General features: G+C 45.1%; 2 protein-coding genes across 2 annotated transcripts in view; both read left to right on the top strand.

Moving 5' to 3' along the window:
• Nucleotides 1-11,384, top strand: part of LOC310786742 (transmembrane gamma-carboxyglutamic acid protein 3-like) — a gene marked incomplete at both ends in the record, with an annotated part of 62,675 nt that extends 51,291 nt beyond the window's left edge. The window contains 3 exons of the mRNA XM_083648017.1: nucleotides 6,284-6,444; nucleotides 9,976-10,265; nucleotides 11,114-11,384. Coding sequence (XP_083504143.1) covers nucleotides 6,284-6,444; nucleotides 9,976-10,265; nucleotides 11,114-11,384 — 722 coding nt within the window. The remainder of the gene's footprint in view (nucleotides 1-6,283; nucleotides 6,445-9,975; nucleotides 10,266-11,113) is intronic.
• Nucleotides 11,385-47,652: 36,268 nt separating this feature from the next.
• Nucleotides 47,653-124,211, top strand: LOC310779279 (mitochondrial fission factor homolog B-like). The gene is made up of 8 exons (XM_083639801.1): nucleotides 47,653-47,729; nucleotides 51,302-51,531; nucleotides 62,650-62,753; nucleotides 72,993-73,099; nucleotides 101,468-101,656; nucleotides 110,211-110,294; nucleotides 112,130-112,199; nucleotides 123,658-124,211. Exons 2-8 carry the CDS (start codon nucleotides 51,315-51,317, stop codon nucleotides 123,787-123,789), a joined length of 903 nt encoding a protein of 300 aa, XP_083495927.1. The 5' UTR covers nucleotides 47,653-47,729; nucleotides 51,302-51,314; the 3' UTR covers nucleotides 123,790-124,211.
• The last annotated feature ends 19,968 nt before the right edge of the window (nucleotides 124,212-144,179 follow it).

Genomic DNA, 144,179 nt, shown 5'->3' with positions numbered 1-144,179 from the left:
GCATGTGTTATGGTGTGTAACAGGCTGGTAACAGCATGTGTTACGGTGTGTAACAGGCTGGTAACACCATGTGTTACGGTGTGTAACAGGCTGGTAACAGCATGTGTTACAGTGAGTAACAGGCTGGTAACACCATGTGTTACAGTGTGTAACAGGCTGGTAACACCATGTGTTACGGTGTGTAACAGGCTGGTGCTAACAGCATGTGTTACGGTGTGTAACAGGCTGGTAACACCATGTGTTACGGTGTGTAACAGGCTGGTAACACCATGTGTTATGGTGTGTAACAGGCTGGTGCTAACAGCATGTGTTACGGTGTGTAACAGGCTGGTAACACCATGTGTTACGGTGTGTAACAGGCTGGTAACACCATGTGTTACAGTGTGTAACAGGCTGGTAACAGCATGTGTTACGGTGTGTAACAGGCTGGTGCTAACAGCACTGTCAAGGGCCCATGAAGAGCGAGTCTCGCTTTGGGGAGACGTAACGTACTTACGCTTTCTGCTGCAGTCCCACTCCAAATACACTTCCATGCTGTATTATGCAGTCAGCACTTGCCTTCATGTAGCTTACTAGGCTAACGAATGCTATTAGCTTTACGTTTAGTTTACTGGATTCAGTGGATTGGCATCATCGTAATGGAAAATACGAACGCGTTCTCTTTCCAACGTGTCAGCGGAGTCTCCTGTGAGGTTCTGGTGACATCATTGACCATATATGGAGCTGGAGGAATATCCTTTCACGTAGCATGGCTCTTGTTGTTGTTGTTTTGGGTCCTTCGGGGGGTAGGCCTACTGCTAACGCACAATAGACGGCTAACAATTTGCCTGACGAAAAAATAATGAGTGAGTCCATATTTTCTATAACAATATAGCCTAATTGTTAGGTAGGGCCCAGAGCAAATATTTGCACCGGGGCCCATGGCAATGACGTTACTCCACTGATCTCTGTAGAAGGGTTTTGTGATTTTGATGTCATCTTCTTAGATAGAGCGAATCTTCATTGATCATCTCTGTAGAATGCTTTTGGGGTTTTGATCTGTCATCAGGTGTATTCACGGGGTGCAGCTCAGGTCCCGTTCAGTGAAGCCGCTGCATGTTAGATCGCCGCTCTGGCGGCAGGTGCCAGTATAGGTCACAAGGCCCGCCTCCCCATGTTAGTGGATGGGGAAATGGACAACCGGAACAATCACAGTGTACGACAGATAATTCTTTCCCAAAGGTGGTTTGTATCATTTTAGATATATTATCACGCTAATGCTTGTGCAAGTGGTCATTTTTCTGATCAGTTTGTTTTTAAGTAGTTATTTGACATATAAAAATGGATGATTGACAGCTGTGGCAGCCAGTCTCAAGCCGTCATTGGCTGGACAGGCTCTTATAGATCTATCGTCATAGACAAGACACACGGCTTCATCTGTTATCTAACGCTGCCTGGAGGTCTGGGTGACTGTGCTGGGTGTGTGGGGCCAGGACAGGGGCTCTTAGCACGGGTAGTGGCTGCCTGGAGGTTGGGGGGGCTGTGCTGGCTACCAGACATATCGATGGACCGCAATAAAAAGAACATTGTTTTGAGAAAGGTGCGTGAGGAATTAACGTTGGTTGGGGACTGAAGTAAGTTCAGAAAATATGTGTTTTATGAGTTACTCCAGCGTTATCGGTACACAATGGTTTTTAACATGCAGGCTAGCGTTAGCCGCTTGCGCTAGTCGGCTGTTTTACATTATTTACACTTATTTGGGGGGTCGGCAAAACTTCACTCAGTCCTCCGTACTTCGCAGCAGCCTGACACAGGACAGACAAAGCGAGAATGGCAGAGGCTTGCAAGGCAAGCTGCCCAACGCTTGTAGCCTATGTATGTAGAGAAAGCAAATGCACGAAGCGAAATGTGGAAGTAGTTTGCTTTGATGTGCGCGAATGATTAGATGATGCACTTTGAAGAAGTTGGGATCCGTGTCTGAGAGAAATAGTTGCTGGTTCGATGTTTATCCGTTCACCTGCGTCGCGTTGAAGCACTTTTTACAGACTGGCTTCGTTTGATGTGTCCGGGGTTGCCTTCGGAAATCAGCAAGCTGACATACTGCTCTTATTAGGCTATCACAAGATCATTTCGCCAGTTTGCTTTAATGTGCGCGAATGATTAGATTATGCCCGCTGGAACATTAAGCAACGTGTGTAGGCTACACTTCGCCCATGATTGAAGGACCGCTGTCGCGGAAAATGACTGGACCCGTTTCCACTTGCGTCCCCTTAAGAGCATACCGCTCTTCTGACTGGCTCAAAACTGGTGAAATGTCGGGGACGACGGGGTCGCGCTTATACCGGCACGGCGCCTTTCCCACATGCAGGCATTACACCACGTTCCGGTAATTTTGCGGTACAAAGCGCATGTGGGAAAAGGGCTCTGTAGTTACACTCTAGTTAGCCTACTATAGCCACTTCTTAACATGCAGTGGAATCCGTATTATAACCTGCACCTAGCCGGTTGGCCTGCATGTTAAACAACAATTAGCCGGCCTACGCGCACTCCCGAGACTACTCCGTATCTTATCTACCTCGACCACCGGTATAAGATCCGCTTCCACGCAAGCGCTGGTCATGTTAAACAGTGGAACGATATGATCTGCATATGTCTGAGTGGGCGGGTGTGGTTCGTGACTCACTTCACGTTCGCTAGTTTATTAATTAATGAATCGTTCGGGCAATCGCTTATATCAACGAGCAAACTCACGGTTTCCTCAAGTGCTGCAAAAACGGCTTGATTTGTTAAGTGGGCGCTAGAATGACCGTGCTTTCCGAGGTGAGGGCTGGCTTGACTGCAGAGAGGCAGCGGGGAAGGAAAGTGAAAAGTGGAGCAGAAACGCGCTCCTGAGAATACGAGGCAGCAGGATGACTGAAGCAAATGAAACAACTATCACAAAGAGCAGCCGACATTCTGACACTTTTTGCGCAATGCGTGCCGCTCTATCTGCCTGTTTGTCTCTCTGCCAGTGCCCGCATGTCTGTTTAGTGTGCGTGTGTGTGTGGCATGTCATTTTTAACGCTGTTCATAATGAGCAGAGCGTGTTTAGGCTATCGTATGGCTCCATCCCCAAATTAATTTTCATCGTCCCTGACGCTACTGTGCGCCCACACTGCGGAGTGGATAGGAGCTGACTGACTCTGACTGATAGGCTATCAAAGTTTTGTGGGGAGAAATACATTTCAAACTAGTCAGATATGACTTGAATGTCATAAAATAAATCACCCACAGTGATTGACGCAGTCCGACCACTATTTTGACTGCGCGGCTTTATGTAGCTTAACAAAGGCATTTTTGGCACATTGCCACCCCTCGTTGTCAATGGACTCCGTTAAAACATGTTTTTTGAAGTCTCCAGATTTGTCAGGCAGGCAGACTGTGCATCCACACTGTGGAGAGGATAGGAGCTGACTGACTGATAGGCTATCAAACTTTTGTGGGGAGAAATAAATTTAAAACAAGTCAGATATGACTTGATTTGTTTGGTTACAAATTCGCTAAAGCTGTTTCCTATCACATTTCTTGTTTTTGATAGATGCTACCGCATTAGTTGGATCCAACTAATTTTCTTTCTACTCTACCAGGTGGGAATTTTCCTTGCACAAGTTGTGCTCAGTGCAATGCGATGATTAAAGGAGACACATTTCGTCACCCTCATACGGGTAAATCCATCTTTATTAAAGACAGAATTTCATGCAGGACCAAATTTGTAGTTTATCTTCTGAAATGTCCCTGTGGTTTATCCTATGTTGGGAAAACTACCAGGGAACTAAGAACCAGAATCTCTGAGCACAAAAGCTGCATTAGGAATAAAGACATCAAATCTCCTGTGGCTAGACACTTTAATTCTGCAGGACACGACGTTTGCTCCCTGAAATTCCAGGGAATCGAAGTAGTCCCCCCACCTAAGCGAGGAGGAAACAGAGATCAATCATTATTACAAAGAGAAGCCAGATGGATACACACATTACAAACCGAGAGCCCTAAAGGCCTTAATGAAGAACTCATTCTAAGTTGTTTTCTATAAAGATTATTCTTTATTAAAACCTGCTTGTTTTCTTTTGATACAAATTTGTTCACAGACTTGCTTTTTCTCCACTATTATGATTATTGTTATGATCTTGTTATTTTTATTTGTTTAGTGTTTATGTTTTCTCTTTTTCTTTTTGTTGATTAGACTACTATGATTGTTTGGTGATGTAGGCTATTTGGCTCTTGACTCATGGTAGATTTGCCTGTCTGTCATCAATTACTTCCTACTGTAGGTCTAATTGCACAACTTCTCTTTGCACACGGCCCTGATGGCCGCACCCTTGGGTGCACTACAGGTGCCTTGAATTCTCCATTACTGCCCTGCATAATGATTGGTTCCCTCCTTGATGTATGTGTGTATATATATTTCTGAAAATGTCTCTTTTCTCATTGTTGACAAAGGCTTGAAGCCGAAACGTCCAAATTTTTTCACTGCCCAATAAAAGGCTGTTTTTAAATTAGCCTACCGTGAGTGCCGGCTCTCCTTTTTCATTGTTATCCATTATCCAGGCACCCGGTCTGTTTTTCTTACAAGGAGTTGTGCGCTTTACCTCTATTCTTCTATAATACGGATTCCACTGCATGTTAAGAAGTGGCTTATGTAAGTGTGGGCGAATTGACACAGCTTCAGAATACATCCCGCAACCCCCTAGTTACCCTGTACAGGTGTGGTAGAATTAGCCTATAAGTACAGATCTTGTTACCCTCTAGTTACAGGCTAAATTCACTCCTTGTACCCTGTAGTTACACTATAAGTACTGTGTGGTACCCCGTAATTAGCCTATAAGTACAGATCTTGTAACCCTCTAGTTACAGGCTAAATTCACTCCTTGTACCCCGTAGTTACACTATAAGTACTGTGTGGTACCCCGTAATTAGCCTATAAGTACAGATCTTGTTACCCTACATGCTTATTTGCAGGCTGTATTCTAAAGCGTTACCAAAGAATGAGCATTCGTATCGGTTAAAAACATCTTCATTCTTCAGATCCTGTTTTGGCAACTTGTGAAATTAGCGTTTGCATGATTGGGGATTTTTGCATGATTGCATCAGCAGTTTGAACTCAACCAACTTACCTCTGGTCTTGTAAATGAAAACAAGTCATGGTCATCAGATCCAGCCTTCTTTGTGAAAAGATTGTCTGATTCAATCAGATCTGATTGAATCAGACAATCAGCCTGATTGTCGACAATCAGTCTGATTGTCAAGAATGTGGATAGGCCTATGGTAGCTGAGATAACCCTATGTGAAACTGTGTTCTTAAAATGTACCTGTCGGCCTCATCTGCACACTAAAAGAAACTAAGAGACATTTGGAAGTGGATAGGTTATTATGCATTGATTTTCTTTGTCTGGCCCAATTGAGACCAAATTGGGTCCCATGTGGCACTGGCTCATTCACTCACTGTGTCAGCTCAGGCCAGAATGGCCGCCGTCGGACACAATGTCAGACCTTGTACACGTCTTGTGCTTCCATCAGGGTCCGCGGCTCCCCAGTTGTCACCATGTGGCTCATGGACTAAAATTAGTTTGACACACCTGCTTTAGCGGGACAAGGTGGTAAAGCTGGGTCTCCTCGCAGGGTTAATGCTCCTGTCAGTCATGTGAGCAGGTGTTTCCCCTCAGGTGTGTCATGTGACCAGGTGTTCCCCCTCTCTGAGGAGTGTCATGTGACCATGTTTTTCCCCTCTCTCAGGTGTGTGACGTGCTGGACATTGAGTAGCAGCCAGGTGGGAGCATGGCCGCAGGTAAGCCCATCTCTTCTTCTTCTTCTTCTTCTTCTTCTTCTTCTTCTTCTTCTTCTTCTTCTTCTTCTTCTTCTTCTTCTTCTTCTTCTTCTTCTTCTTCTTCTTCTTCTTCTTCTTCTTCTTCTTCTTCTTCTTCTTCTTCTTCTTCTTCTTCTTCTTCTTCTTCTTCTTCTTCTTCTTCTTCTTCTTCTTCTTCTTCTTCTTGGAGATGGATGGAAAGTAAATATATTGTCGTTTTAGCCGTATAGAGCGTCATTTTATATGTCTGAAGAACATGTTGATATACTCAACAGTCTCATCTTGTTTCCTCTGCCATAATGGCGTTTCCTTACGTTTCCTGCATTAATGTAGTTAGCCGCTCGCTAGCTAGTGTTAGTTAAATTGTTAGCCAAATTGTTAGCCTCAGTGGCTTCTAGTCAACTGCTAGAGTTTGCGACTTTCATTTGAAGGCAGCATTAATAGCATTTGGTTTTGGTTGCGCAGCGTTCCTAGGTGACCAGGATGCTCACTCTGTCCTCAAGCGCTTCCCCCGAGCCAACGGCTTCCTGGAGGAGTTCAGACAGGGCAACATCGAGAGGGAGTGTGGCGAGGAGAGCTGCAGCTTCGAGGAGGCCAACGAGGTGTTCGAGAACAAAGAGAGGACGGTGAGTTTCCCACTCAGTACGCAGGTGGACTAGGCCTCACATTAGAGGTGTACTGGCAAAATCCTATGTTGTGGTAGGGCTGCTCGATAAATCGATTTTGAATCGTAATCGAATTAATTAGTTAGGACGATGTTAAAAAATCGTAAAATCGATTTACACTTTAACTAGGGTAATTACGTTACGGCGGGGCGGCTCTCTCTCATGTACGCGTGCTGCTCAGTCTCTCTGGAGCAGCGCAATGAACTTATTTATATTTCAACACCTCCAAAAAGCGCAGAGTGTGGGCTGTGCAAGATAACGATTACCAAAACACACACACACGCACACACGCGCGCGCACACAAACACAGACTTTATCACCGGACACTGAAATGTTGCCTTTATAGTTCACATAACAACAAAACAACACGTGAGGCCACCGAGTAGCTTCTGCTTCTTGGCTGTAACGTTACCAGTACTGACCCTGTCTGTCTGAATTTCCTCCTAACTACTGCTATCGCAGTTCCCCGCATACCCAAAGCCAACCCAATTAACCATATGGGCAACCTGCAGGTGCCCAGGCCAGGGGCCCTCGGTGTGAAGGGGCCCTCAATTTTTTTTTATTTTATTTTTTTTTCTTGGTCGGGCTCATGTTGGGCTCCACAGAACTATGACACAAATCTAAGACCAATCAGGACAAAATAAAATTTGTTTCCAAGAAGATTAAGTCTGATGATTTAGTGTCATTGGATGCCTGTGGGCAAGTGGTGACCAGGGGCGCGGGAAGTGGGGGTGCTTGTGGTGCTGCAGCACCCTCTGCTGTTTTGTATTGGAAATGTAATGTCAATTAAAAAAAAAATATATATATATATATATATATATATATATATATATATATATATGATTAAAATGTGTTTTATATGTTTAATACTGCGATATTTAGGGTTTAGTTGAAGACTATGACCAAAGCAAAGAGGGTGATGTTATTTTTGAGGTTTGGTTTATAATAATAAGATAATAAAATATAAGACTAAATCATTTCAGTGTTTCTGCCTCTGTTGCTGTCTGTTGTAGTGTAAAACGACCTAAAGGGAGAGCAGGTGGTGACATGAAAGTGAATGCACTGGCGATTATACGTTGGTGCACCGGATGCACGTGCAACCCCTAGTGGGGTGGTGGCGGGGACGATGGGTAGGGAGGCCCCTGGGAGCTTCAGTGCCCAGGGGCCCCTGGGGGTGTTAATCTGGCTCTGCGCATACCTGTTGTGACTTTGTGTTATTCTAGTACAGATATAACTCAGAGCACAGGTGGTCACTTAGACACTGCTAATATAATTATATAATTATGTCACGGAGGCACACGCTACAGGCAAGGGTAATCGAACCAAGAGTATCCCTCCTACAGAGCACAGAGTGCTCGATCAAATCCACCAGTGTCAAGTGACTGCAGGTTAGCAAGCAACAGCCAGGAAGTTAGGCATGCTAAAACAGGAAGTTGGGCTGTTCTGCCTTCAGAGTAAAAGCATAAATTGTCACTTGTGAATAAAATAGAAAAAAAAGAACTCTGCAGGACAACAAATGTTTAGAGAAGTATAATAGTATAAAAAAATGGAAATCGAGTTTTGAGAGAAAAAATCGTAAATTTTATTTTTAGGCAAAATCGAACACCCCTATGTTGTGGTTGGTTTTCAGCAGAGTGATATAGATATAGTGATATGCGTGACTCACGTAGCTATAGTGTGTGCCGGGGAATAGTTCCAGGTAATCCATTTGAATGCATAAATGAATGATGATAATATACAATTTGATTCTTTAAACGTCTTAGCCTTTCAAAGTACAGTACTATACATGTATATATGTATGTATATGTATGTGTGTATATATATATATATATATATATACATATGTATGTATATGTATATATGTATATATACAGTATATATGTATATGTATATATACATATATTTACAGTATTATATAAAACACCAACTAGTCAGGAACAAGTCCATAATGTAGACCGCACACTCCAATGATGATGACTAAACTTGTCAAAAAGACTTGATTTAGGGGGGCATGGTGGTGCAGTGGTAAGCGCTGTCGCCTCACAGCATGTCCTCGAGTGCCCGCCGCCTGGGTGCGGTCGTCAAAAGGGCCTTTCTGTGTGGAGTTTGCATGTTCTCCCCGTGCCTCCTGGGGATTTCCTTCATATAGGAACCTCTTCACCAAAACATGCAATATCCTGGTCGTGGATGTGGTGCCTCCTCTGGTCGTTCGGGGTGCCTGTTCGGAGGGAGGGGAACTTGTTGGAATAGCGTGATCCTCCCACGTGCTATGTCCTACCGGTGAAGCTTCCCCTGTCAAGTGAAAAGAAGCAGCTGGCTACTGCCCATGTCTCAGAGGAAGCATGCCAGTTTCAGCTCTCCCCAGATTGGCAGAGGGTGGAGCAGCAACCAGGATAAATAAATTAAAAAATTAGCACTAACGGAGAATAAAAATGGGGGGGGGGGACATGATTGATTAAGAACAACGCGTTTCGCAGACGTGCTTCATCAGGTTCATTCACAAAGTGGAGATCACAAACACCTTGATATGCCATGCATAATATACACAACTCTTGAGCTAATTCTGCTCTCACTCAGAATGTCAAAATATAATTGATGTATAGTTTTTGAGATATTAATGTTTGTTAGGCACAACTCATACGTAGTTAACTGCCGTGGGGTTCCGCATTTCTGGGTGGCAGTGACGTCACGCTGATTCGTCCTATACTATGCAACTATTTCATTTAAAAAAAACATTATATAATTATACAAAAGTTTCCCCTCAAAACGATCACTTCTGGCCCATATAATAGTTTGACAGTGTGTTTATGTTGAGTGACGCTGCACCCTGTGTGTATTTCCACGATGGGAGATTGTTTTGGTGTGTTCTGTGTTTATGTGGTCGAGCGAGGCTGTGTTTATGTGGAGAGAGAGAGCGCCGGTAAACCCTTCAAATGCAGGGATTAAATGTTACTTTCTGATAGTTCAAAAACACAAATAAACACACACACATACACACACACACACACACACACACACACACACACACACACACCTCCAGACCATCAAATGATGAGGTCCAAACAGCTCAAAACCGATCTGGGAAGAAGCTCCATTTCCCTGGTATTACTCCGCACTGACTCTGCTCTGCTGAGAGATTCCTTTCAGAACATCGTGGCGATGCTATTGGCTGGCTGTTGCGCTGTGAGCGATATTATTGACTGGGCCTTGTACAGCCCCCACGTGAACCTCTACTACACAATGTATCCGCCTAAATACGTCCCGGCACAGCCAAAACAATATGTAAACAGCCCCAAAATTAGGCAGGGGGCAGTGTCTGGCTGCCACAGTATTTAGTCGGTTAAAATGTATGTTTTTGCGGGGAAACCTTTCTATAAGGATTTTTTTTTTAAATGAAATAGTTGCATAGTATACCTTTAAACGCTGCTGTTCGGAAGGAGCAGAAGTTGTTCTGGAAAAGTGCATGACCTTTGACCCTGCTCCTCCCTGCAGATGGAGTTCTGGAAGAGCCGCAGTGTGTACACGGTGAGCAGCAGCAGCGAGGGGCGCTCTGAGCGGGCTGACACCGTGTACATGGTGGTCCCTCTGCTGGGCGTGGCTCTGCTCATCATCATCACCCTGTTCCTGCTCTGGAGGTGTCAGCTGCAGAAAGCCACCCGCCGCCGCCCGGGCCCCCCCTACACCCACAACCGCTACCTGGCTAACCACCGCAGCACGCGCAGCCTGCCGCGCATCCTCCTGCACCGCGAGACGGCCGCCACGCACTCCTCCGACAGCCAGAGGTGGGTAGTACTCAAGTACATTTACTCGGTTACAAGTACTTCAGTTTTTTTTTTTATATAAATTGTACTTCTAAGAGAGGAGTTCGTAGTGAGAAGTGTGTACACACACCCCACTCTGCAACTTGATTGAGTACATTTGAAAAGCAACGGGACAGTCCTGACACCTCCAAGTACCCCTCACTGCAGTGTGCAGAACCTCAACGTGGGCAGAGTCAAATGTTTGACTCTTTTTCTTTTTTTGCGTGCCACTCGGAGCGGTCAAGATCTAATAGTAATTGACTGGGAACTAGCCTGTGTCCGAGGCTTAATGTTGGGTGAGTCTATGAGCCTACCGATTAAGTTAGAATGAGTTTATCCAAACCCATCTCTTAACCGAACATTTGCACCACATGCTCCAGGGTTAAGAAAGGGACGACGACAGACCGTCGTAGAACGTTGGTCCGTAACCTTTTCCCTACTCAGGAGCCACATTGACCCAAAAAGAAATCTTTGCAAGAGCCACAATCCAAAAAATTCCATTTCGTCCCTTTATCTTTTTTAGACTTTTATTTATTTAGTTATTTTAAGTAGGTCTTAAAAGAGCCACAACTACCTATAAAGAAGCCACACGTGGCTCTAGAGCCTCAGGTTGACTATCACTGCCGGTTACCGTAATAAATTGCATGTAGTTTACTCATGAAGTTACTCACTACTTGAGTAGTATTTTATGAGATACTTTTTAACTCTTACTCCACTCATTATTTGTATGGGTACTTTTTTACTTCTACTTGAGTCAAATTATAATAAAGTATAACTACTTTTACTTGAGTACTGTTTTTGTTGACTCTACCCACCACTGCCTCCGACAGCTCCCACTACGAGTCCGGCTCGCGCCCCACTGTGGTGGTGAGCGACGTGGAGCGAGGCGGAGCCTGTTCCCAGCCCGTTCACCAGCAGAACACTGGCGCCCTCTACGTGCAGGACTCCTCTCTGTCGGTGGCCTCGCGGCTGTCGGGCGCCACGCCGCCCCCTTCCTACGAGGAGGTGACGGGACACCTGGAGAGCAGCGGCGATGAGACCTCGGCGCCCTCCTACAGCGACCCCCCACCCACATACCAGGAGATCGTCAAGGAGAAGTGAAACAGAGGCCAAGTACGCCGGCAGACCCTGTAAGGTCAATGTGGAGAAGAGGTTTCTGCTTCGGTTGGCTCGCTGCTAGTTGCTCCAACTCCTACTTTTTTTCTGCACCTAAAATTTGCCCAACCCTGTCCTTTGTTTCCCCCGGAGGTGCAAGCTTAAAGCCAGTCTACCCCCCTCAGCTCATGAGAACACGCAGGATTATTCTCTTGGTTTTGAGGGAAGCAGCCCGAGCACCGAGCTGGAGATGACATCTTTCCTCTTTCCTTTGGCAAGCACCTGATGCCAGACCTCCTGCCCGTCGCAGCCACAGTGCCGAGAAGAAGTAGAACAAGGTGCGGGGAGAGGACTGGGCAAGAAGATGACCACTCGTTGGCCCTTGTAGCAGCCTAGAGAAGCAGCCAGGTTTCCGTCCAACACACGGGAAGGAGCTGTGGATGTGGAGCTAACGTCGGCTCCTGCAATCGCTCAACAAGCTGTGTGACTGTAGGGTTTCCACGGCAACTGGTGGGCAGCGTGGGATTAACACTTTCTTATGTATCAGTGTTTTCACTGTTCTCTGAATGTGCTGGTAATACTGTCACTATTAGTGCTGTGCATAAAGTAGGAACTCTTTATATAGTCCATAGTGGAAGTATTGGGACACTGAGCCAAAGGTATTTATTTATTTTTGTCTGATTTCATTGAGGTTTCAGATGTTTTTATTCGTTTATTTATTTGCACAGATGAAATGAAACAAAAACCTCTCCCCTCCAAAGATCATCCTCTATTGCCAAATCCGTATTACACTCTCGATGATTCAGCAGAGACCGAGACCAACCTCACTTCACTGTCCTAATACTTGTGCTATTGACTGTATCTGGATTGTTGTGGGGTTGTCGGCCCTCCACACCTCCACGCCAGCTGTTGTTCACTTGCTGTAAGAACAATCCCTGCATTTATGCTTCTTTCCCCCCACCCACGATTTATCGATTAGCTAGTCGTCCTCCTAGTTATGGCTGTGTCGCCACTGCTTTCCCTATTCGATACGATTCTGATACACAAGATCCCAGTTCGATTCAACTTACGATTCGATACGATGCGATTCGATATCGATATTTGAGTTAGAATACCAATTTTGCTTGGATATGAAAGATTCTCAAAGAACGAATGCTGTAAATTGTACAACGAACCCTCCGGGTGCGTTAACCTGGTGCGTTATTAAAAATATTGATGTTTACAGATAAGGTACAGGACGGACAACCCCGTCTTTATAGCACCAATGCTTGCACATACACATTACACACACACACACACACACATGCTTAGAGGCCGAGTGAAATTTGTCCTCCGCATTTTTCCCATCCTGGCTCGTCCTCCTCTATGGGCAGCTGCAGTGAAGTGCCCGGCGGAATTTTACGAGATCTCCTTGCATTTGATCTCCACGGCATTATATTAAAAGATCGATATTGGGATTCATGAATCAGTTCCTTCAAATGAATATTGATTTGCATCGGAAAAAAATATATATATTTTTTTTTACCCAGCCCTACTCCATCTTAAAGAGCATGGTGCAGGTTAGAGACCATTTGCATTAATATGTGGGACTTTTATGTCTCTCTTGTTTTTTGTTTTACCCCCACACATAGCTGCATCTAGACTCATCTTTGTATAGCAGCTGGCACGCATGCCTGAAAACCCACAAATCGAACATAACACGTGACGGATCGGATGGTTACGATGTAACCAAGGTTTCCTGAGCGAGACTTCTCTCCCTCATGAATTCCATTCATGATGAGATTATCTGGTCCAGCGCAGCTGTCGTGGATTACTCTTTAAGACACTACACAGCACACGGACCGCAGACTCGCTGCTACCGCTGCCGCCTGCCGCCGCCTGCTTTTGCTGCTGCAACGTTCCTCCGCCGTGGGCGAATTCCAGTCACAACAACACAACAGCCAAGTAAGTGCGTGGACAACACTAAAAGCATGCGCCCTGAGAGGAGCCGCTCGCGACCAGCTCTCTACTCTAAGTAAGTAGGCTATGGCTACGCCTTCTCTGTCCTACACACATGTCTACTTCAGTCTCACACGACAACATACGTCTGCTCGCTGGAAATCAGAAGAGCAAGGGCGCCGCACCTGAGAGTAGATTATATAGCCGGGTCCGGCCAATCAGCGTGCAGGCGCAATTGCACCCAGGTGGTGCTAGTTAGTGTCTTAAAGAGTAATCCACAACAGCTGCGCTGGATCAGATAATCTCATCATGAATGGAATTCATGAGGGAGAGAAGTCGACTGATAGCAAACACATGTTTCCTCGGATCATTACCTCCGTACGCTGAGCCTCTGTTATCCGCCTGAGAGCAGTCTGGAGCCGGGTTACAGGAGCTGAGATGGTCGGTTGGCTTTGCGGCCTCTGGTTCTCCAAAATTATATTTCCAAATAGGCGTTATTTTGAAAAACCGATTGCATATAGGGGGTCTACTAGTTATGTTTGACTACTAAAACTATTTCAACTTCATAAAGTGCCATATTAACCGTAGATATTAACCTTTATAGAACCCAAACTAACATTTGCCTTGGGGGGAAATAGCATTGCGGATTTTTCTCCTGCTTGCTTCAGTGCCAAAATGCATTGTGGGCAGTGTTGAATTATCGTACCAGAGGGTCAAAATCAGTGGACAAGGCACAAGGTTTTCCCACGAGGACCAGGAAGTAACCATGAAAGCTGTAATTCTTGAATGGCCAGTTGAGGCAGGTCTCAGAAGTCCCGTCGTTCCCGTTCACCCCCACGTGATTAAGCATCTTTACAGCCTGGTCCCTGACACGGTTTTGGTCTATATAGCTAATTTCAAATTTTCATAACATCTGTAGGGGGGTAATTTTTTATATAACTCGCCCGTTTGGAGTAAAATAGATGATAGAAAAGGGGGTGATTGACAGGTCGCCTGTCCAGTGATCCCACAGCTTGCCGATCACTGACCAATAGCAGGCGGAGCTGCGGCTCTGGGAAACCCCAATCTCACGTGAGCTGTGCAAGGACTCAACCCATTCCCTCTCACTCTGCTGATGAAAAATCAAGATGGCGATGGCACCACTTCAACTCAAAACGGGAGCCCAAAATCAATGGGATAGCTCTGTCCATATTTTTTAGGTCAGTGGTCAAAGATAGTTTTTCATAATAATCTTGAGTCCTAACTGTAAATTCAATTTTTTTAACCTGTACCACGCTCTTTAAGATATATTTTCATCCCTAGAAAACATGCCTCAAGAATACATGCCGACCATGGCCTTATGTTGATGTGAGAGCTTAAAAAGGCAAAGTAAATACATGTGTCGCCAAGTAGCGCTCTCCTGAGAGGGGTGATTTAACTGTATGAGCTAAACATGTGTACAAACTTACTAAGTGATGCTTCCATCAGCCCTGTGCCATGATAGAAAGGAGACAATGGAGGCGGGTTAATTTGTTGCCAAAATGTACTCTTATGGCTTGCAATATGTGCTAGCTTACTACGACCACCAGTCTTACCATTAACCAGAGGACCAAATCTACTCTGTGAAGGCCTTTTTCCTGCAGCAGTTTATCTCTTTATGCTGGAGATGTTGAAAAAGTTGAAACCAGGTATATACTGTTTTTCTAGCCAACCTGCACATGTCTGCTATGTTTTTTAGTCGGGCCAACGCATAATTCTGCTCTACAAAGCCAAACAGCAATAAAAGGTTTTCAGGTGATGTAACACATGGTTGGTGCTAGAATGGATCGGCCCAGAGTCATAGAGATATGAGTTGCTTCATCTCCATGTACTCCAATGGACTTCTTTTTTTTTTACTTCGCAATAGTTCCTGGAAGTAAGGTTCTGGATTAAGCAGTGCTGTAGAGTTGCAGCATAATGGACTGTTTGTGATGTACTTTGAAAGTGTAAGACGTTTAAAGAATCTAATTGTATAGTATCAGCTTTATTTTATGCATTCAAACATACTTCCTGGAACATACTCCCTCGCACACACTCATACGTGAGTCATGTGACTATCAAGCATTGTAGCCCTTCATTGGCACCACCCTCTCTTTAAATCACTCTGGATCGGCCAGAGGGACCAATCATGACTCCTCATGCCTAAACCCAACCAATCATGACTCCTCATGCCTAAACCCAACCAATCATGAATCCTCATGCTTAAACCCAACCTCTTCCGGCTGATTCCTTCTAGCACGAGCGTAACGTCGTCTGGCGGTCCGTGCTGTGTAGGTAACGATGACTGAAAGCAGTTGGTTGTGTTTCTAAATGTACAACTTGGCCGTCTCAACAGAGACTTGACTTGTAGACCTATTTTTTTTTTTACATTTCTATCCCCTTTTTGACTGGAAACGGGTAATTTTGTTCTTTTTTCTAGCTTGTTAGCTAGCTAACCATTGTATTTGGCACAATGTCTTGTAAATTGCTCAATAGCTAATGTATCGAGTTAAGCTTGTTTGCCATGCCAAATTAGCCTGCTAGCTATTTAGTTAGCAAACACAGCCAAACAGATTGTTCAGGTTAACTGAGCTGAGTCTCCCAATGTGTGGAGACTAGAACTAGAAGAAGCTAGGGATTTGGATAGAAATTAAAATGCTATCAGACTATTCACTTTTCCTTATAGCCTACTGTTACTACAATATAGTTCAGGTAGCCTATCTTTTTCTAGCCTGAAGGAAATTCAAGGCTGCTAAGAGATTGCTTCAAACATCCCTCTGTGTCAACATAAAATATTGTTGATACAGAAGTGGATAGAATTCTATATTGTTCAGTTTCTTTTATTAGAAACAATGATATCATCTTAGTTGATTTGAAATGTAATCCATTGTCATGAACTGTATTTAGCTTGCTGCGGTTTGCCTTTGTAGCGCAGAAGTGTCCTCACTAGCAAAGATTTTAATGAGGGAAAATGGGTAGATGGGTTTAAATCTCTAAAAGGAAATGCCAGCCAACAAGAGCTGGCAGGCTAGTGGCCAAAATTGATGAAGGTATATTTATGTTTTTACTGGCTCATGTAGGAGCACTGGTGTTTTGGAAAATCGCACTCAGTACATTCCAAAATATTAGCTAGTCGTTCACAATATAGTTAACTGTGTAGAAAAACAATTATAAGTAATTTCTCAAATAGCTGAAACTGATTTCTGAACACATTCTACTCTGCTGATGTCCCAAAAACCAACATGGCACTTACATTACGTTACATTACGTCATTTGGCAGACACTTTTATCCAAAGCGACTTACAATAACACATTTTTTGTCAGCAATAGAGCAATCAACTATGGAGCACAGTCTATGACAACTACAACTTCTGAAGGAACAGTGGTACAAGTTTAGGTTAGTGGAACAAGTTTAGGTTAGGTTAGTTTTTAGTTTTTTTTTTATATAAGGAAAGAGAGAGAACGAAGTTAGATCAAGAAGGGCCCAGATGGAGCCTGAAAAGGTGTGTCTTTAGTCTTTTCCGAAAGATCGGCAGTGATTCAGCTGTCCTGACCGAAGGTGGAAGCTCGTTCCACCATTGAGGTGCCAGGGACGAGAAGAGTCGAGATCGGGATGAGCGACTTTTGAGCCCCCGTAGCGAAGGAGGGGCGAGGCGACCTGCACTGGTGGAGGAGCGAAGGGAGCGCTGAGAGGTTTGGAACCTGACCATGGATTGCAGGTACAGGGGAGCTGACTGGTGTACTGCCCTGTAGGCCAGTACCAGTGTCTTGAATTTGATGCGGGCCGAGATGGGAAGCCAGTGGAGCTCCTGGAAGAGGGGAGTGACGTGAGAGAATTTGGGTTGGTTGAATACCAGACGGGCTGCAGCATTCTGAATGAGCTGAAGCGGTCGGATGTCGGTGGCAGGTAGGCCGGCCAGGAGCACATTGCAGTAGTCCAGGCGGGAGGAGACAAGAGACTGGACCAGGAGTTGAGTTGCTTCTCTTGTGAGAAAGGGACGGATTTTGCGGATGTTGTAGAGAGAGAACCTACAGGAGCGTGCCTACAGGCACTGCGAGCTTTTTAGAAAATTGCGTGATTTTTTTAGATACTTGCGTGCTCGATTCCTAGGCTCACCCGCTCGACCGATGTGCTGCTCTTATGACATCACTGATGATCACTGATGACATCACAATTGCTCTTATGACATCACTGATGATGTCACAATGCCACGGCCGAGCCCGCCCTGCAGCTCGACCGCTGTGCGGGCTCACATGCTCTTATGACATCACTGATGAATGACATCACTGATGATGTCACAACTTCACATCTTATGACATCACTGATGACATCATCAGTGATTTATGACATCACTGATGACATCGTCACTGATGACATCACATCATTAGGTAATTAGGGCAATCACCTTAATTAAAAAATCCGGCTGCGTCTGGTCACCCCCACGGGTGCTCTTTACACCCCCTGAAAGTTTCAGCACGATCGAACGTAAAACGGCATAGCTGTGGCCGGCACAAACAATTTAAACAGACAAACATTGCCCACTTGCTCCTTTTTATTGTGCTTGCTGAAAGCAAGGCACAATCTTAGAATCTCTCATACTTATTATTCTTCCAAAAGTTATTCTTCTATCCAAAAGTTGTGTTCGCCATTTCTCCTACAGTTTTCACACTACACAGACATGGGAGACATCAAAACGTGCGGCTCATTGAGGAATCGTGTGCATTTGGATTGCTAAGGGTTTCGTTTGCCGGTTTTCGCGATATTTGCGTTAACGTACGATTTTTTTCCCCATTCACTTGAATGGGGTTTGGAAATCGTTGGCATTAAATTAGCTCTAGCTCAGACACCGTATGACCTGCCACTACCAAACTTTATAGGTAGGTTTACAGAGTCACCTTTTACTATGTGCGGGGAAATTACACTAGTTGACCAGATGGTGGCGCTATAAGCCATCCTTACGTTTTGGTCCATTTTTTTGACATTTGACATTTGATTTGTTTATTTAGACGGGACAGTGCAAAATTAATGGACACAAAGAACATACTCAGAGTCTAAAGATTGCCGGATTTAGCACGAGACTCGAGCACGAGGCTCGAACACGTTGCACATGGCACGAGGCTAATTTCCATCCGTAGTCCCCAAAACAAACAGGACATACGTGGACATACCTACATACAATACAATACACACAAACAATACATACATACATACATATATGCAGCCGGCAGTAATGGTTTCTAAATATACTCAGATTTGCAACAGGAAACATGAAACATTATTACTGTTTTGAACGAGTAACAAGGCACACTTCAATATTATACAGGTACAATCCATTTGTTGAAAAAAGTACAGGGATTACAGTCCGAAACTACTCCAATACTGACGGCTGGGTTAGAAAGAAAAAAAAGGGGGGGGTAGGTAGGGCAGCGGGGGCTGATAGAGACGGTCGGACGTGGTGGGGGATGGTGGAGGACGGGGTGGTGCTGGGGGAGTGCGTGCGTGACCATGTGTGATTGGCATATGAGTCCTTAGGGTCCATGAGTGTGTGTGTGTGTAGGTCTGAGCCTCCTCCGTCTGAACACAGCTTTGCTGTGGAGATGGCCTCTATCTATTCAGTCCAAAGTTCAGGTGTCAGATGTCAGGGCGGGGGGGTGAATAGATGAGCATAGTTGCAGATGAAAATCAGGGGAGGAATTGCTGCTGCGTCCTTGGCAGAGTCCAGATTAGAGTTGAAATGTTTTGGTTGCCTGGAATTCCTTTCAGGTCACACAGACCAGGGTCACACAGACTAGAAAGTCAACAACAGGTGTCAAGTCTCTGATTCCCAACTTAGTTCATTTCTTTTGCAGATCAGTGGAAATTTCCATGATATAATCCAGATATAATCCATTTTTCACAGTTCAAATTCACTAACCGCCCATCTCAATTTTCATGACGTCACAGCCTAGGGTCAATCGCTGTTGTCTTCCCATACCCCGTGGCGAAAGATCCGTCTGGGCAGAGGGTGGGGGTTCCCCGGACCCCGCATTCCTCAAAGTTTAGTTGATTTGCGTTGAGAGACCAGCTTAATAAATCCAATAAATCCATATTTGTCATTTCGAATAGACGAATGCAAGTTTGCTCCGGTTAGGGTGTTGCAGGCAGAGGGAAAGGTGCAGGAGAGGAGGGGTGGAGAGAGCGAGCAGAGAAAGCGTCCGTCTCCCTCAAGAGCTGAAGCAAGAACATAACTTTTGAACCGTAAGGGCTACATTCAAAATTCTTGTTTCCCTGGATTCCTTGGGTCATTCCGCATCTGCTGATATAGGCCCCGCCCATTTCCGTCTAACTAGATTTTCCGGCATTTTGAATTTTGTCGAAAAGCGTTTTTTCGCTATTTCTCCTTCAAATTTTGCCCGATCTTCACCAAACCACATCACACAGCGTGTGTGGACTGTCCCGCACAAAACTTATTTTGCGTTTTTTTTTTTCCCGCACCGTTGCGATATAATCGACTTCCAAAGTTCTGTGGGTGGGGCCTATTTCACAAAGATCGTCCGATGCTAACCAAACTTGGTACAGGTGTGGACGGATGTACTCTGAGCCTATAGGATAAATATTGTGTCATTTTGCCTTTAGGGGGCGCTATAGCAGCATTCAGTACCTGTTCCTTCTAAATTGTTTTATTTTGAAGGGCGGCAGGAAGTGCTGAGTCATTGGAATTATGGCCAGCCTTCCTTCTTGTATTGACACTTAATAATAATAATAATAATAATACATTAATCTTATATAGCGCTTTTCTAGATACTCAAAGTCGCTTTACAGGAAACACAGAAATAAATACTTTAATTTAGAAACATTCATGGAAAGTGGAGACAGTAGGTAGAGTGGAGTGAGGTTAGGAGGAGAAGGCGAGGTTGAAGAGGTGGGTCTTGAGGGCCTGTTTGAAGGATGTTATGGACTGAGATTGACGGATGAGGCTGGGGAGAGTGTTCCAGAGGGTGGGTGCGGCAACTGAGAAGGCCCTGTCGCCCCAGGTCCGGAGCTTGGTCCTGGGGATCGTCAAGCAGTTGGTGTCTCCGGACCTGAGGCTACGGGTAGGGACGTGGCGAGGCAGGAGATCAGAGAGGTAGGGGGGGGCCAGGTTGTTGAGGGCTTTGTACGTGATGAGTAGAATTTTGTAGTTGATCCTGTATTTGACTGGGAGCCAGTGGAGGTTATGGAGGACGGGAGTGATGTGGTCTCGGCGGCGGGTGGAGGTGAGGAGGCGGGCAGCGGAGTTCTGGACGTATTGGAGTTTGTTGATGATTTTGTGGGGGGAACCGTAGAGGATGCTATTGCAGTAATCGAGTCTGGATGTGATGAGAGCATGGATGAGAGTTTCAGCAGCGGGGAGGGATAGGGAGGGGCGGAGGCGGGCAATGTTCCGGAGGTGAAAGAAAGCAGTTTTGGTGATATGATTTGCATGGGGGAGGAGGGAGAGGGTGGGATCGAGGATGAGACCGAGGTTGCGGACATGGGCGGAGGGGGTGATGATGGAGCCGTCGATGGTGAGGGAGAAGTTCTGAGCAGAGCGGGTGAGGGACTTGGGGCCAATGATGAGTATTTCGGATTTATTGCAGTTTAGTTTGAGAAAGTTCTTTTGCATCCAGGTTTTTATGTCGCTGAGGCAGGCAGAGAGGGTGGAGTGGGTGGCTGGGGTGATGGTTTTGGAGGACAGGTAGAGTTGAGTATCTTGACACACGCACGCTATTATGTAGACTTCAGACACACCTACACCTGTATTACAAGTGGTATATCACTCATGGTCTCGCTCTAATATGCATACCGTATGTTTTGAGCAGCTCCACCTCTTCTCTGTTAAAAACCAAATGCTAAAAGTGTACTGGAAACAGGAATCCGGTGAGATTTGACCAGATAAATAGAGCTTAAGAGCAACTCTGAGCAGGAGTGTTGCATGTTCCATCTCCTGTGAAAGTATGGTGGATGTTGAATGTGTAAAAGCTATTTTACAGACCCATTAGGTGGCGACAGTGCTCTCCAGATTAGAGAAAGGCGAGGAAAAAACAGAGAAGAAGTCATGGGGAAACGGAAATCGCATCGGTATGCATCGATATGCATGAAGCATAACGTTAGCTGTGCCTGCAGCAGCCAATCTGCTGCCACAATTGAGCCCCTCAGTGTCCGCTGCGATAGCCCCATCCACATGATTAGTTGTGGAGTTATTATTCTCAACTGGAAGCGCTGGAAGCCGGTGACAAATACACGCGGAACGCTGTGAAAAAGCTGGGTTTTCAGTGCAGAGCAAACTCAGCAGAGAGCCACCAGAGCCACCAGAGACACACCAACGGAGGAGGGGTTTGCAGTAGAGGGGGTGGGGCACGCAGGGCAGCATACAACACCGACCCAGACAGAATAGCTAGAATATCTGATGCCCACCAGCAGTAAATCAAGACCAGCAAGAAAGTGTAGGGTCTGCGCACGCAGGGGCCAGCGCTGCTGGTTGCAGCTAAAAAATATTATTTTACCAAAATAATATTAAATAAATATTATTTTTACAGTTTTCGCTGTTTTATTGAAGGAAATTATTTTTGAGGTGTCACTATATCAGAAAATATTAGCTTCAGAGTCAGCGATGTGCTTGAAATGCTTCATTTCACAAAAGGCTGAATATCTCAGCTTCTAATTTGAAACGTCTGTTTTTGCTGAAAACAACCTATCTTCTCCGGCTGATAACTAAAGAACGGAAAATGATATCAATAAACTTTTTTTTGCTGATGATACAATAGAGTCTCATCGTTCTTTGGGCGTGTTCGGTGTTTACATAGTAATATCACACAATATTCTGTGGGCCTCGAGAAATCACTGAAAACGCTCTGAAAGGGCTGGCACTGGGAGCATCCGTCTTCCAAAAGTGGCTGGCACTCAATGAGTTAATACACCCTTGCAACCGCCTAAACACGTCTGAGCTACACAGTGCCGATTGAGGCTGTATTTATACTGGATGGGAGGGTGGGGTCTAAGGCAGGGGCGGTGCAAGGGGGGCGGAGCGTCACGCGGGAGCAAGCACAATCAAATTTGCTTCAGCAAATTTAGCCCGTTCTAGTTATAATTAGGATTCTGAAAGATCACAGTCAGATCATGATGATTCAGAGACACTTGAAATCATGAACTGTCTCTTTAAGTGACACACACTGGCTGTAACGTATCAATTGTGGAATAAGAAGTACTGCACAGACAAATCAAGAGAAGTTACAATTACCATGAACGTGTGCAGTTTGGAAACAACATTCTTTTTCTAGATTATACCCACACACACACGCACACGCACGCACGCACACACTCACACACACACACACACACACACACACACACACACACACACACACACACGTGTTTACACGTGCAGACACACACACACACACACACACACACACACACACACACACACACACACACACACACACACACACACACACACACACACACACATTTACATGACACACACACACACACACACACACACACACACACACACGAAGAGCACAATCAACAATCCCTAGCTTGCACTCCAGTCAATGTTAGAAGCTCGGTTTAAATTGGTTGAATCTGCAAAATGGATTGTACTGTGCTTGCATCATTTGTACTATTATATCACAACATTGTTTATGGTTGTTCATTTTGATATAGGTAGAATAGCGGTTTAGTTATGTAGAGACTAGACACAATGAAAGTCAATATATCAGCTGAGTGTTATTCAAAACAGATTTTGGAGATACAGCCTCACCATCACTGGAGTCAAAGGCTTTCTGTTCCAGAGTGGCAGTGAAAGATAACAGTTTGATTTATTGATTTATTTTTAAGTTTGAGGAACTACAGTACATTACTCAGAATTCATGTAACATAGCATGAACTGCGTAGCCTACTCCCGGGGCCTAAATGTCTTCTTCTTCGTGACCTAGGTGGTGAAGGGGTTTTGATTCATCGCCTGTGCATGGAAAACATTTTCAGACATTAGAAATGAATTTGTAAATTTTCTGAATTTGTGGGAATTGGACAATTTGAGCCCCAATTTGTGATTTAAGCTGTTGAGATGGGTGCATTTAGCTTTAACATTTTAGACACAGGTAAAAAGAAAAAAATAACGCTGTTGTGATTGGAGAGCAAACCTTTTACAGCAAGTTGATGGACACTAGCATTATTGTTAAGTATGTGTGTTTTCCTCTGTAGTTCAGCTAGTAGAGCAAGGCACTAACACTGCCGGGGTTGAGGGTTGAATTTCCTCACAAGCATCCTCCAAACCTCCGGCTGTCTCGACTGTGTCTCCAACGTCTGTTGATGTTTTGCAAAGTGAAGCTTACACTTTCGTTTGCATTGATGGAGGTTTACCTCACCGTGTCTGATAAGGTGCACTGACAGCTTTCTGCCTGTGGCTTATATTTATATTCAATTTAATTTATGTTTTTCACTGCCTTTGCTATACAGCCTGCAATGATTTCACACAGGCCTTCTATTTCATTCCAAAATGCATTTGAGAAATCAATAAATTAATGGTACTTTTTAAAAGACATTAGGTGTCTCTTAAGTGGTTGGTTAATAATACTTTTACTGACTGGATTGTGTATGTTTCAGAAAAATGTAACAATGAATCCCCCCCCCCCCCCCCCCCCCAATGGATATATTGCGTATTGAAATTATTGTACTACTTATTTGTACTGCTTTCACCTGTTTTACTTTTTTAATACTTAAATTGAGATGGATCTATACAGTATCTGTCCCGGCCAAAGCCGTATATGGATGACATTTTATATAATCAATGGTAGCAGAAGTTGTGTGCCGTCTGCTCAGGTTTACCCAGAGCTTCTATACTGCCACACCGGTTACACCAGACACACCAGTGTGAGTCCTCCTACTGTGCTACTGCTGCTGCACCACCAGGAGGAACTGTTTGGAAAGTAGGAGCACTGAGAGGACTTCTGCAGTGTCTACAACGGCCACCACTGTACAGCTTACCACACTGCCAGCTAGGACACAACCGCACTATTAGATGTCACAGAAAAAAGGATGGGTGCGATAGCGTTGACTAGGAACTATGTAAGTAGATCAATGTTTCAGGTGTCTGTTTTTACACTTTTTTTTTATTATTTTCTAAAAGAAAGAGAGGGTCATCATCTTTAAAGTCACACTGAAATGAAAAATGCCTTTCTCCTCTTAGCTCATTTGATCTCACGCTACATGTTTCACAATTTATGCTACTTTTTTTTCAAAAGACAAAAATATAATATTTTCTTGCATTTTTCTTGAATAAGAAAATCTCATTACATTTACTTCCCAGACAGGAGAAAGTGGTGACATCATCGTGTGGAGGCAACCTGAAAATTCCAAATTCCAACCAATAAAACATCAGAGATTTTTGAACAGCCCTGCCCCCTCCGCCCTAGTCTGGGCACCTTTCACCCCGCTTTTTGTCATGGGGCCGTAAACCATGGCACCAGAATGAACACCGGAAGGAAGTGCGCCAAAAAAACGTCTTTGTTGCCGTTAGCTTGACGTATCTTTCCTCGATTAATTGTCTGATGCAAAGCTTCTGTATTGCCTTAAAAGATGTGAGATTGTGAATCCGCAATGTTTCTACAAGAACTTCTTCAAAAACTTTGGTCGGTATGTCCATCTTTTGATTTGTTGTTTGCCGTTCTGATACGTTGTGTCTAATTGTCAAGTTAACGTAAAAGTTGACGAGCTATATCCGCTGTTACTTCCTGTCTAGGGCGGGCTCTAGGCCGGAACCAGGCAGGGTGACAAAATCAATTGTGAACGGAGGCCAGGCTCTTTCTCGCCGAGAAGAGCCTGGTGACGCGAGGTTACCTCCGCCCCTCCTATCAAAACAAGACTGCTCCCTAACTGATCTCCCATTGGTTCACACTTCTGATTGATTCCTCCCTGCGTTGTGTCCCGCCCCCCAACATCCGGTTTCAACAGGAAATGCATCACATCAAAGGAAGCAAGTTGCTCTATAAATGCTGTTTCATTGTGACTTTAGAGGTTCTTTGATATATTAGCTTCTGAGTGTCCAGACTGTTAATGAGGAGTAAGACGATGAATGAGTGAACCATCCTGTACCTGCTCATGGGATTCATGCCCCTGTTGTGTGATTCTTTTTTTTTCATCCAAGTTTAAACAGACACAAATGATCTGTTACATGTATTTTGTTCATCTGTATGGCAGGATTGATCTGTTACATGTATTTTGTTAATCTGTGTGGCAGGACTGATCTGTTGTTACATGTATTTTGTTCATCTGTGTGGTAGGACTGATCTGTTGTTACATGTATTTTGTTCATCTGTGCAGCAGGACTGATCTGTTGTTACATGTATTTTGTTCATCTGTGTGGCAGGACTGATCTGTTCATTGGTGTCTAAATAAAGACAGAACCCACAAAGGAACAGTTTTTCTCTGTTTGTACAGCCATGAGAGTCAGTGAGTAGCCTAACCATATGGTCACAGGTTTGGTCCCCGCAAAAATAGCCCTGTGTCCTATTGAAGTGTCATTGAGCAAGACCACTGAACTCATAATGTACCTGCTCATTGATTGGAAGTTTACTCTGGATAAGAGGATCAGCAAATGTTTTTTTTTGTTATCCTTTATTTAACCAGGAGAAAAAAAAACATTGAGACATGTAGTCTCTTTTGCAAGGGTGACCTGGCCAAGAGGGCAGCAACATATAATCATACAATTAAGAACAGTACAATTGCAAGAATACTAAAAACAAGGGATATACACAGATCTGTTCAATAAAACAATAAAACAGCACCTTGTGAAAAACAGTTGCATTCTTCCTTTACAAAAATTTGGGCAAGCATTTTGAACTCCCCAAGAGTCACATCAAGGTGGAGTACATTTTGCAGCCTGTTCCATGCCTCAGGAGCACTATACTGAAGGCCCCGGGTGCTTTGAGTAGCATCCTAGAGGACCGAGTCAGATACGTGGGGTCAGAGAAGGAGAGCAGGCTACTAAGGTATAGGGGCAGCCTACCAATAAGAGCCTTATAAATAAAAACAAGGACATGAAATTGCCTCCGTGCATAAAGCGAGGACCAGTTCACCAATTGATACAGGCTACAGTGGTGAGTAAGTGCCTTAGCAGTGGTAATAAACCGCAAGGAAGCATGATACACAGGATCCAGCCTCTTTAAAACTGAAGAGGATGTGTGATAGTGATAGATCTGGATATACTGAGCTGATTGGGATTTGATATCAGGAAATGAGGCTTGAATCTCCCACTTCCTGTTCATCGTTAATTGGTTGAATCGATTAATTCTACACGGAAGTACGGGGAGAGGGGGCGGCTGCCAGGGGAGTTTCCGAATTTGCCCTGTCTCTCTTATCGCCGTAATGCATTATGGGTAGTCTTCTACTTTGGCTAATGCTAGCGGCTAACGTTACTTACTTTACATTGCAGTAAAACGGCACTGAGTGACCAAATTTATTTTACTTTTAACCATTTCGAATAATGTTTATAACATACTCCGGTTTCTGGGCTGAATCCAATGTCTGAATACAGAGAAGGCTTAAGGCTTTATCTAACGGAGATAACGTTAAATGGTCCGCCATGTTATGAACGTTAGATGTATGGTATCTATATAGTTACGTGTGTCTACTAACATTATTAAAATATCATAAAGTAACGCTATTTTCTGATAATTGGCTTTAACTACCGTAAATTCCGGACTATAAGGCGCACCGGTGTATAAGCCGCACCTTCAAAGTTGACTATTTTTTTCTTATATAAGCCGCACCGGACTATAAGCCGCGGGTGTTTTGATGTTTAATTACCATATGTAAGGGTTCGTGCACAGAGGGGATTGTCGGAAAGAGATGGCTGTTTGGGGAAGCTCCCATTTATTAACATTTCAACAAAACAAGTTGCATATTTGCATAACGTATTCAAGTGTTACCATTTAGTGCAATAGTAGCTACAGAACAGGTACTGTGCTGTGTAAATTTAGGGGTCCTGGCATGAAAAAGGTTGAAAACCACTGATCTACATTATAGCCTACAGTAGTACCATAACAAAAAACAAAGCCTACAGCGCTTGACGAGGCAATATCAATGGCTAAATTAAATGTGTTTTTTTTAAAGTGCAAAATAAAGTGCCTGTAACACGACAGTAAGCGCGTAAGCCTAAAGTTGCAGTAACACGGCTGCTTAAAATATACGGTAATCAGCCTACCAGAAAAGTCATTAATCCTCGTCTTCATCTTTTAGGCTAAGGTGCAGTAAACGGCTGTAACCAGAAAAGTCAAGTCATTAATCCTCATCTTCGTCTTCTTCCTGCGTACTAAAACCACCAAAGTCCTCATCTTCAGTGTCGGAAACGAACAGGCTCAGGGTGGCTTCGTCAGCCACTCTCCTCTCTCCTTCGTTGTCGCTCTCAAAACCAACGAACTCCTCTTCGTCACTGTCGGAATCGAACAGCCTCTGAAGGCCCTCAGCTGTGGCGGCGTCCTCCTCTTCATCACGCAGCAGTCCAGCCTTTCGGAACCCGTTGGTGATCGTGGATGTTTTGACACTCCTCCACGCTGTCAGGATCCACTGGCAAACTTGAGCCTTCAGTCGGATCTGAACGGCACCTCGGCCGTCTGCTCTCTGTGTCAACACCCTGATGCCAAGGTTACGTGCTGCTGCTCGATTTCCTTCTTTCCTTCTTCTTCTCGCCGCCATCGTCGTAACACAGCCAGTTCTCCATCTTTTGAAGCATGATGTTAGATTACAACGAGCTAGTTGTGTGGCTTAGCCTTCCAAAATGTTGCTGTTAGTTTTTTAGAATGTAATACATAGAATTGGGAATGTTACATTCAATTTCATTCAGACTGTCTTTCAGGCTCAATCGCTGCCATATTCCCCCCGGAGCGAGGGAGGAGGGAGGGTGTTTTACCGTAGTGGCTGAGAGAGAGTAGTGGCACAGTGCTCCAATCAGGTCGCGAGGCACATTTTTTGCAACATCATCCAATCAGGGTCTCGCTCTCGTAATGTCTGTCTTGCTCTCGTTCTGCCTCATACCAACATCCATAGATTTTGGAGGTTCCCGAGTGGCCGTTTGCTGAAAAAATCCAAAAAACGGGAAAAAAGCCGCGGCTTATAGTCCGGAATTTACGGTATTACTTGCTATCTGATTCCTTGCGGTACATTGCTGCCTCTATCGGTCGGAAGTATTACTGTTCTTATTATCGATGTTTGTCGTCAATTTTCCTCGAAATGGGGCTATAATTTAGAAAACGGAGCGCGTGAGAGCATGAAAAATACTTGAAATTGTTTTTTCAGACCATAAACTAATTTGGAAAGTGTTTAGTTAAGACATAGACCGAGAGAGAAGTTGGCTCGTTTCCCATAGAGTTGAATGCATGTTCCTGGGGAGTGCTACACAAACTGCGCCCCCCACTGGCCATTTGAAAGAATGCAATTTTGGCATAGGCCTCAAAAAGAGGGAGGTTGAATTGGGCACTGGTGCATATATAAGACATCACCATAGTCGAGCTTTGAAAGAAAGGTAGCCTGCACCAATTTCTTTCTAGCTTTAAAGGGGAAGCAGGCTTTGTTTCGAAAATAAAAACCCAGCATTGGTTTAAGTTTCTTAACTAGATTGTCAGAAAGCACAAAAAATGTGGACCAAAGCAGCTCAGCAGGCAAAATAGAATACAAGGCAAAAAAGGAGCTACTTGGAGTTTGAAAAACAATAGATTATTTAATGAGACGTAATTGTATCTGCGTACTGCAAAGAGTTACAAACCAGAATACAATTGATCAATTGATACGGGCAAACACAAAAACGCAACTAGATTGTCTACATGAACATTGTAAGACAGCTTGTCATCTAACCAAATACCCAGGTATTTATAAGCCGAGACTTTCTCAATGGGTTTTACCCATAGCAGTCTGGATCAATATCACTGGTTGAGTGTGAGCTCTGGAGAATATCATCAGTTTAGTTTTCTGAGCATTCAGGACCAACTTAAGATTGTCGAGCGCGGTCTCAAGAGACTGAAAGGCAGTCTGGAGCGCTGCCGCTGCTTGAGCCACAGATGGAGCAGTACACGACTGTGTCATCCGCATAAAGATGCAACTTCGCTGGCTGCAGTCCATATCCAAAGCGTATGTTTGTATGTATGGGACAGCTCACCCCACATTGTGCAGATTGCACAATCAAAAATAGCCCACATCATTTATCTCTATAGTGCTATTTATCCATCTAGATGGTTTTGGTGCAAGTTGCTGAGTTGTGGAGATGTCGGCCGTAGAGATGTTAGATGCACACTTCGTTCTGCGCAGTGAAATGTTTGGCGGTTGTAGTTTGGTCAAGATTAAATAGTTCCTACATGAAACTAAGTGTATACATAATATATTTGAAGCACAAAATTATTTTGTACAGCGATTTAAACAGAGAAACAAGCTTTCCATCCTCAGATCTTCAGGCTGGTCTAAAAATAAATAGTTCAATATAATATAATTTAATATAATATACGGTAATAAAAGAACGAGATTTCAATTTGGAGCCAAGCAACATGACTAAATTGCTAAAATGACTTTTTACGACTTGCAGATGCAGCAAAATTTATTTCCTCAGGATTTCACCAAGATTTGTAGATGAGCTTCTCTCCTCCCAGACGAATGAATGGAGGCTGTAGTGTAGATGGAGCAGGACTCCTGCTGTCTGTTGTTAAGCCTTCAACAACTGACATGGAGGTCAGGTCTTCTAGGTGATACATCACTGTTGACATGTCTGTTTTGCTCTGTACTTTCTGGTTTTATTAACTTCTTTATAGAGATTATTTAATCCTTTACTTTATTGGACCCTAATGATAATGTGTATTATGTTTATGTTTATGTTGCACTAAAACCCTCACTAAATGAAGGTGACTTTAACTCTCATGTCTTGTTGAAATGATAAAACCCTCACTAAATGAAGGTCACTTTAACTCTCATGTCTTGTTGAAATAATAAAACCCCTCACTAAATGAAGGTCACTTAAACTCTCATATCTTGTTGAAATGATCAAAACCATTGTTGAAATAAAAAAAACTCACTAAATGAAGGTCACTTAAACTCTCATATCTTGTTGAAATGATCAAAACCATTGTTGAAATAAAGAAAAACTCACTAAATGAAGGTGACTTTAACTCTCATGTCTTGTTGAAATGATAAAACCCTCACTAAATGAAGGTGACTTTAACTCTCATGTCTTGTTGAAATGATAAAACCCTCACTAAATGAAGGTGACTTTAACTCTCATGTCTTGTTGAAATGATAAAACCCTCACTAAATGAAGGTGACTTTAGCTCTCATGTCTTGTTGAAATGATAAAACCCTCACTAAATGAAGGTGACTTTAACTCATGTCTTGTTGAAATGATAAAACCCTCACTAAATGAAGGTGACTTTAACTCTCATGTCTTGTTGAAATGATAAAACCCTCACTAAATGAAGGTGACTTTAACTCATGTCTTGTTGAAATGATAAAACCCTCACTAAATGAAGGTGACTTTAGCTCATGTCTTGTTGAAATGATAAAACCCTCACTAAATGAAGGTGACTTTAACTCATGTCTTGTTGAAATGATAAAACCCTCACTAAATGAAGGTGACTTTAACTCATGTCTTGTTGAAATGATAAAACCCTCACTGTCATAGCTTTCTTGTCTACTGTGTTCTGCCGTGAAGGTTCCCCCTCTCGAACTAGTGACTGACAATGGACCCTCCTTTGTCTCTGCTGAGTTTGAGACTTTCTTGGCAGCTCAGGATATTGCACACTGCCGCAGCTCCATCTACTACCCTCAGAGTAATGGAGAGGTTGAAAGATGGAACAGAGTATTCAAGGACTGTCTCCAAACAGCTGACATTGAAGGCCAGCCCTGGAAGCCCTTTGTCACTGACTTCCTCCTTACTTATCGTGCCACTCCCCATGCACTAACTCATGTCTCCCCTGCTGAACTTCTACATGGCCGTCCCTTCCGCACCAAACTGAACATCAAAGGTCTTGCGCCCCCTCCTGCCTCTTCTCAGCGTGACACCATGAGACACACTGTGGCGCTGAACCAAGCCAAGGTTAAGAGGTACACAGATGACCGTTGTGGTGCACGGTCTCCTACGTTTCAGTGTGGTTCTTATGTGCGGATTAGGAAGCCTGGGATCACAAAGAAAGGACGCTTCAAGTCCACACAGCCCTTCCAGGTTGTTGCTCAGAAAGGCCCTGCAACCTAGGACGGTAGAGTATGGAATGCCATGCACCTGTCCCCTGCGTCTTCCCCAGCCCCTGGTCCACACGCACATGGTGCCATTGTCCAGCCTGAGGAGGTTTACATGCCCCCTCCTGAGCCCCCGCCTGCCCGAGCATCTCCCGTCTCCCAGCGGAGTCGCAGGCAGATTCAGCCGCCTGCTTGGCTGGGGGATTATGTCACCTGATGTTTTTCTTTCAAAGGGGCAGAGGGTGTGGTTTATGGACTGTTACACGTTTCCCACTTGGTAATGGACTGTTACACATTTTCTTTATGGATGGTTCACTTGAATGGACTCTTTCAGATTTTCTAATTATACGTTTAAAGTGAATGGTCCTAAATGTAAAAAAAAAAGAAAAGAAGGGAAAGAAAAGAAAATATGTACAAATGTGCCACTGTTCTGTGAGATGTACATGTTTATCTGTTATGTTACAAAGCACTGTATGGCAGGAAACACTATGAAATTAAGAAGCTATTTGTAGTTAAAGTCGAAGTGAACCAGAGGCGAATGCAATAGCACGAGCGTCGGAGACTGAAAACAAATTGTGAGGGGGACCATATACGTGTCGAGCAGGGGCGTTTCTAGGGCATGAAAACATTGGGGGCTCTAGCCAGGTCACTCGACGGGGAGGGGGCTTTGCGAAAAAAAATTGGTTTTTCCAATCCGTAAAGATGCATGTTGTGAGTCATTTGAGATGAATACAGAAGAACAAGATTAGTGGGTCTCAAAGTGAGGTCCAGGGACCACCAGAGTGTCAGCATTAGCCCATTTCACTTACAAGAAGTTAACACAATTAGAGAATGTAGAAGAATTATTACATTTATATAGTTTCACTGTTACATACAGGTAGAAATGGATTTCTGCAAATAATACACACACATGTTACATTCATTTATCGATGTTTATTTATTTTTCTCTCCTCACCACCTCCTCCACTCCTCTCCACACCACCTCTCCTCCTCATCCTCTCGTCTGGTCTCCTCTACTCTGCTCTCCTCTCCTCTCCTCTGGTCTGGTGTGTGTTTTGCTCTGCTCCACTCCCCTCAGGCTGAGATGAGAAAAAAAAACTGAAAATATCACTAATCATGTAGGACCAAATTATCAGTTACTATTGTCATACAGTGTGTCATTACATCATGTTTCTGCTTCACTCCTCACCACCTCCTCTCCTCACCTTCTCCTCTCCATCCACACAAGCTCCGAAACTTGTCCTCCGGTCTGGTCTCCTCTGCTGTGGTCTGGTGTCCTCTGCTGTGGTCTGGTGTCCTCTGCTGTGGTCTGCTCCACTCCCCTCAGGCTGAGATGAGAAAAGAAAAAAAACAGAAAATATCACTAATCATGTAGGACCAAATTATCAGTTACTATTGTCATACAGTGTGCCATTACATCATGTTTCTGCTTCACTCCTCACCACCTCCTCTCCTCACCTTCTCCTCTCCATCCACACGAGCTCCCAAACTTGTCCTCCGGTCTGGTCTCCTCTGCTGTGGTCTGGTCTCCTCTGCTGTGGTCTGGTGTCCTCTGCTGTGGTCTGGTGTCCTCTGCTGTGGTCTGGTGTCCTCTGCTGTGGTCTGGTGTCCTCTGCTGTGGTCTGCTCCACTCCCCTCAGGCTGAGATGAGAAGAAAAAAAACATAAAATACCATTAAGATGTTAGTGTGCAGGTTAAGATGTTAATGTGCAGGTTAAGATGTTACTGTGCAGGTTAGTGTGCAGGTTAAGATGTTACCATGCAGGTTAAGATGTTACTGTGCAGGTTAGTGTGCAGGTTAAGATGTTAGTGCACAGGTTAAGATGTTAATGATGCAGGACCATGCAGATGTGTCCGTTTCTCCCCTCACCTCCTTTTTATATTAATTAGTGATGTGAAGGGGGAAGCATCAGGTTGTAGCGTCTTGGCTTAAGTTGAGCAAATCGATCAATTACCTCTCTGTGGTCCAGATCAGCCAGTAGCCCCTTCTCAATGGACATAACAGCCAAGTGACTGAGCCGTTCCTGACCCATTGTGTTTCTGAGCCAAGTATGCAGTCGGCGCAAGGCACTGAAAGATCTTTCGCAGCTGCAGCTGCTCACAGGGATAGTCAAAGCCACCTGAAAGACAGCCTTGAGCGTGGGGAACATATCCTCATCCAGGAGGGAAAAGACACTTTGCATAGTAGGGACTGTGTTTTTGCCTTTCCTGGCCAGGAAACACTTTGCAACTGTGATCTCCTCTGGCAGTAGTTTGATATTGTAATGTGTGGCAAGGGGTTGCAGCAATTCCACCGAGAGGAACTGGTCTGAGGCTGGATGACATGCCTGTATGCCTCTCATAAGTTCTTCTCCAACTCCTGAGAACTCCTCTCAAGCTCTTGCAGCATTCTGTCGAGGACTGGATAGAACAGTCTCTGCCTGAGCTGATCTCCTGAGCTGAGGTCTGAGCTTGTGCCACAAGATGACTCAACTACATACTCGTCCATCCTTTTCTGCTTCCTCCGTTGGCTGGTAGTATGTTGCTCAATCCCAAGGCCATCACATATGGCCTTTGTCCTGTCATACATGTCCACTGCCTTCCCTGTGGTGCGATAACCTTTGAGTGTGTCATGCACTGAGGTTTTATATTCTACTGCTTCGGCCAAGTCAACTTTCTCCCGTTGCAAATACGTGTGGAGGCCCTTTGTGGCTGAAAGCAGACTTTTGAACATTACTAGCAAGTAGATGGTGGAAAATCTGCAAAGCTTTGCCTGCAGTCCCAAGGCTAAGGGTGTTGAAATGTTCTGCAGGGTCTTGATCACAGCAGACAGGTTTTCCAGGATGGCTTCGACAGACTCAACTTGACACGCCCAGCGAGTATTGGACAATTGGACAAGTTCGCCCTCCACTATGCCAAGCTGTTTCTTCAGAGCTTGTAACTTGTCATGATGGACTAGTGGTTTGTTAAAGAAAGAGTAGATGCTCTCCAGCAGATCGAACAAGTCACATGCTTCAGGGATTGCCTTGCATGTGTGGCAAAGGACCAGATTGAGTTTGTGGGCATAGCAATGGACATACATTGCTTCAGGATGCTTTTCTCTAAAGCGAGCTTGGACGCCTCCTACTGCCCCACTCATAACAGAGGCACCATCGTATGCTTGAGCAACGCATGCGATATGTTCCAATCCATGCTTGACAAGCTGCTCCTCCATGGTGTCAGTGATGGTTTTCGCATCAAACGCATCAAGCTTGCAAAATCCAAGGAAACGCTCCTTTACTGTCTTTTGTGAAGTCACATAGCGAACACATAGGGCAAGTAGCTCTGTATGCTGATCCCTTGCTTCATCAACCATGATTGAGTACATTTTTGCTGCTTTGACTTCTGAAATCATCTCTGCGGTTATGACGTCAGAGCAGTTTTCAATCATCTCATTTTGGGAAGATGGTGAGAGGTAGGTTGCATGTGATGGAGCTGTGTACCTTTGTAAAAATGGATCAAATTTCTTAAGTAGATCCATGCACTCCTTGAAATTGCCCTGGTTATCACTATCTTCTTTCTCATTGTGACCCCGAAAAGCAATGCCCTGTTTCCCCAGAAAGGATGTCACCGCCAGTATGCGTTGAATGTATTCCCTTCGTTCTACAATCGCATCGATATTAGCTACTTGCAGCTGCTCCGTCACATCACCATGGACTTGAGTAGCTTTGAAACTCTTCCAGCACAGCATTGATGCCTTATGCATGGTGGTACACTCATGCTCCCTGAAGGAATCTAGGGCTCTTTTCCAGTTATTATACCCTGCACTGATGAGGGAATCCCTTTCTACTCTTAGATGTTTCTGCTTTGCATAGAGTCTGCACGTGAAGCACAGTGCAAAATCTTTTTGTACAGAGTATTCCAGCCACTCAAAGGTTTCAAACCAGCTCTTTTGGAATGATCGTTTTTGGAGACCGAACTGACTTTTTGGGAAAGCATAATTCTCCACTTGCTTTGGTCCTGTTTGGGGTGTCCCTACGTCAAGGGCTTCTGCTAACGGAGGTGCAGCTGCACCCGAGGCTCCGTCGTCCCCTGGTACACCCATTTATGCACCCGAGGCTTCCTCCTGGTTCCTGGTTCCTCCTCCTGCTTCCTCTCTCCAGGAAGGTCCTACCTCATCTGTATTGTGAACTGAGGCTTCCTCCTGGTTCCTGGTTCCTCCTCCTGGTTCCTCTCTCCCGGAAGGTCCTGCCTCATCTGTATTGGGAGACAAAACATGTTTTATCATCAACACCCAGGCCTCTATCTTCAGACAGGCGCTATCCCTATTATGATTATGATGATGGTTATTATTATTATTGTTATTTTTATCATCATCATGTCAATATTGCCTACAAAAATGCCAAGCCATGTTTTTCATGATAATACATTAAATACAAAGCTGGAAATATGTTTGCGAGCTTTATTTAATGATGCAGTGTAGGCTTTGGTTATTTAATAGGCTATGCTCACAAGAGAGAAAAAAAGATCTCATCTCACTATGAAATTATTCAAACAAATGACATGCACCAACATGCACAGCATCACAGTAGCTACAACTATGAAATGATCTTATGTTGTTTAGTTGTGAAGATATTTTCTGAGATAATGGGCCTTGATACTCAAGAGACCCATTTATCTCAGAAAATATCTTAACACAGAATATTTTATACTTATACAGAATATTTTATACTTTACACTTTTATACTGTAATATGATGATACTTTCATAATTAAAAGATTGATTTCCATAAAGAAAGACTATCTATGCCTACCATGACTCTAATCTAAACCATAACCTGTACCTCTTGCACTGCCAACCTGGCTGGAGGCAGGGGCTGGGCTGGGTCTTTCTGTTGCTTTTCCAATGTTGAAAATGGAATACATTTTCTTCTGCATCATGACCTGGCAGCAGATACAACAAATATAATTTAGTGTTTGGTTAACTATAACCACAGTGGTGGTAAACATCACCTACTATAATAAGATTCACAGCTCTCCTTAACATTTCACCAAGACTGGCTGGCTGGGCTGCATGCATCCCCCTGGCAATGCTAACCCTGGTAGATAGATCTTATAAAAGCAAAGTTAGCAAACTACAACTATAGTTACATTTGCCAAATGTAGTGTTAATTGCAGTTCATTTTTCTCACGTATGTGTGACTTGGTCAAGAATGATGAAACCGGACACAAAGCAAAACTCTTTTTGTGGGTCTTTTTATTCCCAGTCTGCACTGAATAAGAGCAGCGTTAATTTTATAATTCAGAGGATTTGTTTGGAAATTACAGTAAATAAGAAAACAGGGTTGTTATCTTCCTTTATGCTCAGCCTGTCCTGAAACACCTTCAAATAAACAAAATCAAAACTAACTTCCAGCTCCAAGGTGTTTGTTGTAACGTAGTGGACTAAGGCAGCAAGTCTGCAAATCTGCTACTCAAAGCATCACTGTAGCTCTGTAAACTCAACTCCATGTACTATCATTTATAGCAGTGAAAAGACAAGTGGCCAACAACTCCAACAGGAGTTAAAAATAAAGTGTTAAAATCACACTCACTTGCACTGCAGCACTCGTCGCTCATAAACGCACACCTGGCTGGATGGAACTCAACTGAGCAGTGAGCAGCTTCAATCTCCCCTCTAAAGGTGGTGAAAAAAACGTACAAAATAAACACAGACTGTTAAGACATTGAGCATAACCTGCCTTGATATGATTCTATCACTCAAGAGTGCTTTATCCCACTTATGCTGCGCGACAATACAATGCATTAAACACATTATTCATCCCCAAACAACACTATGTTTTATACATTCCAACAGGAGTTAAAAAATAAAGTGTTAAATCACACTCACTTGCACTGCAGCACTTGTCGCTCATAAACGCACACCTGGCTGGATGGAACTCAACTGAGCAGTGAGCAGCTTCAATCTCCCCTCTAACGGTGGTGAAAAAAACGTACAAAATAAACACAGACTGTTAAGACATTGAGCATAACCTGCCTTGATATGATTCTATCACTCAAGAGTGCTTTATCCCACTTATGCTGAGCGACAATACAATGCATTAAACACATTATTTATCCCCAAACAACACTATGTTTTATACATTCCAACAGGAGTTAAAAATAAAGTGTTAAATCACACTCACTTGCACTGCAGCACTCGTCGCTCATAAACGCACACCTGGCTGGATGGAAGAATACAAAATCATCATTCATCAATCTTAGTCTGGTAACTTAATTACACTCATCTGCTCACAATGATGGCCATATTTCTGTGTTTTGTTACCTTTTACAATGATATCTTTCCTCTTTTCAAATTTCCACAGATTCAGAAGGAGAAACATGGAATCCTTGGGTTCTATGTTCCCCGGGTTCTATATTCCCCGTTTTTCACTAAGAGGGTTCTATGTTCCCCAGGTTCTATGTTCCCCGCTTTTCACTAAGAGGGTTCTATGTTCCCCAGGTTCTATGTTCCCCGCTTTTCACTAAGAGGGTTCTATGTTCCCCGCTTTTCACTAAGAGGGTTCTATGTTCCCCTCTATGTTCCCCGCTATGTTCCCGGGTCCGATGTTTCCCCCGAAATGCCTTCGGTGACGATCGGCTTATACCCAAATCACTGAACTAGCCTAATATAAACTATACACATTTTAATGAGTGCAACACAAATTAGCGGGCGGGTCAGAGGGCCCAGGTGTGAGAGGCAGGGTTCGCTACTGACTGTATGTGGTTTTCAGAGGGCATTGTGAACTGCTGTGAGCTCATCCTCCCGTAGCCTACTTCATTATTTGACTATAAAACAAGAAAACCAACACCATTTTATGACTTGAAACATTTATTTGTGAGGAGAGTAGCCTACATTTCTAACGTTCAGAAAATAGCTGTCTGGTGAGCGTCAGAGTTTTGGAGCGGACGCGCGGAGCAGACGGGGAGAGGAGGGAGGAGAGCGTCTGCTGTCCGCGGTTCGAGACTGATCACTTTTGGTTACTGTGTGGATGCGTCCCTGAGACATGTAAGTTGAAGTATTTAAGTTAATTTGTGTTGCACTCATTAAAACGTGTATATTTTATATTAGGCTAGTTCATTTAGTGATTTGGGTATAAGCCAATCGTCACCGAAGGCATTTCGGGGGAAACATCGGACCCCGGGAACATAGCGGGGAACATAGAACCCTCTTAGTGAAAAGCGGGGAACATAGAACCCTCTTAGTGAAAAGCGGGGAACATAGAACCCTCTTAGTGAAAAGCGGGGAACATAGAGCCCTTTTTCTGAAAGCGGGGAACATAGAGCCCTTTTTCTGAAAAACGGGGAACATAGAACCTGGGGAACAAAGAACCCTTTTGCTGAAAAACGGGGAATATAGAACCCGGGGAATATAGAACCCGGGGAACATAGGGATGACCCCGAATCCTTCAGTCACGTTGGCGTTCTCTTCCTGTTTAAGATCTCGCGTGAACTCACAGGGTTTAACCACAAGCTGGCCTTAAAGTGACAGTGACACCAAATAAAAGAACCGTTCCAACAATGTTATTGCTCAAACAAAAATGATTTTGGACATTTCATTTCCTCCGGGGCTAGGAGAAAAACATCCGAGGCTCTAGCCCCGGAAGCCCAGGGCTAGCCATGCCCCTGGTGTCGAGGATTTGATTTGACAATTCTGTCGACTGGCTTTGGCATTGGTCAATCATGGCGTGTTCCACCCCCAAATCGAGTGGGATTCAGCGTGTTGTCGTGCTACGCGAGTGGGATCCGCGGGGTACCAGGCAGCCACTTGCTTCATGCGGAGCCAGTGGACAATCCGATGCATGGATGCTGCCCGCCCGCCTGAAATCTCCGAGGGGAGACCCCTGACTATACCACGCTCTCAAGCGCGCGCCTTTTACGCTATTTCTGTAAATACGATATTCCTGGAATGCACGTTTTAACGAGCCAGTTACATTTCTTTGCATTCTTAGAGATGATAGTTTTTGTTTTTTGTTCATGTTTCATGCAATTGGCCAAGTTAGTAGTTAGTTTATGGGATAGGAATTCTGCCAGATGACAGGCACTAGGCGCCATTTTCTACTTCATTTGGAAGATAAAATTATCCTGAAATGAAGATTTGATTGACAGCTGCATGTCGTGATATGATTGGTTGAACTGGGGTAGAAATGTGATAGTACTAGGTGACGTCAGCAAACTGTAGATTAGTGTTATCAATGAAATCTTGAAAAATGAACTTTTGATGTGAAAAAGTGTGAAAAACTAAAGGAATTAGATTTTTGTGATTTTTTTTTTGCATACATCATTAAATAGGTGCACTGCATACCCAGGTATTTGAACTAAAAGAAAACAAGTCATTTTTGGGTTCAGCTCGACTTTAAATATCGGGAAATTCAGTTTAAGTTTCCATTTGATACTCTCTATTTTGCATAGCGAATACTGTGATATTCAGAAGCTAAATTCAGTTTGTAATTGCTGATAAGTCATAGTTGGTATTAATTAATACACAGGACAAGATGTTACTATCCCTTGTGCCAAAATCCGAGGAAAAACACATTTAGAAGCCCAATCCAGAATAAAACAAGCTAACAGGCTAACAAACTAATAAACAAGACACAAATCATCAATTACCTACCCTAGCCAACAGCAGTATGAAGCATGTCATTGGGGTTTTCAAGTGGGCACCTTCCTTCACCGATGTTTCGTTAAGTTAGGCCACGACACCTCAAGAAGGCTTAACGGTGTAATCCAGCATCCTGGAAACACCCCCCTCCATGCTACCACCGCACAACTGCATATTACCTCACTATCTAAGCCTAGCTATCCAGGTCGGTTCGGTATGACATTCCTAACTACACCACCACTGTCAATGATTCAGCCCTGTTGATGCGGACCGTCAATCATGACCAACAACAAACAATCCCTAACTACACCACCACCGTCAATGATTCAGCCCTGTTGATGCGGACCGTTAATCATGACCAACAACAAACAATCAATTTTACCTTAGCGAGCTCCCCAGCTAGCATGTTTCCTCCTTATCCACAGCCATTCACTTGCTCGTTCTGCTGCCCGAGACATGTTGCTAACCGCAAGTTTCAGGCTCCTTCCCCGAATGCCCAACTCAGTTAGTAGGGCAATAACGGACTTTGCCACAAAACCACGGCAGCCCACCTCTACAGGCCGCGGGGACACCTCGGCATTCCGAAATGTCGGCACTCCGAAATACCGGCATTCCGGCAAAATTGAGATCTGTCTCGCCATTGCGAAAGAACCCTCCCCCAGACCCTAACCCTAAACCTAACCTCTCCCACCCCCCACACCTAAGCCTAACCTCCCCACAACCTAACCTCTCGGCGAAACATTTTTTGGAGATAAAAAGGGCCGCCTCTCCGAAAGCATAGAAGTCAATGATCGGAATGCCGACACTTCGGAATGGCGAGCTGACCCCCTACAGGCCGCACTCGAGCCCTCCAACCTCGCTGCTCTGCCTCTGCTGCCATTTCAGCATACCTAGCTTTCTTGCGCTCATAAGCCTCCTCAACTCGATCTTCCCACGGGACTGTGAGTTCGATAAAATAAACTCTCTTCTCTACCTCAGACCACAGTAACAAGTCCGGACGTAGCCGGGTGCTAACTATATATGCTGGGATGACTAGCTGTTCATTCAAGTCAACCCTCATTTCCCAGGCTCCACCTACACTTAGCTGCCCTAACTTGTGCCTGACCTTAATTGGTCTAATCTTTTCTCCCTCACGTACAAATTTGATCTGTCTAGTCTCTTTGCTAGCAACTAGAGAATTTACTTCTAGCCGCTTTTCCTCAACTGCAGCTGCCAAACATTTCAACACCTGGTTGTGACGCCAGGTGTATCGCCCCTGGGAGAGACTGACCTTACACCCTGACAGCATGGGCGTCGCCAGCCCTGGGCTTCCGGGTCTAGAGCCCCGGATGTTTTTTTCCTAGCCCCGGAGGTTATGAACAGCCTCTCAAGTCAGTGCTTGCAGCGAAACCCCCCTCTTTCCCCCGTCGAGTTGGTTTTTCCCATGATGACGCATCATGGAAGAAACCAACTCAGTCAGAGTCTACGAACCCCCCCAGTAACTCCTGTGAAGGTATTTTATTAAGGTACACGCTTCCTGTAAACCTAAATTCTGATGGTGCCGTTTTTGTATCATATGGTACTTTTATTTTGAAACTTAGAGCGGACGTAGTGATGTTATATCTACGCTACTTGACGCATGGGCCGCGGAGCCCGGGCTTGAGCCCGACCTACTTTTGGGGAGTTGGACCGTCGTTTTGTGCAGAGAGACTTGCATGTGGCAGCTGCCCTGGAGCGCCTGATTCTGTCTGCAGCTGAAGGGGAAAAGGTCGGTTTCCCGTCTGCTATTCTGTGTCTCTACGAGAAGGATTTTAATGTTGACTCTCTCGGCACACAGCTTGATATGTTGCCAGACACAATCAAGCTTTTCGAGGAGGGCGAGGAGGAAGCAGGCAAACCCCTAATCGTGTCATCTGTTGTGTCAGCAATGAACAATACACCTGTGGCACAAACACTCCTGCCAGATGTACACAAACTGTTAAAGTTGTTTTATACAATCCCCGTGTCGTCTGCCAGCGCCGAGAGGTCTGCTCTCTCTTCATTTCTATATTTTCTATATTATCAATTGTTCAAATGTTATCTTTATTCTGTATATTCTTGTTACTGTTGTGTTAGCTAGAATCAGCTAGACATACTTTCTGTGAAGCCCTCTGAGACATGCTTGTGAATTAGGGCTATATAAATAAACTTGACTTGACTTGATATGCGATCAACAATGACACAAAAAAGACTTAATAGCCTGATGTGCTGCCATACACACAAGGACTATTTGGACAAAGTGGATGTTTCGGTGATTGCAAGGGAGTTCGTCCAGAGCAACGACAAGAGGACGCAGTTCTTCGGCAGAATGTAAAGAGATAGAGAGAGAAAGATATGGTGAGTCTGGCGTGTGTGTGGAGGAGGAGAGAGGGGAGAAAGTGTGTGTTGCCGAGGTGCAGCATCAGCTGGTGCTTTTTTGTGTTTCACTACTTTGATGTGTATTATTCTATCCCTCCTGTTCGCAAAGTAGTAGTAGCACTATTTAAACCACGAGGCTGAATCGAAGTGATGCTTGATTAATTCATTGATTGATATCGGAATCGGATTGATATAGGCTATAACCACAACTCCGCTCCATTTCAGTTGCAGGGACAGCGCCGCACGGCCCTATGCAAATAGCCTAAACTCACCTGTCTCCGATAATAAGCTTCATTTAACTAATGGAGTAAACTTCAAAACGTTTCATATTGTTGTCTGATGTAGTCTAGTCTAATTTTTGCGGTTGAGCCCGACCTACTTGAACAGCCTTCCGCGGCCCCTGGTAGGTTGTATGTTAATAATATTCTGTGTGAAGATATTTTCTGAGATAAATGGGCCTTGAGCATCAAGGCCCATTTATCTCAGAAAATATCTTCACAACTAAACAACTAAATAACAAGATCATTTCATAGTTGTAGCTACTGTGATGCTGTGCATGTTGATGCATGTCATTTGTGTGAATAATTTCATAGTGAGATGATGAGCTCATGTGGAGAGGAGGTGGTGAGGAGTGAAGCAGAAACATTATGTAATGACACACTATGACAATAGTAACTGATAATTTGGTCCTGCATAGCCTACTGATATTTTCTGTTTGTTTTTTTCTCATCTCAGCCTGAGGGGAGTGGAGCAGAGCAAAACAGAGGACACCAGACCACAGCAGAGGAGAGGAGAGGAGAGGAGAGTTGAGGAGACCAGACCAGAGGATGAGGAGGGGAGGTTGTGAGAACTTCTTGTAAGTGAAAGAGGCTAATGCTGACATTTATCAATTCATGAATTTGCTAAGTGGACTCCCGCCAGAACCCTATCAAGCAGAGCCAGATTAACACCCCAGGGGCCCCGGGGCACTGAAGCTCCCAGGGGCCCCCCTACCCATCGTCCGGATGTTTGGATGTTTTTTCGCCATATTTAGAGGAATATCTAATTTTAAATTAACATTAGTATTATACTGTTATGTTATTATTCCGTTTCTGAGATTCAGTTTCTCACTCAGTCATAGGCAATTCTAGGCTTTGCAAAGAGGTAGCACCAGCAGGATAAAGATATTAGTCTGACTGGGGGGTTTCTAGGGGGGGCTGTGCCCCCCCTGGACAAAGAAATTTTGTACATTTTAAAGTAAAATGCATGAATCTGATGCACTCTGAGAGCAAAAGGAAGAGGCTAATCTTCACATTAATATCCTCTTCACTGTGCTGTGGCTTTACAATGATGAAAAAATAATTGACATTACATTTCCAATACAAAACAGCAGAGGGTGCCGCAGCACCACAAGCACCCCCACTTCCCGCGCCCCTGGTCACCACTTGCCCACAGGCATCCAATGAGACTAAATCATCAGACTTAATCTTCTTGGAAACACATTTTATTTTGTCCTGATTGGTCTTAGATTTGTGTCATAGTTCTGTGGAGCCCAACATGAGCCCTCCAAAAAAAAAAAAAAAAAAAAAAAAATTTTTTTTTTTGGAGGGCCCCTTCACCCCGAGGGCCCCGGGGCACCTGCCCCGGTTGCCCTATGGTTAATCCGGCCTTGCTATCAAGGACCTCTGGTGGTCCCTGGACCTCACTTTGAGACCCACTAATCTTGTTCTTCTGTATTCATCTCAAATGACTCACAACATGGGTATTTACGGATTGGAAAAACCAATTTTTTTTAAGTGGGAGCCCCCCCCCTTTCCCCCCCTCCCCGTCGGGGTACCTGGCTAAAGCCCCCAATGTCTTCAGGACCTAGAAACGCCCCTGCCTGACAGTATATGCCTCAGTGTACATACACTAGAACACAACGGGCAGGCACCACCCTCGCCCAACCACTGATTTAAGTTCTGGGGAGATGGCAGCACATCATAAGTAGCCCCTAGAATAAATCTAATTCTACTGGCCTCCATGCTCCACAACTCTCTCCACTTCAACTTTCTCTTCTCTACACTCTCCCAGTTCACCCACTGTCCTTGCTTTGCCTGCGACACTGCCTTAGTACATCTTACTGCCTCCTCTTGCCTATGTACTTCTTCAACTACCATCTTCCTCTTTTCTATTACTGATGCCTTGTTCCACACAGGTTTCCCTATGCACAACCCTAAGCCTCCACGCCCATGCTGCACCTGACCTATGATATCCCTGTGTCTAAGAGCTGACTGTGCTTGCTGTACTGCCTCCTTTGGGTTCCACTTCCTCCCTGTTTTAACTGTGGGCGCTACACTCCTAACCACTGGATCCTTTGACTGAGTCAGAGTCATTTCCAGTCTAACCTTAGCACACTTGAACTCCTCTGTCAGGCTAGATAATGGCAATTCCAATATGCCTTTCCCATATAAGGCTACACTGCTTAGGCAGCGTGGGACTCCGAGCCATTTTCTAATGAATGAGTTAATAATCCTTTCTAGCTTTTCTACCTTTGAAAGGGGAACCTCATACACTGTCAGTGGCCACATAAACCGAGGCAACAATCCAAACTGCAAACACCACAACTTTAACTTTCCTGGGAGCCCTGACTTGTCTATACTTGAAATATCTTGAATCATTTCCTGCCTCACCTCCTCAAACTGTCCCTTATCACTGAGACTTGCATCATACCATCTTCCCAAACTCTTGACTGGTTTCTCTAACACTGTAGGCACTACCTCATCATTTATAACAAACTTCTTACCTACTACCCTCCCTTTAATGATTGAAATACTCCTGGACTTACTTGGCTTCACTTTCATTCTAGCCCACTGCAGATTACTATTTAACTTATCCAACAATCTGCTAGTACATGGAGCGGTTGACGTCATAGTCGTCATGTCATCCATGTATGCCCTAATTGGAGGGAGCCGCAGCCCTCCCTGCAACCTTTCTCCACCCACTACCCATTTTGAAGCCCTAATAATGATCTCCATTGCCATGGTAAAAGCTAATGGGGAAATTGTACACCCTGCCATAATGCCTATCTCCAGCTGCTGCCAAGCTGTAGTATACTCTGCTGTGGTAAAGCAGAGTTGAATATCTAAGAAGTAGGCTTTAACTAAGCTCTTTATACTACCTGGCACTCTAAAGAAATCAAAGGCCTCCCATAACAGACTATGCGGCACTGACCCGAAAGCATTAGCCAGGTCCAAGAATACTACATGCAGGTCTCTCTTCTCATGCCTAGCCGACTGGATTTGGTGCCAGATCATGCTGGTGTGCTCTAAGCACCCGGAGAAGCCGGGAATTCCAGCCTTTTGCACCGAAGTATCTATTAGCCTATTCTTTTCTAGGTAACTAGACAGCCTCTGTGCCACAACACTAAAGAAAACCTTCCCTTCAACATTAAGTAGACTGATAGGTCTAAACTGACTTATCTCTAACGAGTCCCTTTCTTTAGGAATGAAGATTCCCCCTGCTCTGCGCCACGCCTTAGGAATAACCTGCTTCTTCCAGACTACCTTCATCAGCTTCCATAGAAACTGCAACACATCTGGAGCACTCTTATACAGCCGGTAGGGGATTCCATTAGGACCCGGGGCTGAAGAGGCCCTTGCACGTCTCACTACTTCTTGAACTTCTTTCCACCTTGGTGGGCTATCATCACACTGGCTCTCTATTTCACCAATAGGTGGAATATCAGCTGGGACTGTCATCTCTCTAAACTTTTCCCTATCTTTGTGAACCTCCTCCAAATATTCCTCAAGCTTCTGCTTAGGTACCATAAGGCTACCATTATTTTCCTTACTAAACAATGACTTCACAAATCTAAATGGATCCTTATAGAATGCTATTCTAGCTCTCTCTTTCTTTTTCCTATTTTTCCTAATGCTCTCTGCTCTTCTTAAAACTGCCAACCGCTCCCTCACATCTGACTGCAAGCAATCAATGCCTTCCTTCTCAACCTCTGTAGCTTTCCTCCACTGCCTCTTAAGCTGTCTTCTCTCCTGGATAAGTCTATCTATCTCTTGTTGGCGCCTAGATTTAACTACCTCACCCTCTAGTTTCTTCCTTTTCTCAAAGACGCCAAACCTTTCCTTACCATAATCATAAATACAATCTCCCATTTTCTCCAACTTACTCTCAGCAGTTCCTTTAAGCTTCTCTAACATCCTAACCAAATCACTATTGATATCTTCCCACTTCCTACTTTCCGCTGCACCTGGCCACTTAACTCTAGGCTTCTGACCGCTAATCTTCTCCCTTTTTGGCTGGTTGGCCTCTCTGCTTTCCTCTGTGCTAGGACCTGCCTCAACATCAGGGGTGCTGATGTCCTGCGAGCTGTGGGTTACTTCCTGTCGCTGGACTTCACCCGACTGACTTGATAAACTTCTTAAGAAATAATTATCAATGCGGGGTCCCTGTGTTCCCTCTACCAAGCACCTCTTCCTGCCTTGATGGATTCTAAGGCCCCTCAAAGTTGTTACCTTCTGCCAGCCACACAAGCAAACCTGACGCTTCTTCCCATCTACATCTGAACTAGTGGCTTCCACTGACATGTTTTCCCTACTCATAGTCAAGTCCGTTCCAGAGTCAATAACCGTGTCAACCATAGGTGAGTCATCTTCCGCCCCCGCTCTCGCAGACTCTAGGGGTGTTTTTTCATTAAAAAAAAAAAAAAAAAAAAAAAAAAAAAAACTATTGATGTGTTGGGTTGAAGCTGTTGTTTTAGTTTTTTATTGTCAGGATGTCAGAGAGGGATAGGTATAGCCTTGTAAATGCATTCCTATATCATCCCAGTAGGTGGCAGTATCACCCTACTACTAGACTAGGCTGAATGTACATGCACACTGCAATTGTCTTGGAATAGTTCAGTAAAATAACCTCTCGTCTTGTTAACGCTATGCTGCTTGCTAGTCTCGTTCTTCTTCATACAACACAACAATAATGTTACATTTCCCCGTCATCTTCAAATATCTCTATGCTGGTACGATAATATCCGCTCCGTCTGTAATTAACCCACTGACCTAAATAATAATTAACCTATTCAAATTGTCAACTAGTAAATGTCGATGGACACTCCCAAATTACGACGTTTCTGTCAGTACTTGAAGGCAGCGCCAGCAACAGTCAGCTAGCGACTAGCTACCGTTGGAGCTGTTTGTTGTTAGCAAAGCGAAGCCACTGACACTGACAGGCAGCCGGTTTGACACCGTGACCGACAGGTTTGTTGTTGAGTTACCTGATTTAACTAACCTTTCCATAACATTCAGAGACAAACTAATGTTACGCTTATTGTCCCATGTCATGTCATGTCATGTCATGTCATGTCATGTCATGATGTCACGTCACCTCGTGAGTTTGTTTGGTAACTTAGTTAACGTCACCTAATGTTAGCAACCTGTTGCTAGCTAGCTAGCTAACGTTAGCTAGCCAACATAGGTTTTCATCATAGACTGTTTTTATGCAAATCATGATGATATAGAATTGAAAATAGTGAATGGAAATGGCACATGTGGAGCAAACACCGCCGATTTTGGGACGTTACATTAAAGTTTTTGGTTGATAATGGTTACTGGGCTAATGTTAGGTTTTGTTAAATAGAGAGAAGAGTTTGACTGAAATATTTGTCAAAACCAAAAAGAGACATAATGATTTCCCAAACATGTTAATGTGAAGGGCGTTACATCTGTTTGGTAACAGTTTGTCCTGATCAGCCCAGCAGACTGAAGTCATAATAGTTAGAGGTCTATAATCATCTCTGTAGCCTACTGTAACGTTACTTTTTTTCCCATTGTTTCTCATTGGTAACTTCATACCTCATACCAACATGTCATACTTAGTCAGAATTTTAACCCCTCAAATGGCAGTGTACAGTACAGTACAGTACAGTACAGTACAGTACAGTACAGTAAAAAGTACACTTAAAAACACACAAAAATGTCCTTCCCATAAATGCAAAGTGGATTTTTCTTGGGGTGATTATCATAGCCTAGCCTGGGCTATGTCAAAGATTCAAGATTCAAGATTTTTATTGTCACTCCATGGTACAAGTATCACGTGTGAAATTCTTGTGCTGTGGACTCCGTTTACGACATAGTACAAATAGGCAACAAGCAATGAGCAATAAGAAATAGGCATCAATAAGCAATACTAAGCAGCAATAGGCAATAAGGCAGAAGGCAGAATAGCGATAAGACAAGTCAGTGGCATATTCATTGCACATAGGTGCACATGTCATGTGCATACGTTAGACAGACATTTTAAATTCGACGTATTTGACATGCAGTGCAAATAGCATGTACCTTATTAAACATACAATTAAACATTAGGCATTGTGCATACGTTAGACGTGTTCAGACATTTTAAGTTCGACGTATTTGACATACAGGTGCAAATAGCATGTACCTTGTTAAACATACAATTAAACATTAGGCATACATAATGGTAGCAGCTGCAGTACGGTACGGTACGGCTACTACACTATTTGCGTATGTTAAGGAGTCTCGTGGCCTGCGGGAAGAAACTGTTCCTCAAGCGATTTGTGCGTGCTATTGGAACCCTGTATCTCCTCCCTGAGGGTAGCAGGGAGAACAGGCTGTTGTGGGGATGGTTTGTGTCTTTGATGATCTTCAGGGACCTCCTGAGGCACCGCTGGTTATACAGTTCATGCAGTTCTGGCAACTCACATCCTGTTACGTGCTGGGCCGCGCGCCTCACCCTCCGTAGCACCCTGCGGTCCATGGTGGTACAGTTCCCGTACCAGGTGGTGAAGCAGCCAGTCAGCAGGCTTTCAATGGTGCCTCTGTAGAAGTCTGTGAGGATTTCTTTCCTTAGCCCAAATTTCTTCAGGCGCCTGAGTCCGTGTATTCGCTGTTGGGCCTTTTTGACAACAGTGGCGGTGTGGCCGGCCCAGGTCAGGTCCTGGTGGATGTTGACTCCCAGGTACTTGAAGCTGTCCACCCTTTCCACCACTGTGCCGTTGATGGTGATTGGGGGGTGTGCGCCCCCCCCTCTCCTGTAGTCCACAATGATCTCCTTGGTCTTGGAGACGTTCAGGGAGAGGTGGTTGTCCTGGCACCATTGTTCCAGGACCCTCACCTCCTCTCTGTAGGCCGTCTCGTCGCCCCCCGAGATCAGCCCCACGACTGCTGTGTCGTCTGCAAACTTCACGATGGTGTTTGAAGTTTGAGTCGCCACGCAGTCGTGGGTGTAGAGGTCGTACCGGAAGGGGCTGGAGACGCACCCCTGGGGCGCTCCTATGCTGATGGTCAGCATAGGAGCCCATAGTAGGCCCACCCTCACCACCTGGCGGCGGTCTGTCAGGAAGTCCAGGATCCAGTCGCACATCGCTGTGTTTAGTCCCAGGTCCCTGAGTTTGCATACCAGCCTGGTCGCTGGATTGGTTCCAGATTGGCTGGAACAGTTTTTTTTGCAGGGTTAGATTGAAGGAGAATTCCCCAATTGAAAAGCATACAAAAAGGCCTTTTTACATGGAAAACAGCAAAACAAGTGCAGAATAAATAAATCATGAATTCTCTGATTTTAGGCATTCATTGTGGACTAAAGGGTTCAAATTGGTAGTTTCCACTGGGTTTCACTCTCTTCCAAGTTTTGGCTTGGGGGGTCATCTAGTGGTGAGATATGGCAACTACATGCAGTTGCCAATGCCATTATGTGAAAGTGAAAGTGAAAACTACTAATTTGAAGCCTTTGCTCCAGAATGAGTGCCTAAGACCAGGGATTTCATGTTTTTGGGGGGAAATGGCTCAGAGTCGAAAATCAAAAAAGTGCCTTTTTGCTTTTTTAGGAGTCCCAGCCATTTCCCCCAAAAACATGAAATCCCTGGTCTTAGGCATTCATTCTGGAGTAAAGGCTTCAAATAGTTTGCACTGTCAAATTCAGTTTTCCACCATTTCCCCATATTTGGCATAGGGATCTATTTCCCATACATTTTATGTGAACTGCATGATTGCCGTGCCATAACTGGTTGAAATGGGGGAAATAGCCAAACACAGTAGAAACTACAAATTTTAAGCCTTGACTCCAGGATGGATGCCTAACATACAGGGAATTCATGATGTTTTTGGGGGTAGATGGCTGGAGGTCCCAAAAAAGTTGTTTTTGTGCAAAATTAACATTAAAATCAATGGTAAAATGATGCAATTGACTTTGAGGCCATGTAATTCTCACACATTTTCAACCAACCCCAAAATTTCATTTCAAGGTCAAATTTCAAGGTCTTTGGTCCAGGATGAGAGCATTTCAAAGTATATAGAGTGGAGCACACCCAAAAAGTTTGAAGAGGTGCAGACTAATGAACATTCAAAGTAACATAAAGAAAAGAAGTCGCACACTCAAAATCTCCTCTGCTGTGTTTTAATGGTTACACCAACATGTTTCGGCGAAAGTGCCTTCGTCAGGGTGCAGTAAACCATAAGGAGGTGTGACCCTTTTTATAGCGCACACACCGGCCAAAAATTATATATTTTTTCCTTCAGAGTGAACTGTTACTGTATATGGTCTCTCCTAATTCTAAATATGGCTGAATCACTTGATTTGACCAAGTAAAACTGTTTTCATAAGCATTTCACAAAATGTCTATGGAAAAATTAGTGGCGGATGAAATCCCTGTGTGGACGGCAAACCGAGAAGAGGGCGTGACTTTGGCGCTCTATACAGAGGAGACAAATCTTTTGTGCACCCAGCTAAGAAATGAGGTCACATGATACATTGTGATTGTAGCAGTGCAGCTAACTGAATCTGTACGTACTGAAGTAAGTCTTTCTGTGTCCAGGTTGCTTCAGAGGATGGGCTCCTATACTCCGTTCCCGGGGGACATGTCTGGGCACCCGGGCCGGGACCCGGTCTACATGGAGACCATCAACAAGAACATGGTGGTCCCCGAGCGGCTGAGTGTGGGGGCAGGGCAGCGGTGGGAGGAGGGGGCGGAGCCCCGCAGGAGGCCCGAGGAGCCGCCGCCCCCCTCCTACAGCATGCACATCCCTGACAGACTGACCTACACAGGTAGGTTCACACCTCCTCCTACAGCATGCACATCCCTGACAGACTGACCTACACAGGTAGGTTCAGACCTCCTCCTACAGCATGCACATCCCTGACAGACTGACCTACACAGGTAGGTTTAGACCTCCTCCTACAGCATGCACATCTCTGACAGACTGACCTACACAGGTAGGTTCACACCTCCTACAGCATGCACATCCCTGACAGACTGACCTACACAGGTAGGTTCAGACCTCCTCCTACAGCATGCACATCCCTGACAGACTGACCTACACAGGTAGGTTCACACCTCCTACAGCATGCACACCCCTGACAGACTGACCTACACAGGTAGGTTCACACCTCCTACAGCATGCACACCCCTGACAGACTGACCTACACAGGTAGGTTCACACCTCCTACAGCATGCACATCCCTGACAGACTGACCTACACAGGTAGGTTCACACCTCCTACAGCATGCACACCCCTGACAGACTGACCTACACAGGTAGGTTCACACCTCCTACAGCATGCACATCCCTGACAGACTGACCTACACAGGTAGGTTCACACCTCCTACAGCATGCATATCCCTGACAGACTGACCTACACAGGTAGGTTCACACCTCCTACAGCATGCACATCCCTGACAGACTGACCTACACAGGTAGGTTCACACCTGCTACAGCATGCACATCCCTGACAGACTGACCTACACAGGTAGGTTCAGACCTCCTCCTACAGCATGCACATCCCTGACAGACTGACCTACACAGGTAGGTTCATACCATCCTACGCACATCCCTGACAGACTGACCTACACAGGTAGGTTCAGACCTCCTCCTACAGCATGCACATCCCTGACAGACTGACCTACACAGGTAGGTTCACACCTCCTACAGCATGCACATCCCTGACAGACTGACCTACACAGGTAGGTTCAGACCTCCTCCTACAGCATGCACATCCCTGACAGACTGACCTACACAGGTAGGTTCAGACCTCCTCCTACAGCATGCACATCCCTGACAGACTGACCTACACAGGTAGGTTCAGACCTCCTCCTACAGCATGCACATCCCTGACCAGGAAAAAACAAACAAACAAACAAACAAAAAACATCCCTGACCAGGGTATCCGCAGGGTCTTGAGAAGTATTGATTGGAAATTGATAAATCCATTTAGGGAAAATTAAGGCCCTTTTAAAAGTATAAAAACTCTTAATTGCCATTTGATGAGGTATACAATTTTGTAGGGATGCCCCGATCCACATTTTGTTCAGTTCTGATCCCCATGGCACATGGATCGGCAATTTCCGATGTGTGAATTACGTCAGTATCGGCACCAGATACCGATATTGGATCGGATCGGTCCCATCCCAAATTTTTTTTATAGCTATTGTGCTGATTGTGTTATATGGGCATACGTATATATGCTATTGTCTCATATCCATCGCAGACCCCTGAATTTAATCTAAATCATATTGTGGCAGACTTTGTGATATCAGCAAATAAATGGTATCATTGCCAAAATAATCTACCGTATATAATATTGTATCGTGATGAAACTTGTGATTCACTCTATTGCTAGTCTCGCAGGCCAGCCTCCTCTCCCTTCCGTCTGAGGAGTCTGGCGCCGCAGGTCTCCATAACTGGGATAAACCTTCCCCTGCTCTACTCTGCTCTCCCATTGGAGCGACTGTTTCAGTCGCTGCCGGATGTCCGCTCCCGGCTTATTACAAGCTCTGTCATTGGCTCCGAACATGTCAATCGGAGCGGCTTCTGCTCCCTCCTCCCTGTGTGTCGCTGTAAATAGTGCCCTGCCGCAGCAGTGAAAACAACGACGCTAAATAGCTAGCAAGCTAACGGCAGAAACCTACACGCTAGTTCGTTGCTACCCGCTGAAAACGGCAAGTTGGATTGTTTGAAACTATTTTCCAAGGGCACTGCCGCTAAGCGCCGCCCATCGCAATCCCACTAATGGAGACCTGCGGCGCCAGATTCCTCGGACGGAAGGGAGAGGAGGCTGGCCAGCGAGACTACCCTATTGCTGATGTGACGAAAGTGACGTTGGGGTCTTAAAATATATTGAAAGGGTATTAAAAAAAGTCTTAAAAGGTATTGAATTTAACTTGAGAATTCCTGTAAAGATCCTACTGACAGGCTCACCTGCACAGGTGGCTCCAGAGAAGATGGTTCCTGCACCTGTCTAGAAAGTGTAATGTCTATAAAAAATTTTTTTTGATCATTTCCATAATGGCTGGGTTTCCCAAAAGCTTCTTTGCGCTAAGAAGCTAATGGCTCATTTCCACCGCAGGTAGTAGCGCTATCCCGCTCCGCTCGACTCGATAAATTGTCTCATCCCACCGGTTTAAACTGTCCCAGCCCGGGTTGTATTGGGGTCGAGTCGTGCTATTTTTCGTACCTGCTTTGTCGAGGTTCTATTCTGTCAACCCGGGTTCATACGGTGACGTGAAAACATTGTAGACGACTGATTGGCCAGGCAGAATCGTGTTTACTCTATCTACTGACTGTCAATGCGCTGCATACCAGTTTAGTGGGCTTACATTCTCTTCTGTTATGTTATTTCCATCAGTCTTTGTGTTGCTGCCTTCGCCTCTGGTGAAATAAAGTCGTGGCGGTGGTTTCAATTGTTTTCAGAGTGAAAAAAGTCCGCTGCTCAGCAAGCTCCTGTCGTTAGTTGAGCTGCAGCGCTCCGCTAGGCCGCAGCGGGTGTTTGGTGAAGCCGCGGTCTTGCCTGGTGAGAGGCCGCGGGGTACAGGGCAGGCTTCACTCTGTTGCGCCTCTTCCGTCCGCGCGCAGCGCAGCGCATGCCTGAGTTTGACTAACTACAAAGTGATATCCATTCTCCTGGCCGATTGTCAGATTCGCCCATGTACACTGTAGGTCATTTAGAGGCACCAGTATTTCAGTTTAAAAGTTCTGTGGATGGATTTAATTGTAACGTTATGTTATAGCCTACTATGCGGGGGCGGGGGTGGGTGGGGGCAGATGATCTGCGGTGGAAGCAAAACGTCCATCGAGCCGAAACGATTAGAGCCGAGTGGGGACGAGCTGTGCAGGGCTGTTAAATGTGGTGGAATTGAGCCATAATTTAACCCTTCTTAAGGCCCCCTTGAGAAGCAAACGCGTTTCCCAATTGCTTCTTTACGAAGGCATGCGTTTCCCAAAAGCTTCTTAGCGCTAAGAAGCTTCTTTGACCCTTCTTAAGGCTCCCGTAAGAAGCCAACGAAGCCAACGTGTTTCCCGATTGCTTCTTAGCCTAAAATTATCTTCCAATTATCTTCCGTTAAGAAGGCTGCGTTTCCCAAAAGCTTCTTAGCGCTAAGATGATCTTTCGTTAAGAAGGTTTGTAAGAAGGGTCTGGGGCATTCTTAACACCTTCTTAATGACAAAACACTGGCAGATCCAGCCGCGTCAGGTAAAAAGAGATACTTGTGTCCACTGTTCCTCTTGTGTTTTTCCCTTTTTCCTTTCTTTCATGCACCCTTTAGTGTTTAAAATTGGGGAACACTTGAAAATCTCCCCTCTATGTATGGTTACTTGTGTTTTAAATGTTTTACCGTAGGCTATATCGCTCTAATCAGAATGGATTCCTTTTGTAATGTTGTGGATTTATATAGCACCTTTCACAGAACCCAAGGTTGCTTAAATTCTGTAGTGTTTCTCGCAATTTTGTTGTATGCTGTGTATATAAAGCAATTTGAACTGCAGTCCATGTCTGAAATAAATAATGTTTAATAGAAGAAGTTCTTGTTTAACATGACCATGATTAGGTTATTCTACAACAGTGTTTCTCAACCACTGGGTCGTGGCCCACTGGTGGGCTCAGAGTGCCATCAAGTGGGCCGCAGAGGACCTCTCACATCGAGATGGTGGACAGCTCCAGTTAAGATGCTTCTTAACACATTCACTGCCAGCCGTTTTTTCAATACTGTAGGTAGGTTCTGCCAAGGTTTTTTTTGAGGATTCTGGCTCATTTTACAAGAGCCAAGGATTCTTTTCTGCTATGATTTTGTGAACACAAAATATCTCAAAATAACTAATAGAATGTGTGCTTTCTCTGTCTAAAAGAGTTAGTTTGTAGAGTTAGTAGTTATGTAGATATTAGCCGTTGAATACAGCATGGTTTCAGCGTCTGAGAAGGAAAGCTGAGAAAAATGCAGTTTTGTGAAATTCAATCAAACAGGCAGAACAGTCACTTTAACCATTTATTTTGTGGCATCAGTGAGACATCAGACATCTGAACAATAGTTGTTTTCAATAATGGAGGAATAATACAATAATAAAATAAATAAATGTCAAAATAAATACAAAACAAGAGCAGACCACAGGTCACTCAGCTTTTTTTTTTTTTATAGTTTTTTTTTTTTTTTATAGTTTTTTTCGGTTCGTGATCAAACCGGTTTGGGCTCGTACACCGAATCCAGAACTGCTCCAAAATGTAATGGGTACTTCCTTGGCCCATGTTACACCCATCCACAAAGTTACATGAAAATCGGCAGGTGCTTTTTATGTATTCCTGCTAGCTAGCAAACAATCAAACAAAGAGCATCAAAAACAGGCAGTTTTTTTTTTTTTTTTACGACCCATGCCTACTTGTGCCACTGAGCATAGTTCTTCTGTGAGTGGTACGCCTCATAGCAGCCAGCCCTGTGTAATGGGACATCACATTCGACACAACGGTAGCGTGTCTCGCTTCTAAGATTATTCCTTGCACAAACTCTACACCTCCTCGTTGGGCCATCTTTTTTGCGTGAGGCTGGATACATGGCCAGTACATGGCCCGCTAGATTGACCTCCAGCCTGCTTTGAGGGTCCAGGTATGGTGCCCGGCCCGGCCCGGCCTGGTTGCAGGTTGGTCACTGCCCTCCCCCCCACCCCCCACCTCCTCCCCCACCCCAGCCCCCACCTCCTCCCCGCCACCCCCCTCCTCCCCCACCCCACCCATCTCCTCCTCCACCACAGGTCTGGTCCATGCACCGACAACACTCAGGATGAAATCCATCAAAGTTTTACACTTTCTCTGTGGGTGTTTAGCTTTGTACAGAACAAAGGCGTTATAAAAAGACATTTGAAACATGTACATGACAAACTTGAATGGCCACCTGGATGTCTTCCTGGCAAAGGGATAGTATGCGATGTTCTGGTCCAATCTGTCTACCCCATTCATGTACTTGTTGTAGTCTACAACGCACTTGGGTTTTGCGTGTGGGACCCTCTCTCTGCTGCCTTTCTGCCTGACCTGCACTGTCTCCATCGTGTCGTCGTGCATAGTGGAAACCATTTTCACGATTCGTTTGTCGCGCCAGGCCAGAACCACCATTGTGGCTCATGACCGTTTCCCCCATCTTCACGGTGTGGTTGGTAACCTTGGTAGCAGGTGGCTCGCCCCTGTTCCTCCTCAGAGTGCCACAGACATGGGTCTGACACTTCAGCAGCTGTGCACACATTGCAACAGAGTTGTAATAGTTGTCCATGTATAAGTGGTAACCCTGCCCTGCCAAGTCCCCGAGGAGGAACTCCACCGTCTCGCCTAGGGAGGACCGCTCACCACAGTACGGCTTCATGCTGTAGCAGTAACCTGTCTGGGAGTCACAGAGGATGTACGACTTTATCCCATACTTTATGGGTTTCTGTGGGTTGTACACTTTGAAGGCCAACCGCCCACGCCACAGGAGCATCCCCTCATCAATACTGATGTTTTCACTTGGTGTGAACATGGCTCTGAACTTCTCTAACAGGTCATTCAAAACTGGCCGGACCTTGTACAACCTGTCTGCATCGTCAACATCATCATTGTCACTGAAATGGAGGAATCGTGTTAGGAGTTGAAAGCGGTTGCGAGACATGGTTCTGTTGAAGTGGGGGGTAGCAAGCAGTTCATTTGTGGACCAGTACATGGACAGTTCAGGCTTCTTGACGATCCCAGTGAGGAAATATAGTCCCAAGAAGCTCTTGATTTCTGCCACTGTAGTGTCCTTCCACCTCCCAAGCCTTGAATGTGGCAGAGCCTCACTGACCTGACTGATGCACTGCTGCGCATACAAGTTAGTTTGGACTACAATGTCCTGGAGCAGCTCATCATTTAGGAAGAGCTGGAAGAAGTCCACTGGTTGAGCAGCACCACCACTATGAGGACCCGGTTCTGCTGTGAAGGGGATGTGGGTTGGCTCCCAGTCAACGTCACACCACTCAGGACCTGCAGGCCGAGGACGTTTCCCACTTCCAGCTCCATCTGCAAATTATAGAAATACATAATTACCATAAAATAGTGTTTTTTATATGTGTGGTACTGAATTCTGGAGTTCTAGAATTTCTGGAATTCTGGCTGGAACCTGTGATGTGAAAATAAACCTGATTCTGAATTGTGATCTTACCCATTTTCCTGGCACCAGAGGCTGTGGCACCAGATGCTGTACCGCTACAGCTGGCTGCTACAGGCTCATCTTCAGAGTCTGAAATTCAGTAAAATGAATTGACTGACTGCTGGCTTTTGTACAGTCATAGTAATTACACAAGTTACACAAGTCATCTCAAACATCGTCTTACCACTGCTCTGTGGAGCTTCGCTCCTGGACGGGGCCCATTCTTCAGAATCCTCCGCGTCTGGGGAAGACGTGAGGTCACTCGACTCGGACTCAGTCAGCCCAGCAGCCGCAGCCGCGACATGCATGGGCTCACCCCGTTCATCATCCGAGACCTCGGAATCGGTCTCCGGCACAAGCTCATTTCGTACGGAAAATAAATCGAGCAATGATCTCTGATCCGCCGATCGCTTGCGTTTGGCCGCCGAAGACCGCTTGCGTTTGCCCGGCATGGCACAAACACGCCACCCACTCCCAACTAAACTGAAATAAAACAACTACTGCTACTAAACTGAACTGAAATAAGGCTAATCTACCGGCTACCAACTCGATCAAACTGAACTAACGCTAAATACTAAAATGAACTGACGCTAACGCTAATGCTAAATACGAACTGACGCTAACGCTAATGCTAAATGAGCTAAGCTAACTACAGTAACTACGCGCTAACTAACTATCTAAACTAAAGATCTACTATAAAGACTATACTAAACACTACTACTGTACTAACAACTACAAACTAAATCAACTACGCTAACCAACTCGCTCTAAATCTGACTCTAAATTGCTAAATTGCTGAAATTCTCTATCTATAAATCGCTATGTAATGCTGTCTGTCTCTGTATCTAAACCAACCTACTTCAACCCACCCGGAAGAAAGGATCCCGCCTTCCTTATATACAAATCTTTGTTAGAGTACTTCCGGGGCAGCGGGAGAGGTCGGATCCACATTCACCTATTGCCCAAGGGCGCCAGCTAGTGGAAACCACTGAAAAAACAGTTTGACGACTCAACTCGTCATTGGCAGTCAACCGTTGGATTTATTTTGACGACTCAACTCGTCATTGGCAGTGAACGTGTTAAGAGCCTTCTATTAGGGCTGTGCGATTTTGCCTAAAACTAAAATTGACGATTTTTTCTCTCAAAACCCGATTTTCGATTTCAATTTCGATTTATTATACTATTATACTTCTCTAAACATTTGTTGCCCTGCAGAGCTCTTTTCCCCCCTTTTTTCCATAATTGACAATTTACGCTTTTACTCTGAAGGTAGAACAACTCAACTTCCTGTTTTAGCTTGCCGCTGCTATGCTTAACTTCCTGGCTGTTGCTTGCTAACTTGACACTGGTGGATTTGCGTGTTCCTCGGTGAGATAATTATATTAGTGTCTAAGCGACCACCCGTGCTCGGAGTTATATCTGTACTAGAATAACACAAAGTCACAACAGGAATGCGTGGAACTGCGATAGCAGTTAGGGGGAAATTCAGACACACAGGGACAGGTGAGGCAGCTGAGGCAGCCATGAATACAGCCAATCTATCAGTACTCGGTGGCCTCACGTGTTGTTTTGTTATTATGTGAACTGTAAAGGCAACGTTTCATCGTCCGGTGATAATGTCTGTGTTCGTGTGCGCGCGTGAGTGTGTTGTGGCAATCGTTATCTTGTAGGCTACAGCCGGCAGTGCAACAAGCTGCTTTTTGGTCGGAGGTGTTGAAATAAGTCCATTGTGCTGCTGTTTTTAGTAGCAGTATCACAGCCTCTAGAGAGACTTTACAGCGGTGAGAATGGACAAGTAGCAGCATGCGTACATGATAGAGAGCCGCCCTGCGTAACGTACTTACCCTAGTTAAAGTGAAAATTAAATTAAAAAAAAAAAAAAAAAAAAAAAAAACGATTTTACGATTTTCATTTTTTTAACATCGTCCTAACTAATTAATTCGATTACGATTCAAAATCGATTAATCGCACAGCCCTACCTTCTATTTTTTTTATTTTTCTCTTCTGTTAACACATTCACTGCCAACAGTTTTTTTTTTACTGTAGGTAGCTTCTGCCAAGGTTTTTTTTGAGGATTCTGGCTCATCTTTCAAGAGCCGAGGATTATTTTCTGCTAGGATTTTGTGAACACAAAATATCTCAAAAGAACTAATAGAATGTGTGCTTTCTCTGTCTAAAAGAGTTAGTTTGTAGAGTTAGTAGTTATGTAGGCATTAGCAGTTGAATACAGCATGGTTTCAGAGATTTTCAGAGAGTTTTGAAATAAATGGATTTTTAGAAGCACCTCACGTGCCTGTGATTATGGGTGCCCTTGGGCAAGTGTGTATACTGTATTGTGTGTGTGTGTGTGTGTGTGTGTGTGTGTGTGTGTGTGTGTGTGTGTGTGTGTGTGTGTGTGTGTGTGTGCGTGCGTGCGTGCGTGCGTGCGTGATTCGATAGAACAGGCAGAACAGTCACTTTAACCATTTATTTTTGGCATCAGTGAGACATCAGACATCTAAACAATATCGTTCTGAACAGTAATTTCCTCCATAACAGCACCCGCACCCCCCTCTCCTTCAAACTCCTCCCTCCGTAGGTGTGTCTCTGGTGGCTTTGCAGTGTTTGTCACAGGCGAGTTTCTGCTGCCTGTCTGTCTGTGCTGCTGCTGCTGGCGCGGCCGCTCGTCGGGCGAGTCTGGATTAGACTGTAAAATCGGGCTCGTTCGTTTCTGCGTTTTCGGTTGTGAGCTGATGAAGCTGCGTGCGATTCTGGGCTTTCTGCTGGTGTTTCAAAGTGTGTTGCACCCATAATCTATTATGCAAATTTGCAATCCCCCACCGCCAGCTCCCAGCGCGAAAGCGTTTTCGCCAATCCATTTTCATGAGAATGGCTTCCTCACGCTGCTGTTTTTTCTTGGCTTTCTCTCGTCTGGAGAGCACTGTCGCCACTTAGTGGGTCGGTAAAATAGATTATACACATTCAATAGCTCCCATATTTTTATAGGAGATGTAAAAGGGTTTGATCCACGTCCCACCGTCAATTTTTTTTTTTTTTGACGAGATAACTCGTCGACGGCAGTCAACCGTTGGATTTTTTTTTACGAGATATCTCGTCGACGGCAGTGAACGTGTTAAGAAGGCGTTTGGGAAACAGTTCTTTGGAGCCTTCTTAACTCCTTAAGAAGCTTCTTAACTCTTAAGAAGCTTCTTTGTTGGGAAACTCAGCCAATGTTGGTAAGTTGGAACCTTGCACAAAAAAGTTTGGAAAAGAATCAGACAAATGTTGTATTGTCACAATATATGACATTTTCCAAAACTGATGTAAATCATACTGAGCACCAAAATCTTAAAATCAAATCAAGAAATTAAGGTCTGGAAAAAGTGTGGAATCTGGAATAGAAACCCTGTGTTTTGCGCCCATCACCAAACCTATGTTGAAGCCATAGTTAGTGAAAATCAAATGAAGTTTTTTAGTTTAAGATTGTTGTTTTGTTTTTGTTTTATGGGGGGGGGGGGTACATTTCTGCTTTATTTGATGTATTTGAATTCATACATGTATCTCTTACACGTTCACTGCCAATGACGTATTAATCCGTCAAAAAAAATCCAACGGTTGACTGCCAATGACGTATTAATACGTCAAAAAAATGAAAAAAAAAATTTGACCGTGGGATGTGCATCTAACCCTTTTACATCTTTTATATAAATATTGGAGCTACCGAACGTGTACAACCCATTCCACCGACCCACTAAGTGGCGACAGTGCTCTCCTGACTAGAGGAAGGCAAGCAAAAAGCAGTGTGAGGAAGCCATTCTCATGAAAATGGATTGGCGAAAACGCTTTCGTTTTCGCGCTGATTGCTGGCGGTGCGGGATTGCAAATTTGCATAATAGATTACGGGTGGAACACACTTTGAAACACGCAGCATAAATAAGACCAGAATCGCAAAAGCTTCATCAAAGCTCTCAACCGAAACTCCAAGAAACGAGCGAGCCCACCAGACTCGCCCAAAGAGCGGCCGCCAGCAGACAGGCAGCAGCAAAGCAGTGAGCCTGGTGACGCGAGGTTACAGCAGCAACAGAAACGAGCTTGTGACACGCAGCCAAGAAGAACACACACGGAGGGAGGAGTTTGAAGGAGAGGGGTGTTTCCTGCTGTTATGGAGGAAATTACTGTTCAAAACTATTGTTTAGATGTCTGACGTCTTACTGATGCCAAAAATGAATGGTTAAAGTGACTGTTCTATCGAATTTCACAAAAAGCCATTTATCTCAGAATAAATTTTCAGACGCTGAAACCATGCTGTATTCAAGTGCTAATGCCTACATAACTACTAACTCTACAAACTAACTCTTTTAGACAGAGAAAGCACACATTCTATTAGTTCTTTTTAGATATTTTGTGTTCACAAAATCTTAGCAGAAAAGAATCCTCAGGTCTTGAAAGATGAGCCAGAATCCTCAAAAAACCCCTCTGGCAAAAGCTACCTACAGTAAAAAAAAAAACAGCTGGCAGTGAATGTGTTAAGAATGAAGTTCCTGTTGTTTCTTTTCTTCTTCTGCGCGTTTATAGTTTCATTAGCCATATTATCATAAATACACTGCTTTTACCAGCTTGGTTTCTCTAGTTTGATATTCCAGATAGCTTTAAGACTAGAAAAAGTCATTTCACACATTGGCTTTCTGAAACCTGTTTTTATCTGCAAGTCAAGCTTTATTAGTTCATTAGTCTTTTTTTTTTAAATCTATTTTTTAACCTTCTCTACAGAAACCCCTGACATGAGCTCCAGACCCCTGTTCACTCCGTCCAAAGCCAACCTAGAGCCCTGCTGGGAGGGGGATGGAGACGTCTTCTACCGGGAGCCGCTTCAGGTATCACTAACATTTGATCTATACAAATTGTATTATAAAACATTTTTTGGTGACAATTAAAATTAAATAGCTTGCAAACTAAGTGAGCCAGTTGAAATATTGGTAATTTAACATTAAATCACATTTCTTAAATTTTCAAATAGATATGTAGTATTTGGAATGAAAAAAAAGGAAGAAAGAAAGTGTGCGCGCATGCGTGCGTGTGTGTAGTAATACAGTATGTATTGTAGTAATATCTGGGTCTGTAGAGTAATACAGTATGTACTGTAGTAATATCAGGGTCTGTAGAGTAATACAATATTTACTGTAGTAATATCTGGGTCTGTAGAGTAATACAGTATTCACTGTAGTAATATCAGGGTCTGTAGAGTAATACAGTATGTACTGTAGTAATGTCTGGGTCTGTAGAGTAATACAGTATTTACTGTAGTAATATCATGGTCTGTAGAGTAATACAGTATTTACTGTAGTAATATCTGGGTCTGTAGAGTAATACAGTATTTACTGTAGTAATATCATGGTCTGTAGAGTAATACAGTATGTACTGTAGTAATGTCTGGGTCTGTAGAGTAATACAGTATTTACTGTAGTAATATCTGGGTCTGTAGAGTAATACAGTATTTACTGTAGTAATATCATGGTCTGTAGAGTAATACAGTATTTACTGTAGTAATATCTGGGTCTGTAGAGTAATACAGTATTTACTGTAGTAATATCATGGTCTGTAGAGTAATATAGTATGTACTGTAGTAATATCAGGGTATGTAGAGTAATACAGTATGTACTGTAGTAATATCAGGGTCTGTAGAGTAATACAGTATGTACTGTAGTAATATCAGGGTCTGTAGAGTAATACAGTATGTACTGTAGTAATATCATGGTATGTAGAGTAATACAGTATTTACTGTAGTAATATCATGGTCTGTAGAGTAATACAGTATGTACTGTAGTAATATCAGGGTCTGTAAAGTAATACAGTATGTACTGTAGTAATATCAGGCTCTGTAAAGTAATACAGTATGTACTAGGGATGGGCATCGAATTTCGAATTTTCGAATAATCGTTGTTATTATCAAGGTCGACTTTTATTATTGAAATTCGAAATTCGAAAAAAAAAAAAAAAAAAAAAAAATTTTTTTTTTTTTTTTTTTAGTGAAATGTTGCATTGTCTCCCCTGATTCTAAGTATAGGCAAATCGCTATAAGCATTTTAAGCAAGGTTTATGGAAAAATGAATGGCGGATGAAATCCCATGAAGAGGGAGAGGGGGTGACTTTGGCACCCCTTTGGCACTCAGACCTGAGCCTACTAAATATTTAATGAACCACAACCACTCATGATTGTCAAAACTGTTTTTTATTTTCGAAAATGTCAATGTAAAAAAAATTAAAAATGTAAAAAAAAAAAAAAAAAAAATTTTTTTTTTTTTTTTACATTTTTTTTTTTTTTTCGAAATTCGAATTAAATTCGAATTTGGCCAGCGAATTTCGAATAGTGTTTTTGCTAGAAATGCCCATCCCTAGTATGTACTGTAGTAATATCAGGGTCTGTAAAGTAATACAGTATGTACTGTAGTAATATCAGGGTCTGTAAAGTAATGCAGTATGTACTGTAGTAATATCAGGGTCTGTAGAGTAATACAGTATTAACTGTAGTAATATCAGGGTCTGTAGAGTAATATAGTATGTACTGTAGTAATATCAGAGTCTGTAGAGTAATACAGTATGTACTGTAATATCAGAGTCTGTAGAGTAATACAGTATGTACTGTAGTAATTTATGGGTTTGTAGAGTTATACACCATGTACTGTAGTAATATCAGGGTCTGTAGAGTAATACAGTATGTACTGTAGTAATTTATGGGTCTGTAGAGTAATACAGTATTTACTGTAGTAATTTATTCTGTATAGTACAGTATGTACTGTAGTAATTTCTTCTGTAGAGTAGTACAGTATGTACTGTAGTAATATCTGGGTCTGTAGAGTAATACAGTATTTACTGTAGTAATATCAGAGTCTGTAGAGTAATGCAGTATGTACTGTAGTAATATCATGGTATGTAGAGTAATACAGTATTTACTGTAGTAATATGGTCTGTAGAGTATTAATTAATACACAGGACAAGATGTTACTATCCCTTGTGCCAAAATCCGAGGAAAAACACATTTAGAAGCCCAATCCAGAATAAAACAAGCTAACAGGCTAACAAACTAATAAACAAGACACAAATCACCAGTTACCTACCCTAGCCAACAGCAGTATGAAGCATGTCATTGGGGTTTTCAAGTGGGCACCTTCCTTCACCGACGTTTCGTTAAGTTAGGCCCACGACACCTCAAGATGGCTTAACGGTGTAATCCAGCGTCCTGGAAACACCCCCCTCCATGCTACCACCGCACAACTGCATATTACCTCACTATCTAAGCCTAGCTATCCAGGTCGATTCGGTATGACATTCCTGACTACACCACCACTGTCAATGATTCAGCCCTGTTGATGCGGACCGTTAATCATGACCACCAACAAACAATCCCTAACTACACCACCACTGTCAATGATTCAGCCCTGTTGATGCGGACCGTTAATCATGACCAACAAACAATCCCTAACTACACCACCACCGTCAATGATTCAGCCCTGTTGATGCGGACCGTTAATCATGACCAACAACAAACAATCCCTAACTACACCACCACTGTCAATGATTCAGCCCTGTTGATGCGGACCGTTAATCATGACCAACAACAAACAATCAATCTGACCTTAGCGAGCTCCCCAGCTAGCATGTTTCCTCCTTATCCACAGCCATTCACTTGCTCGTTCTGCTGCCTGAGACATGTTGCTAACCGCAAGTTTCAGGCTCCGTCCCCGAATGCCCAACTCAGTTAGTAAGGCAATAACGGACTTTGCCACAAAACCATGGCAGCCCACCTCTACAGGCCGCACTCGAGCCCTCCAACCTCGCTGCTCTGCCTCTGCTGCCATTTCAGCATACCTAGCTTTCTTGCGCTCATAAGCCTCCTCAACTCGATCTTCCCACGGGACTGTGAGTTCGATAAAATAAACTCTCTTCTCTACCTCAGACCACAGTAACAAGTCCGGACGTAGCCGGGTGCTAACTATATATGCTGGGATGACTAGCTGTTCATTCAAGTCAACCCTCATTTCCCAGGCTCCACCTACACTTAGCTGCCCTAACTTGTGCCTGACCTTAATTGGTCTAATCTTTTCTCCCTCACGTACAAATTTGATCTGTCTATTCTCTTTGCTAGCAACTAGAGAATTTACTTCTAGCCGCTTTTCCTCAACTGCAGCTGCCAAACATTTCAACACCTGGTTGTGACGCCAGGTGTATCGCCCCTGGGAGAGACTGACCTTACACCCTGACAGTATATGCCTCAATGTACATACACTAGAACACAACGGGCAGGCACCATCCTCGCCCAACCACTGATTTAAGTTCTGGGGAGATGGCAGCACATCATAAGTAGCCCCTAGAATAAATCTAATTCTGCTGGCCTCCATGCTCCACAACTCTCTCCACTTCAACTTTCTCTTCTCTACACTCTCCCAGTTCACCCACTGTCCTTGCTTTGCCTGCGACACTGCCTTAGTACATCTTACTGCCTCCTCTTGCCTATGTACTTCTTCAACTACCATCTTCCTCTTTTCTATTACTGATGCCTTGTTCCACACAGGTTTCCCTATGCACAACCCTAAGCCTCCACGCCCATGCTGCACCTGACCTATGATATCCCTGTGTCTAAGAGCTGACTGTGCTTGCTGTACTGCCTCCTTTGGGTTCCACTTCCTCCCTGTTTTAACTGTGGGCGCTACACTCCTAACCACTGGATCCTTTGACTGAGTCAGAGTCATTTCCAGTCTAACCTTAGCACACTTGAACTCCTCTGTCAGGCTAGATAATGGCAATTCCAATATGCCTTTCCCATATAAGGCTACACTGCTTAGGCAGCGTGGGACTCCGAGCCATTTTCTAATGAATGAGTTAATCATCCTTTCTAGCTTTTCTACCTTTGAAAGGGGAACCTCATACACTGTCAGTGGCCACATCAACCGAGGCAACAATCCAAACTGCAAACACCACAACTTTAACTTTCCTGGGAGCCCTGACTTGTCTATACTTGAAATACCTTGAATCATTTCCTGCCTCACCTCCTCAAACTGTCCCTTATCACTGAGACTTGCATCATACCATCTTCCCAAACTCTTGACTGGTTTCTCTAACACTGTAGGCACCACCTCATCATTTATAACAAACTTCTTACCTACTACCCTCCCTTTAATGATTGAAATACTCCTGGACTTACTTGGCTTCACTTTCATTCTAGCCCACTGCAGATTACTATTTAACTTATCCAACAATCTGCTAGTACATGGAGCGGTTGACGTCATAGTCGTCATGTCATCCATGTATGCCCTAATTGGAGGGAGCCGCAGCCCTCCCTGCAGCCTTTCTCCACCCACTACCCATTTTGAAGCCCTAATAATGATCTCCATTGCCATGGTAAAAGCTAATGGGGAAATTGTACACCCTGCCATAATGCCTATCTCCAGCTGCTGCCAAGCTGTAGTGTACTCTGCTGTGGTAAAGCAGAGTTGAATATCTAAGAAGTAGGCTTTAACTAAGCTCTTTATACTACCTGGCACTCTAAAGAAATCAAAGGCCTCCCATAACAGACTATGCGGCACTGACCCGAAAGCATTAGCCAGGTCCAAGAATACTACATGCAGGTCTCTCTTCTCACGCCTAGCTGACTGGATTTGGTGCCAGATCATGCTGGTGTGCTCTAAGCACCCGGAGAAGCCGGGAATTCCAGCCTTTTGCACCGAAGTATCTATTAGCCTATTCTTTTCTAGATAACTAGACAGCCTCTGTGCCACAACACTAAAGAAAACCTTCCCTTCAACATTAAGTAGACTGATAGGTCTAAACTGACTTATCTCTAACGAGTCCCTTTCTTTAGGAATGAAGATTCCCCCTGCTCTACGCCATGCCTTAGGAATAACCTGCTTCTTCCAGACTACCTTCATCAGCTTCCATAGAAACTGCAACACATCTGGAGCACTCTTATACAGCCGGTAGGGGACTCCATTAGGACCCGGGGCTGAAGAGGCCCTTGCACGTCTCACTACTTCTTGAACTTCTTTCCACCTTGGTGGGCTATCATCACACTGGCTCTCTATTTCACCAATAGGTGGAATATCAGCTGGGACTGTCATCTCTCTAAACCTTTCCCTATCTTTGTGAACCTCCTCCAAATATTCCTCAAGCTTCTGCTTAGGTACCATAAGGCTACCATTCTTTTCCTTACTAAACAATGACTTCACAAATCTAAATTGATCCTTATAGAATGCTATTCTAGCTCGCTCTTTCTTTTTCCTATTTTTCCTAATGCTCTCTGCTCTTCTTAAAACTGCCAACCGATCCCTCACATCTGACTGCAAGCAATCAATGCCTTCCTTCTCAACCTCTGTAGCTTTCCTCCACTGCCTCTTAAGCTGTCTTCTCTCCTGGATAAGTCTATCTATCTCTTGTTGGCGCCTAGATTTAACTACCTCACCCTCTAGTTTCTTCCTTTTCTCAAAGACGCCAAACCTTTCCTTACCATAATCATAAATACAATCTCCCATTTTCTCCAACTTACTCTCAGCAGTTCCTTTAAGCTTCTCTAACATCCTAACCAAATCACTATTGATATCTTCCCACTTCCTACTTTCCGCTGCACCTGGCCACTTAACTCTAGGCTTCTGACCGCTAATCTTCTCCCTTTTTGGCTGGCTGGCCTCTCTGCTTTCCTCGGTGCTAGGACCTGCCTCAACATCAGGGGTGCTGATGTCCTGCGAGCTGTGGGTTACTTCCTGTCGCTGGACTTCACCCGACTGACTTGATAAACTTCTTAAGAAATAATTATCAATGCGGGGTCCCTGTGTTCCCTCTACCAAGCACCTCTTCCTGCCTTGATGGATTCTAAGGCCCCTCAAAGTTGTTACCTTCTGCCAGCCACACAAGCAAACCTGACGCTTCTTTCCATCTACATCTGAACTAGTGGCTTCCACTGACATGTTTTCCCTACTCATAGTCAAGTCCGTTCCAGAGTCAATAACCGTGTCAACCATAGGTGAGTCATCTTCCGCCCCCGCTCTCGCAGACTCTAGGGGTGTTTTTTCATAATTCTGTTTCGTAGCAAGTTTGGGTGTAACCAATGGCCTATTGGCCTTGGCTACTGCCACAATGAGCAGCTAACCCATTGCAGCCCCGGTGGGGTCTAATCCCTCCTGTCAGCTGTCTTTCCATGCTGTCACTAGGTCTTTCCCTAGTTGTCAGCTGCACTATTCACAACAGTCACTAGCCTAAGCTAGCTTTAGTATTAATTAATACACAGGACAAGATGTTACTATCCCTTGTGCCAAAATCCGAGGAAAAACACATTTAGAAGCCCAATCCAGAATAAAACAAGCTAACAGGCTAACAAACTAATAAACAAGACACAAATCACCAGTTACCTACCCTAGCCAACAGCAGTATGAAGCATGTCATTCGGGTTTTCAAGTGGGCACCTTCCTTCACCGACGTTTCGTTAAGTTAGGCCCACGACACCTCAAGAAGGCTTAACGGTGTAATCCAGCGTCCTGGAAACACCCCCCTCCATGCTACCACCGCACAACTGCATATTACCTCACTATCTAAGCCTAGCTATCCAGGTCGATTCGGTATGACATTCCTGACTACACCACCACTGTCAATGATTCAGCCCTGTTGATGCGGACCGTTAATCATGACCACCAACAAACAATCCCTAACTACACCACCACTGTCAATGATTCAGCCCTGTTGATGCGGACCGTTAATCATGACCAACAAACAATCCCTAACTACACCACCACCGTCAATGATTCAGCCCTGTTGATGCGGACCGTTAATCATGACCAACAACAAACAATCCCTAACTACACCACCACTGTCAATGATTCAGCCCTGTTGATGCGGACCGTTAATCATGACCAACAACAAACAATCAATCTGACCTTAGCGAGCTCCCCAGCTAGCATGTTTCCTCCTTATCCACAGCCATTCACTTGCTCGTTCTGCTGCCTGAGACATGTTGCTAACCGCAAGTTTCAGGCTCCGTCCCCGAATGCCCAACTCAGTTAGTAAGGCAATAACGGACTTTGCCACAAAACCACGGCAGCCCACCTCTACAGGCCGCACTCGAGCCCTCCAACCTCGCTGCTCTGCCTCTGCTGCCATTTCAGCATACCTAGCTTTCTTGCGCTCATAAGCCTCCTCAACTCGATCTTCCCACGGGACTGTGAGTAATGCAGTATGCACTGTAGTAATATCTGGGTCTGTAGAGTAATACAGTATGTAATGTAGTAATCGTCATCATACCTTTATTTAAACAGGGAAAGACCATTGAGAGCAAGCTCTCTTTTACAAGGACGCCCTGCGTACATAAAAAGAACAACATAGACACAGACAATATTACAGTATTGCAGTATTACAGAGAAAATAATTTAGAGAAAACACGCACATTTGCACTGCTCTATGTCATTTAACAGGCATTTAAATTGATTAAAAGGGATTAGCCTAACCAATTTAATTAGTTTTTGTATCGTTCCACTTGTGTGGAGCATAGTAAGAGAACGCCAATTTCCCAATCTCAGTGCGGACACGATTTTCAAGAACCAGATAGTCTTGGGACCTAGTGCAGGGTCTGCAGAGTAATACAGTATGTACTGTAGTAATATCAGGGTCTGCAGAGTTTACAGTATGTACTGTAGTAATATCAGGGTCTGCAGAGTAATACAGTATGTACTCTAGTAATATCAGGGTATGCAGAGTAATACAGTATGTACTGTAGTAATATCAGGGTATGTAGAGTAATACAGTATGTACTGTAGTAATATCAGGGTATGTAGAGTAATACAGTATGTACTGTAGTAATATCAGGGTATGTAGAGTAATACAATATGTACTGTAGTAATATCAGGGTCTGCATAGTAATACAGTATGTACTGTAGTAATATAAGGGTCGGCAGAGTAATACACTATGTACTGTAGTAATATAAGGGTCTGTAGAGTAATACAGTATGTACTGTAGTAATATAAGGGTCTGCAGAGTAATACAGTATGTACTGTAGTAATATCAGGGTCTGCAGAGTAATACAGTATGTACTGTAGTAATATAAGGGTCTGTAGAGTAATACAGTATGTACTGTAGTAATATAAGGGTCTGTAGAGTAATACAGTATGTACTGTGGTAATATCAGGGTATGTATAGTAATACAGTATGTACTGTAGTAATATCAGGGTCTGCATAGTAATACAGTATGTACTGTAGTAATATAAGGGTCGGCAGAGTAATACAGTATGTACTGTAGTAATATAAGGGTCTGTAGAGTAATACAGTATGTACTGTAGTAATATAAGGGTCTGCAGAGTAATACAGTATGTACTGTAGTAATATCAGGGTCTGCAGAGTAATACAGTATGTACTGTAGTAATATACGGGTCTGTAGAGTAATACAGTATGTACTGTAGTAATATAAGGGTCTGTAGAGTAATACAGTATGTACTGTAGTAATATCAGGGTCTGCAGAGTAATTCAGTATGCACTGTAGTAATATAAGGGTCTGTAGAGTAATACAGTATGTACTGTAGTAATATAAGGGTCTGTAGAGTAATACAGTATGTACTGTAGTAATATAAGGGTCTGTAGAGTAATACAGTATGTACTGTAGTAATATAAGGGTCTGCAGAGTAATACAGTATGTACTGTAGTAATATAAGGGTCTGTAGAGTAATACAGTATGTACTGTAGTAATATAAGGGTCTGTAGAGTAATACAGTATGTACTGTAGTAATATAAGGGTCTGTAGAGTAATACAATATTTACTGTAGTAATATCAGGGTCTGCAGAGTAATACAGTATGCACTGTAGTAATATAAGGGTCTGTAGAGTAATACAGTATGTACTGTAGTAATATAAGGGTCTGTAGAGTAATACAGTATGTACTGTAGTAATATAAGGGTCTGTAGAGTAATACAGTATGTACTGTAGTAATATAAGGGTCTGTAGAGTAATACAGTATGTACTGTAGTAATATAAGGGTATGCAGAGTAATACAGTATGTACTGTAGTAATATAATGGTCTGTAGAGTAATACAGTATTTCCTGTAGTAATATAAGGGTCTGTAGAGTAATACAGTATGTACTGTTAATATAAGGGTCTGCAGAGTAATACAGTATGTACTGTAGTAATATAAGGGTCTGAAGAGTAATACAGTATGTACTGTAGTAATATCAGGGTCTGTAGAGTAATACAGTATGTACTGTAGTAATATAAGGGTCTGCAGAGTAATACAGTATGTACTGTAGTAATATAAGGGTCTGTAGAGTAATACAGTATGTACTGTAGTAATATCAGGGTCTGTAGAGTAATACAGTATGTACTGTAGTAATATCATGGTCTGTAGAGTAATACAGTATGTACTGTAGTAATATAAGGGTCTGTAGAGTAATACAGTATGTACTGTAGTAATATCAGGGTCTGTAGAGTAATACAGTATGTACTGTAGTAATATCAGGGTCTGTATAGTAGTACAGTATGTACTGTAGTAATATAAGGGTCTGTAGAGTAATACAGTATGTACTGTAGTAATATCAGGGTCTGTAGAGTAATGCAGTATATATGTACTGTAGTAATATCAGGGTCTGTAGAGTAATGCAGTATGTACTGTAGTAATATCAGGGTCTGTAGAGTAATGCAGTATATATGTACTGTAGTAATATCAGGGTCTGTAGAGTAATGCAGTATATATGTACTGTAGTAATATCAGGGTCTGTAGAGTAATGCAGTATGCAGACGCTGAACCCCAAATTGCTCCTGTTGGTGTGCCAGCACCCTGCGTGGTAGCCTGCTGCCATCGGTGTGTGAATGGGTGAATGTACCTACTGACTGTAAATCGCCATTTACCATTTATAGGCCATTTAGAGTCTAGTCATTCCTCTCATCCACATTTCATCATTTTGCCAGCCAAGGACTTAGCATCTTTTAAAACCTATTATTATTATTTGGTACTATCAACCATGATCTAAAGCAGGTGTCACATGTGTACGCTGTCTCATGGAACATTCCATTTTGTAGCAAAACTCTACCAGTGTGGCATGACACTGAAGAAGTGTGTTGCTGTCTGCTTGGTCCCCTCTTATGTGACAGAGTCCCATACGGAGATCCTACAGTGACCAGAGCTTCGGCAGGTCGCCGCCTGCCACGCCCACCCACCCCAAACAGGCTTTGGCTCTGCACAGTCACTCGTCCAGCTTGTAAGTAACGCAACAGAATATCAGTGTTGCTTCACAGTAACCAGGAAATGGTTTTATTTCAAAATCAGCTTCAGCCCTCTCTTGGTCTTTGTCTATTGGATGCAATACCTCACGTGAGTACCAACTGAAGACTTCTCTTCACTCTTCAAGATGGCGACAACCTTCAAGATGAGCGATGAGCAAGTTCAGCGAGACGGGCAGAGCGAGGCAGCGCCCGGCCCAAAACACCTGCCGCCCAGGCTTGCGCCTCTGCCGCGAGTGCCGCTCGACGGTCATGGCAGACGGCGACTCGCACGTGAGGTGCTTTGTGTGCCTTGGTCCCCGGTAGGGATGGGCATTTTGAATCAATTTCCATAATCGAAATTCGGGAAAATTATCGATAGCGTAATAATAATAATGATTATTATTATATATATTAGTGGTGGGACTCGATTAAAAAAAAAAATCTAATTAGGGGTTCAAGCCCTGAAGGGGCTGAAACCCTATTGTTTTTGTGCTGGTTTATTATTATTATTATTATTAGGGGTTCAAGCCCTGAAGGGGCTGAAACCCTATTGTTTTTGTGCCGGTTTATTATTAGGGGTTCAAGCCCCGAAGGGGCTGAAACCCTATTGTTTTTGTGCTGGTTTATTAGGGGTTCAAGCCCTGAAGGGGCTGAAACCCTATTGTTTTTGTGCCGGTTTATTATTCTTGTTGTTCATCTGCCCCAACGCAAATTCCCGTGAGTTGGTAAATGGTAGAGACCTGACATTTGGCCCAATGACAGATATTGTTGGCAGGTAGCTGCTCAAGAAAGATTTTTCGAATCGGCCTGAAGGTGGCGCTATAATCCACGGTTTTACGTTAAAGGCCATCACTTCCACGCCGTTGGTCCGATTTTCAAACTTTTTTTTTCCAGATGTTCAGGTGGACCTGCTCTACAAATTTGCCATAAGGACCCTCAATGTCCGCCTGGAAAGTTTTTGAGATATTTGGAAAAGTTTGGAAAACACATTTTTTGCATCTCCTCCTAGACCGTTGGACCGATTTGCACCACCATCACCAGGAAGCATCTATGGAGCAAGCTCTACAAACTGGCTTTTTGAAACCTTTGAAATCTCCTTTCGTTTCGGAGATATTGATCGTTAAAGTTGAGAGGGGCGTGGCCTCACAGCTAAATTGTCATTACTTCATGACCGATTAAGGAATCTTCACGAAACTTGCAGGAGGTCTTCGGAGACCATCCCAGACCATGCGTGTCAAATTTGGTGCAATTCCACCAAAAGGGGGCGCCATAAACGCCAGAAATGGGCGTGGCTTAACATAAAAAAGGCTGTAATTCCACACCTGTTTGTCCAATGAACGCGAAACTTGTCAGATATACCAAGGAGGATGTCCTAGTCAGAATCAGAAGCTTTGTCATCTGCGAAAGGCTTGAACCCCGCCCATCGCCGCTTGCGGCTATATTTATTATTATTATTATTCTTGTTCATCTGCCCCAAAGCAAATTCCCGTGAGTTGGTAAATGGTAGAGACCTGACATTTGGCCCAATGACAGATATTGTTGGCAGGTAGGTGCTCAAAAAAGATTTTTCGAATCGGCCTGAAGGTGGCGCTATAATCGACGGTTTTACGTTAAAGGCCATAACTTCCACGCCGTTGGTCCGATTTTCAAACTTTTTTTTTCCAGATGTTCAGGTGGACCTGCTCTACAAATTTGCCATAAGGACCCTCAATGTCCGCCTGGAAAGTTTTTGAGATATTTGGAAAAGTTTGGAAAACACATTTTTTGCATCTCCTCCTAGACCGTAGCACCGATTTCCACTAGAATCGACAGGAAGCATCTTTGGAGCAAGCTCTACAACCGTGCTTTTTGCATTTTTGAAAATCTACTTTAGTTTCGGAGATATTGATCGTTAAAGTTGAGAGGGGCGTGGCCTCACAGCTAAATTGTCATAACTTCATGACCGATTAAGGAATCTTCACGAAACTTGCAGGAGGTCTTCAGAGACCATCCTAGACCATGTGTGTCAAATTTTGTGCAATTCGACCAAAAGGGGGCGCCATAAACGCCAGAAATGGGCGTGGCTTAACATAAAAAAGGCTGTAACTCCACACCTGTTTGTCCAATGATCGCGAAACTTGTCAGATATATCAAGGAGGATGTCCTAGTCAGAATCAGAAGCTTTGTCATCTGCGCAAGGCTTGAACCCCGCCCATCGCCGCTTGCGGCTATATTTATTATTATTATTATTATTCTTGTTGTTTTTCATCTGCCCCAACGCAAATTCCCATGAGTTGGTAAATGGTAGAGACCTGACATTAGGCCCAATGACAGATATTGTTGGCTGGTAGGTGCTCAAAAAAGATTTTTCGAATCGGCCTGAAGGTGGCGCTATAATCGATGGTTTTACGTTAAAGGCCTTAACTTCCACGCCGTTGGTCCGATTTTCAAACTTTTTTTTTCCAGATGTTCAGGTGAACCTGCTCTACAAGTTTGCCATAAGGACCCTCAATGTCCGCCTGGAAAGTTTTTGAGATATTTGGAAAAGTTTGGAAAACACATTTTTTGCATCTCCTCCTAGACCGTTGGACCGATTTGCACCAGACTCGCAAGGAAGCATCTATGGAGCAAGCTCTACAATCGTGATTGGTGGATTTTTGAAAGCTACTTTAGTTTCGGAGATATTGATCGTTAAAGTTGAGAGGGGCGTGGCCTCACAGCTAAATTGTCATAACTTCATGACCGATTAAGGAATCTTCACGAAACTTGCAGGAGGTCTTCGGAGACCATCCTAGACCATGTGTGTCAAATTTTGTGCAATTCGACCAAAAGGGGGCGCCATAAACGCCAGAAATGGGCGTGGCTTAACATAAAAAAGGCTGTAACTCCACACCTGTTTGTCCAATGATCGCGAAACTTGTCAGATATATCAAGGAGGATGTCCTAGTCAGAATCAGAAGCTTTGTCATCTGCGCAAGGCTTGAACCCCGCCCATCGCCGCTTGCGGCTATATTTATTATTATTATTCTTGTTCATCTGCCCCAACGCAAATTCCCGTGAGTTGGTAAATGGTAGAGACCTGAAACTTGGCCCAATGACAGATATTGTTGGCTGGTAGGTGCTCAAAAAAGATTTTTCGAATCGGCCTGAAGGTGGCGCTATAATCGAAGGTTTTACGTTAAAGGCCATAACTTCCACGCCGTTGGTCCGATTTTCAAACTTTTTTTTTCCAGATGTTCAGGTGGACCTGCTCTACAAATTTGCCATAAGGACCCTCAATGTCCGCCTGGAAAGTTTTTGAGATATTTGGAAAAGTTTGGAAAACACCTTTTTGACATCTCCTCCTAGACCGTTGGACCGATTTGCACCACCATCGCCAGGAAGCATCTATGGAGCAAGCTCTACAATCGTGATTGGTGGATTTTTGAAAGCTACTTTAGTTTCGGAGATATTGATCGTTAAAGTTGTGAGAGGGCGTGGCCTCACAGCTAAATTGTCATAACTTCATGACCGATTAAGGAATCTTCACGAAACTTGCAGGAGGTCTTCGGAGACCATCCTAGACCATGTGTGTCAAATTTTGTGCAATTCGACCAAAAGGGGGCGCCATAAACGCCAGAAATGGGCGTGGCTTAACATAAAAAAGGCTGTAACTCCACACCTGTTTGTCCAATGATCGCGAAACTTGTCAGATATATCAAGGAGGATGTCCTAGTCAGAATCAGAAGCTTTGTCATCTGCGCAAGGCTTGAACCCCGCCCATCGCCGCTTGCGGCTATATTTAATTAGAGTCTTTGTAATGAATTAAACTAAATTAATCGCATTTTAATCGCATATCATTATTTGATACAAGAAGCAACATTTTTCAACTCAAATGTATTTTGGTATGGAGTGAATCAATGAATAGACAATACATATTGCTGTATTTGTACTTGTCAGACGTGGACTTACTCATCTTAGCTCTGAACCCCGTCATCTGGTCGAGTGTGGGTTGGCGACTACTTGCTCGTACTAGGACTAACGTTAGCATTATATTATGAGGCAAAGATTGGCTTAATATTTTTCTCGTAGTTTTACTTCGTTTCGAACTCAAGCTCTCACTAGTGCCTTAAACGCTGCAACGCAGCCCCATGGAAGACTGTTATTTTGCTCCAAAATTACTTTTCATTAAAACCTGACCACCCACCCGTAGGTGGCGTGGTACCCCCTGGGACTGACACGGATCCACGTGACTACGTCACGTCCTGCCAGCCCAGGGAAATCACTTCCGCTTTCTTCCAACCCGCTGTGAAGACGTGTTTTTGAAAGCTCCGACGGTTAACAAGGAGTTATATTATATAGCTTAGATATTAGGCTCGTCCCGGCTAACTTGCCCACCTCAAGAGGGTTGCGTGGACGGGATAAAGCAGGCTTCGGAGACCGACCCTGTACCCTTCACCCTGCGGCGTCGGAACAAGTCATCTAAAGCTAAGAGTATCTTCCTTAGTTAACTGTTTATTGCTATCGCCGTGTAGCTCTACTGCTATCGCCGTATAGTGGTTATTGCTGCGCTGTGTAACTTTGCTTCGCTCCCCTGGCTGGGGCAGCGTTTTCGTTTGAGGGCCGATTTAGGTCCGCGCTCAAACTGTTAAGCTTTGCATACGTGCAAATAGCTTGTACCACGTAGCACAGGAACAAAGAGGCTAAGTAGCCCAGTTGTTGCAGATAGCTACCTTGGCACCCGTGCGGGTAGTTTTCGTGTGCTAGGTACTTTAGGCGCCGGCTTTAAAGCGCTAGTTAGCTAGTTTGCTCAGTGCAGCTAGCCTGGACTACCTTGTAAACAGCTAGGTGCTGTATTAGCTGTGAGGCTACGCTGGCCGGTTACGACCAGCACAATTAATTTGATGTGTGCATGCAGCTGTGACCTACATAAATGTAGTGTAGCTTTACTGGCGTCTGGGATTTTAGCTGGGCGATTCGCTAGCTAGGTGAGCCCGCCCCGCACCTTGTGTGGGCCGCTTCTCTCAGTACTTACGTCCGTAACTAAGAGCGTCCGTTCAAACGGTGTAATCGTCACTGTCCACATGCTTCCATGCGTCTTTCACGTTGGTATCATGTTAAGTAATACATCCACCACAGTAGAGAGTCAAAGGCATGAGTGTGTGTGTGATTTCCCCCGTTTCATGCGTATCTGTAAGCTTTCAGATGACGGACAGAAAACGGACGAAATTAACGCAGAGTACGGACACTGTCCGTCTCCGTCTTTAACGTTGAGTATAATTGGGCCTTTAGCCAGCTTGCTTGTCTGCTAAGTATTGCTTGCCTCGTGCAATTAGCATCTACTAGATTGCAACTCCCTTTGAGGAGTTTCTTCTGATTGACTAGCTTCACGGGCCGCTGGCCTTTGCTTGCGGTCACGCTTGCTTCCCCGTGTTACTCAGGGTAGAGACGCGCTACACCGGCCTGTACGCAGGCTTGTGTTAGCGCACGCTTGTTTCAGTGCTTATGCTAGCTTAGCTAGTGGCTTCCACGTCTGTTCTCTCGGGTTAACAGGTTGTGGGTATTGGTGCCCCCCCTTCAGGATGGGCTATTGCCGCTTACGTTACCATTGCACGCGCACGTTCGCTAGCCTCCGGGTTGCTTACTGTCTAGCCTGTGCTTCTCGCTAGCTTGCTTAAGCAGTACTCCCGCTAATAGGGTGCGCCCTGCGGGAGCTTGCTATTAGTGGTTAGCTTCCTGCTTCCTCTTGCTACTGGTCAGGGAGGGGATGGGCCGTGTGTAAAACTACTTGGCCGAGTATGAATCGGCACGTTAAGTGCGTGTTCGGCCTTGGGCACGAGCACGCTGCACAGGCGCCTTGAACCTTCGGTTTTGTCCGCAGCTAAGCTCTTTAGAGCTGACCAAGGTCCGCTCTCAAAGAAGTGTTAAAGCTAGCGTGCTTTGCATAGGTGCAGATAGCAATATTAGTACTGTTTAGCACAGAACGATAGCATTTTGCAGATAACTGGCGTGCACCCGTGCAGTTAGTACCTGTGTGCTAAGTACATTGGGCGCGAGATACCTCCGCTACAATAGACATACTGCTCCTTGCTGGCGCTACGCGTCCAGCAGGGCGTACAGCTCGCCAAGGTCTGGGCTCAGTGCCAGCCTTTGGCTTGTAGCTCTAAGGACAAGCCCACCGCCCTTGGTGCCCAAGGCCCGGGGTGGTTGGGAGCTCTCCATGGGTCGCACTCCCTTGTTGGGGCGCCCCCTGCAAGTGCAGGGAGCCTGGCTGGGGGCACAGCGCACCTTGGTCCATGGCCACGGCCTGGCCTCGGTTGGCAGCAGGCAAGCCCACCGGTTGGCTCACCAAGGCTGGGCTTAGGTCCAGCCTGCGGCTTGTAGCTTTGGACCCACCGTCCTCGGTGCCCATGGCCCGAGTTCGGTCGGGAGCTCGCCCAGGGTCTCATACCCAGCATCAAGGCTCGCCTTGGTCCATGGCTACGGCCTGGCCTCGGCTAGAGGCTCCTAGGACAGCCCACCATCAATGGCGCCAACAGCTCATTGCTGGTCGGGAGCTCGCCTGGGGGCCGCACTGTCGGACAAGTCCACGTGCGTCTCGAGAGAGAACGTTACCTCCGCAGTCCCCCCAGCCTGCGAAAGGCGCACGGCGGGGGGGGGGGGGGGGGGTTACTTCGGTACAACAGCGCGTCAGTAGGCGGAGCTTGCGTAAGAAGTTCTCCCCCAGCATGCACAGCTTCTAAGGAACTGTCCATGCGGCGGGGGGGCGTAGCCTCTCACGTCCCGCCCCCCCATCAGGGCACCGGATCGAAAGGTCCCGGGGCCCAGCAATATGCTCATGACTATATTTCAGGGATCATTTCTATAGTTTCTAACTTGAGAAATGTGTTTCTAAAAATGTTCAGTCTCGCTATCCACGATGATGAGACGGTGATACTTTTTTCTGAGCGCGAAGCGGGCAGAGAGACTTGATTCAGTTCATATTAGGGATGTTCATCAATTATCGAAAATCGATAATCGATCGTTAAGGATTGGAATCGATCCTGTGGCATTTGGATCGATTTTTAAATTATAAAAAAAAAAAAAAAAAAAAAATCATTTTTTTTTTTTTTTTTTTTTTTGGACTAGGTTTGGGTGGAAATCGTTCCTCCTCGCCCCACTCCATTGCACAGCCGACTAACGTGAGGTGGAGCTTCATATAGTCTCTAGTTTTCTGGCTGGGCACGGGCCTTTGTGCCAACAAAACTGTTTTAAACATGAGAAATTCACACCGGCATGCGCCGGGGACAGCAGTGTTGGAGAGGAGACACATTGAAATAAAGAGTTCATTGAGGAGAACACGTTGTCTTTCGTATTTTCTGCCATAGGCATTCATTTTGTTAAAAAAAAAAAAAAAAAAAAAAAAAAAAAATTGAAAATATTTAAAATTTTCTAAGTATTAATAAAATCGATAATCGATAATTGATCGTTAATTCTCACCGATTATCGATTTTGGAAAATTTTCAAAATGAACATCCCTAGTTCATATGCTCTCTGCTTTTGATGACCGTTCACTGTCTCCTATGGGGACATTGAGGGAGAGAGTATGATCCGAGTGGGGAACGGGTTCCGCTCCGTTGGCCACAAGAGACCATCTTGTCCAACAGGCTCGATGCCTGGGAGCATCTATGTTCCCCCGTCCCCATTACGGCGCACCCTCCAGAGGGGATACGCGCTACAGTTTGCCCACCCACGTTCGACGGGACCCCCGATCTGGCCGTGGAGGAGGAGGCCATGGACGGCTCCATGCGTCCAAAAATGGGACCTTCGGCGTCTCAAAAAAACCGAATGCTCTCTTCCCCGCCTGTTCAAGTTGAGACAGGGGGATTTCTTACTTCCAGGGATCTGGAAGGTGCACTTGCCATTCGGCATGTCTTTGAGCCCGCGAACCCTCACGGTGTGCGTGGAGGCAGCCGTGGCTCCCCTCCGCGCGAGGGGGATCCGCGTCTTCCTATATCTCAACGTCGTTCTCTTAGCGGCCGACTCGAGGGTCGGTGCCGCGAAACATACCAAGGTGGTGACCGATCACCGGCAAACCTTAGGGTTTTTGGTGAACCGGCAGAAGAGTTGCCTCGTCCCAGCGCAGGCGGCGACCTTCCTGGGGCTCGAGCTATACTTCCTGCGAGCCTTTCGCCAGAGCGACAGGCTCGCACGGTTCGGACAGCAAGCCAAGGACGTTAGGTCTGTGCCCTCGGTGTCAGTGCATCAGTGCACAGTGATGTTGGGCCTGATGGCCTCAGCACTGCATGTGCTCCCGCTAGGGAGGCTACACATGCCCTCGTGGTCCAAATATGGTTCTCAGGCTTCGCCTGGACTCGGCCGGGGACCGTCATCGCAGGGTTCCTCTGACAGGTCAGGCCTGGCGGGCGATGGCTATATGGGCGGACCCCCGTTACCTCTCGAGAGGTACTTGGTGGGGCCCTGTCCCGCTCAGGATGGTGATTCGCACAGACGCCTCCCTCTGGGGAGGGGGTGCGATTTGCAGGCATTTTTCGGCGAACGGCCGGTGGGAGGCTCAGGAGCTTCGCCACATAAACGTGCTAGAGCTGAAGGCGATGCGCCGGGCTCTGCCTCAGGACAAGCCCACCATCAATTGCGCCATGGGCCCATCGTTGGTTGGGAGCTCTCTTGGGGACCGCACTGCCGGACAAGTCCGCGTGCGGCCAGACTCGAAAGAGAACGTTGGTTCCGCAGTCCCCCCGGCATGCAGAGGTAACACTTCCAGCGGCTCACACATGGGCACCATGTGCTGATTCGCTCGGACAATAGGGCAGCGATCGCCCACCTGAACAAACAGGGCGGTGTGCGGTCGGGGGCGCTGAACCATAGCGGGGATTCACCTGTGGGTGTATCCCCGTCTCCTTTCAGTGTCAGCGGTCTATCTGCCGGGTTGGCGGAGTTACGACCGGCCTGCTGTCTCGAGGCAATCCCCGTTATACGGAGTGGTGCCTCCACCCTCGGGTGATGGAACAGGTTTGGGCCAGGGTTGGTCGCGCCTGCGTCGATCTCTCGCATCGCGGCGCGCGACACACTGCCCACTGTGGTTCTCGATCCAGGAGGACAGCCCCCGTTAGGTCATGACGCGCTAAAAGCGCACGCGTGGCCGAGGGAGGGGCTCTATGCGTTTCCCCCGACCCCCCCTGATCCGTCATGTGTTGGACAGGGTGAGGGAACAGCGCCTCCGGCTCGTTTTAGTCTGTTTGGCACAGGCAGACATGGTTTGCGGACCTGGTCTCCCTGGCGCAAGATCCGCCCTGGGCATTGCCGGTACGGGCCGATCTCCTATCCCAGGCGGAGGGGGAGGTGTTCCACCCCTCCCCAGGCAGGTGGAAGCTAGCGGTCTGGCTCCTGAACCGGACCAGTTGCTAGCCCAGGGTTTGCCTGATAATGTGGGATGCACTATGCAGCAAGTAAGGGCGTGGATCCAGTGAACTGCAGTGTGCGACCAGTTCTCCGTCTCCTTCAGAGCCTGCTTGACGCGGGTCAGTCCCCGCAGTCGTTTAAGGTGTACGTAGCCGCGATTCTGATTGCCATAGGGGAATTGAAGGGAGCCCCGTGGGGGCGTACCCTTTGGTCTTGCACCTCATGAAGGGGGCGCGTAAACTGCGCCCGCCGTCGCGGTGCGTTTTTCCCCCCAAATCGGACCTGGTTACGGTGCTGGACGGGCTAACGGGTCATCCGTTTGAGCCCTTGGACTCCGCCGATTTAAGGGTTCTGTCTTTAGAGACTGCGCTGCTGCTGGCCTTCTTGTCAGGAAAGAGAGTTGGTGACCTGATTGCCTTCTCGGGGCAGCAGGCCTGTGTGGTAATGATGGGCGCAGGGTTACGTTGCGACCTAACCCGGCTTACCAACCTAAGATTATTGATGTCAGCTTTAGGTCTATGGTCATAGACTTATCAGCATTCTGTCCCCCGCCGTTCAGTTAGAGACGGGCGAGGAGAGACGTTTGCTCATGCTGTGCCCCGTAAGGGCGCTCTCGGCCTATGTGGCCAGGACGCGTTCTTTACGCATTACAGATCAGCTGTTGGTTTGCTTTGGGCAAAGGGCCCAGGGCGGGCCCCTTTCCAAGGATCGCTTATCACACTGGATAGTGGAGGCGATCGCGTTGGCATACTCTGCCGTGGGCAAGGTTCCCCAGGAGGGTATCAAGGCGCTTTCTACGCAAGGTGTTGCGACATCCTCTGCGTTGTTGCGCGGTGTGTCGGTGGAGGACATGTGTGCCGCGGCCTCATGGTCCTCTCATCACACTTTTGTCAGGTACTACAGTCTCGACGTGTCCGGTGCGCAGTTCGCGCACGCGGTGCTGTCGGTGGCAAGAAAGTAGTATCGTTGCCACTCTAATATGTCAGACGGTTAGGCATAAACGTTGCCATATGGCCGTGGTTCACCGGTGCCGTTCGGGTCGCCCTGTGGGGTGCTCCCGGCAGCAAGGTCGGTTGAATGGAGGCACTAGTGAGAGCTTGAGTTCGAAACGAAGTAAAACGTTAGGGTTGTGCTACAACCCAGGTTTTACGAGTGAGAACGAGAGCTCTCACTACCCAGCCTTGCTGTGTCGATGCGTCACGGGGTGCGTCGGATCTCAGCGGGCTGGAAGAAATTAGAGTGATTTCCCTGGGCTGGCAGGACGTGACGTAGTCACGTGGATCCGTGTCAGTCCCAGGGGGTACCACGCCACCTACGGGTGGGTGGTCAGGTTTTAATGAAAAGTAATTTTGGAGCAAAATAACAGTCTTCCATGGGGCTGCGTTGCAGCGTTTAAGGCACTAGTGAGAGCTCTCGTTCTCACTCGTAAAACCTGGGTTGTAGCACAACCCTAACGTTTTCCTATCTATCTGTTCTATTCCTAATAGATGCACATTTTGAGTTATACATTTTGACATTTAGAATATTAAAAGTAAGCTAACCATTATTAATAAGTACGTTTTTCCCTTAAATTTAACTTCAAGTTACATATTGTATGTCTAGAATAGGCTTTTTCATTTATTTTGACAATTGTGTACTGTCACTTTAAGAGAATTGTACCCGCACCCTCAGCTAAGCTGTTGTACTGTGGAATCGGTTCAGTTGAGGCAGAGACTAGCTGTGGAGACACACGGTTTTTATACCGTGTCCTTTTTGATTAGTTTGATATTATCCAGCAAGAGAAAGAACAGTGGATCTAACCTGTGACACTTGTGGATGTGGAATAAAAGTTGTTCGTGTTTTTCCAACCTTACAACTACGGACTATCAACTGAACATGTGTATGCTGTGACTAGCAGCTAAGTGGTATTGTTGCTGGTACAAGCATGATGTACGTTAACGTTAGCTCTGGCTTCCAGGCAGCTGCAACATGTTTAGCATTGAGGTGATACCGGAGGCTGCCTTGAACAACCGTGTTCTTATCCAAGCTTCCATCAGGGAGTTTTTATAGCCTATGTGGGGATTTGTTGTCTGAAGTAAGTCACTCAATGCACGTTGTTCATTGATATGATCGGTATGCCTGGAATTCGTCCACTGAGAGACGTTCAGTGGTCTCTGGAGTGCAAAAATAAAGTGTGATTAAAATGCGTTAATTTTTTTAACGCGTTAATTTGTCTGAAATTAATTAATCAAAATTAACGCGTTAAATATGAACTAATTAAATATTAGGGCTGTCAGCGTTAAAGCAGCTACGAGCAACTTTTTCGATTGTTATTAAACAGTATAATTACAATATTGATGCATCACATCTTACCTATAATAGTAGCTGAGACCAACGCAGAGTAGTCTCGCTTGAACCCCGAGTGAATCGGCCAGTGTAGTCTGTCTGTGGCCAGGGAAGATCAGGAAGTGAAATGAAACGGTTTGCAGCAGCCACTTCGGCCATAACCACAAAATAACTTCCAAAAAACCTGTTCGAATATAACGAGAGATGTTCGCGAGAGTATGCGTGGCGTTCACATTGTTATGCTATGTTGCTAGGCAGCGCGAACGGGGTAGGCAGGCAGCTGCGTTTCACTTCCGGGTTTCACTTCCGCGTCTCACTTCCGGGTTTAGCCGGTCCGGCGGTAAGAGAGAGAGAGAGAGAGAGACCCCTGTTGACGCGAGTTTAGACAGACACAGACTTAATAATCATCTAAGGGAGCAATCTCCAATTCACACAGCTTTGGTCTCAGCTACTATTATAGGTAAGATGTGATGCATCAATATTGTAATTATACTGTTTAATAACAATCGAAAAAGTTGCTCGTAGCTGCTTTAATGCGTTAATCGCGATGCGATTAAGGGCCGACCATTACGCTTTATTCTTTTTTAATCGCGTTAATCGCATGCCGCTATTTTGTCCCTTAGACGCACCCGTAAAACACAGATTCACAGCACAGCACGATGGGGGTGATCATCCTGAAAACCCAAATATTTGAAACTATTAAAATTATAAAATTATCTGTCAGTGCAATAAGGTAAATAAATTAAGTTGTTGGTCCCCCATAGTAAACATAAACATTATAATGACATCTTCCAATATCTGTCAACCTGTCACAAGTAGGTGGCTGACTACTGGAACAATTTGGTGTACTCATTACACTTAACTCATTAGAATATAATGCAACTTAATCCCCATCCCCGAACCCACAACATCTGGCAACCTACTGCCAAAGTTTCCCCCTACCAGCCCATCCTAATGTAGCAGGCTAAAATCGGGCCTGGTCTACATTGCACTTCTATTGAATTGAAAATAAATTCAAGATCACAAAGTACATTTATTTGCATTCATTTGATTCCCAATCACGACACACTGGTAAGAATTATTAATATCAAATTAAAAATGCTTTGAAATGCAAAATAATGGGATTTTAAACATGCGATACAAAGATGCGATTAATTAAATTAATCGTTTGACAGCCCTAATATATATATATATATAATATTAGGGCTGGGACTTTAACGCATTCATTTCGATTAATTAATTACAGAAAAAATAATGTGTTAAAAAAATTTACGCATTTTAATCACACTTTAGTTTTGCACTACAGAGACTACGGAACGTTTCTCAGTGGACGAATTCCAGGCATACCAATCATACTGATCATGTGACATCAGACAACAAAGCCCCACATGTGGGAAGTGCGCTGTAACGACAAACATTTGCATATCAGCACTTCAAGCCTCCGTTATCACCTCAATGCTAAACATGTTGCAGCTGTGTGGAAGCCAGAGGTACATGTAACGTTAACTTAGCCGCTGATCATACTAACGTTAAGCAGAGACACCAACCCACACTCGACCAGATGACGGGGTTCAGAGCCAAGATTAGTAAGTTCACGTCTGATAAGTGCAAATACAGCAATATGTATTGTCTGTTCTAACTAGGGGTGGGAATCGTGGAGTAACTCACGATACGATATGGTCACGATACTTGGCCCTCGATAACGATATTATCACGATACAGCGATTCTGCGATAATCGATATATTGGAAGAAATTTAACCTACGATACATCACGATATCTGTGTAACTGAAGAGAAAAAAATACCCCTAAAAGGCAAGAAGCAGGTATTATGTATTTATTAGCAGAATTGACATGAACTCTCTCAGAGTTCACTCACTCACTCATACCGTTTTCGATACCACGGAGGAAAAGTTACACATTAAGTCTTTTTATTATTATTATTAAAACAAGAAAACCTATATAACCTACCTACCTATATAATTTCTAAAAGTAGATATTAATGATCAAACATTTCCATTCATGTAGCCTACAGTATTTATGTTTTTGTTTCAACTACAAACATAAATAAACGTCAACTTGAAACTATGTTTCAACCACACACAGCATAATATTTTAGCCTGTTTATACATTTTTTATTTTTTATTTTTTATTTTTTATTTTTTTTAGATAAACATATCGATACTTGGTGCCAGTGTATCGATAACGTATCGCAAGTGGAAATATCGCGATACCGTGAGTATCGATATTTTGTCCCACCCCTAGTTCTAACTGAACAATCCTCTCAAAACAAAACACGTCGCCATCAGAACTCTCCTATAGGGAGAGTTACCAATCCCTACCATACTTACTAGACTCCTGAACCTCCTCCATACCCCATAACATGTCCTGTTGGTCTGGTCTCCTTTTGTTTATGACTGAAAGTTCTATTTTATTTAGTGAAGCTACTATGATGTCTGCATTTTAACCTGTGCTCATGTTTGCTTTTTAACCTGTAAATTGGTCAATAATTCAGTCTACTGACTGCTATGTGCCAAATCAAGTACTACTACTACTACTACTACTACTACTACTACCTATTCACTGATTCACTCATATGCCAAAATCCATTTGAATTGAAAAATGTTGCTTCTTGTGTCAAATATTGATATGATAATTGAATTTAGATTAATTAATTACAAAGCCTCTAATTAATTAGATTAATTTTTTTAATCGAGTCCCACCACTAATATATATATATATATATATATATATATATATATATATATATATATATTACTCTGGTCTGGTAATAACGTTGCGCGTTCTCGGCCAGCTATAATGACGATGCCGCTGTGTAGTAAGAATATCAGACACTAGCGCTGTGGCCAGCTAAACAGACACATGACAGGTTACATGATGTAACCTAGCTAGCTACAGTAGGCTACTGTACTCACATTTAGAAAGTAGGACTCAGCTCACCGGCCGCGGCTTCCAGGCTTATAAACTTGTGAGAAAAACCTCATCTGTCCTGATGGTCGAGTTCCATCCAGCTGCTCTCAGTCCGACGCGTGGATATTATTAGCGTTATTTGCCACGAGATGTGTGTGAATTGATTCAGGTGGGCGTTAGTAGCTAAAGGTTAGCTGAGTCCATGCTGACTGCTGCTACATAGTTCATAACGTTATAAACAAATAAAACGACTTGAATTCACTTAAACATGTGTACCGTTACTCACACTTTGTTGAAAATTAGGAGAGAAGTGTACGAAGTGTCATAGTTATAACAGCCTCACTGAGGTCCGCAGACCGCTGGGTCCGGGGGAAAAGTTACAGCAGCTCGCACTCAGAACACACATAGCATAACACAGTATCACACAGTAGCCTATCTCCCTAAACTTAAACAGTCAGTACAATAAGTAAAATGCAGTAAAATGCCATAGAGTAAGCTAAAATAAAGTAGAGTAAGTAGATTAAAGTATAATAAAGTAGAATTTACAGTACGTGTCAAATTGCAGTTATAGCACACTGGAATTATATTAAGTCAGCTTGCCCATTACATGTGGCTCAGCTAAGGCACAGTTAATCGGCTGACTCAGTCTCGCCGAGGTGCTCTTTTAAGTGAGGCGTTAAAGAGTCCAATGGCCACAGGCAGGAATGATTTCCTGTGCCTTTCTGTGTTGCATCTAGGTGGGATCAGCCTCTCACTGAACGTGCTCCTGTGTTTGACTAGCCTAGGTAAACCCAGCCCCCACGTGACCTGCTCTCTCAGTTCCCAGTCACTAGCGTCTAGACCCCGAGCCATTCAAATCGATTTCTGGGGCGATTGAAAGACCCACGCAGACCCGCAGCCAATGAGTGACGGCGTGACTGCCAACATCAGTCCTGCCATGATCGGCCAATCAGAGAGTGCGTCTTTGTCAATGACGTGTAACAGCTGCAGCGGCTTAGCACTACCTAGCCATTAGCTTTTTGTCTTTCCAAAGCATAGCTCCCGAGCTAGCTACTAGCTGGCTAGCTATATGGCTATGCAACTACGTTGAGGAAATTCAAGTGAAAACAGCTGTTAATGTTAATGTGGGAATCATGGTGTTGCAGATCGGTGGGGAGAATGATAAAGGTGAGGATTTACATGGACGCTGTGACCTTCTGTATGCAAATCCAGAGAACTTGATGAAAACAAAGTGGCTAAATATCCTGGCATCGGGTACACGAAAATTAACATTATTAAATGCTGTAACGTTAAGGTTAATGCATTATGGAAGATAAACGCTGGTTTAACATAATTAAAATAATTCCCTACCAAACATGTAAAGTGACGCTTCTGGGCAGTAGACCATTTGGGCATAACATTATGTAATGTGACATGAGATCACCACATTTCAATAAATATAACGTTTTTGCACATTTGAATGCTGCTGGTCGTTTGTTTAATGCTGTATATATTGGATATTTAAAGCTGATACACAACACAATTGTGTTGAGGTAATTCCGCAAAGCTCAGTTAAAAATATAACATGTAACACTTGACACAATCAAATGTAACTTTTTCACAGCAATACTGTACAGTCCAGTGGTACGGTGGGCTAATTGTTTGAATTATATCGAAATATATTTGCATGGTGTAGCATGTAATGCAGATACTGTAGCTGGATACTCTGACACAGAAAGGCAGACAAGCTAGCAGCAGGGATCTTGTCACACTGATTCCAGATAAACTCGTCTGTCTAGCCAGCTATACAATATTACTGTAGCCTACATAATACCACAAGCTAAATGCAGCATATGCCAATGTAAGGCTGGGTAGCATTAGCTAACGTCATCCAGGCTATACAGTAATAGGCTATTATAAAGTTATGAAACGCTGATTCAAACGTTACAACGTGTGTTTTTATTGTAAAACTAAAATGTGAAGTAGAGCCAATTTATTGGAGCGGACATCACAGTAGGAGATGACAGTAGAAGCTGTCACTTACCTAAATCACGTTAAATCGACGAGGGAGGGGTATATATAGACCCAGGATTACATATATGTTTCACATAGGGTGGTGTTTTCATTTCAATGTTTTATTTGGTCCAATATTGAAATGTTCTACAATTGCAGGTTGTGTTACCATTACACAAAATTCGAAGGTTTCTCTTACACAACCTGCAAAAATCGTTCACATTGGTGGTAGCCATCGCACTGCTGTTGTGGTCGCTAGCAGTAGCCTAGTCTAGTGAATGAAAGTGTAGTTAGCTCGCGTGCTAACAACAAAGGTCGCAGAGTGATGACGCCATCTGTTGCACTGCGCATGTGCTCTGTGCACTAAGCTGGTTGGATGACGGTTGCGTGATGGAGTGGTCTATCGGGGGGGGGGCGCAACAACCGCTAGAAATCGATTACCATAGGTGGGGGACCAGACCCTTGTGACTGTAAGCAGGGTGAGCCTGAGAGCAGGTCACTGGGGGCTGGGTTTACCCAGGCTAGTGTTTGACTAGCATGCCGTGGAGTTGGTGAGAGTCATTGCTCATGATGGAGCGTAGCCTGGACAGCGTTCTCTTCTCCGACACCGCTTTCAGAGAGCCCAGATCCAGCCCCACAATGTCCCTGGCCTTACGGATCAGTTTGTTGAGTCTGTTGGCGTCCGCTGCCTTCAGCCTGCTGCCCCAGCACACTATAGCATACAGGAAGGCACTAGCCACCACCGACTCATAGAACATCCTCAGCATGGTCCGGCAGACGTTGAAGGACCTCAGCCATCTCAGGAAGTAGAGACGGCTTTGCCCCTTCTTGTAGAGTGCATCAGAGTTCTTAGCCCAGTCCAGTTTATTGTCAATGTACACTCCAAGGTACTTGTAATCCTCCACTATGTCAACACTGACCCCGTGGATTGAAACAGGGGTCACCGGAGCCTTGACCCTCCTCAGGTCCACCACCAGCTCCTTTGTCTTTGACACGTTGAGCTGCAGGTGGTTTTGCTCACTCCATGTGACAAAGTTGGCCACCATATCCCGATACTCTTCTTCATCGCCATCGTTGATACATCCAACTATCGCAGAGTCGTCCCCGGTAGGCCTGCACGATATGAGGAAAATCTGCGATGTGCGATAACATTGTTCAATATAGCGATGACGATACGTCTTGCGATAAATAAACAAATATTAAAGTATGCATATTAGCTATAGCTACAGTTCCTATGTCTTTCTGCTTTAATAATGCTAACATAGACCCCAAACATAGCCTATGCCCACTGAATAAAGAAATTAAATACACACTGACTCTATAGCTGAAACTACACACAGCGTGTTTGGGCTTTGGCAGAGGGGCGGAGTGCACTGTTGCAAGGGAAAGGTGTACGCTGGATTTACAACACAAGACAAAATGATCAGAAGCTGAGTGGGAATGCATGACGCATGTAAATAAAACCACTTTTGTTATTCATTGCATTTCAAGCAGTCTTTGCGATCAGAGATGCTGCGATCGACATTTTTCAATTCCGATCCGATTCCGATATTTTAGCCTCAAAACCGATCCGATTCCGATCAAATTTCGATACCCGATTAGATACCGATTTCGATCCGATACCGATACAGCACATATTTAAGCCTCTCTATGCTGTCTGATAGCTAGCAGGCAACAAACATTTTTAGGGTTAGGTATGTATGTGTGTGCTTTGGTAATATAGTATGTAAACGATTTAGTTCATCTAATTAATTTGATGTAAAACTAAAACATAACAATCAAATACCGTACACACTTCTTTTGTAATGGGTGAACACTGGACACAAATAATTATTGTTTCCTCACACATACACCCCCACTCTGTCTCACACAGGACACATACACACACAGCCCTGTCCCTGTCTCTCTCTCTCTCTCTCACACACACACACACACACACACACACACACACACACACACACACACACACACACACACACACACAGCCCTGTCCCTGTTTCTGTTTCTGTCTCTCACACACACACACACAAAGTTTGTGTATACATTTCCACTGCCAGATTGGAGGAGTCTTTCGTCATTATCTAATGTTACTTCTCTTCAGTGCAATACGTTTTGATAACGACCTGCTGTACAGCGCCGTTCGCTCAGTCAACTAACGTGTCGTTAACGTTAGATAGAGGAGAAAGATAGCTGGTGTTAGCTAGCTAATTAGCCATGTTAGCTGCCTCAGTGGGTAACGTTAGCCTATAGAGAGTATTTATCTGACGTTTATGTTAGCTACTCCTCAAACCTGCGGGTGGAAATGGTTTATGCAATGCGATGTATGTTGAAGCAAGACAACGTTTTAATGTACCTTGAATTGGACAAATTACGACGGGTCGTCAGATCTAAGCCCTGGCCATCCTAGGCTCAACGCGGAGCCTTGGATCGGTCATTTTCGCTGGAATCCGATCCGATCCATGTTTTTTGGCTGATATCGCGCCGATATCCGATCACATGATCGGATCGCAGCATCTCTATTTGCGATGTGTTTATTGCGCATGTTCATATTGCGATGACGATGAAAATACGATTAATTGTGCAGCCCTAGTCCCCGGCGCATGCCGGTGTGAATTCCCCATGTTAAAAACAGTGTTCTTGGCACAAAGGGCCCCGCCCAGCCAGAAAACTAGAGACTATACGAAGCTCCACCTCACGTTAGTTGGCTGTGCAATGGAGTGGGGCGAGGAGGAACAAATTCCACCCAAACCTAGACCGCAAAAACAAAACAATAATCGATAAAAATTCCACATGATCAAATTCATTCCTCAACAATCAATTATCGATGATCAATTATTGATGAACATCCCTAGTCCCCGGCATGCGAGTATTGCCGTCACTGCCCACGCTGCTTGCCCTTACGGCAGAGAGCTGTCCTGGGAGGAGCTCCAGTGCCGAGCCGAGTTCTTCTCTACCCAGCATGAGGAAGAACCGGCCAATGCTGCTGCCACTGACACCACTGCTGCTGCTCCCGAGATGGCGGCTCAAAGCCAGGCCTGCCCTGGCTGGCCTCCCTGAGGCCGGGGCGGTGGTGGCTGACCAGTCACTCGACGACTCCGGCCCGGAGGATGATTCCTCCATCTCTTCACATGATCCAGCTTCCCCGTTGGTCGGCTTGGCGTATGGTGACGTCTGAGGTAGGGAGCAAAGAGGCTCCTCTACGCTTTCCCGCCTGCCGCCCTAATCCCCCGCCTCCTGTCACGAATTCAGGAGGAGGGGCTGGAGGTGATGAATTCAGGAGGCGGGTGCTGGAGGTGATGAATTCAGGAGGCGGGTGCTGGAGGTGATGAATTCAGGAGGAGGGGCTGGAGGTGATGAATTCAGGAGGAGGGGCTGGAGGTGATGAATTCAGGAGGCGGGTGCTGGAGGTGATTCTGGTAGTCCCAGAATGCACGGCTGCATCATGTTTCCCATCCCTGATCCAGCTCTTGGCAGGGAGTCCGTGGCAGCTCTCCCTGCACGAGGACGCGCTGTTGCAACGCAATCCTCAGCCCGCCGACGTTGCCTCAGCGTCTGTGGGGCTGGCCGCTGAACAGCAACACCTTGAAAGGCTAGACCTGGCCCCAGATGTGGTGTGTACAATCCAAAAAAGCCAGAGCCGACTTCCACCACGGTGTGTTATGCGGAAAAATGGGCCGCTTTCCGACGTTGGTGCAGGGGAAAGGAGATAGAGCCTACCTCATGCTCTCTCCCCATTATCCTGTCTTTTCTACAGTCCTTAGCGGACAAAAATCCAGCCCCAGAGACTATCAAGGGCTACACGGCGGCAATAGCATCTTGCCATGAAGGATATGGAGACAGATCTGTCTTCACATATCCTTCTCAAGTGCTTCCTGAAAGGGTTGAGGCACGAGAGACCTACGGTGGGACTTGCCCCTGGTCCTGCGCGCCTTAGGAGAGCCCCTTTTTAAGCGAATAGATCGAATCTCGCTCAAGATGCTCTCCATGGAAACGGATCTCCTTTTGGCTCTCACTTCAGCCAAAAGAGTGAGTGACCTGTGTGCTCTATCAGTGGCACAGTCCTGCCTCTCGATTAGGGAAGATGGTAGCGCTGCTCTGCTGCCCAATCCCTCCTTCATACCGAAATCGCTGAATAGCTCTTTTCGGTCGAGAGCCATCTCGCTGGAGGGGTTTTCCCCCCTCCTCACAGGAACGCTTTGGAGGAGGCGGCGCACCGGCTGTGTCCAATATGGGCCTCGGACCACGGGGTCCGCCTTGTCAAAACAGAGGCTTTCCCATTGGCTTTGTGATGCTATCACAGAGGCCTACACGTAGGACCGAGCCCCCTCAGAGTGTCAATGTGCACTCCATAAGAGCCATTGCCTCCTCCACTGCCCTCTAGGGCTGTCAAAGAATATTCTTTATTTGAATATATATATTCGAATATAAAAACTAAAAGAATATTCGAATATGAAAATTAATATTCAAATGTATCATTATTATTTTCTTTTCTTTTATCTTTTTCTTTTTTTACTACGTGCGCAGAGCTGCGTGTGGTCAGGAGATGGCTTTTTGGGGTGAGTCAGTAACTCAGTCATTCACTCACTCAATCAGTCAGTCCTAATGTCACGGAAATAACTTATTTCTGAGACTGAGAGCAGTTAAATTAAAAATACGGACCGTGAGGACTGCTGAGGAGCTTTTTTTTTTTTTTTTACTATGTCACCGGTAACACGGGTTTATTACACGGTGGGAAAATGTCCACACCGTGGCATCCCTATGACACAGCGACAAGCACATGGGATAGTTTAATCTCCCCATTATGAAGCAAGCAACCCAATCGCCAAAATAAAGTGTTGTAATTTTACTTCTGAAAACCAGAAGATCTAGGCTACAATATCAATGTAAATTTGACTATATACTATCCTATACATTACATTACATTACGTCATTTGGCAGACGCTTTTATCCAAAGCGACTTACAATAACACATTTTTTGTCCACAATAGAGCAATCAACTATGGAGCACAGTCTATGACAACTACAACTTCTGAAGGAACAGTGGTACAAGTTTAGGTTACCGTAGTTTTTTTTTTTTTTTTTTTTTTTAATAAGGAAAGAGAGAGAACGAAGTTCTATAGTAGCCTACTATGTAATAATCATTTTCCAGTGACTCCTGAACAAACCAGCCAATTAATATAATGGTACAATTTAAAGAAGAATCAGTTATCAAGAATTTAATTAATTAATTTTGGGAAAATATGATGACAAATAGTTTATCTACTGTATAACAATCTGCAGACTTCATTCAATCTGTTTGAACCAGAAATAGCTTTATTATCCCAGTTTGGCAGAATGATCACGTAAGACTCACTGCAAGGGGCACTCAAAATGAGTGTGTGTGTGTGTGTGTGTGTGTGTGTGTGTGTGGGGGGGGGGGGGGGGGGGGGGGGTACATAGAAATGGGATTGGGCCAAAGAATCAAATCATTTCTGATCAATGGAGTTTATTTATCCCAACTCTACTTTTTTAAGTAAATTATTACATTTATTTGTGGATATTCATAGTTTGCACTGTTTGAATAGCCGATTGTTTTTTTTGCCAATAATGATTACAAAAGTAGTGCCAAAGTAGCACATCTTTCACTTAATTTGCCTTTTTTGTTGTTGATCCCATACATGACACACACACACACACACACACACACACACACACACACACACACACACACACACACACACACAGTATTATACTTGAATATTGAGGGGCTGTATCCTTTATCTCTTTCCTTTGTCATGACACTATTCAGAAGAGACAGTCTGGCTTGAGAGACTAACAGGAAGTGTAAACACAATCGGAAGTTCTGATTGTATTTTCACTTTCTGTGACTCATAAACCTAATCTGACTTATATGTGAGTCAGTTTGACCAGGTGAGATAGACTAGTTTGAGCAGGTAAATCAGCCGCCGTTTTGAACAGGAAGTCGTGACACAATGGGTCAAGTGGCTACATAAGGTGAATACAAGAGGTAACACAAATTAAATGGTATAACAATTGCCATGATTTTACGTCACTCCATCCGTGGCTGTACCCCATCTAGCCACAGGCAGCCCAGAGATACACTCCAACTCTGGTAATATTAGACAGACGTAAGATGTTACTGGAATAAATAGCAAAAGCTGTCTCACTCTCCTTTCTGCCAACTAATTAGCCATGATATGTGTGCTATCCTTACATAACCATAACTATAACCATCATGATCGCACACGCTTTCTGAAAGCTGTTTCCCATCGCAGCTGAATATGGCCAATATGGTCTTATCATTTCAGTAACGTTACAATGCGGGAAAATAGCTTTTATTTATAATCATCAGCTAGTATCAGATATAGTGCACTCAGTACACTGCAAAAAAAGTACACTGCAATTACATTTTTTATTTTAATTTTTTTTTTAGGTTTGATTGGCTCAACTAATTTGTGCGGTATGGAAAAAGTCAATATCGCGGCAGCCCTATCCACAGCCTCATATCATATTAAATGGAAGTCTCAAAACACATGGTCCCGATATAAAGCCACACAAGCCATGTAAGGAAAAAGTGCCTCCAAACGAGCCATTTAGACTTCCGTGATTTTGTGACATCACAAAGTAACACTAATTCCATTTGCCCGCTTACAGCGCCGCCCCACCAACTGAATATGGAAGACCAAACCTTGTTGTCTGTAGAATAGTGTAGAATGGAAAAATGTACAGAAAACAATCAACTGCACCAAAGAGGGATCTATCCTAACAGATCAGATCATCTTATCTTATCTTATCAAAACAGTGCATAGTTAATTAGGGGAGAGACAAAGCACATAGAGAAGGCCCACAGCTGGCTGGATTAGATTTTTTTCTGCCAACAGAATTCATAACCTTGTTTTAAAGACCCACGAGAAATGTCTTATAGTTAAGTTAAGTTATCCTTTATTTATCCCCATGGGGAAATTTATCCTCTGCATTTGAGCCATCCTCTACTAGGAACCTTCCTAGAACTAGGAGCAGTGGGCAGCCACAGTGCAGCGCCCGGGGACCAACTCTTTCGCCATTGCCTTGGTCAGGGGCACTCACAGGAGTATTAGCCCTAACATACATGTCTTTGATACACTTAAAAATGGCATGATATGGGACCTTTAAAATTTAGGTTCACCCAAAAATGATAATTCTGCCATCTACTCTCCTCCATGCCAGTGGATGTTCTGCCATCTACTCTCCTCCATGCCAGTGGATGTTCTGCCATCTACTCTCCTCCATGCCAGTGGATGTTCTGCCATCTACTCTCCTCCATGCCAGTGGATGGTTCTGCCATCTACTCTCCTCCATGCCAGTGGATGGTTCTGCCATCTACTCTCCTCCATGCCAGTGGATGTTCTGCCATCTACTCTCCTCCATGCCAGTGGATGGTTCTGCCATCTACTCTCCTCCATGCCAGTGGATGGTTCTGCCATCTACTCTCCCCCATGCCAGTGGATGTTCTGCCATCTACTCTCCTCCATGCCAGTGGATGGTTCTGCCATCTACTCTCCTCCATGCCAGTGGATGTTCTGCCATCTACTCTCCTCCATGCCAGTGGATGGTTCTGCCATCTACTCTCCTCCATGCCAGTGGATGTTCTGCCATCTACTCTGCCCCATGCCAGTGGATGTTCTGCCATCTACTCTCCTCCATGCCAGTGGATGTTCTGCCATCTACTCTCCTCCATGCCAGTGGATGTTCTGCCATCTACTCTCCTCCATGCCAGTGGATGTTCTGCCATCTACTCTCCTCCATGCCAGTGGATGGTTCTGCCATCTACTCTCCTCCATGCCAGTGGATGTTCTGCCATCTACTCTCCTCCATGCCAGTGGATGTTCTGCCATCTACTCTCCTCCATCCCAGTGGATGGTTCTGCCATCTACTCTCCTCCATGCCAGTGGATGGTTCTGCCATCTACTCTCCTCCATGCCAGTGGATGGTTCTGCCATCTACTCTCCTCCATGCCAGTGGATGTTCTGCCATCTACTCTGCCCCATGCCAGTGGATGTTCTGCCATCTACTCTCCTCCATGCTAGTGGATGTTCTGCCATCTACTCTCCTCCATGCCAGTGGATGGTTCTGCCATCTACTCTCCTCCATGCCAGTGGATGTTCTGCCATCTACTCTCCTCCATGCCAGTGGATGTTCTGCCATCTACTCTCCCCCATGCCAGTGGATGTTCTGCCATCTACTCTCCTCCATGCCAGTGGATGGTTCTGCCATCTACTCTCCTCCATGCCAGTGGATGTTCTGCCATCTACTCTCCTCCATGCCAGTGGATGTTCTGCCATCTACTCTCCTCCATGCCAGTGGATGGTTCTGCCATCTACTCTCCCCCATGCCAGTGGATGTTCTGCCATCTACTCTCCCCCATGCCAGTGGATGTTCTGCCATCTACTCTCCTCCATGCCAGTGGATGTTCTGCCATCTACTCTCCCCCATGCCAGTGGATGTTCTGCCATCTACTCTCCCTCATGCCAGTGGATGTTCTGCCATCTACTCTGCCCCATGCCAGTGGATGTTCTGCCATCTACTCTCCCTCATGCCAGTGGATGTTCTGCCATCTACTCTGCCCCATGCCAGTGGATGTTCTGCCATCTACTCTGCCCCATGCCAGTGGATGTTCTGCCATCTACTCTGCCCCATGCCAGTGGATGTTCTGCCATCTACTCTGCCCCATGCCAGTGGATGTTCTGCCATCTACTCTGCCCCATGCCAATGGATGTTCTGCCATCTACTCTCCTCCATGCCAGTGGATGTTCTGCCATCTACTCTCCTCCATGCCAGTGGATGTTCTGCCATCTCCTCTCCTCCATGCCAGTGGATGTTCTGCCATCTACTCTCCTCCATGCCAGTGGATGGTTCTGCCATCTACTCTCCTCCATGCCAGTGGATGGTTCTGCCATCTACTCTCCTCCATGCCAGTGGATGTTCTGCCATCTACTCTGCCCCATGCCAGTGGATGTTCTGCCATCTACTCTCCTCCATGCTAGTGGATGTTCTGCCATCTACTCTCCTCCATGCCAGTGGATGGTTCTGCCATCTACTCTCCTCCATGCCAGTGGATGTTCTGCCATCTACTCTCCTCCATGCCAGTGGATGTTCTGCCATCTACTCTCCCCCATGCCAGTGGATGTTCTGCCATCTACTCTCCTCCATGCCAGTGGATGGTTCTGCCATCTACTCTCCTCCATGCCAGTGGATGTTCTGCCATCTACTCTCCTCCATGCCAGTGGATGTTCTGCCATCTACTCTCCTCCATGCCAGTGGATGGTTCTGCCATCTACTCTCCCCCATGCCAGTGGATGTTCTGCCATCTACTCTCCCCCATGCCAGTGGATGTTCTGCCATCTACTCTCCTCCATGCCAGTGGATGTTCTGCCATCTACTCTCCCCCATGCCAGTGGATGTTCTGCCATCTACTCTCCCTCATGCCAGTGGATGTTCTGCCATCTACTCTGCCCCATGCCAGTGGATGTTCTGCCATCTACTCTCCCTCATGCCAGTGGATGTTCTGCCATCTACTCTGCCCCATGCCAGTGGATGTTCTGCCATCTACTCTGCCCCATGCCAGTGGATGTTCTGCCATCTACTCTGCCCCATGCCAGTGGATGTTCTGCCATCTACTCTGCCCCATGCCAGTGGATGTTCTGCCATCTACTCTGCCCCATGCCAATGGATGTTCTGCCATCTACTCTCCTCCATGCCAGTGGATGTTCTGCCATCTACTCTCCTCCATGCCAGTGGATGTTCTGCCATCTACTCTCCTCCATGCCAGTGGATGTTCTGCCATCTACTCTCCCTCATGCCAGTGGATGTTCTGCCATCTACTCTCCTCCATGCCAGTGGATGGACGGGTGAGGTTTTTTAATCCACAAAACATCTGTGAAGTTTTGCATGGAAACAAAGTTACAGGATTCTCCTGAACAATTGAAGTGAGGTTTTATTTTTTTGGTCCGCCCCCGAATGTGACTGCCATTACAATCAGGGCCACAGACCTGATTGGACCAATTGCACATGTGTCGGAGGAAGTATGGTGCTAGTCTACGGCTCTCCCCAGATCGGCAGAGGGTGGAAAAATTGGCCAAGTACAAGTACGATGAAGGAGAAAATGGCAGGACGGGGGGGGGGGGGGACGTGCAATACTAGGAAGCGTGTGCGATCACTTGCATCCAAAAACGCCCCAATGGATCAACACAATTACACAGTGCACCCATTTCCCTGTGAGCGTCCCGGGGTACCGGACGCCTTCTGTCTCCTCCTGCAGGGGGTGACAGATAACTGCTCCACATTCCCCTCATGTAGGTCAGTGATATATTTGCTCTGCACGTGAAGCTGGCTGGCCGCTCCGTCATGTGAGGCGTGTTGAAGCTATATCTGTCTCTGAGACGCCGCCATTAGCTTCCAGCTGGGTGTGCAATTTAACCCCGGAGTGTCCACTGGAGAGTTTCCCAATCCCAACCTTAACCTGTATTGGAATTAGTGCTGAAATGATGAGTCAATTCATCACTTGATAATAATTGATTATAATTGAACACTGAATCATTTTGGTCATTTATTTACTAAAAACAACAAACAGACATTTTGTGGTTACTGCTTCACAAATGATATAGAAATGATCGTGGTCTCATCTGTCACGCCTTATGGTGAATTCCTCAACCTGCTTCTCCTCTCTCTCCCTCTTCCTCTCTGCTTCCTCTCCTTCTCCCTCATAACCCTCCTCTCCCTCTCTCCTCCTCTCTTCCTCTCTGCTTCCTCTCCTCCCTCATAACCCTCCTCTCCTCCTCACCTCTGGGAGTAGTGCATGGTATAGCTGTCTGTCTGTGCAGCTTAAAACTAGACTAGGCAGGTTAATCCGCATATGCTCGAAAATTGTCGGACAAACACTTGAAACAAACTTTCAAGAAGCACACACAAGAAGAATGTTGTCTCTAGCAGGTAGCATAATATGTGACCCAACTCACATTCTTTTGAATGAATTTGAGCTGTTGTCCTCAAACAGAAGATTCAGAGTCCCACAGGCTCGCTTAAACAGACTGAGAAACTATTTTGTGCCCCAGACTGTCAAACTGTTCAATCAGGTTAGAGGCTCTAGGTAGGGACTAAGGAAGCACTGCAGCCACTTTTCTTCTCTTGTTTGTTTTTTTGTCATCAATTCCGTGTATTGAGGTTCCACAGTATGTAGCACTTTGATGATGTGATGGTGTTGTCGTTTGTATTGTACATCTGTATGTATTTATGAGAAACAAGTGTCTTAGGATGCAAGACAAATTTCGGACTGTGTCTGGCAATAAAGTGATATCTTATCTTCCTCTCTGCTTCCTCTCCTTCTCCCTCATAACCCTCCTCTCCCTCTCTCCTCTCCCTCTCTGCTTCCTCTCTGCTTCCTCTCCTTCTCCCTCATAACCCTCCTCTCCCTCTCTCATCCTCTCCCTCTCTCCTCTCCCTCTCTGCTTCCTCTCCTTCTCCCTCATAACCCTCCTCTCCCTCTCTCCTCTCCCTCTCTGCTTCATCTCTGCTTCCTCTCCTTCTCCCTCATAACCCTCCTCTCCCTCTCTCCTCCTCTCCCTCTCTCCTCTCCCTCTCTGCTTCCTCTCCTTCTCCCTCATAACCCTGCTCTCCCTCCTTACCCTCTTCTCCTCTCCCCTCCTCTCCCTCTGAGTCTTGCTCTACCATCTTAAATCTTCTCAATTTCTTCTCCACTTCCTCCTCCTTTATTGGTTCTAGTCGAGGTTCAAGCCATCCCGTTCGCCAGCGCTCCTCTGCCCCTCCCCAGGCCCAGCCAGGGGCCCTGCCGCTCACTCTCCCCTCCATCCCCCCCAGCCTCCTGTCCCCACACTCCATGCTGCAGGCAGCCAGGCAGCTGGGCCTGCAGGCCTCACAGCGCCTCCTGCAGACCGTCAGCCACAAGTACAGGTCGGGGTGGTTTTTAAAAAGCATGAAATGATAGCCTGGTTAAAACCATCCTGATGCCGTGATCTCTCATTCTGTTTCGCTCTACATATCAGTCAGTACTCCAATCCGTCCACAGCGATTTCAGTGGGCGACCGGGAGGACTTGCCTTGACAGACAACTCCTTCAGCCAATCAGCGCTGCCAAATGCAATCCAAATCCACTCGCAAGAACGACAAAAACTTATTTTCTGCCGAGAAACCGCTGGTGCATACTCTTGCATAACTGTGTTCTTGAGGCTTGTTGTTGGGGCTATTTCTGCAGTAACTCTGCACTTACAGTAGGGCTGTGTTTACTCTACTAATGTTACCGTTACTCCTCGTTGTTTCGGAAGCCGCCATACTGTGTTGCCAGTATGCCTGATTGGCCAGTTACGTTGTCAACTACAAGGCAGGTCCCTGATAGGACCGTGCACTCTGTGTCATTTCTGAAAATTGTTAGGGGCGGGCTGGAGACCAGACTGATCCACAGAACCCAACAGGATCAGGATGGTTTACTGGCTAAATGATCCAACGCATCGTCAAAACACTTTGGATTGATGGCTTTAAACTTAGTTTGAACATGGCGGTTATGTGGCAGTCGACCATCAGATTATCATTTATTCACCAAGATCAGATGCAGCTGGACCAGTTTGTAGCAGATTTTTTACTTCCCATTCATTTGAATGGAAGCTGACGTTGAACACGTTGGTGAACTTCATCAACAGTCAGTTGACTGTTGGTCCAACATTTACAACAGACTGCTTTTCTTCTTGTCAGTTGGGGTCGGGCTGTAGTCTGTACCATATTGTCTTCAATAAAGCAGGATCTGTTGTTAAATCAATGTTACATGTGAGTTTTCTGCCCTCATTCAAATGAATGGAAAGTGAATATCCAAAGCTCCAAATTCAACTCTGATCTTGGTGAGTACTTTATATACTCTGGTTTTCAGAGGTCGAGTGGTTCAAGCTGTCCTCTTTCTAATCTAGTCAGTAACTAGATGTACCGTACATAAATTTGTACTTTTATCTCGTTCTTGGTGAACACTGCTTTCCTCCTCCTGTCCTGTACCTTCTTGTGTTTTTGGTTTGGTTTGTGTTTTATGTGCATCGTCTGCCTCTGCCTTTTTAATAGCTAATAATCCATTCATCAAGTCTTCTGTTCGTTTTGAACTTTGATGATCTTTCAGCACTCATCATGCAGGGATGCAAACTAGTCACCTATAGGTGACACAACAATCACCATTTTGATCCTGGAATAGGGTACCTAAAGCTCCTTTTATTAGATAGATTGGCCAAAAATCCCACTAATATCCACAAACTAGTGGCATTTTCTTCAGTCTAAAAGTTGCCAAGCCGTCCTGTTAGCCGGTAGAGCGACCCTGCAAGTGAGGCGGGTTATTAACACCACGGCTCTGCACAGCTGACGATATCAATCTTGGCGGTGGTGGTCCAACTACACGTTACTTTCCGCCCCATGTTCTTCTTCTACTCTGGATTTAATGGATTTCCTGCCCCTTTTCTGGTGCGATTCAGTGATTCCCATAGGCTGAAATTTGACTTTCTTAACAGTTAATTACTTTACATTGACAGAATACAGTATGCAGACAGAAAAAAGCGTGCACGATTGCCAGGCACATAGACTGCGTCAAGTCAGCCAGAATGTAAGTAGGTCATCCGCTTTAGCTCTTTCAAAATAAAACCCTTGTTGTAATGTTAACATTCATTTAATTTTTGGGTAATGCTTTACAGCCACAGTTTCACGTAATCTTAACATCACGAGTATTTTGATACAATGTTTGCTGCTTCATTTGTTGAAACACCTTTATCTCCAACGTGCGTCAGTAAGGCTATTTACTTGTTTAAATAACATTATTTTGAAAGTTTTAACCGGAAGTTTCCATTTTGCTTTGGCTGACATGACACTGACCAGCCATGGGAGAAGGGAGGGGGAAACTGAATGGATTGAGAATACGATCTAGAAGTTTAAAAGGCGATGCTGCTGCTGCTACCCCCTGCTGCTTTCCTGGGTAACAAAAACACGTGTATTAGTGGGACTTTTCATGTAAAAAAGATATAAATGAATGGGTGGTTTTGTGTCTGCCCTGGTAGCTGTCACCGTTTTCACTCTGCATGAGTCTGCATCCCTGATCATGGCTTCTACTAAAATCTGTCCACGTTAACACTGAGCCTCCAGCTGTTTTCACTGATGCTTGCCCTGCTGGATTCATCACCCATGCTTTGCTTTGGCTAATGTCGCCCTCTTCTGGATACTTGCAGCCTCAAGTCCACTGGAGCTTGTAGGGATGCAGACTGAGCTTTCAACATTAATATAGATTTATTTAGAGTACTAATCCTTCTGTTGGCCAATAGTACTGATGTCATCTATTACATTGACTGAACAACACTTCTAGATTTTGGTGACAAGTCTTGGCTCATTGGACCAAAGTGATCAGGGTTTAATCCACTTTTCTCCAGTTAATGAACGAACACTCTGAAACATGTCAGCCATTTCAGCTCAGACTGACTTCTTACTTCTGACACATGACGGTATGTTAGGATTAGACTCTGACTTCTTCTGACATCACATGATGGTATGTTAGGGTTAGACTCTGACTTCTTACTTCTGACATCACATGATAGTATTTTAGGGTTTGACTCTGACTTCTTCTGACATCACATGATAGATAGTATGTTAGGGTTTGACTCTGACTTCTTCTGACATCACATGATAGATAGTATGTTAGGGTTTGACTCTGACTTCTTACTTCTGACATCACATGATAGATAGTATGTTAGGGTTTGACTCTGACTTCTTCTGACATCACATGATAGATAGTATGTTAGGGTTTGACTCTGACTTCTTACTTCTGACATCACATGATAGATAGTATGTTAGGGTTTGACTCTGACTTCTTCTGACATCACATGATAGATAGTATTTTAGGGTTTGACTCTGACTTCTTACTTCTGACATCACATGATAGATAGTATGTTAGGGTTTGACTCTGACTTCTTACTTCTGACATCACATGATAGTATGTTAGGGTTTGACTCTGACTTCTTCTGACATCACATGATAGATAGTATGTTAGGGTTTGACTCTGACTTCTTACTTCTGACATCACAGGATAGATAGTATGTTAGGGTTTGACTCTGACTTCTTACTTCTGACATCACATGATAGTATGTTAGGGTTAGGGTTTGACTCTGACATCTTACTTCTGACATCACATGATAGTATGTTAGGGTTAGGGTTTGACTCTGACATCTTACTTCTGACATCACATGATAGTATGTTAGGGTTTGACTCTGACTTCTTACTTCTGACATCACATGATAGTATGTTAGGGTTAGGGTTTGACTCTGACTTATTACTTCTGACATCACATGATAGTATGTTAGGGTTTGACTCTGACTTATTACTTGTGACATCACATGATAGTATGTTAGGGTTAGGGTTTGACTCTGACTTATTACTTCTGACATCACATGATAGTATGTTAGGGTTAGGGTTTGACTCTGACTTATTACTTCTGACATCACATGATAGTATGTTAGGGTTTGACTCTGACATCTTACTTCTGACATCACATGATAGTATGTTAGGGTTTGACTCTGACTTATTACTTGTGACATCACATGATAGTATGTTAGGGTTAGGGTTTGACTCTGACTTATTACTTCTGACATCACATGATAGTATGTTAGGGTTAGGGTTTATCTCTGACTTATTACTTCTGACATCACATGATAGTATGTTAGGGTTTGACTCTGACTTATTACTTCTGACATCACATGATAGTATGTTAGGGTTTGACTCTGACTTATTACTTGTGACATCACATGATAGTATGTTAGGGTTTGACTCTGACTTATTACTTCTGACATCACATGATAGTATGTTAGGGTTTGACTCTGACTTCTTACTTCTGACATCACATGATAGTATGTTAGGGTTTGACTCTGACTTATTACTTCTGACATCACATGATAGTATGTTAGGGTTTGACTCTGACTTATTACTTCTGACATCACATGATAGTATGTTAGGGTTTGACTCTGACTTATTACTTCTGACATCACATGATAGTATGTTAGGGTTTGACTCTGACTTATTACTTCTGACATCACATGATAGTATGTTAGGGTTTGACTCTGACTTATTACTTCTGACATCACATGATAGTATGTTAGGGTTAGGGTTTGACTCTGACTTATTACTTCTGACATCACATGATAGTATGTTAGGGTTTGACTCTGGCTTATTACTTCTGACATCACATGATAGTATGTTAGGGTTAGGGTCGGGATTGACTCTGACTTCTTGCATCACATGATAGTATGTTAGGGTTAGGGTTTGACTCTGACTTCTTACTGCTGACATCACATGATAGTATGTTAGGTTAGGGGTTTTACTCTGACATCACATGATAGTATATTAGGGGTTTTACTCTGACATCACTTGATAGTATGTTAGGGTTTTACTCTGACTTCTTACTTCTGACATCACATGATAGTATGTTAAAGGGCCCATATTTTGCTAATATGTATTATTATTTTATTGTTGGCCTCCACTAGAGTAGCTTATTGCATCATTCATAGTTCAAACAAGGCCAGGTCGAAACCTGGCATAGCCCCGGTGCGTATCGTCACGCATTTTTTCCAAAGGTGGGTTGTATCATTTTAGATAGTTATTGTCATGCTAATGCCTGTGCAAGTGGTCATTTTTCTGATCAGTTTGTTTTTAAGTACGTATTTGACATATAAAAAGGGATGATTGACAGGTGTGGCAGCCAGTCTCAAGCCATCATCTACAGGCTACAGGCTCTTCACCTTATAGATCTGTTTTAGATAGAGAAGACACTGCTTGGTAAAACAAAAGGAAGACACTGCTTGATCTGTCTACCAGACTGTATATCGATGGACCGCAATAAAAAGGACATTGTTTTGAGAAAGCTGCGCGAAGTTGGTTGGGACTTAAGTAAGTTCAGAAAATAATGTGTTTTATTAGTTACTCCAGCTACGTTATCGTTTATTTTAATACACAATGGTTTTAATGGAAGCAGACTAGCATTAACCGCTTGTCTGTTTTGCCGGTTTTTGTCGGCTTCATATTACTCTAACCTAACAACCGATAACGATAGCTGGAATAACACAATAATAGACACATATTTTCAGAACTTACCAGGTTTTCCAACTACCTGCATATGCCAGGAAATGTGTTTTTATAATGTTAACTCCCGGGTCTAACCATAACATGGGGCCTACACAAGTGTACACAACAACCAGCCAATAGCTAATCGCTAACGCGTTAGCGTTAGCTTACAGACACTGGAGGTTTTATTTTTGGTATTAAAGCAATAAACGTTTTTATATTGATATCTCAGGGAAGTGCTTTGACTGTGGGGATGTTCGTTCAATCTTCACAAGCTCCTCTCTTAGCTGGATATACAGAGAAGAGACCAGGCAGGCTGGCTAACATTGTGTAAAACAGAAGGAACACACTGCTTTATCTGTCTACCAGACTGTATATCGATGGACCGCGTTAGCTAGCTAATTAGCCATGTTAGCTGCCTCAGTAGGTAACGTTAGCCTATAGAGTATTTATCTGACGTTTATGTTAGCTACTCCTCAAACCTGCGGGTGGAAATGGTTTATGCGATGCGATGTATGTTGAAGCAAGACAACGTTTTAATGTACCTTGAATTTGACAAATTACGACGGGTCGTGCTCACGCAGATCTAAGCCTTGGCCATCCTAGGCTCAACGCGAGACTCATCAGTCATTCGGATGAGTCTTGCGTTGAGGCTATGGCCATCTGTATTTTTACAAACGGCGAAATATTCCCATACAGCCAACGTTTTTAGATGGGGGAAAGTTCAGGGGGGTCCTTGCGTTCTCCTGCTTTATCACACACATTATTGTAAACACACAGGGTCCTCTCTACTGTGCGTCTGGCATGCAGCAAGGGGGAGGGGCCGCGTAAGCTGCATTCTGCAAAGCGACCTGGGCACGTTGTTTTGGGGAAACAGCTGATACCCTGAGGAAGGTATGACGGCAAATCTTAGTGGGGCAGCGGCGCCCTCTAGTGGCCGGCCGCCATTTAGTCTGCTGAAAGGGTGCATAATAGTCTTGGCGACATGCGGGAATGTAAGGCCCCTGGTGCATTACCAAGCACCGGGGCCAAAAACTCATTGTTTATCTTGTACTAGTCTCTCCCCAGACTCAAATATTACGTTGAATCGCTGCACTCTGCATACTACATAAGTGAGTCTGTGCCAGTTAACAGCGACTGCTGGTTTTGAAGGCGGTTTGAAATCGAATGAGTGAAGCCATCACCGGCATATGACTGGCCAAGTGAACGGTTCCCTCCCATAACCAGCCCTCTGAGGGAAAGTGTCCCAGACCCAGAGAGAGCTCTGCATCATGCAGTAACGTAGTGTATCAGCGTGAGAACTCTCATGGGTCTGGCGTCGAGACTAATCTTGTACTGGCTCTTACGGCTCTCCCCCTTCAGTTCACCCTCTGTCTGAAATGCTCTGTTTTAGTCTTCTGCGTTTTGCTGTGGCAGGGAATAAACCCGCTTGTCGTTAACATTCTTCCTCCTTCCTACACGTTATAGCCAGACGTAAAGCTACAATGTCTGTCTGTCTATCTATCATCTATCTATCTATCTAGTAGATAGATAGATACAGTAGATAGGTAGATAGATAGATAGATAGATAGTCATGCATAACAGAAACAGACAGGCGATCTCTGCTTTGGCTACTAAATTTGGTAGTTGGTAGTAGTAAAACAATTATATCAACGAGCAACGGATTGTCAAAACGAATTTGACCTTCGATGAAAAACGTGAATTGGACATAACAAGCAAGCTATCAATTGATATATCAACATCCCCCTAACGCAACAGCTCCGCTAGGCCCGGGCTGCGCCGGGACATTTCCTTCGGCGGGTGGCCGAGCAGGGCATCATTTACCACGGCCGCCGTAACGTTACGTCCCGGGGTCCACCCGCTATGCCGACGTTGGGTTTAGGGGTGGGGGGTGGGCGAGGTAGGTTTGGGGTTAGGGTTTTACTTTGACATCACATGATATTATGTTAGGGGTGTTACTCTGACATCACTTGATAGTATGTTAGGGTTTTACTCTGGCTTCTTACTTCTGACATCACATGACAGTATGTTAGGGTTAGGGTTTTACTCTGACATCACATGATAGTATGTTAAGGGTTAGGGCTTTACTCTGACATCACATGACAGTATGTTAGGGTTAGGGTTTTACTCTGACATCACATGACAGTATGTTAGGGGTTTAACTCTGACATCACATGATAGTATGTTAGGGGTTTTACTCTGACATCACATGATAGTATGTTAGGGGTTTTACTCTGACATCACATGATAGTATGTTAGGGTTAGGGTTTTACTCTGACATCACATGACAGTATGTTAGGGTTAGGGTTTTACTCTGACATCACATGATAGTATGTTAGGGTTTTACTCTGACATCACATGATAGTATGTTAAGGGTTAGGGCTTTACTCTGACATCACATGACAGTATGTTAGGGTTAGGGTTTTACTCTGACATCACATGACAGTATTTTAGGGGTTTTACTCTGACATCACATGACAGTATGTTAGGGGTTTTACTCTGACATCACATGACAGTATGTTAGGGTTAGGGTTTTACTCTGACATCACATTTTACTCTGACATCACATGACAGTATGTTAGGGTTAGGGTTTTACTCTGACATCACATGACAGTATGTTAGGGTTAGGGTTTTACTCTGACATCACATGACAGTATGTTAGGGTTAGGGTTTTACTCTGACATCACATGACAGTATGTTAGGGTTAGGGTTTTACTCTGACATCACATGACAGTATGTTAGGGGTTTTACTCTGACATCACATAATAGTATGTTAGGGGTTTTACTCTGACATCACTTGATAGTATGTTAGGGGTTTTACTCTGACTTTTACTTCTGACATCACATGATAGTATGTGGTGAGTGCTGTGATGCAATGTCCTGCTTGAACCTGGAGTTTGTCCCAATTTCTGCTGCCAGTATTGTGCTGCCTTCAAATGGACTGGTGTTTAGCATGTTCAGGAGGAGGGTCCATATGAACGCCTCCTGTGATATTCATAACTTATATGTTCAGGAGGAGGGTCCATATGAACGCCTCCTGTGAAATTCATAAGTTATATGTTCAGGAGGAGGGTCCATATGAACGCCTCACTCCTGTGATATTCATAACTTCATAAGTGGAAGTTTTCTGAAAGCTGTGACACAACTTCCCATGTCGTAACTATGAGATCCATTTGAAGGCAGTATTGTTATCAGTACATCTTCACTCGCAACCTGCAGCTTCCACTTTTTGCTCTTGTCGTCTGCCTCCTTCTCCCTCCTTTGCTTTTGGCTAACGTCGCCCTCCGCTGGCCGCTAAAATGCTTGCACTCCCTCAACCAGGGATTTGATGTCAGGTTATCCAAAGCCAAGGTCTCTTATCTGTCTGTCTTATTGGAATAAAGATTTGGCGACCAAGAGAAGCCGCCACCGGCGCCCGCTGTGGTCGAAGCCTCCACTCCTGCACACATGGAACAAGGCAGGAAGAGGTGACTGGAAAGTGTGTGTGTGTGTGTGTGTGTGTGTGTGTGTGTGTGTGTGTGTGTGTGTGTGTGTGTGTGTGTGTGTGTGTGTGTGTGTGTGTGTGTGTGTGTGTGTGTGTGTGTGTGTGTGTGTGTGTGTGTGTGTGTGTGTGTGTGTGTGTGTGTGTGTGTGTGTTCAAAGCTACCCTCATACCTCACTCAATTCAATTGAACTTGTATTGTGTCCTAGCAGATATGGGTATACAAACATGCACCAAATAACAGAACCACAGTAAAACCACAGTAAAGACAATACAATGAATCACTAAAGCCAGAAGAAAAGGTCACGATACATAAAAAAATAAACCCACAATGCCAAAATAAGATGATAAATGAACAGAAGTTCCAGGTGCAAATGTGAAGGTGCTTCTTTCATGTGCAGATAGAATAGATTTGTTGCTGCGAAAGGTGAAGTGACATCACTGATGGAGGCGTGGCCAGAGGTATCATCCCACAGAGAGCGGAACAAAAACCCTTTTCTGCCCCTAGAAGCAGATGCACACTTGATTACAAAAAGATTGAAATGAAGTAGAGGATTAATGCTTTTCACTAATCAGTCTCTCTCTCTCTCTCCCTGCCTGGTCTCCCCCTCTCTCTCCCTGCCTGGTCTCTCCCTCTCTCTCTCCCTCCCCCTGCCTGGTCTCCCCCTGCCTGGTCTCCCCCTCTCTCTCTCCCCCTGCCTGGTCCCCCCCCCTCTCTCTCTCCCTGCCTGGTCTCTCCCTCTCTCTCTCCCCCTGCCTGGTCTCCCCCTCTCTCCCCCTGCCTGGTCTCCCCCTCTCTCCCCCTGCCTGGTCTCCCCCTCTCTCCCCCTGCCTGGTCTCCCCCTCTCTCTCACTGCCTGGTCTCTCCCTCTCTCTCTCCCCCTGCCTGGTCTCCCCCTCTCTCTCTATCCCCCTGCCTGGTCTCCCCCTCTCTCTCTCCCCCTGCCTGGTCTCCCCCTCTCTCCCCCTGCCTGTTCTCCCCCTCTCTCTCTCTCCCTGCCTGGTCTCTCCCTCTCTCTCTCCCCCTGCCTGGTCTCCCCCTCTCTCTCTATCCCCCTGCCTGGTCTCCCCCTCTCTCTCTCCCCCTGCCTGGTCTTCCCCTCTCTCTCCCTGCCTGGTCTCTCCCTCTCTCTCTCCCCCTGCCTGGTCTCCCCCTCTCTCTCCCCCTGCCTGGTCTCCCCCTCTCTCTCTCCCCCTGCCTGGTCTCCCCCTCTCTCTCCCTGCCTGGTCTTCCCCTCTCTCTCTCCCCCTGCCTGGTCTCCCCGTCTCTCTCCCTGCCTGGTCTCTCCCTCTCTCTCTCCCTGCCTGGTCTCCCCCTCTCTCTCCCTGCCTGGTCTCCCCCTCTCTCTCTCTCCCTGCCTGGTCTCCCCCTCTCTCTCTCTCCCTGCCTGGTCTCCCCCTCTCTCTCCCTGCCTGGTCTCTCCCTCTCTCTCTCTCCCTGCCTGGTCCCCCCCTCTCTCTCCCTGCCTGGTCTCTCCCTCTCTCTCTCTCTCTCTCTCTCCCTGCCTGGTCTCCCCCTCTCTCTCCCTGCCTGGTCTCCCCCTCTCTCTCTATCCCTGCCTGGTCTCCCCCTCTCTCTCTCTCCCTGCCTGGTCTCCCCCTCTCTCTCTCTCTCCCTGCCTGGTCTCCCCCTCTCTCTCTCCCTGCCTGGTCTCCCCCTCTCTCTCTCCCTGCCTGGTCTCCCCCTCTCTCTCTCCCCCTGCCTGGTCTCCCCTCTCTCTCCCCCTGCCTGGTCTCCCCCTCTCTCTCTCTCCCTGCCTGGTCTCCCCCTTTCTCTCTCCCTGTCTGTTCTCTCCCTCTCTCTCCCTGCATGGTCTTCAGTGCCATGGAGAGCTGGAGTGTAGAAGAAGGGGGTGGTGCTGTGGTGGAGTTCATCGTCCTGAGGAGACAGGTAGGCAAGGAAACCACAGAGACAGAAACGTACAATACTGCGAACAACCTGTTTCTCTTGTAATGGCAAAAATAAATGAAATGCCTTGTTGATTCATCAATAAATGAGTTGCTGGTTTTAAAACGAATAAGGAGGTTTTTTATTCCATCAGAAGATTCCCTCTGTACAGAGCGTCACAATGTATCTCTCTGTACAGAGCGTCACAATGTATCTCTCTGTACAGAGTGTCACAATGTATCTCTCTGTACAGAGCGTCACAATGTAACCCTCTGTACAGAGCGTCACAATGTAACGTTAGGGTTGTGCTACAACCCAGGTTTTACGAGTGAGAACGAGAGCTCTCACTAGTGCCTACAACGCTGCGTACGCAGCCCTATGGAAGACAAAATTACTTTTCATTAAAACCGACCACCCACCCGTAGGTGGCGTGGTGCCCCCCTGGGGCTGACACGGATCCACGTGACTACGTCACGTCCTGTCAGCCCAGGGATAACCACTCTACATTTCTTCCAGCCAGCTGAGATCCGACGCACCCCGTGACGCATCGACGCAGCAAGGCTGGGTAGTGAGAGCTCTCGTTCTCACTCGTAAAACCTGGGTTGTAGCACAACCCTAACGTTTTACTTCGTTTCGAACTCAAGCTCTCACTAGTGCCTTAATTCAACCGACTTTGCTGCCGGGAGCACCCCACAGGGCGACCCGAAAGGCACCGTTCATGCCTGACCGTCTGACATTTTAGAGTGCCAACGATACTACTTTCTTGCCACCGACAGCACCGCGTGCGCGAATTGCGAACCGGACACGTCGAGACTGTAGTACCTAACAAAAGTGTGATGAGAGGACCATGAGGCCGCGGCACACATGTCCTCCCCTGAACACCGCGCAACAACGCAGAGGATGTCGCAACACCCCGCGTAGAATGCGCCTTGATACCCTCCGGGGGTATCTTACCCACGGCAGAGTATGCCAAAGCGATCGCCTCCACTATCCAGTGTGATAAGCGATCCTTGGAAAGGAGGCCACCCTGGGCCTTCTGCCAAAGCAGACCAACAACTGGTTTGGAGTGTGTAATGAATGCGTCCTGGCCACATAGGCCGAGAGCGCCCTTACTGGGCACAGCATGTGCAAGCGTCACTCCTCACCCGAACTGAACGGCGGGGGACAGAATGCTGATAAGTCTATGACCATAGACCTAAAGCTGACATTAATATTCTTAGGTTGGTAAGCCGGGTTAGGTCGCAACTAGGGCTGCAACAACTAATCGATTAAATCGATTAAAATCGATGATCAAATTCGTTGGCAACGAATTTGATTATCGATTCGTTGCCTCGCGATTATTTGGACCGCAGAGCCATCTGTTTTGTTGATAAAAAACAACAGCTGATCGCAGCTGCTGCGGCGCAGTGCTGGCTACGTCACTCCCTGGCCCCGCTGTCGCGGAGCCGACTACGTCACTCCCCTTGCGCACGCGCAGTAAACGACAAACAACTTGGAAACATGGCCGAGGAGAAAGCAGCTTGACCCAAAACTTAGCAAGTTTGGGAGCACTTCATATTAACTGGAAATAAAAAGTCTGTTACGTGCAAAATGTGCAAAGCCGATCTTGCATGGCATGGCAGCACAACGGCCCTGCGTGAACACCTTAAACGCAAACATGTTGGATCATTGGATGGTGCCAAGGGAGCTCAGCAGCGGGGTAAGTTAACGTTATTCTACTACAAACTCGATATGCATGTAAACTAGTGTTACATTATTAGACCCATGTGTATTGTTGTTTGAAGTGGAAATGTTCGTCTCACAGCAGATAGTTTGTTTTGTTTATCTAACGTTAACAGTCGATGCGCATTCCGCCCGCATCCAGGTCGACAACATTAACGTTATAGCCGACCGGCTAGTTAACGTTACGTTAACTTGCTAACGTTAGTGGTAGAGCAGACTTGGTCTGTAAACTAAGGCTAAAAGAGATGTTGTTGTCCCTTGTTCATTGGTGTGTGTGTGTGTGTGTGTGTGTGTGTGTGTGTGTGTGTGTGTGTGTGTGTGTGTGCGCGCATCTTAATGTAAGGAGTGAGCTAAGACAAATTTAATTTGAGGTTTCTGTTATATAAAGGCCTTCTTTACATAAGCAATTATCAACTAAATCATCAATGAGTGAGTTTTATTGAGTTTTATGTTAATAGTGCTGTTAGGCATACTCGCTCATACTGTCTTTCTCATTTCAGAAAAAAACAACTCACCATGAGGCGTTTCGTTGTGGGGAATGCGGCTTGTACACCAAGGCAAGCAGCCATCATGACAGACAGTGTCCTGAACATGCTGGTCACCGACATGAGGCCCATGTCAATGGTTGGAGATACAGGCTTCATTGCCATGATTAACACCCTCCACCCTGGCTACACTCTTCCTTCAAGAACATTCTTCACAAAACTGATGGAGCGAAAATATGAAGACACATTCCAGGAGCAGGTCCGTTAAAGCACTTTATTTAAGAAGATATGAAGATATCTGGAGGGAGGAGAGGGGAGGTGAAGTGGTGAAGGGCTAAAGGAAGTAGGCAGTGAAGGAGAGAGGAAGTGAAGTGGTGAAGGGCTAAAGGAAGTAGGCAGTGAAGGAGAGAGGAAGTAAAGTGGTGAAGGGCTAAAGGAAGTAGGCAGTGAAAGAGGAGGTGAAGGGCTGAAGGAAGGAGGCAGTGAAGGAGAGGGGAGGTGAAGGGGTGAATCTGTTATCTTCAATTTAACTTTTGTGTTTTAAATTTAACTGTGATTTTGTGATTCCCATTTTTCTTTGCAAGTTTGAAAGAAACCAGTGTGAATACAGTATACTATAAACAAGAGGGGACAAAGAAAAAAGATGTACCACCAAAAAAACCTCTTCATTTTCTTTGCAAGTTTAAAATAAAGTTTACCACTGAATACAGTAGAAGAGGGGACAAAGAAAAAAGATGTACCACACTGATGGACAGTCAATGACAGAAAAAAGAAAAATAGCACTCGTTCGGTTCATGTTCTTGAGTAAATAAAAACAGTTTTCTACAATTTAACTTGGTTGTGGTTTCCCCCTTTTTGTATGCAAGTTTGAAGTGTTCCAATATAAACCACTAATGAATACAGTATAAACAATAATGTTTTGATGCAGACTTATGTTGCAGGGACTACTAGAATCATCGTAATGTTGGAATTGTATGCATCAAAGGGTTAAATCGAGCATTTCTGAGCGATTTCAATATATCCGATTAATCGATTAATCGAACAAATAATCCACCGATTAATCGATTATCAAAATAATCATTAGTTGCAGCCCTAGTCGCAACGTAACCCTGCGCCCATCATTCCCAAAACCATACAGGCCTGCTGCACCGAGAGGGCAATCAGGTCACCAACTCTCTTTCCTGACGACAAGGCCAGCAGCAGCACGGTCTTTAAAGACAGAACCTTTAAATCGGCGGAGTCCAAGGGCTCAAACGGATGACCCGTTAGCCCGTCCAGCACCGTAACCAGGTCCCATTTGGGAAAAAACGCACCGCGACGGCGGGCGCAGTTTACGCGCCCCCTTCATGAAGCACGAGACCAAAGGGTACGCCCCCACGGGGCTCCCTTCAATTCCCATGTGGCAAGCAGAAATTGCGGCTACGTACACCTTAAGCGACTGCGGGGACTGACCCGCGTCAAGCAGGCTCTGAAGGAAACAGAGAACTGGTCGCACACTGCAGTTCACTGGATCCACGCCCTTACTTGCTGCATAGTGCATACCACATTATCAGGCAAGCCCTGGGCTAGCAACTGGTCCCGTTCAGGAGCCAGACTGCTAGCTTCCACCTGCCTGGGGAGGGGTGGAACACCTCCCCCTCCGCCTGGGATAGATCGGCCCGTACCGGCAACGCCCAGGGCGGATCTTCCGCAAACCATATCTGCCTGGGCCAAAACGGACTAAAACGAGCCGGAGGCGCTGTTCCCTCACCCTGTCCAACACCTGACGGAACAGGGGGGTCGGGGGAAACGCATAGAGCCCCTCCCTCGGCCACGCGTGCGCTAGCGCGTCATGACCTAACGGGGGCTGTCCTCCTGGATCGAGCACCACAGTGGGCAGTGTGTCGCGCGCCGCGATGCAAGAGATCGACGCGGGCGCGACCAAACCTGGCCCAAACCTGTTCCATCACCCGAGGGTGGAGGCACCACTCCGTATAACGGGGATTGCCTCGAGACAGCAGGTCGGTCGTAACTCAGCCGTCCCGGCAGATAGACCGCTGACACTGAAAGGAGACGGGGATACACCCACAGGTGAATCCCCGCTATGGTTCAGCGCCCCCGACCGCACACCGCCCTGTTTGTTCAGGTGGGCGATCGCTGCCATATTGTCCGAGCGAATCAGAACATGGTGCCCATGTGTGAGCCGCTGGAAGTGTTACCTCCGCAGGCTGGGGGGACTGCGGAGGCAACGTTCTCTTTCGAGTCTGGCCGCACGCGGACTTGTCCGGCAGTGCGGTCCCCAGGAGAGCTCCCAACCAACAATGGGCCCACGGCGCCATTGATGGTGGGCTTGTCCTGAAGCAGAGCCAGGCAAATCGCCTTCAGCTCTAGCACGTTTATGTGGCGAAGCTCCTGATCCTCCCACCGGCCGTTCGCCGAAAAATGCCCGCAAATCGCACCCCCTCCCCAGAGGTGCGAATCACCATCCTGAGCGGGACAGGGCCCAACCGAGTACCTCTCGAGAGGTAACGGGGGTCCGCCCATATGGCCAGCGCCTGCCAGGCCTGACCTGTCAGAGGAACCCTGCGATGCCGGTCCCCGGCCGAGTCCAGGCGAAGCCTGAGAAACCAGATTTGGACCACGGGAGCATGTGTAGCCTCCCCAGCGGGAGCACATGCAGTGCTGAGGCCATCAGGCCCAACATCACTGTGCACTGATGCACTGACACCGAGGGCACAGACCTAACGTCCTTGGCTTGCTGTCCGCACTGTGCGAGCCTGTCGCTCTGGCGAAAGGTTCGCAGGAAGTCTAGCTCGAGCCCCAGGAAGGTCGCCGCCTGCGCTGGGACGAGTCAACTCTTCTGCCAGTTCACCAAAAACCCTAAGGTTTGCCGGTGATCGGTCACCACCTTGGTATGTTCCGTGGCACGGACCCTCGAGTCGGCCGCTAAGAGAACGTCGTCGAGATATAGGAAGACGCGGATCCCCCTCGCGCGGAGGGGAGCCAAGGCTGTCTCCACGCACACCGTGAGGGTTCGCGGGCTCAAAGACATGCCGAATGGCAAGACACAGAACTCGTAAGCCTTCCCCAGGAAGGAGAACCTCAGGTATTTCCTGTGTCTCCTGACCACGTGGACATGGAAGAACGCATCTTTCAGATCCCCGGAAGTAAGAAATCCCCCTGTCTCAACTCGTTGAACAGGCGGGGAAAGAGAGCATTCGGAACGGGACTTCCTCAGCGTCTTGTTGAGACGCCGAAGGTCCAATTTTGGACGCATGGAGCCGTCCTTCTTGGGCACGACAAAGTACCTGTGGTAGAAAACCCAAGCGCACATCTGCCTTGGGAACCGAGCGAATCGCCCCTTTGGCGAGGAACGAATAACCTCCTTGTGGAGTATGTCCATGGCCTCCCCCCTCCACGGCCGGATCGGGGGTCCCGTCGAACGTGGGTGTGGGCCTGGCAAACTGTAGAGCGTATCCCTTCTGGAGGGTGCGCCGTAATGGGGACGGGGAACATAGATGCTCCCAGGCATCGAGCCTGTTGGACAAGATGGTCTCTTGTGGCCAAAGGAGCGGAACCCGTCATGAGCATATTGTTGGGCACCGGGACCTTTTGATCCGGTACCCTGATGGGGGGGCGGGACGTGAGAGGCTACGCCCCCCTGCCGCATGGTCAGTTCCGTAGAAGCTGTGCATGCTGGGGGAGAACTTCTTACGCAAGCTCCGCCCACTGACGCACCCCGTGGGTGTGTTGTATCGAAGTAACCCCCCCCCCCCCTGCGGTGCGACTTTCGCAGGGGGGACTGCGGAGGTAACGTTCTCTCTCTCGAGACCGGCCGCACGTGGACTTGTCCGACAGTGCGGCCCCCAGGCGAGCTCCCGACCAGCAATGGGCCCTCGGTGCCATTGATGGTGGGCTGTCCTAGGAGCCTCTAGCCGAGGCCAGGCCGTAGCCATGGACCAAGGCGAGCCTTGATGATGGGTATGAGACCCTGGGCGAGCTCCCGACCGAACTCGGGTCTTGGGCACCGAGGACGGTGGGTCTAAAGCTACAAGCCGCAGGCTGGAACTGAGCCCAGCCTTGGTGAGCCAACCGGAGGGCTTGACCTGAGCGCTGCCAACCGAGGCCAGGCCGTGGCCATGGACCAAGGTGCGCTGTGCCCCCTGCCAGGCTCCCTGCGCTTGCAGGGGGCGCTCCAACAAGGGAGTGCGACCCATGGAGAGCTCCCAACCACCCCGGGCCTTGGGCACCAAGGGCGGTGGGCTTGTCCTTAGAGCTACAAGCCAAAGGCTGGCACTGAGCCCAGACCTTGGCGAGCTGTAACCCCTGCTGGACGCGTAGCGCCAGCAAGGGGCGGTACGTCTATTGTAGCGGAGGTAGCTCGCGCCCAGTGTACTTAGCACACAGATACTAACTGCACGGGTGCACGCCAGCTATCTGCAACAATACTATAGTTCTGTGCTAAACAGTACTAATGCTATCTGCACGTATGCAAGCTAGCTTTCACACTCTTTTGAGAGCGGACCTTGGTCCGCTCTCAAGAGCTTAGCTGCGGCCCTGGGCATCGCCCCACGAACTGCTCCCTTGGAGGGCTCGCTCGTGAAGATAGCCCAGCAGCTGCAAGACTGAGGGTTCAAGGCGCCTGTGCAGCGTGCTCATGCCCAAGGCAGAACACGCACTTATCGTGCCGGTTCATACTCGGCCGATGTAGTAATACACACGGCCCATCCCCTCGCTGACTTTCCCTGCTAGTAGCAAGAGAAAGCCTGAAGCTAATCACTAATAGCAAGCTCCCGCGGGCCGCACCCTGTTAGCGGGAGTACCGTTTAAGCAAGCTAGCAGGCTAGCAAGAAGCACAGGCTAGACAGTAAGCAACCCGGAGGCTAGCGAACGTGCGCGTGCAACGGTAACGTAAGCGGCAATAGCCCAGCCCGAAGGGGAGGCAACAATACCCACAACCTGTTAACCCGAGAGAACAGGCGTGAACAAGCCACTAGCTAAGCTAGCGTAAGCACTGAGAGACAAGCGTGCGCTAACACAAGCCTGCGCACAAGCCGGTGCAGCGAGTCTCTACCCTGAGTAACACGGGGAAGCAAGCGTGACCGCAGGCAGAGGCCAGCGGCCCGCGAAGCTAGTCAATCTCAGAAGAAACTCCTCAGAGGGAGTTACAATCTAGTAGATGCTATTTGCACGAGGCAAGCAACACTTAGCAGACAAGCAAGCTGGCTAAGATGGCGTAAGAACTGAGAGAAGCCAACACAACTTTTAGCTAGCGTACTCGCTCAGCTTAATCTCAGAGTGCCCCCTTCGGGGCCAACGCCAGTAATAGCTACACTACAAGCAGTATGTAGGTCCCAGCAACGCCTGGGCAGCATGCTCATGCCCTTAGGCAGTGCACACATTCATTTCATTGTGCCGGTCGTAACCGGCCAGCGTAGCCTAACAGCTAACACAGCACCTAGCTGTTCCCCCCTCTCTCTGCTAACAGGAATAACGGGGTTACCGTGTAAGCTAAGCCTGCAGCGGTAAGAAAGCTGGAGTGCTACACAACACTAGATACTGGCTGCACGGGAGCAAGCTAGCTATCTAACTAACTGAAGAGCATGGCTTCTAGCTAATACTCTCGCTTAATGCGCGCCCTACACAGAGGTAGCTGGCGCCTAAAGTACTTAGCACACAGACACTAACTGCACGTGTGCACGCTAGCTATCTGCCACAAAACTGGGTGCGTTACCCTGTCTGGGGACGCAGCCAGATAGCTGGAGTGCTACAAGCTAGTCCAAGCTAGCTGCACTGAGCAACTAGCTAACTATCTATCTAATGTTACTCCTGGAGTAACGTGCGCGCTCTGACAATATAGCCGGCGCCTAAAACAAGCACACGGACGCTAACCACACGGGTGCACGCTAGCTTATCCGCAAGAACTGGGCTAACTAGCCTATTGTTCTAGTGCTACAAGCACTGCTGTAAGCTAATCGCACGTATGCAACCTAGCCTAACAGTTTTGAGCGCGGACCTGAGTCAGCCCTCAATCCGATAACGCTGCCCCAACGGGGAACGTTAAACACAGCTACACGGCGGTAGCAATAAAACAGTTAACTAAAAGAAGACACTCTTAGCTTTTAGATGACGATCCGACGCCGCTGGTGGAGAGAACAGGATCGGGTCCCCGAAGCCTGCTTTACCTCGTTCCACGCAAACCTCTTAAGGTGGGCAAATAAGACGGAACGAGCCTAGTATCTAAAGCTATGTTAACTCATTGAGTGCCATGGACGAGTATGTTCGTCATTTCGTTTAGTAACGTAGAGTGCCAAGGACGAGTATGTTCGTCAATTGCGTTTTTTGACGGTGGGACGTGGATCAAAGCATCAGGCATCTCCTGTACAAATATGGGAGCTATTGAAGGTGTATAACCTATTTTACGGACTCATTAGGTGGCGACAGTGCTCTCCAGATTACAGAAAGGTCCGGAAAACTGCAGGAAAAAGCCGTGATCAAAGAGAAACCGATGCATGCTGCAGCCAGAGCCATATAGATTGCTCTGTCTGCAGCTGACGTCGGCTACGAACATAAGTCAATCTGCGCACACAACTGAGCTCCTCTGCCTCTGTCTGTCTGTCTGCATATAGTTTCTCCACACGATTACCCGCCAGAAAGGCAGCACCCGACGCCGAAGGGCCAAACCTTTCCCTGCAGTCCCGTTTGGCATTTCCTTGTCGCGCTGGGAGCCGCCCGGCGCAAAAACGGAGGCTCCGAAAATAGACTGGGTGCGTGTGGGGAGGAGTTTGCAGCTGAGGGGGGGAGAGGGGGGTGGGGCACGCAGGCTCCACAGAACTACACCACGTCACTACATCAGAAAATATTAGCTAGTCAGTGAATGTGCTTGAAATGCTTCATTTCACAAAAGGCTGAATATCTCAGCTTATAATTTGAAACCTGTCTTTTTGCTCAAAACAGCCTATCTTCTCCGGCTCATAACTAAAGAACGGAAAATGGGATCAATAAACTTTTGTTTGCAGATGATAGAAGAGAGTCTCCTCGTTCTTTGTGCGTGTTCGGTGTTTACATAGTAATATCACACAATATTCTGTGGGCCTCGAGAAATCACTGAAAACGCTCTGAAACTCTGGCACTGGGAGCTTCCGTTCTCCAAAAGTGGCTGGCACTCAATGAGTTAAGAGCGCTAACTCAGAGTTAACCACGGAGCTTTTGAAAACACGTCTTCTCAGTGGCTGGAAGAAACGTAAAGTGGTTATCCCTGGGCTGACAGGACGTGACGTAGTCACGTGGATCCGTGTCAGCCCCAGGGGGGCACCACGCCACCTACGGGTGGGTGGTCGGTTTTAATGAAAAGTAATTTTGGAGCAAAATGACAGTCTTCCATAGGGCTGCGTACGCAGCGTTGTAGGTACTAGTGAGAGCTTGAGTTCGAAACGAAGTAAAACACTCTGTACAGAGCGTCACAATGTAACCCTCTGTACAGAGCGTCACAATGTATCCCTCTGTACAGAGCATCACAATGTATCTCTCTGTACAGAGCATCACAATGTATCTCTCTGTACAGAGCATCACAATGTATCTCTCTGTACAGAGCGTCACAATGTATCTCTCTGTACAGAGCATCACAATGTATCTCTCTGTACAGAGCGTCACAATGTATCTCTCTGTACAGAGCGTCACAATGTATCTCTGTACAGAGCGTCACAATGTAACCCTCTGTACAGAGCATCACAATGTAACCCTCTGTACAGAGCGTCACAATGTATCTCTGTACAGAGCATCACAATGTATATCTCTGTACAGAGCGTCACAATGTATCTCTCTGTACAGAGCATCACAATGTATATCTCTGTACAGAGCGTCACAATGTATCTCTCTGTACAGAGCGTCACAATGTAACCCTCTGTACAGAGCGTCACAATGTATCTCTCTGTACAGAGCATCACAATGTAACCCTCTGTACAGAGCGTCACAATGTGACGCAATGTGAGTTACACTGTAACCCTCTGTACAGAGCATCACAATGTAACCCTCTGTACAGAGCATCACACTGTAACCCTCTGTACAGAGCATCACAATGTAACCCTCTGTACAGAGCATCACACTGTAACCCTCTGTACAGAGCATCACAATGTAACCCTCTGTACAGAGCATCACAATGTAACCCTCTGTACAGAGCATCACACTGTAACCCTCTGTACAGAGCATCACAATGTAACCCTCTGTACAGAGCATCACAATGTAACCCTCTGTACAGAGCATCACAATGTATATCTCTGTACAGAGCGTCACAATGTATCTCTCTGTACAGAGCATCACAATGTAACTCTCTGTACAGAGCGTCACAATGTATCTCTCTGTACAGAGTATCACAATGTATCTCTCTGTACAGAGCATCACAATGTAACCCTCTGTACAGAGCATCACAATGTATCCCTCTGTACAGAGCATCACAATGTAGAGAGAGAGTTTGTGCCCAGATTAGCAGGATTGCGGGTCAATTATACCAAACTCCAGCCCCCCTCTGGTGGCTGGTGGCTGGTGTAACTTTCCATCGGATGTTTCTCAAGACAGACACAACAGGACCCTGATCTTTACAATGAGCCAAAACACAACCTTCTGTCTACTGGAAAGACAAAACACAATGTTATCTCTTCCTCTCCAGGTGGAATGGCTTTGACATTCCAAGCAGCTCACTAGAGAGACGAGACTCATCTCAGACACTCAAAATGACACAGCTATAGATCATTATTAAACAGTCAATAATGATCAACAACCAATCAATAAGCAATCAATCAATCATTTTTCTCTCACACTCTCCCAGTTTCATTTTTAATGCTTGTTCACTGTCTCTCACTCACTCCCTGTCTGTCTGTCTCTCTCTCCCTGCCTGTCCGTCTCTCTCTCCCTGTCTGTCTCTCCCTCCCTCCCTGCCTGTCCGTCTCTCTCTCCCTGTCTGTCTGTCTGTCTCTCCCTTCCTGCCTGTCTCCCTGCCTGTCTGTCTCTCCCTTCCTGCCTGTCTCCCTGCCTGTCTGTCTCTCCCTGCCTGTCTCCCTGCCTGTCTGTCTCTCCCTCCCTCCCTCCCTCCCTCCTTGCCTGACTGTCTGTCTCTCCGTCCCTGCCTGTCTGTCTCTCTCTCCCTGCCTGGCTGTCTATCTCTCTGTCTGCCTGTATGTCTGTCTGTCTCTCCCTCCCTGCCTATCTGTCTCTCTGCCTGTCTGTTTGTCTCTCCGTTCCTCCCTCCCTTCCTCCCTCCCTCTCTCTCTGTCTGTCAGGTGATGAAGATGAGTCGTCGGCTGGCTGGGCTCGAGAGGCAAAACGCCGAGCGGAGGAACAGCGAGGTCGTCCTCTTCTCTCTGCTGCTGTCTGCCTGTCTGCTCAATGCCTGGCTGTGGGTCCGCAGATAACAAACACACACACACACACACACACACACACACACACACACACACACTGGGCTTGTCTGGACACTACACTTTCACACTATATGCGGAAAGTGAGCATATCCAGGCAGGCGTATGCTCAGCCACACCAGAGGATAGAGAGGGGCTTGCTAAACACTGGGGGGCTGCAGCAGGTGAATACAGAGAGGGACTTGCTAAACACTGGGGGGCTGCAACAGGTGAATACAGAGAGGGACTTGCTAAACACTGGGGGCTGCAGCAGGTGAATACAGAGAGGGACTTGCTAAACACTGGGGGGCTGCAGCAGGTGAATACAGAGAGGGGCTTGCTAAACACTGGGGGCTGCAGCAGGTGAATACAGAGAGGGGCTTGCTAAACACTGGGGGGCTGCAGCAGGTGAATACAGAGAGGGGCTTGCTAAACACTGGGGGGCTGCAGCAGGTGAATACAGAGAGGGGCTTGCTAAACACTGGGGGGCTGCAGCAGGTGAATACAGAGAGGGGCTTGCTAAACACTGGGGGGCTGCAGCAGGTGAATACAGAGAGGGGCTTGCTAAACACTGGGGGGCTGCAGCAGGTGAATACAGAGAGGGGCTTGCTAAACACTGGGGGCTGCAGCAGGTGAATACAGAGGATACAGAGAGGGGCTTGCTAAACACTGGGGGGCTGCAGCAGGTGGATACAGAGGATACAGAGAGGGACTTGCTAAACACTGGGGGGCTGCAGCAGGTGAATACAGAGGATACAGAGAGTTACTTTCCGTTACTGCAGCTCGTTTGTGCCTCTGAATTTAAATCTTGCTAAGCACTGACTGAGCACTTACACACATGGTCACATGGGTTGTAATGTTTTTTATATTTCTTGAAGTTATACCGTTTTGTTTTTCTGTGTGTTTATTTAATAAAAGTAGATTTTGTATTTAAATTCAACGTGTGACACATCAAAACCTTGTGAAACTGTGTGGATTTCTGGGGCCGCTACCGATAATAGGGAGTAAAAAAAAATCTGATCTTGATATTTTGATATTCTCCCTTTGATATGTCCCTTTCTCTCCCAGAGTGGACAAATGTAGAGAAGACAAAAGTAGGGCTGGACAATATATGGATATAATATAGAGTATAGGACTAGATATGGTCTTAGATTCTGGATTTTTGGACATGGTAATATCGTGATATGGCTGCATTACAGTAAAGTGATGTAATTTTCTGAACTTACCGACTGTTCTAGCTGTTCTATTATTTGGATTTACCCACTACTTAGTCATTAGATCCACATTACTGATGATTGATTATCAAAAATTGTGTCGAATTATGCAGTGAAAGTTAAGGAAGTCGGGAAACGATTGACACTAATGGACATTGGGCCCTGGTTTTGCCAATAAAGTTTTTGAATGTCTGAAAAATGTCCTCAAGAGTCTTCTTTCTGTGGCAACTATACCACAGCCAACAGGTTCCAATAACACCGTTTAGGTACACATTCCATGATTCCATGAAGCAGCTTAATATTAAAATTGAAATAATTTTATCATTTATTTTATGTATATAATTTTTTTATTGTTTCGTTTTCAGACATCAGTTTAATGCCATAAGCAATTGGGTGTACAACCCCAAGCAAAAAATCAACACAACTGCAGGTGGGACAGAACCCAAAACAATAATCTTCAAATAAGTTGCATACAGTGTGACAGTGTCCAACAGTGTGAGTGCTTAATCTGAAAAGAAACATTTTCTCCCACCCTGTAAACTTAGTCCCATATCCAGTTGATTACAGGTTTTGGTTTTAAATGGTTAAAAACAAAAACAAAAAACAAAAAAAGATGGATAACCATCAGACAAACCATCAAGACAAAAGAAAAGATAACCAAGCTATAAACCAAATGAAACAAAACGTAATTAGCTCCCCACACTTATGACTTATTCTTTTCATAAGACACAAACCAGAAAGAAAACATAATATATAATAGCCTCGCAATACATTAGTTCCTCTTTCGCCGTCATGTCTTTGAACACGATCCTTATGAAAAAATACACAATTGTGCGGTGTGTGTGTTCAGGAAAGCTGGACAGCTTTAATAGCCGATACTATTTCACCCGTGGGTAACACTTTACAATAAGGTACACAAATAATATAGTAGTTACTAGAAAACTAATGAGAAACGAACTTTTAGTTAATGAATAGTTAATGATTAGCTAATGGCCTTTAATCATTAGTTAATCATGAATGAATGATTAGGGGGGCATGGTGGCGCAATGGTAGTGCTGTCGCTTCACAGCTAGAAGGTCCTGGTCCTGGGTTCGATTCCCACCTGGGAGGCTGTGAGCGCTGAAGGAGTCCGCATGGAGTTCGCCTGTCCGCATGTCCTCGAGTGACCACCGCCCGGGTGGGGTCGTCAAAAAGGGCCTTTCTGTGTGGAGTTGTGCATGTGCTGTGCATGTTCTCCCCGTGCCCCCTGGGGGTTTCCTTCATATAGGAACCCCACACCAAAACATGCAATATCCTGGTCGCTGAAGTGGTGCCTCCTCTGGTCGTTCGGGGCGCCTGTTCGGAGGGAGGGGAACTCGTTAGAATAGCGTGATCCTCCCACGTGCTATGTCCTACCGGTGAAGCTTCCCCTGTCGGGTGAAAAGAAGCGGCTGGCTACTGCCCATGTCTCGGAGGAAGCATGGAGCCAGTTTCGGCTCTCCCCAGATCGGCAGAGGGTGGAGCAGCAACCAAGATAAATAAATAAAAAATTAGCACTAACGGAGAATAAAAATGGGATAAAGAAATCGGGGGGGGGGACATGATTTATTAAGAACAACGCGTTTCGCAGACCAGGGCCATTAGTTAATCATTAACTATTCATTAACTAAAAGTTAGTTTCTCATTAGTTTACTAGTAGTCTCGCGAGCCAGCCTCTCTTCCCTTCCGTCAGAGAGTCTGGCGCCGCAGGTTTCCATTGTGGGATTGCGAAAAAAATGCTCTGTTTGGGTTAGCCAATCATCCTCTTCTTGGGCGGTGCTTAGCGTTAGTGCCCTTGGAAAATAGTTTCGGGGTGGAACTTGTGCCGAGCAGGCCTTCTTTATTGCACAATCCAAATTTTCTTCAAAACTTGCCATTTTCACCGTGTAGCAACGAGTTAGCCTGTAGGGTTCTGCCGTTAGCTTTCTACGCTAGCTAGTTAGCGTTCAGCGGGAGCATTACAGCGACGCGTGATTTCTATTCGCACATAGGTTACGCAATAACCACGCCCTGTGCCGCCTACGCAGCAGTCAAGCACCGGGATTGGCCAGGAGCAAGTCTTTTGTCCCACACCACAAACACTGGAGGGCACGCAGCCCAGCGATTTCATGAACCAACTGAATAGCTCTTGAGAACGGACATTGAAATGAATTATGGTCACCTACCTTCCTTAGCATAGTAATAATAATAAGCATAATAATTGTAATCTACACAATGTACACAATCTACAAAAACATGCAATAATATTTTGTGTTCACGTTCATAGCTCATATCATAATATAATGTATCATATTGTTAATTTCAAGCTCAATTCTACCCAGAGAAAAGGTACAGCACTGAAAATGTAACAAGCAACCCAGAGATATTACGGTACTCTTGGGGTTGATGCAGATTGATGGGATTTTCTCACAGGGCTTTCTGAGGATAAAGATAAGTATTGCCTCAAATATCAGATTAAGACGAGATGAAAAAAGTTGTGCTATAAGAACAATCTAACTGTTAGTTTTGCTAAGAAGTTTTGATGGAGAAAAATTAGTTAAAACATTGTTAATTTACCCTTTTACCGAAATCATGTTGGCCACGCCGAGCTGCATGCAGGCTGTAATAGAAAAGAAGATACTGAATAATAACATCACAACAGTATAATCCTAATGTTAATTTAAAATTAAATATTCTTCTAAATATGGATAAAAGTCCAAAAAACATAAAATTTTCTTCGACGCTGCCGAGATTCCATTCCTTACAGCACCCCCTACATAATAATAGTTCCAGCGCGGCTGCGAAAATGTGTCAAGTGTACTGGCTCGGGGAACGGTCCGGCCCCCGGTCCCTTAGGTTTCTGACAATGTGCCCCCCTGAACAATTTAGTTGAATAGCCCTGCTGTAATTTATAGATTCATTATGCTATAACTTATTTGTACTGATATGTATGCTTATATTAACCCAGTGGCACTCATATTCTGGTTTATTTCAAGAAAAACATTTTGGCTAGTTGAAATTAATTGGCTCGTAACTTTAAAATCTAGCAGCCATATTGGCTGGTGATTAAAAAAAAAGTTTAATCTCAAACCCTGCAGGGAGAGCAGGTGGTGACATAGGAGTGAGTGAGAAAAGGAGCAAATATATGATTGTTAAGACCGAATACTGACATCACAACCGTCTAATCCTAATGTTAATTTAAAATGAGATATTCCTATATGAATCTGGCTTCAAACGACCAAAATCTTTATATGATGATAATAATAATAATCAATGATGGTGGTTCACAGACGTGTGTGTGTGTGGGACGCCCCCCCCCCCCCCCGACACGCCCCCCGGCTCCCCCAAGTTCAGATGCGTTCCGCTGCCTGTGTGTGTGTGTGTATGATTGTTGATTGACTGATTTATTAAAGTGTCATGCACTCCTCCTGCCCAACGCAAACAGGTTTCCAAGACACATGGATATGTGTATGTATGTAGGCTATGTTATGTGTATATATGTATAGTATGTATGTATGTAGGCCTATGTGTGAGAGATTTTCAGACATAACGTATGTTAAATGTGTCAAGTGCCAAAATAACATGTTTCCCCCAGACTTTTATTTTGAAGGGGAAAAGTCTCAAGCATCAAGTGACACTAAACTCGCAGCCAGTGGAAGGGGGAACTTAGATACTTTACAGTAGGTCTTCTAATGAATAATTACATAAAAGCATAATTGAACAATAAAGTGAATGAATAAAATAAGTAAAGAAAAGAAAAGTAATCATTGCAGGTTTTACAGACTTGTTTTTATGAAGCCGTGGTCAAATGAGGAACTCCATCATATTTGCAGTGGACAACACTGACTGTTTGATATTATTGTTTATTATTGTTTATTTGCACAATGAAAAAAAAAAGAATAACAACAGATAGTACAAGTATCTTAATACAAAGAAATTGTGCAGGTGAGGGAAAGAAACCCGGAAGGGTTTATAGAGTCTCACCTTATTTAAAAACAAATTAAAGACTAATAATGAAAAAAAAAAAAATCAGGACAATATATTTAAAACAATATAAAAGTTTAAAAAATATATATATATACAAAAAAAGAAAAAAGAAAAGGAAAAGAAAAGAAAAGAAAAAGCAAACAGGTATGCAATATTTAATAAAAGACCAATGCCACAGTCAGTGCTGTCCTTGATAATTGGTCACCAGATGAGCCAATAAAACAAAACAAGTATTGTGGCATATTTTTTTTCCCATTATTTTATTTTTCAATTTTTCAACTTTTAAAACATGAACATGAAAAACAAAACAATAAACAAACAAAAAACATAAAAAAGCTAAACAAACTCAAACACAGAGAAAGGAAAAAACAACAACACACAAACAAACAAACAAACAAAAACATACCAACATTGCGACATGGTGCTACCAGCTACCTAAGAAGCCTATGCGCTTACAAAAGAATTTGACTGGGAAAGTTACTCGTCGTTTCTAACCTTGTCCAAGTAGGCCAGAAACGGGTCCCATATGGTTGAGAACTTCCCGAGTGAGTTGGTCCTCAAGAAACTGAGTCTTTCCATATGTACAACCGAAACCATGTCCGCCAGCCACAATTGAAAAGAAGTATTGTGCCATATTGAGGAAGATTGAATTTGACCTTATTTTGTTGTAAACATCTAACATCTTATTTTGTCCAGTTGCAGATTTCCTTTGCACAACATTCGTATGTGTTGAATCAAGCAGCAGCATTTTTGCACCGGTACACTTTTGATTTCTGATTATCAAGTCTTATATTCATGGTGTTTTTCTTTAAGGGGGTTAGTATTGCAATCCTTCAGACAAGAAACCACAGAACCCCCCCCCCCCCCCCCCCGCCTCCAATAAAAACTAATTTGCAAGTGTCATCATACTTACAGACAGAAGAACCTAAAGTGAACTCAGTGGGATGCACCTTTTTTGTATAATACTTCTGCTATTGTTTTTAAAGGGCCACAGCATCTATCCAGCATCCTCTTCATGGTAAGCATTTAAAGAGTAGGAGTATTTACTCTCATCATATTCTTGCCTAGTGTGTGTATGTGTGTGTATGTATGTATGTGTAGAAGCCATAATATCTATATTGTCTATGTTGTTTATTTTGTTTGACATGATGTAATGTTTGAGCTGCATACGTTCATTGATAGCCATTATCGCTTGTAATTGGTCAATTGGCACAGGGGGTGTGGTTTCACGTTGACACGGGGTGTGGTTTCATTCATTCATTCAGTACTTACCTGTTCAGCAGTTGGGCGTCTGGCTTGATGTTAGAGGGTGAGTTTGGCTCCGATATTTTCTGTTGACCGTCGTAACTTGTTTCACTATTTGCTTTATTATCTCAGTGCTTTGCCTGTTATTATTTCATATAATAAACTGTCTAAAACGTATCGGAACTCAAACATGGATTTATTGGAACGCGTCACAGTAAGAGCCTACTCAGCCTCTGTAGCGGACTTTTTTGATAGTAGTCGCTACATTTAGTCAACAGAAAATTAGCAGTATCAAGGACACAGCGGACGGACGTCTTGGACCTCGCATTTTGGATTCAATGGACATTATTGAAACGTATTGGATGTCTCCCCTTTCGCGGCTTGTATTGGAGAAGCCAGGAAATGACTGCAGCAGCGGTAGACATTGAATGATTGAGATTGACAGCAGCGCATGACAGCCATCAGAAGCCGTAGGATTGTTTGGGTGTTCCTTCTGTGTTGTTGCAAGTTTGAACACAGTTTGGAATTGCTACCGTTTGTCCATTGGGGACTGTTTTGGCTTGTGTTGTGTGTGTGGGCTGGTTTGCTTGTTTGATTGTAAGCTGTGGCTTCCGTGCCCAGTTGAATTGGAAAATCGCATTGCCACTAGTTGGGCTGTTGTGGGTGCGGTTTATCTGTGGGGCGACGTTGCTTTGCTGCTGTGTTTTACTGCTGTGTGTTTTGATTAATTATTGCATTTTGAAAAATTGCAAAATGACTGGAACAAATGAACAAATTGCACAAAACGAACAAGATGATGATGAAAAGGAGGAGAGAAGGAAGATCAAGCTTACAGCCAAGGCGTTGGCTGGTAAGATTGACACACTTCAGAAGGAAAGAAAATCAAACGTAAAAAAACTTAAAGAGCTCTCACAGGAAATTAAAGAGCTAATGAAAAATGATGAGAATGCAAAGGATGTGCATCTCAAAATGGAGAAGTTGATTTCACTGCATGGAAGTGCACAAGCAGCTCATGAGTCAGTTGTTGAATTAATTCCTAAGGAGGAACAGGAAACCCAGATTGAATGGTTTAAACGCATAACCGAAGGCCATACAAATTTCATGGAGGATGTGAAACTATGGCTCTCTGAGACTGGAAGGCAAAAAGAGCATGTGACTGCAGAGTTACACATTGCTGCAAGTACAGAGATTTCTCCCAATGCACCAGCAGAGGGACTTGCATTAGAGAAAACTTCAGACACTGATCATCAACTTGACATGACCTCTTCCCAGTTAATCATCAAGGTAACATCTGACAGATTACAGGATGAAGTACAAGCAAGTGACAGTATCTCAAATATTGGACACAAGACAAGCAGAACTTCCTCTAGTTCAAGCTCCACAGTTTCAAGTACTGCATCTGCACGTTTATTGGCTGAGGCTGAAGTGGCTGCTCTGATGGTGCGACAAAACATGCTCAAGGATAAACATGCCTTGGAAGAACAGGAGGAGCAGCTAAGGAGGAAAAAGGAACAGTTGGACTTGGAAGCAGACATTGCTGCTAATATGGCAGAAATGAAGGTGCTAGGCTCAAAGGGATCTAGTGTCTCATCTAAACATAAACACTCATCTAAACACACCTCTAAAGTGTCTGATGGTATGGAGTCATACATGAAGAAAGGACTACAAGCAAGCAAACCACCAGTGTTACCAGCCATGCATACACATGGACAAATCCTCTCAAAACCCAGTGTTGCCAATACACAACCACCAATAATAACAACCGCTGCCAGAGCTGTAACTCAAATACAATCTGTTAATACATCAGCTCCTTTGACATTCCAGCCAAGTATCAGTGCACCTGTGACATCTCAACCTACACTAGCTGCTGCAAGCAATAGTGCACAGGGCAACATATTCTCAGTCATGGAAAAGCAAAATGAAATCACTGCATTGTTGATCCAACAACAGTGTCTCTCTTCCATGCCTAAGAAGGAGATTCAAGTTTTCGATGGTGACCCACTTCAGTACCAGACATTCATTAAATCCTTTCAACATAGTATTGAAAGCAAGAATGAGAACCCCAGGGATTGTCTCTATTATCTAGAACAATACACAAGAGGACCACCAAGGGAGCTTGTAAGGAGTTGCCTGCATATGGCCTCAGACAGAGGATTCATAAAGGCTAAGACTCTACTACAAGATAATTTTGGCAACGAACATAAAATCGCCACAGCTTACATGGAGAAGGCTCTTTTATGGCCACCAATAAGACCGGATGACACAAAGGCTTTACAAGCATACACCCTCTTTCTTAGAGGATGTTGTAACGCCATGGAAGACGTCAACTACATGCATGAGCTTGACCTGCCTACTAACATGCTGGTCATCATGAAGAAGTGGCCATATCGTCTGAGGGATCAATGGAGAACCAGGGCCTGTGATTTCCAGGAAAAATGCTCTCAAAGAGCCAGTTTTAAGGAGATGGTGGACTTCCTTGAAAGGCAAGTGAGAATTGCAACAGATCCAATATTTGGAGATATCAAAGACACACCCACAGTAAGCAAAGATATAAGGAGGCCCAAGTCACAGTCACAACTCCATCCAAGAATAAAAGGAAGTATATTTGCCACCACTGTGTCACTTGCAGACAAGAAATATGATCAAGGAAATAAGGAGAAGGAGAGTTCACCTGCTGTGAAGAGCTGTTTGTTCTGTGGAGGTGGACATGCTTTGGAGATGTGTTCACAGTTGGAAAGGAGGACACATGGTGATAAAATCACTTTCTTAAAGGAAAATGGAATGTGCTTTGGCTGTCTGTCTAAAGGACATATCAGCAAAGACTGTAAGAAGCGACTCAGCTGCAACATATGCCTTTTAAGGCATCCCAGAATGCTGCACATATACCAAAAGAAAAAGGAACCGGATAAAGGGCAAGCAGGAATAAAGCCAGCAGCTGAGGGCAGTGCTTTCACCTCCGTCCAGACCAGTGGGCTTACTGGGGCCGGTGAAGATAACTGCAAGCTCTCCATAGTGCCTGTACAAGTAAAGGCCAAGAAGGGGAATACAACAGTGTATACGCATGCGTTTCTCGACCCAGGTAGCACTGCATCTTTTTGTACAGTGGGGCTCATGAATAAGCTCAATCTTCAGGGAAGAAGATCAAACATTCTTCTAAGAACCATTGGTCAAAGGAAGGTCGTTGAAACCAGCATAGTTTCAGGCCTTGAGGTCGCTGGATTGAACAGCAGCGACTTTTGTGATCTGCCAGGCATATATACTCAGAAGACTATGCCTGTGCACAAAGGTAATATCCCACATGAAGAGGACATTGATCAGTGGCCTCATTTGAGGAAAGTGCATCTACCTGAAATTGACTCTGAGATTGAGTTGCTGATTGTCTCAGATGTACCAAAGGCTCTGGAACCACTCGACGTAATCCGGAGCATAGGAGATGGACCTTACGCTGTCAAAACCATGCTTGGCTGGACAGTTAATGGACCACTAGGAGGAAAAAATGATGACACTCAGGAACAGTCAGCAAGTGTCAACAGGATTTCAGTTGTGAAACTTGATGAGCTGTGGAATCAGCAGTTCAAGACTGACTTTCCAGAGTGCACCAGGGACGACCAAGAACCGTCAAGAGAAGACCAGCAGTTCTTGGATTTAGTCTCAAATTCTGCCAAGCTAGTCGACGGCCATTATTGCATTGGTTTACCTTTAAAGGACAGGGAAACATGCATGCCTGACAACAGAATCGTTGCTGAACAACGGACACTGAACCTAAAGAGAAGATTCAAGAGAGATTCTTCCTTTCATTCAGACTACACCAGCTTCATGTCTGACATGGTTTCCAAAGGATATGCAGAGAAGGTACCGGATGATGTCTTGGCACGTAATGATGGCAAAAAATGGTATCTACCTCACCATGGTGTTTTGCATCCACAAAAGAAAAAACTTAGAGTGGTGTTTGACTGCGGAGCAACGTTTAGAGGAGTGTCACTGAACTCTCAGCTATTGCAGGGGCCAGACCTGACCAGCACATTGATGGGAGTCTTGTCTAGATTCCGCAAAGAACCCATTGTCATAACTGCAGATATTGAAGCCATGTTCCACCAGGTTAAAGTACCAACTGAGGACCGCGACTTGTTACGGTTCCTCTGGTGGCCTGACGGAGACTACACCCAGAACATGGTGGAACACAGGATGACCGTGCATCTGTTTGGGGCAACCTCATCGCCCAGTTGTGCAAACTTCGCCCTGAGAAAATGTGCTGAGGACAACACACATGAGTTCACCCCTCAAGCTGTAAACACTATCATGAACCACTTCTATGTTGACGACTGCCTCGCTTCAGCAGCTTCAGAGGAAGAAGCAATAGCTCTTTATCTTGAGCTACGAGCGATTTGTTACAAGGGAGGCTTTCTACTCAACAAGTGGATAAGCAACAGCCGTCGTGTTCTAGCTGCCATACCTGAAACAGAGAGAGCAAAGGAAATTAAGAATCTGGATTTGGACCATGACAAACTTCCGGTGGAGAGGGTCTTAGGTGTACAATGGTGTGTTCAGTCTGATGTATTCAAGTTTAAGATCATCTTGAAAGACCGGCCACTCACGAGAAGGGGGATTCTTTCAGCAGTCAGTTCAATATATGATCCCCTGGGAATATTGGCACCAGTCATCCTGACTGCCAAGAAGATCCTGCAAAATCTGTGTAGGAAAAAGATTGGTTGGGATGATATGCTGTCAGACTCCATTGTACAAGAATGGATCAGTTGGATTCAGGACCTTCCCAAGCTGGAAGACTACAAGGTTGAACGATGCTTCAAACCCACAAACTTTGGAGTGGTTACATCGGCTCAACTGCATCACTTTGCAGATGCCTGTGAGGATGGCTACGGAACCGTTAGCTATCTGCTACTGCATAACAGCCATGGCCAGGCACATTGTGGATTTGTGGCAGGAAAAGCAAGAGTGGCTCCAATAAAGCCAGCCACGATCCCTCGAATGGAGTTGACAGCTGCCACCATGGCGAGCAGAATGGACGCAATATGGAGGAAAGAGTTGCAGATGGAACTAACAGACTCTATATTTTGGACCGACAGCACCTCTGTGCTCAAGTACATTAACAACAAGACCACAAGATTCCGAACTTTCGTGGCTAACAGAATCTCCGAAATCGCTAAAGTCTCACATGCACTACACTGCCCTACAAATCATAACCGCAGTAACTACGCCAACACTGAAACTGAGAAAAATGGCTTTAAAGTTTTTTGACTGTCCAGCCAAATGAGATATAGGTTGAAAAGTGGCAATGTGCTTATTAAATATGTATACGTTCAAGTATTTTTTGGGGGCAAAACAATTATCAATTACTTGACCTATGACCCCAGAAATGCAGATACTGCACTCTGTCTGTGTTAAACCTTAAACAGATGTGTAGGTAGTACAAGGGAAAAGCGCCGTAACTACAATCTAATGTGCTTCTCCTGTCTTGTTTTTCATGAGACAATTGTAATCGGTTTTGATTTCGATACCACATCATATCTGTATTTAATTGTTTTATTGTTTACATGTTTAAAACATTTAAATGGATGAGTAACAGATAAATTCAGGGAATCCTGAAGTCAGTTGATGTAATCTTCACCACTGGTGTTGCTTTTTGGTCATCATTCTGACACAATTAATTAATGAGCACAGTTGTTTTATTATCTTAATTTAGAACAGGTTTTCTTTACAAATCACAATTGATAATTCATACAAGAACATATACAGTATATTACATAGCATATTACAATTATTTTGAATAAAATGAATTACAGACTGAGTCTGAATGCTGATAATTTATGCAGCAATTAAAAAGATTGTCCTGATGAGCTAGGTAGTGATACCAAACAGTTATCACTATCTACAGCCAGATTAACACTTCCCAGTGGAGAACACAATACCCTTCTTTATTGGATGATCTCTTATGGATTATTAGCTAGGAATACAACATTTACGATTTTAAAGACACTGAAGACTCATTCATTAACAATTTGGACAGCTGTCAGTGCACTCTCATATTGGGAATTGACTGGATTAACTAAACAGATTGTGCCATTATGAGTGATTGATATGTTGGGCTTTGTTATGGAAAGAGCGGGAAAATTGCAGTAACTACAAAATCCAACCAAAAACCAGTCTGAACCGCAGTAACTACACCTCAAAGTGTAGTTACTGCGTTTATCTCTGTTTAAGTCCAGCTGAAGCTCTGTGAAAGCAAATCAAACTGCAGTAAGTGTAGTTACTGCAGTTTTGTCTGGTTTTTGGTTGGATTTCGTAGTTACTGCAACTTTTATACTGTGTTTTCTCAAATATAGAGCGAGACTGAACTTAGAAAATTTGTCACATGATAAAACAGATATCTAAAAGTTCAATTTCAACTAGAAGGTCTACATTTCCTAACGAAAATGTAATTGTGCTTGCTGTCCCCGCCATGCACCGCCTGGCTTGCAAGGTCCCTGCCCATGCAATTAGAGGGACTAATGCTGCCTTCCAGACACCTGGGACGTGGGTGTTTCTCAGTGGAAAAGTCCCAGTCCCCACCTTCAACACAGTATTTCTCCTATAGGCTCAGAGTACATCCGTCCACACCTGTACCAAGTTTGGTTAGCATCGGATGATCTTTGTGAAATAGGCCCCACCCACCGAACTTTGGAGGTCGATTATATCGCAACGGTGCGTTTTTTTTTCAAAAACCACGAAACAGTGTTGTGCAGGACACTCATCACATGATGTGTGCTTTGGTTTGGTGAAGATTGGACAAAATTTCAAGGAGAAATCGCAAAAAAACAGTTTTGGACAAAATGCAAAATGGCGGAAAATCTAGTCTGACGGAAATGGGCGTGGCCTAGTTGAGTAGATGCGGGAGGACCCGAGGAATCCAGGGAAAAAAGAAGTTTGATGATAGACCCTACGGTTCAAAAGTTATGGACCAAAAGGTAAGGAGGGCTGTTATAGCGCCACCATATGGTCAATTGGTGCAATTTTTTCGGGGATAGTAAAAGACCCCTCAGTGCACCTCCCTACCAAGTTTCGTAGCTCTAGCTGTTATGGTTTCTGAATGACAGCTAATTTACTGCAAGATTTTGCAAGATTTTTCCAAACCCCATGCAAGTCAATGGGGAAGAAAATGGCGCTTAATGGCGAATAGCGGCCAAACCGCTTTCACAAACCCTTAGAAAAGTCATAGCACACCTGTCCTCAATAAGACGGTCATTTTGAGCTCTGGCATGTCTATGTGGCGCAAAAATTGTGGGAGTTATTACGCGTAGAACTTTTTGGCAGATATAATAATAATAAGTATGTGGGATTTCAAGATTGTGCCTTGCTTGTCAGCAAGCACAATAATTATTGCTTTTATCTCGGAAACGGAAGGTGCAATCGTGATTCTGCCCACCATTAGCGTACTTTTTCACCCCGATTCCAACGCCGCCATCTGTGAGTCTCTACGAGTTACGGTTGCGGAGATACGTTGCTGTAGCGCCCCCCATAGGCAAACAATAGCGCCCCCTACATGCCAAATGACACTATCTCTTCTGAAATCAACTCAGAAGTGTCAAGTGTCATACAAGAAGGAAGGCTGGCCATAATGAGAATGAATCCGCACTTCCTGCCGCCCTTCAAAATAAAACAATTTAGAAGGGACAGGCACTGAATGCTGCTATAGCGCCCCCTAAAGGTGAAATGACAAAATACTTCTCCTATAGGCTCAGAGTACATCCCTCCACACCTGTACCAAGTTTGGTTAGCATCGGACGATCTTTGTGAAATAGGCCCCACCCACAGAAAGTTGGAAGTGGATTATATCGCAACGGTGCGTTTTTTTCAAAAACTTCCAAATCAGTGTTGTGCAGGACAGTCCCCACATGATGTGTGCGTTGGTTTGGTGAAGATTGGACAAAATTTCAAGGAGAAATCGGGAAAAAACGGTTTTGGACAAAATGCAAAATGGCGGAAAATCTAGTCAGACGCAAATGGGCGTGGCCTAGTTGAGTAGATGCGCGAGGACCCAAGGAATCCAGGGAAAAAATAATTTTGATGATAGACCCTACGGTTCAAAAGTTATGGAGCAAAAGGTAAGGAGGGCTGTTATAGCGCCACCATATGGTCAATTGGTGCAATTTTTTCGGGGATAGTAAAAGACCCCTCAGTGCACCTCCCTACCAAGTTTCGTAGCTCTAGCTCTTATGGTTTCTGAATGACAGCTAATTTACTGCAAGATTTTGCAAGATTTTTCCAAACCCCATGCAAGTCAATGGGGAAGAAAATGGCGCTTAATGGCGAATAGCGGCCAAACCGCTTTCACAAACCCTTAGAAAAGTCATAGCACACCTGTCCTCAATAAGACGGTCATTTTGAGCTCTGGCATGTCTATGTGGCGCAAAAATTGTGGGAGTTATTACGCGTAGAACTTTTTGGCAGATATAATAATAATAAGTATGTGGGATTTCAAGATTGTGCCTTGCTTGTCAGCAAGCACAATAATAATAACTCAATTTTGACCAAAATTGTAGTTACTGCGGTTTTGATTTGGAGGGCAGTACAGTGGAGATATGTTAACACAGATAACAATCCAGCAGACATGGCTTCCTGAGGTTTGACAGTCAAATCCTTCCTAAGGAAAGAAACATGGGTGTCTGGACCTCAGTTTCTTCGCCGCCCACAGGAAGAGTGGCCTCAAAATCCTGATGGTTTGGAGAACATTTCGCTTCAGGACTCTGAAGTCAAGAGCATAACCGTAAATGCTACTCACCTAACTTTTCCGGAAGTGGATCCAACCACCCACTTAATCCATCACTTCTCATCCTGGATTCATTTGAAAAGGGCAATAGCATGGATGCTCAGACTCAAAAGACTGCTACTGCATCGTAGCAGACAGAGGAAACTAGCAAACAACGTTCTTGCTCAGCTTCATCCAGATAACATCCAGCCTCAAGCAAACAATAATCTCACAGTGGAAGAAGTGGCTAATGCTGAGATAGAAATAATCTGCTTTTGCCAGAAGAAGCGGTTTGCAGATGAAATCTCAAATCTGAGAAAAGGTATGAATGTGAAGAGGACCAGCCATATCCATAAGCTCAACCCCATGCTGGAAAATGGTGTGTTAAGAGTTGGTGGCCGACTTAGCAGAGCAGCAATGCCAGAAGAAATGAAACATCCTGCCATACTGTCAAAGGACTTTCACATTTCTGACCTAATACTTCGACATATTCATAATGAGGTGGGACATGGTGGTCGCAACCATATGTTATCCAGACTACGACAACAATATTGGATTCCTGGCGCCACTGTGTCGATCAGAAAAATTCTGTCAAGATGTGTTGTATGTCGACGTATAAATGCTACTCCGGGACAACAGCAGATGGCAGATTTGCCCCTGGATAGAGTCTCACCTGATGAACCTCCCTTCACATATGTTGGAGTCGATTATTTTGGACCCTTTGGAGTGAAGCGTGGAAGGAGTGTTGTGAAGCGCTATGGTGTTATTTTCACATGTCTAGCCATACGGGCAATTCACATCGAAGTTGCATCATCACTCGATACAGACTCCTTCATCAATGCCCTTCGGCGTTTTACAGCCAGACGTGGCCAAGTGAAAGAACTGCGATCTGATAATGGCACCAATTTTGTAGGAGCTCATCGCGAGATGAGGGAGGCAATTGAAGGCTGGAATCAAGATCAGATCCACAATACACTGCTCCAGAAAGGAATCCATTGGATCTTCCATCCCCCTGCTGGTTCACACCATGGAGGTGTATGGGAAAGATTAATTAGATCAGTGCGAAGGGTTCTCAATTCCACCCTCAATGTGCAAAGTCTTGATGAAGAGGGTCTCCATACGGTTTTGTGTGAAGCTGAGGCGATCCTCAACAGTCGCCCAATCACCAAGGCTTCTACAGATCCACATGACCTTGAAGCCCTTACCCCGAACCACCTTCTGCTTCTCAAGACTGCGCCATCCCTGCCACTAGGACTTTTTCAGAAAGAAGACATATATGCTCGCCGCCGGTGGAGGCAGGTTCAATACATGTCGGATTTATTCTGGAAAAGATGGATAAAGGAATACCTTCCCCAACTACAAGAACGACAGAAATGGTCTAACATCAGACGCAACTTCACACCAGGAGACATCGTGATCATCGTGGACGATTCAGCGCCTCGAAACTCCTGGCTAACTGGAAAGATCGATGAGACCATTCTGGACAAAAAGGGACTTGTTCGTCATGTTCGGATTAAAACCAAGACTGGCTTTCTGAACAGACCCATCAACAAGGTCTGCCTACTACTAGAGGCAGAGGATCTTTCTTCCAATTAACTTTGTTTTTTGTTTACATCAACAAGGTCTGCCTACTACTAGAGGCAGAGGATCTTTCTTCCAATTGACTTTGTTTTTTGATTATTTGTTTTGCCCCTTTTTTGAATTTGCCCCTTGCCAGACTACAGATTTTGACTGACGACAGAGCGTGATCACTCTTGATTAAAGGCTATGTGCTAGTAACCTCTGGTCTTACCGCCTCTATCGCTCTAAGGATACGCGATAATGAACTCTGGACTATCGCCTCTATCGCTCTAAGGATACGCGATAATGAACTATGAACTTTGGCATAACGTAAAAAAAAAAAAAAAAAAAAAAGGGAAAAGAAAAGAAATATCTATGTACTATTTACTATTTGCTATTTACTATTTACTACTAATTATTACTTTGTTTGAATATTGAAATTTACTGTTTGAGTATTGAATTTACAGTGTTTGATTATCCTTAATTATTGTGTAATTATTATCTGTAACATAATAATTAGGGGCCGGTATTGTAGAAGCCATAATATCTATATTGTCTATGTTGTTTATTTTGTTTGACATGACGTAATGTTTGAGCTGCATACGTTCATTGATAGCCATTATCGCTTGTAATTGGTCAATTGGCACAGGGGGTGTGGTTTCACGTTGACACGGGGTGTGGTTTCATTCATTCATTCAGTACTTACCTGTTCAGCAGTTGGGCGTCTGGCTTGATGTTAGAGGGTGAGTTTGGCTCCGATATTTTCTGTTGACCGTCGTAACTTGTTTCACTATTTGCTTTATTATCTCAGTGCTTTGCCTGTTATTATTTCATATAATAAACTGTCTAAAACGTATCGGAACTCAAACATGGATTTATTGGAACGCGTCACAGTAAGAGCCTACTCAGCCTCTGTAGCGGACTTTTTTGATAGTAGTCGCTACAGTATGTATGTGTGTATGTATGTATGTATGTATGTATGTGTCTATGCGTGTATGTGTGTGTTGTATGTGCAAAAGTGTATTCCAAACTCCAACCAATAGGGATTCTATTCTACCCTGTGTTAAACAACTTGTGTAGCTAACAGATCTACTTGGAACTCAGAATATACTTGCCCTATATTATATAATATTTGTCTGTCACTGCTATCACCAGACTGGAACCAACAAAATTGTAAAAATAGATCACTTTGACTATCAGACATAAAAACAGACAGTAACAACGCTAGTCTATTAACTATGCTGTGCAAATACACAGATCTGTAGCATGTGTTTACATCTTTATTTACAGTCTATAGTTGACATGAATTATTTTGTTTGACTGGACGCTTGTTCCCATTCAGGAGGTGTGGCTGCTGTTCCCCCTGCCACCCCACATTTCCAATTAGCAGTGGCGTGCCTGACCAAGTTGGTGCCCTAGGCAAGATTTGTGCTGGTGCCCCCCCTCCACCAAAGAAAATATAATAAAAATTATATCGCACCGAATTCCACCACTGCAGTGCAGGCTCAGAATCGCCCTTCCCCAGTGGCGCTGGAAGTACTTTTAGGAAGGGGTGCTGTAAGGAAGGGTCTCTCGGTGCTGCCCGCAAGGGCAGCGCCGAAGAAAATTTTATGTTTTTTGGACTTTAATCCATATTTAGAAGAATATTTAATTTTAAATTAACATTAGGATTATACTGTTGTGATGTCATTATTCAGTATCTTCTCCTTTTCTCACTCACTTTCATATAAGCACCTGCTCTCCCTTTAGTCGTTTTACACTACAACAGACAGCAACACAGGCATAAACACTGAACTTATTATTATTATTATGGAAAACCAGATTATGATGAAAATCAAACACTTTTGAAGAGAGAGCATATTAAATAAGATCAGAGCTGGGAAGCACAAACTGTTTTTTAATGCATTTTGTTGGTGATATAAACACAAGACAGCCAAATCCAACAATTTCGAAAATCCCATTTCTTGGCACCAGGGGGTGCTGCAGCACCCTCAGCACCCACCTTCCAGCTCCCTTGCTCCCCCCCCCCCCCCCCCCCCCCCCCCCACTCTGGGAAACAGCTCCGAGCAGGTAAAAGGGGGCGCGGCCGCGCAGGGGGTGGGGTGGCGTGATTTCTAACCCCACATAGGATAAGCAATGACCACGCCCTGTGGCGCTGGGATTGGCCAGGAGCATTGAAGCTTGGGACTAAAGCATATAGGTCGATGGACTAAAGCACCTGGGTTTTTTCATCTTTTAAAATAAAGATGTTTAAAAAACTATTGCTTGTTACATTTTCAGTGCTGTACCTTTTCTCTGGGTAAGAATTGAGCTTGAAATGAACGATATGATACATTATATTATATGAGCTATGAACGTGAACACAACACCGTTTATATTATTGCATGTTTTTGTAGATTGTGTACATTGTGTAGATTACAATTATTATGCTTATTATTATTACTATGCTAAGGAAGGTAGGTGACCATAATTAATTTCAATGTCCGCTCTCAATGTCCGCTCTCGAAATCGCTGTCCGTTCTCAAGAGCTATTCAGTTGGTTCATGAAATCGCTGGGCTGCGTGCCCTCCAGTGTTGCTCCTGGCCAATCCCGGCGCCACAGGGCGTGGTTATTGCTTATCCTATGTGGGGTTAGAAATCACGCAGTGGGGTGGTATGGATTAGGGACCATGGTGAAAGTGCTGCAGCCCAGGCAGCCAGAAAGCCAGAATTAGAAAAATGATTTCACTATTATTTAAAGACTTAAGATGTTGTTGTGCTTATTTTTTGTCTACTATTGTAAAATAATAGTAGGCCTATTATCATGAAAAAGTATTTCTAAAAAAAAAAAAAAAAAAAAAAATTACCCTCTCTGGCGCCCCTAACGGCTCAAGCGCCCTTAGCATTTGCCTAGTTCGCCTAATGGACGGCACGCCACTGCCAATTAGCCACCTGTTGCTGCTTGCTGTCTGTACCGCCCCCTAATGTTACATTCTGCCATTTACAGTCATTGCAGTACAAATTCAAGACTGAGCAATTACAATAGTGCTGTGTGTGGCTAGCGACATGTATGTGGATGGACACAAGTTTTAAGTTGCACCGACACTTGCGTGTTCATTCTAATAGGTTACAGTACATCATGCCTTACATGCCTTTTTTGTTAATATTTAGCTCTACATCTTCAGTTTGTCAAGTTGATTTGTAGTATAGCCCTAATTCACATGCATGTCTCAGAGGGTCTGTGACGACCACAAAACTGAGAAGTTGAACTCTCCATTTGGCATGAGTAAATGTAATGCTGATCTTAAATTGGGCCTCAGAGGAGCGGCAGCACCAGGCAGAACTGAGACCGCCAGTAGCAGAAGCAGGCTTCATGCCCAGGAAGGTGGCTCGGCACTCATCAGAACCACTTACAGTGACCACCATAGTATGATGATCATCTTAAATACCTTGATACCAACATCATTAGACAACCAGGGTCAAAGACACAGAGACAAACGAACAAACAATGTTACAATTATTAACCCTAATTATTCCTGCATCCCTAAAATGACCATGTATGAATAGGTGAAACATTTCAAATGAAACTGAGGTCCAACCATGAATTCCCCTTTGTGCTACATCATTAACGATGCATCTGTCCTGAATGAGCTTGGCCTGGTTAAACACCCCCAGGTGAT

The sequence above is a fragment of the Poromitra crassiceps genome, assembly GCF_964638095.1.
Source record: "Poromitra crassiceps genome assembly, chromosome: 1".
Classification (NCBI taxonomy): Eukaryota; Metazoa; Chordata; class Actinopteri; order Beryciformes; family Melamphaidae; genus Poromitra; species Poromitra crassiceps.
Note: the sequence above shows the minus strand (reverse complement) of the source record. Positions and strands in the feature narration are given on the sequence as shown.

Bases quoted from the DNA above. Each gene is read 5' to 3' on its own strand.
- LOC310779279 (XM_083639801.1), top strand. From the start codon at position 51,315: ATGGGCTCCTATACTCCGTTCCCGGGGGACATGTCTGGGCACCCGGGC. The intron at 62,754-72,992 runs GTATCACTAACA...CTTATGTGACAG, and splicing joins TCTACCGGGAGCCGCTTCAG to AGTCCCATACGGAGATCCTA. The intron at 112,200-123,657 runs GTAGGCAAGGAA...TCTGTCTGTCAG, and splicing joins TCATCGTCCTGAGGAGACAG to GTGATGAAGATGAGTCGTCG.